The sequence below is a fragment of the Canis aureus genome, chromosome 16 (genome assembly GCF_053574225.1).
Source record: "Canis aureus isolate CA01 chromosome 16, VMU_Caureus_v.1.0, whole genome shotgun sequence".
Taxonomy (NCBI): Eukaryota; Metazoa; Chordata; class Mammalia; order Carnivora; family Canidae; genus Canis; species Canis aureus.
Genome location: NC_135626.1, coordinates 23,518,058 through 23,656,489, shown reverse-complemented (window position 1 = coordinate 23,656,489; position 138,432 = coordinate 23,518,058). Strand labels below are relative to the sequence as shown.

The window sequence follows — 138,432 nt, the reverse complement described above, 5'->3', positions numbered from 1 at the left end:
GGCTCAGTGGATGAGCATTTACCTTTGGTTCAGGGCGTGATCCCCGGGCCCTGGGATCAAGTCCTGCATTGGACTCCCCACAGGGAGCCTGCTTCTCCCTCTGCCTGTGTCTGTGCCTTTGTTCTCTCGTGTATAAATAAATAAAATACTTTTTTAAAAAAACCCACAAACTGGCTGGTTGGATTTGGCCTGCGGGCCACAGTTTGTCAACCCTTGGATAAAGCACTTCTGCAAGTAGAAATCCAAAGATCTGAAGAGATCTTGTAGTCATCCCGTGTCATATTTTCAGGTTGGGGAAGCAGATTCAGGAAGAGGAAATGACTTTCCCAAGAGATACAGCACATTGCACAGAAGAAATCATAGCATTGGAGCCAAACAGACCAGCTGCTCTCTGGGGTGGGGTGAGGGAGTAGGGGTAGGGGTATGGCTTTGGGCAAGTTACTTAATTTCTTTGAGCCTTTATATTATCACTGTATATAGACGGTGATAATAATGGAATTTATACCTTATAGGGCTAATGGAAGAATTAAATTAGATGACACAGGAGAACACCTCATATGGGAGCTGGCACAAGCAGGACTTACCAACAAGACAAGTACTTCCTCAGTCAGAGGACATGACTCATGGCCTTCCTGCCTCTCTTTCCCTGACCCCCCCCACCCCAAATATGCGCAGCTTCTGGTTTGAGTTCCTTGACAAATCCTACCAAGTGTTTGCTACGTGTGAAGTCATCTGGGGAGAGCTGTGAGCTAATAACAAATGGATATGGGAAGATCTCATATCCTACCAGCCCTCAGCTTTCTTTCTAGAAATCCCTTTCAGCTCTGTGCTTTTATTTCCCAAACATGCTATCAGATGATCTTCGCCAGGGAAACTCCTAAGGGTAGAGGAGATTTCTCTCATTTCAATTCAACAACACACACCCTTTTACAGGGTCATTTTTAGAAATAGGGTGTTCCCAGTACCTTGTAAAAGATTAAATTAAAAACTAGCAACCTAGTACGATATTAAACTAATAAATACTACACCTAAGCATGGAGAGCCTTCACCCCAGAGTAATAATCTATTCCTCCTCCTCCCACAGCCATGAAAAGTGATTGGCAGTGAGCCCAGCACCCAGCAGGTACTCCATAAATATTTGTTGGATAAACGATGTGGGCTAGGATATGGTATTTAGAAAGGGAAAAAATAAAAAAGCGTAATAATCTTTACTAAAATTTATTGGAATCTGTTTTCAGATTAATATTCAAGTAAGTGTTAGTGAAGTGCTTTGCTATATTGTCCTCTTCGCTTCTCACAAACCTATGAGACAGGCAGCATCATCCCCACTTTAATGATGAACAAATGGACACTCTGGGAGGGAAGGATTGGCCCAGTGACCCACAAATAGTTAAGGAACGGAACGTGGGACTTGAATGGCAGACTGCCTAATCCTATGTTAGGTGCCTCCATCCTGGCTCTTTCTGGCAGCTTCCAAGCCCCCTAGCCACCCAGACAGGGGAGGGAACACACAGAAGCACCCCGACCAGTCTCGGCACAGAGAGAGATCTTGTGATTGTGTGTGTGAGAGACACAGGTCAGTCTTTCCTGTCCAAGGAGATCTCTGCCACGTGAAGAACTTTAATATTTGAACAGGGTTTTATGGTGTGCAAAGAGCTCTCTCCTTTCATTTGATCCAAACAATAGTCCCATAAAGCAGGCAAGGCAGGCATTACTCTTTGCGTTTCACAGATGAGGAAGCTGAGGCTCAGAAAGGAAAAATGAGGCCCGAAGATGCCAGAAGCACAATCTCTTGACCCAGGTCTTCTGAATCCGGATGCCAGTGTTTCCTCCACAACACCGTGTTTGTATAACGACAAGATGAGCATGGAGTGCAGCCCGGGAGCGGGTACAAAACCCAGGAGTAAGACCCGACTGGAGACTCCCATTTCCACTCCTGATGTCATGCTTGAGGGATGGAAAAGCTGAAAAGGTGCCGGGAAAGGCATCAGGCTGGTCTTGCTACCCACTTGGTCTTACCCTGTGCCTCCCTGCACCCCCACCGCCTCGTCTCCTCTGCTCCCGTGGTGGGCCCCGTGCTTGCTTTGCCTGCTGTGTTAGGGCAGGAGTGCCATCCATGCAATGCACCTTGGGCATGAGAGTGATCACTGGGGCCCCACGCTAAGGGATGGTACCCTTTAATGCTCTGGTGACTGGACATTGTCCCTGCTCGTAGGCCTGGGGGTAAAGAGCGCTGCAGGGTTGCTGAGTCAATTTGGCAAACATTTACTGGGCACTCACTACATGCCAGGCTCTGCAGTGGGTGTCCTGCCGCTGAGAGGAGCAAGATTCAGTACCTGCTCTAAAGGAGTTGTTTATATAGTGGGAAATAGAGATGTGGAAACCCTCCCATTTCCAGTTAGTACGGAGCAGGCTTACTAATAGACAAGACACTGTGCTGACTGCTTTACAGAAAACTTCTCCTTTGCGCTTTGTAACAGCCCCGGGAGACAGTATTATCATTCCTACTTCCAGTGTTCTCAGCTGATGCTCCCAGAGGTTGAGCTGCAGAGAGCCTGTTGTTGCCCCTACCAAGCTGAAAATCAAAGCAGCACTGTCTGGCTTCCAGCACGGGTACTCGCCAAGGGGCAGACGCCGCAGGGGAATCCGCATGGGCTTACAGTCAGGCTGATCTGGGTTCGAAATCTGTCTCTGTCACTTCCTAGGTGTGACCTTGGGTAAGGTGCCACTCTGACCTCAGTTTCCTCTTCTATTAAAAAGAAAACAGGGTAGGATTTAGCAGGAAAGAGAATATATGTAAACCGTCTGGCACAATTAATTAACAGAAGCGAGGGCTGATAATTTGGGGGAATTTAGGGGAACCGACAAAGTTCTATGGGGGCTCAAAACCCTGGAAGGACAAGTAGGATTTCGACAACAAGAAGTCAGAGAACATTTCAGGCAGAAAGAAGTGCTGAGCAAAGGCTTAAAGCCCAAACCAGATTTTGCAACTTCCCTGAAACTTGTTTTAAAATTCCTGAGCCACAGGAAGCTTTCCTGATTTGTCCTATCCCTTCCAGCGATTCCCGCTCCCCGCCCCCAACCTTCTGGGACCAGCTGAGGGCTCACTCCCTTAGGAAACCCCACTAACCTGGGAATGAATTCAGTGGTTCCCAATTGAGGCTGGTCTGGACGCCTAGGGGAGATCTGTCATTGTCTGGCAGGGCTGGCTTCGTGGATGGAATGTGCTTCGGGTTTAATGCTCTCTAGTCACTGTCCTAAAATTCTTAGTAATCTTAAAAATTTCTATTTGTAAGTGAGGACTGCTGGACCTGGAGCTTGCCTGCCTCCCGGGGCTTGGAGCCTCAGCTCACCAGATCCTGCCGCCTCCCTGACTTTCTGAGATGGAATTTTCACTCTAGCTCCTGTACAACCCGATGTCCCGGCCCACCAGGCCTCTCTCCCCCAGTCCCACCAGGCAGCTGTTGCTGCCCTCTGTGCCTTTTGGGGACCTATGGGCACGAGGAGGTTGGAATAGGCTGCTGCAGCTCTATGGTGTCTGGGGGCGGGGCATGACACAGTGGCCACCCCTGACACAAGCTGGCAGTGCCATGGAGTATTAGGCAGACGCTTAGGACAGGCCTTCACCAACCCACATCGTTGTGGCACCTCTGGGAGTTGCCCATCTGCGATGACCTGGAGCAGCAGCAGGGGGAAGGGCACATGGGTGGCTTGATTTCCATGCTCTGAGCTGGGGCACAGTGCTCTGGGCCGGTGGCTGCTCAGAGGGAAACTGACAGCTGGTGGGCTGAGTACATGTGTGCACACTAAGTCACAGAGCAGTCCCTACTAGCACCTCTGTTCCCCAGGGAATGTGATGTGAAGTAGCAAATAAAAATGGGGAGGGGAGGAAAGAGAATAGATCACTGAAGAATTGAAAATCTTTATATTTTAGTATTTTTATTTTTTAAAAAAAGATTTTATTTATTTATTCATGAGAGACACACAGAGAGTGGCAGAGACACAGGCCAAAGAGGGGGAAGCAGGCTCAATGGGACATTGGGGAGCCCAATGTGGGACTTGATCCCAGGACTCTAGGATCACCTGAACCAAAGGTAGATGCTCAACCACTGAGCCACCCAGGTGCCCTATTTTAGTATCTTTAATAACACTTCTTCCCCCTGCTTTTTTGAACGAAACTTCCCCCGTTTTCATTTTGCACCAAGCCCCACCATGTCAGTAGTCTAAAGAGGTTTTGTATTGTCACAGCTAGAGGCTGCTATAGCATCTGGAGGGTAGAGACCAGGATGCTGCCAAACACCCTGTAATGCACAGGACAGCCTCTTCAACAAAGAATTATCTGACCCCCAAAGTCAACAGTGCCAAGATTTGGAACCCTGGGCTATTTGTTGGTTCTTTCTGCTTCTGGTATCCTCTGTGCCTCTCAGCTCTTTGTCCATGTGGTTGAAATGACCTCAGCAGCTGTCTAGATGGGGCAGCAGGGGCTCCTCAGAGGGAGGGTTGCATTTTTATTTATCTTTGTGTTGCCAGGTCCTAAGGCCATGTCAGCACTTACTAGGTTGTCAGCACTCATGAACTGGGCTGACCATCGGAGTCTTACCTTCTCTCATTTAACCTGCCATTTTTTTTTTTTTTTAACCTGCCATTTATGCGTTTGTTGGAAGCATGAAGGCACTTTTAGCTCTTCAGAGGCACTAAGTGATTCTGCTTCATCTCCTCTAAGTGGATCGCAAGTATCTAAAACTACAGGACTTTCTGGGGTTAGAAAGTTTCTCTGCCTTCCCAGCAGTTTGCTGCCATGGACATAAATCCCAAAACCCTGAAATACAACCACAGAAAGCACTCAACTGGTTTGACATTGCTAAGTATATCCTGTATACCTTTCCAGGCTGGACTGTATCTATTCCCCCCTCTTTTCTTTTTTCTGTTGCAAAAAGTAAGCTGATTAATAATTGAAGGTTAGGCAGCCTGCCATGTTTGTCATAATTTTTCCTCTTAAATATTTTTTCATTTTTTTGTGAAGATAGAAAAAGGGCACTTAGCAAATCTGAATTTGTATAATAAAGCTTTCAACTGTTATAGAAATCATAGATAAGCAAGTGTACATGAAAAACATCAAAATATTATCCAGCTGAATAGTGTCTGCTGCACTTTCACTAAGATGTATTTGAACACTCGGTGTGTAGGGGGTTTATGTTGTGTTTTTTTTTTTTATTGTTGTTTTTTAATTTTGTGGAAGCACTTGCTATTTAGAACTGCCAAAATGTATGTTCAGCAGTGTGCCCAGGCTTAAAGGTGTAAATGGGACAAAATAAATTGTGAAAGGAAGTGTAGTTGACTGAAAACTACAGTTGTAATAAGTCTTCCACTTTTTATAGGATTTTTGAGCACACAACTATGCAAATATTTTAATGTTTATTAATGGAACAGTGGAATTGTGAATAAGTTTTCAGTGGACTATCTTATCCCTTGACAAAAATATTTTGTCTTTTTTCTATGTAATTTCAGAGTTTTTATTTTGTTACAAAAAGACAAAAATGAAATATATAACAACAATGAAGTTATTTAACAAGATTTCTAAAGCTGAAAATTTTGTGTAAAATAAGGTATTATCTTGCAACTTGTTAAATATATTTATTCAGACATTGGATGTTGTATTTTTATGTATTTTTAAAAATATTTATAAAATTGAAAAAAAGAAAAAAAACAAAAACAAAAACTTTCTAACCCTTGTGGGCTGCTCAGTGGCGTTGAGAATGAGCCCAGTATGCGACTGGCCCTCCGGAAAGCGCTTGCTTACTAACCGATTCCACCTCTCTGCCTGTCCAAGGCCCGGACCACATTCACTTATTCATTCAGCAAGCGTCTATCAAGAGCTTACTCTACGTGAACTGCTGGGAGTTAAAAGATGTCAAAGGCATAGCTCCTACCCTTAAGGCGTTCAGACCGGCCAGGGAGTCAGAGAATCTTCTAACTCAGTGTCATTACACAGCACAGTTTCTGTGAAATTAGCCTTCAGAAGACTGATAATGATACAACAGAAAAGAGAGCCGATCCATGACCCTGTTTCTCAGGGAATGCCCTCAAGCTGTGTTGGGTCTCACCGGCATTGGTGGCACTTTGTTTGCCTGCTGGTACCTGTCTGTGTGGGGGCACATTTCTCCTGCGGGGGCGGGAGACTGACAGCACAACCAACAATGAGCAGGTGCAGCACAGGTCTCGGGAGGGCCCCAATGGAGAAAGATCAAAGGGCAGCAAAGTGAAAGGGGTATGCGGGAGACACTTGGTAATGAGAGGTCTTCCCAGGGAAGACTTTTCAAGTAAGTGGCATAGGGCTAAAAATCGGGCTCCGTGTAGTTTCTCAGCTTTGGCAGCACCCTCTCAGCTCAGGCCCTGGCTGCCCAGAAAAGCCCTCTGAGTGCAGTCAGAGGCAGTGACTGTTAATAGGAATGAGTTGAATAAAGTGTTAGTTGTTAAGATGTTTTTTTTTTTAAGATTTTATTTAATTATTCATCAGAGACACACAGAGAGAGGCAGAGACATAGGCAGAGGCAGAAGCAGGATCCCTGCAGGGAGCCTGATGCGGGACTCCTCCCAGGACCCCGGGGACCATGACCTGATCCAAAGGCAGATGCTCAACCACTGAGCCCCCCAGGTACCTCAAGAGGAATTTCTTTAAAGCAGTCATCTGTACATGGTTCTCCCGATTATTCCTCTCAATTAAACTAAAAAAATTCAAGCACCTCAATCCTATTATTGGTATTAAGCAATTCATATGCTCACTACATGCACTACTCTACTAATACTTCATGCTCATTACAAAGCAAATAGGAACATTAAAAAGACCGCAGGAGTTAACACAAACATGAAAGCAAGACTTCATGTTTTCATCCCATCCCTGCAATGTACTACCCTGCATGCTCTGCTCTGGGACCCCTGTTCCAATGCATTAGAGTGCTACATTCTATTCTATTCTATTCTATTCTATTAATTTTATTTTATTTTTTTAATTTTATTTTTAAATTTTATTTTAAAATAGGGAAAGCCTGGCTAGAGATCACCAGATGTCTGCCTCTCAGGAATTTTTTAAGATTTGGAAAAAAAAGGGGAAATTGATTGGAGGCATAGGATGAGAGAAAGATTCAAAGGAAGAAGAGGAGGATAGTGAGAAAAAGAGAGAAGACTGATACAATTTTAAAGGGAAAGGAGGAAAGATAAAAGGGAGGGAAAGAAGGAAAGAGGAAGGAAGGAAAGAAGGAAAAGAGAAAGGAAGGAAGGTAGGTGTGGGGGAGGCGGACAGGTAAAGGGTAAAGGCAAAATGTCCCCAAGATGCCACTGGATAGAGACGGCATGGATGTTCTCAGGCCGGCCTTTGCCCAGACCTCATAGCGTTGTAAGAACATCCTGTCACAGTTCATAGGCTGGACCTTGGCCCTTTTGCCCACATTCAGAATCACCAGCTAATGAAGTGGGTGTTATTTTCTGGTCCTTCTCGCTTACCCTATGGCCAGTTCCCTTCTGTGGCCTTCACTTAGCAGTGGTGTCAGGAGTGATGGAGAGGTTGACTTTTCCCATCACTGTCCCGCACACCTCCTTAACTTCTCCTTGTAGCTGGAGGTGCTTGTTATGCATTGGGCAAGCTGATGGGTTCTTCAGAGAGCAGAAGAATGCACAGTTTCCCAGAAGCTCCTGATCTAGGGTTGGCTCCTGCAGGACAGGGTGGACAATCTTCTGGTTTATAGAGCTAATGGAAGAAAGTCATGTTGGAAGCTCCCAGAGAGCTCTGAGCACTTTCTTTTTAGAGTCTTGCTTTGAAGACAATGGAACTAGACAAGGTACTTGAGTGTAGAACTAATCAAAGAATACAAAACCACCATACAAACTTACACAAAATGAAAACTCAAGCAATGCTCATCAAAAGCTTATTTCAAATTTGATCTAGCCCTGGGCCAGGAGGCATGCAATATTTGTTGAATAAATGAATGGCAAATTTTCACAATAATCCTGTGATGATACAAGGTAACGAAGGCCCAAGGAGTTGAGTGCCCAAGGTCCATGCACAGAGTAAGCAGGTGACAGAGTCCTGTCCTCCATTGTCACAAGGTCACTGCTTCCAGGCAGTCCTTTTTTTTTAAAGATTTTATTTATTCATGAGAGACACAGAGAGAGAGAGGCAGAGACACAGGCAGAGGAGAAGCATGCTCCCTACAGGGAGCCTGATGTGGAACTCAAACCCAGGACCTAGGGATCACACCCTGAGCCAAAGGCAGACACTCAACCACTGAACCACCTAGGTGCCCCCATGCAGTCTTTTTGTTACATTTGGGAAAATCTGCCACTTGCCTAGATGCTCTGGGCAAGTCATTCCTTTAGTCCATTTATATTATGCATCCATGAGAAGACAGGCATGGTGCTGGGCATGAGGTGGGGTGAAGCATGAAGCTGCAAAGCTGGCCTCTGCCCTCAGGAATCATACAACCCAAAAGGTCTCCTAGAGTCCGTGATGACCTCAGGGACCCCTAAGCCCATCATCTTTATTCACTATTGTCATTCATGCCTCATTATTAAACATTTTTTAATCTATGCGAGTGTTCACTTAAAAAAAGACACTTATTTTTTAAATTATAAAACTTACAAACATAACCGTATGATCCAACAATTCCACTTCTAGATTTATACCCCAAAGAATCAAAATCAGGGTCTCAACGAGACATTTGTACATCCATCTTCACAGCAGCATTATCCCCAACAGCCAAAAGGGGGAAGCAACCCAAGTGTCCATCAATGGATAGATGGATAGGCAAAATGTGCTATGTACATACCATGGAATATTATTCAGCCTTACAAAGGAAGGAAATACGGACACATGCTATAACATAGATGAACCTTGAGGACATTATGCTGAGTGACATAAGTGAGTCACAGAAGACAAATGCTGTATTACTCCACTTGTATGAGATACTGACTATAGTCAAATTCATAGAGACAAAGTAGAATGATGTTTGCAGGGGTGGGAGGGATGGGGAGTTAGTGTTTAATGGGTGTAGCGTTTCAGTTTTGCAAGGTGAAAAAAATTCTAGAGATGGACAGTGGTGATGGTTGCACAAGAGTGTGAATATAGTTAATACTGCTGAACTGTACATTTACAAATGATCAAGTTGTATACTTTTAAAAACCAAAATAGGATTTCTGATTCCTTCTTTTCCACTGTGTACTCACTCCTCCACCAAGAGGAAGCACATGGGCAGTGGGGAACACATGGCTGGGTATGAATTTCCATTCCACCCTTTACTGTCTATGACCATGGGCTAGTGACTTTACCTTCCCGAATCTTGGTTTCTTGGCATGAAAATGGGTATGCTATTATTGTCAGGACTTAAGAAGTGTGGCAGATGCTTAGCACATGGAAAACATACAATAAAGGCTGACTGTGGTTGTTCTCTGGTAGCTTCCTCTATGACCTGGGCTCTGCGAACAGTCAGGGCTCAAGGAAGTCCACAGCAAGGGAGGGAGGTAGCACCCCCTGGGAGGTGATATGGTTGTACTTGCAATGTGAGTACATCTTTCCACAGAGGGGCTGGCTAAGAACAAGTGATTAAGAAGGCACTACCTTTATCTTTTCAGCAGTCAAGAGAAGCTTTAATATATAGATGTCCTTTTCAAAACAATAGATCCTCAGAGTGAAAACTCATAATGTGAACTTTTAAGAACAGGTGACAGAGCAGAATCCAGAAAATACTTAGGACCCAGGTTACATGGATAGGTAACCATAGGGGGTGCTCGGGTCGCTCAGTGGGTTAAGTGTCTGTTTTCAGCTCAGGTCATAATCCCAGGGTCCTGGAATTGAGCCCTGTGTTGGGCTCCCTGCTCAGCAGGGAGACTGCTTCTCCCTCTTCCCCTCCCCCTGCTCATTGCCTCTCTCTCTCTTTCTCTCTCTCTGTCTCTCTCTCCTCCCTCAAGTAAATAAATAAAGTCTTTAGGGAAAAAAAATAAAAAAGAAAGATACTGGGGGAGTGGAATATGTGCTCCATTTGGCATCAAGAGACCTGAGTCCAACGTCTGCCTTATGGTTTTGTGTAACCTTGAGTCATGCATATTATAAACTCTTTGAGCCTCAGTTTCCTTGTCCAGAAAGTAGGCATTATATTGCATATCATGTGAGATTAGTATGAGGATTAAGGTAAATCTTACAAGATTAGCATGAGGATTTAAGGTTTGTAAACGTGCTTTGCAAACCGTAAAGCTCTAAACAGGTGCAAATGATTGTTACTGATTTTTTTGTATCAACGGATTTGTGCCAATGTCCTGCCACACAGGCTGATACAGTACTGGAATCTTATTTTGTTTTTTTGGGAATGGAAATAACTTGCTTTTTTTGTTCCTCATAATATATAATTATTACAGAAATTAAAGCAAAATGAGAAAACATCAGTTTCGTTAAACTCAGTGCTGTTGATACTTCTTCATCCTTATTTATTGATTTAAAGATATCTCAAAACATTAAGTGAAAAAAAGGTTTCAAACATTTTTATAGTGTGATCCTATTTATAGCTTATAAAGTTCTATTAGTCAAGTATCAGTGATGATAATAAACATACAAGACACTACATTAAGATCATATGATCTTTTAGGGCTTTTATAATTCTGAAATTCTATCCATTATTTCTAAAGAGGCTTTCGTATTTAAACTAGAATAGGGTTCTAGTTAGGACCTAGGTTCTACATGGGTAAAATGAGGTTAATATAGTGTAAATTCATGGTTTTAGTGAAGATTAAATTAGATAATGCACAGCAATGTCACATTAGTTGCTATTATCGTCAGTAAGAATACATTAAATAAGTAATTTCATTCCTTGCATCTGCAAAGAACTTGCTTACTGATTACCAATGGGTAGTTGATCTGATTAACCCATGATGAGCTGAGATAAATAACGTAGATGGTTTTAGATACTAGGATTCTCAATTTACCAGGTGTGAATGTAGAGCAGAAGAAAGGATGATTGTGTGAAGACACTTCGAAGGTCGGGGGTAGTGGACCCACTGTGGCTTCTCTGGTCTAAACTTTAACCATGATTCCTGAGATTTCACGTGACTTTCTCCGCATCTCCCTGTCCAAAGATGCTTGAGGGTTACTGCTAGATTGGCTAATGTGTGAGGAATAGTACCTTTTTCTCCCCCCTCTGCCAATGACAGGAAACTTATTATGGGATCCATCTTATCATTCCAGAGCAAAGAAGTTTGTCCATTTACTCTGATTCTAAAGCCTTTTCCTACCATTGTCAGATAAAGAGATTATTAAATGTTCTACACTTGATACTTGGGACCAAACAAGAGGCATATACACTGGTTTTTGAAGGTCAGAAGTTATTTTTTAAAACAGCATTTGCTACCACAGGGAATTTTTTCTGTATCAAGGAAAAGCTGTTTAAACACACACACACACACACACACACACACACACACACACACAGTGTTTTCAATGAATGGTATACAAAACAATTGGGACTTTAGCCACAACAAAAATGTGTCACCTTTTAGGTGGTCTCTGAGGTTTACTTTCTAAAAACTGTTTTGAGGAGCTGCCAAGTTTTGGTTTTGTTTTTTTTCCTCTGATCACTGCTGGCTGAGTAAGGACTTCAGGCTGTTTACCTGAGGGAGAGCTTTAGATATGGTTATTTGTGTGGCATTGTATCGAGGCCCTCAAATATTTGCCGGGAGGTTTGGTGGAAAATGTCTAGACCAGTGCAAACACTGTGGGCCCCAGAGAAATCCAAGAGGCTCAAAAGGACCATTCAAGAACCCCTGCTCTGTCCTGTTGTCACTCCCAGGAAGCCCTCGGAAACTTTGTCAGGCTGGATGAGCCAGCCCACTGAGGAGACCAGAAAGGGTCCAAGCCGAGAAAAAGATTCTGATTTCACCACTGCTTTCATTCATCCAGGAGAGGTACCCTGGAAAACCAACCTACCAGTTGGGAACACTGGCTACCAGCCCTAGCTCTGCGACTCTCTTGCTGGATCACTTCGGGAGATCACTAGCCCTCTCTGAGCTCTGGTATTAGTTTTGAGATGAGGAGATTGAGCAAAATGATCTCGAAGGTCCTTGTCTTCAGTCCTGTCTGTTGAGAGAACGTCTTAGTTGCAGTCACTGGGCCAGGCTGGCAGAGGGCCAGGCTCTCTGTGAGATGTTTTAAAAACTTTGACTTAGGAATCCTCATTGCAATCTTGTAAGGTGGGCAGTGTTATCCCCCTTTTACACACATCATATTTATAGCAAGAGGCTCCAAATCCAGCTCCCCTCAGTTTCAGAGCCCATTGTCCCGGAACTGTACCTCCACCTCTGGGGGTGATGTTTTGCATTTTATAAAGCACATCTATACAGCCAGATTATGAAGATGAGTAGGTCGGAGCACAGAGTGCTTAAGTGATGAGCCCCGAATCCCTTGGCTAGAGGGTGGCAAATGTGGGGCTGGAAACCAGGTGCGCTGACTCAAAAAAACCAGGGCTTTCCCCACTGCACAATATCGCTTGTGCGGCACTCTGTGGTGGACTTGCTTTGTAAAATTTTTGGATACCAACTTCCCCAAGATGGGGCAAGGGAGGGGCAAGCCACAGGTCGCTCCCTTTATTGTTTATACACAGCTTCCTACTTCCTTCCCCAACCTTGCCTTTTCTGCAATCTCTCCCAATTCTATGAATGGCGACTCCATCTTTCCACAAGCTCGTGCCCCAAACAAGAACTCAATGGCATCCTTTCTCATTCAGAGCAAAAGCCCTGCACGAGGTACTTGAGCCTCCTCACCGTTCATGGAACACACCTTGCACATTCCTGCCTAAGGACCTTTGCACTTGTTGTTTCCCTGCCCTGGGACACTCTTTCCCCAGATACCTTTACAGCTTACCCTTCATCTCCCTCAAGTCTCTACTGACTTCTCATCTTCTCCAGCATCTAGAGCAATGCTTAGCACTTAGTAGGTCTCAATGATGTTTTTTTTTTTTTTTAATGAATGAATGAATGAAACTTCTCTGGTCCCTGACAGTATTTGAATTTCAGCCCTGCTGGGCCTCATCTTTTTGTGATCTGCGGAACACAGCATTTTTACCACAATCTCCTGGCCATTCTTCTGAGGTATGGTTCATTTATCTCAGCCTCTTCACCTGAACCCAGCTTCTACCTAAGAAGTTCTCCAAAGAGGCTTGTTTGGGAGATGTGCTGCAGTCATGGTGGCTTCTGACCTAACCCCACATTCTGTGAATTTAACGAGAGACACTTACTCCAGTGCCATCCTGAACTCCTCCAGAAGATAGTGCGTTCATGTACAACATTCTCATTTTTAGGAGTCACCCAGCTGGTGAAAGTCAAATCATTCAGCTTATTGAATATTAATTATTGTGAGATGCCTGGTCATATGGGAAAATGTGCAGCCAGTAACAAGATGAGGATGAATCAGGGCAAGGGAGAAAGCCCATAATGATGCCTGGCTTTCCCCCCTCTCTACAGGGGCAAGTGAACACCCTCAAAATAGCCTCTGGATTTCTGGATTGAAGAGAGGACAGGAGCAAAGGAGGAGAGGCAAGACTGTTCATTTTATAACTTGCAAAGAAAGAAGTCACTTATCAAGGTTTGAGATATTTAATGATAGAATTGCCATTCAAAATTTCTTTAGGGATAATGTTGCTGATTAAAAACAAAGCATATGCTCCCATTTTAAGAATGAGGAAACAGCCACACAAGGAGGGTCATGGTTCTCCAAGAACAACAGCAACCCAATCAACCCTACCCCTCATGTCAAGGGACAGTCATGTTTGCCTCCACCTACCTGAAGAGTCCCGAGACTGTCTCTGGAGACATATGTCATCATGAAAGTTACTCGCCATTGAGAGGAAGAAGTGAAACTCACCTACTACTCAAGCCCCCAACACTGTTGAATCAGGGGTGAGAACAGAGCAGGCAAATCTGGGAATAACCTTAGAAGTAGCATCAGACACCCAGCTAGAGTGGTCCCCAGAGGTCATCTAGAGAGACTTCAGAGGTCATTTGCACACTGAGAAGCTGAGGTGCAAAGCAGAGAATGACCCCTGGTCACATGGAGAGTTGGTGACTGGAAAGGAGCCAGAGCTCTCCCACCTTGAGCTTCTACCCGGGGCTACGTCCAGGGTCCTCAAATGACCTTGTGACCTGCTGGTCACATACTCTCATTTTCCAGTTGAGGAAACAGAGACCAGTAAGGCAGAAAGAGCAATGAGGCCGAGGAGAACTTAGGAGGCCAGAGAAGATATTTAGAATGAACCTTTGCCCCTTCAGATTCTCTTGAGTTTATGTAAGTAGGACTTTCAGCTCTGCCTTCCTTTCCTTCAATGTCACAGTAACTTACACATCAGCTTCATCTAGTCCCTGAGGAAGTGGCCTTATGACCTTGAAAAACAAAGGCCTAAATGCACTGAACTAAGTTAGTTTTTTGTACTGTTCCTTCTGTTCCATGCCAGTGTTTCTGTCCAGGGGGAAGAGGTACATGGACTCCCCCAGAGCCACAGTTTGGCAATGAGAGAAAAGGAATGCTCAGGACATTCTCCTCAAAGCAGACAATCCTAGTGTTCTTGGCATACAGCAGGTGCTTAGCAAACGGTTGTCGGATTGCCTCCTTAGGTGCCATGCTGGAAAACCTGTAGGTTATCAGTTTCACAACTGACCAATGGACAAGATTCTTGATCACTCAGCTACCCTGTGGAATGGTCAAGAGACATCGGTGTTTTTGAGTCCTACCCTCAGGGGCCTTGGGCTCTCATTGGGAAGTCAGTTCTATCACATGCGATACAAACTGAGTAAAATACGATGCCATTGGCATGTGAGACTGTATGACCTCGATAGGATTGTGGGAGTGGACGTCATAGCAATCTTTTCCATCATCATACCAACATAATAGTAATAGTAAAATAATAGCTGCCCTTCTTTGGGCAGTTACTGTGCTTACTACCGGGCACATGCCAAGCACTTGACAGGTATTGTCTCATTTAATCTGCACAACGACTCCACCAGGTTGGTACTAATATTCCCTTGCCCAAGGTCACATAGCTATAGTGTAGAGGCAGAATTTGAACCCTGGCCCATCTTGCCCACACTTAGCCTTCTGCCCCACTCTAGGCCTCCAGGTATAAGGAGTTTCCTTAATTATGCCTTCAAGACCTTTTAAACTCCCCTCATCCTCCTGCCACCAAGGATGGCCCAGACCAGCAGTTCTCCAACTCACCTAATAGAGTCTAGATGAGTGAGAAAGAAAGGGGAACTGCTTGTAACCTGTGGCCTGTATGCTTCCACCCCAGCTGGGAGGGAGAGGCACAAGCAAACCTTGTCACAACATTATCAGTCAGGTGGATAGAGAACCACTGTTCATGGTCAGCCCTTTTGCTCTGTTCCCACTTTGTCCCTGCCCTTCCTGCTTTCCTGTGTTTAACTGTGCCTTCCTGAGGTCTGTCTTAAATGACAGGGACAAAAATCACCTCTAAAGCTTGGGGAGCCAACTCATACTCCCAGGTCCTCACCCAGTTATTTTGTCCTAAGTGGGGTTGAGACATTGTGGGCGCAAATCGCTGCTCCACCTTGTGGTTATTCCTGGGAACTGCAGCTCCCCTGTTCTGCTATCTAGGGCATGAGGACAACTAGCCCTGAGCATATAGGTGCTGGATTTCAAATCGATTCTTCTACTTCTGCACTTGACTTAGTCTTCTAGTTTTGTGTGGAGGCACATCAGGTTGACAAGCCCTTTTGACCTCCTTAAATTACGACCTTGACTTCTGGGTACATTAAAATTAAGATTACCCTGATACTACTACTACCACCAGCACTGCAGCTACAACCTCTATTAACACCACTACCACTACCATTGCTACTGCTCTCACCACTACTACCACTGTTCATACCACCGCTGTCACCACCCCCACCACTACTAATATCGCTGTTGCTGCTACTGCTGCTGTCAAAGATTTGCTGTGTGCTTTGCTCATGGGAAATCACTTAAATTGTCTCATTTAATTCTCACAACAACCCTTGAAGTAGAAACTATTGTTATCCCTACTTGACAGACTAAGCCTTGGCGGGGTCCATGATTTGTCAGAATTCCCACTGCTAGTAAGAGGCAAGTCAGGAAATGAGTCCAGATTGCCTGATGCCAGAGCCCATGCACTTGACCACTATGCTAAATGGTCTTCCAGCATCAGGAGGTGATATTGGCTTTGGAGTCAGGGAGAGCCGGGTAGCCAGGTGAGTTAGTCTTATCTATAAAATGGAGTGTCAGGCAGCCCGGGTGGCTCAGCAGTTTAGTCCACCTTCAGTCCAGGGCATGATCCCGGAGTCCCAGGATCGAGTCCCATGTCGGGACTCCCTGCATGGGGCCTGCTTCTCCCTCTGCCTGTGTCTCTGCCTCTGTCTCTCTCTGTGTCTCTCATCAATAAATAAATAAAATCTTTAAAAAAAAATAAAATAAAGTGGAGTGTCCACTCACATGTGTAGGATTTCTTTAGGATTAAATGAATATATAAAATACGTAACAGAGAAGCTGTCATAGTTCACCTGACTCCCAGGGAGCCTAGCAGATCTTCCGTCTTGTGACTCTCCTCCTATAGCCAACAGCAGGTGTTCTGTATACATTTGTAGGATGACCCATTCTCAGGCCACGTTAAGTCCCTGCTAATCATTTGTTTGTTCATTCATTTATCACACAATCATTGAGCACCAGCTATATGCCAGGTATAGTGCTTGGACCCCGGGGGATAAAAGGGCGAGAGAGCCCTTGCAAAGTGTGCAGACTATTGGGTGTGCCAAACACAGTGTGGACAAGAAAGACATGTAGCATCTAGTGAACTTGGAAAGAAAAGCAAAACAAGGACACCAACAACGAGGTACAACAAAGATTAATGTCTTAGAGATCAGAGAATGGAGAGTCGGAAAGGAGAGGACTCCTATCAGAGAAAGAGAAATCCCATCAGTGGGCCAATAAGACAGAGCTTGGTAGCATCAGTACAAAGGGAAACACAATGGCCACAGGTAGCAGCCGAGGGGCATTGCAGGTCATTGGTGCCTTGTCATCGAGGGCACTGACCAATTCTTTCACAGCAGTTTCACTGAAGAAGGGGACATTCAAAGTTCCTCTAGGATCATTAAGGGACAGATTATGAACCAGGGGGAAAATCCTTCCACCACATGCCCAGCACTGTGCTGGACCACACTCTTTGTTATCTGCAAATGGGCCCCTATTCACAGGTGAGAGAATTGAGGCTCGCTGGCACTCCGTGACTCATTCGAGTTACTAAATGTGGAAGCCAGGATACAAACCTGGATCCATTTTGTTCCAAAGGGCACACTCTTGATCACAGGACACGTTGTTTCTTTCTCTTCCTGAAAAGGCAGGAAGCCCAGTGAACTTTCAGATCATTCGAATCTGAACTTTCACCCAGGGGAGGGGGCCTCTGTCTGGTGCAGTGCTTCCTGTGCCCCAAAGGAAAGGCAGTGTCCTCCACATAAAGGATGCAGTAGTCGGTGCCATACAGGGCCATTGATAAGAATGGATCAAGAGCCTTTGGACAGGGTGGCAAACTGAGAGGCCGCACAGGCCAGGGCTAGGTGTCCAGTGGCATTGGCCTTGAATCTCAGCTGGGCAAGTTTTTCTAAGTTCTTAAAAATCTCAGTTTCCTCCTCTGCAAAGATAAACCAGTAGTATCTACTGTAGGATTCAATCAGTTAAAACAAGAGGTGTTCCACCCAATGCATATATTTGGGAAGCCCTCATGCATATTAGGTTTTTTTTTTTTTTTAAGATTTTATTTGAGAGAGAGACAGACAGACAGAAACAGCGACAGAGAACACCAATGGGGAGGAGAGGGAGAAGCTCCCGTTGAACAGGGAGCCCCACACAAGATTCAACCCCAGGAGGCCGAGATTATGACCCGAGCTGAAGACAGAGGCTTTAACGGGTTGAGCCACCCTGGTGCCCCCCTGCATATTAGTTATTAAGAAGGGCCTAGGGCAGCGACGTGCAGGGACGTGCTGGTGCTTCAGATGCAGCTATCATGCTTCCTTTTTCCCCAAGACCTGCCGAAATCCTGGCCACTATACCCCTAACCTGTAAGTCAAGTGGGTGTTTCATGAGCTTATGAATTTTTATAGGATTCTATTTTTGCAATTTCATGCAATGCTCCAGTGCCACCAGACACGTCAGCTCCTGATCTTTCAGTAGGCAAGGCACTTCCCATAAACAGAGCCATAAAAGCCCACTGGTTTTCTCCTTGGCATGTGAATTTGTTTGGTGCTCTCCCTCTCTTCTTTACCATTTGAATAATGATGTCATATTCCAATACTCTCTCACCTCTGCTGAAAAAAGACCTACTTGTGATTCCCTGCTGGGTGCTCAGCAATCCCCAGGGGGGAAGTTGTGGTTTCAGCATGGAGCAGGCATCATGAAACCGAGAGAGAGAGCTGGCAGGGTGGAGGAGTTACTCAAAGGTAGGGGACAGAGAAAAACATCCCTGTGCACTCGTTTAACCCCAAATCAGTGGTCGAGGCAGGTCTTGTGTTTTGTGTTTAAAAAAAATTTTTTTTTTTTAAATTTCTGAGGCCTGCTGCTTAGACATTGCTGTAACATTCAAGGAACTATAAATAGAATAAAGCACCCAGCCATGTTTCCCCCTGAATGCTAGCTCAACTATTTTTCTATGTGACTGCTTTCCGTTTTTACCCACATTTTTAATGAAAATTATAATCACACCGCAGGGGTTAATTTGGAGTGCTCCTCTTTTCCCCTTACTGTTATTTCAGGAAGGCCTTTTCTACCCTGCTGCAGTGTCTTCATGCTTATCATGGGGGCTGCTGCATCGTGGCTCCTTCCTGAGACTGGCTGCTCCAGGGTCTTGGTCCTAAGCAATCCTAGGGATGAGTGGAACAGTCCCAGAGTCTTTGGTTCAAGCTTTGGTTCTGCCATTTGCCAGCCATGTGACCTGGATTCAGTGACCACCTTGTGCTCTGTGCCTCGGTCACCACATCCTTGGTACAGCTGCTGTGAGGTTTTAGAAACATGTCGAGACCTGTCAGAGAATTTCTTCAGTAAAAGGCAGCTGTCAACAGAGATGTGCTGTTGTTTACCTTATTGTTGGATAGTTCTAACACTACGAGGGACATTTGTGACAAATGTCCTTCTCCTTTTTAACTTCTCTTTTGGGGAAGAGTCCCAGGAGTGGGATTAGTTTGCCCAAGAGTTTTTGTGGCTTTTGATATGTGATGCCAATTTGCCTTCTAAGAAAGCTGACACCAATTCACATGGTTGTTGGCAACGTAACCTGTATTTGTCTTAAAGCAGCAGCCAAAGGAGGTGTGGGGATGAATAATGTTAGTCATGCAGCTCAGCAATAGGCAGGTTCTCTAAGCAACCAAGATGCTGCAGTAAGTGGATGATGGAAGTCAGGACTTTGCAAGATGGGATGGAGGTGATGGGAATCAGGCTGGGCATAGTTACAGACTAATCAAAGGCAGAGAGTTGCCATCTGGGTGTTCCTTAAAGCTTGTGCTTTGGGAAAGCTCAAAGTATTTGATATTAAAATGTGACTCTTCCCAAATTTATTTCTAGTTTAAAGCCTAAAACAAAACTTCTGCCTAAGTCTTGCATTTATGGTTAACACCGAGAGTTCTTATCTTAGAGAGTTTATTAAACTGTTAAAAACAAATTGCTCCACTCATGTCTTCTTGATTTGTATGATATGTCGAAGCTGTTGCTTTGCTGGTTTTTATATCCCACTTAGCCAAACAGTAAACTGGAGTGCTCGAGTACTATTTTCCCATTTGGAGGGCGTGACATTCAGTGCTGTGATATTCTCATTTATACTTTATGATTCGTACCACACCTCTCCTGGGGGGTGAGGAGCACACAAAGTGGAGAATTGCTTGATCCAGGGCTTGGTTCTCTCATCATCTCACTGTGTCATTTGAGGCAAATCACTTTCCCTTCTCCAAACCCTGAGGCCTTCGTCCTTGGAGACTCCTTGATGATGAGAATATAGCCCTTGGCCCAGGGTCTTCTTATTTTTCATTTTGAAGTGTTAAGATTCTCTGGTTTCCCAGTTGGAGGGCATGACTCTGCTCTGTCCATCATCTAGCTGTACGGTCATGTAACCCCTGCAGAAATCCACATCTACCTCTTATTTCCAGAAAAGATTTAGTGAATGTTGGAATTGATCCAGGAGAAACACTTGGGCACTGAAAAGTACTTAGGTGAATATTTCTTAACTTTGATTTACAAAGATGATAACTGGAAACAAACCGACTGTCCAACAGTTGTCAGACAGGAAGGGGATGGTGAAGTAAATCGTGGCACATTCACATCACAAAGTGTTTTTGTGGCCATTAAAAATATGAGAATTTGAAATAATGTGGAAAAGACTTCTGGGATAATGTTCAGTGATAAAATCAAGCACGATATCAATTAAGTAATGAAAATATAGCTGTGTATAGAGAAAAAAAAACTAGAAGGAAATACTGAAATGACATGCTTTTCTCTAGGTATTCAGATTTTGGGTGATTTTCTTTTTTTCAACTTCTCTGTATTTTTTCAAATTTTATGTAATTTATTTCTTTTTTTTTATAATCTGAAAAAATATTTTTACTCAGGTTTTATAAAAATGTTGCAACTTTATAAAAAAAATTGAAAACCGCTCTAATCTAACTAGGAATCAAATGACCCCCACATTTAAAACTTTCTTATAGCGGTTTGGCGCTTCCTTCAGCCCAGGGCGTGATGCTGGAGCCCCAGGATCGAGTCCCATGTCAAGTTCCCTGCATGGAGCCTGCTTCTCCCTCTGCCTGTGTCTCTGCCTCTCTCTGTGTGTCTATGAATAAATAAAATCTTTAAAAAAATAAATAAAACTTTCTTATATTAGAAAGTAATGTAAGAAAGTAATGTAAGAATAGTCAATAGTCAAATCAGTATATAGAAAAAATGGGCAAATATTTCCCTTTTTGACAAAATGGAACAGGATGATACGTGAGTTTTGAACAGGAGTCAGAGAACATGGGTTCAAATCCCATTAGAATTTCTAACATTCAGGGCAGCCCGGGTGGCCCAGCGGTTTAGCACTGCCTGCAGCCCGGGGTGTGATCCTGGAGACCCAGGATCGAGTCCCATGTCGGGCTCCCTGCATGGAGCCTGCTTCTCCCTCTGTGTCTCTGTCTCTCTCTCTCTCTAAATAAATAGACCTTAAAAAAAAAAAAAGACTTTCTAACCTTCATTTTTTTCATGTTATAAAATGTACCTCTCAGGATTGTTGTAAGGTCTAATGAGAAGACGTCTGTAAAGACGTAAGAACTCTTCTGTAAAATGTTAAGTGTTCCATGGAAGGTGGATAACTGAGGGGAAAAAGGAGCCCTTCTCTGCTTTCTTTTATAAGGAAAATAGCATATGTTTCAAACTGGCTCCTGAGCCCTTAGTGGGTCATAAAATCAATTTATTGGCTCATGAAGAGAAATTTTTTAAAAGAATATAATTAAAAATGCCAGATTGTAATGCAAAGTAATGTCATTGTTTTGTGAAACATACATAACAGGTTATGATGTAAAACATATTTCTTAGTGGCCTAAGAACCTGAGATGACTGTAGAGTCTATAGAGTCTGTCTGTTGCTTCAAGGTCAAGAGTCATGGGGAGACCAGAATAGCAAAGGGTCTTCTCTCTTGTTCAGCACATGAAACTCAACAAAATTGGTGTCTGGTGGCTTGTGAGTCAGTTTCAGGAGGAGAGAGGAAGTTAAAGAGAGGATGTTTTTTTCTCCTGCATGACATTCTAATTACGTTTGTATCATGCCCTACCGTTTGTCAATGTTTTGGTGCTCAGGATCCATCCTTCCTTCCTTCTTTCCAAAAAATTATTTATTAGGCACCCAATGTTATGGATTAAATCATGCTCCCTCCCAATTCACATATTGAGGCTCTAACTCCCAAGATGACTATATTTGGAGTTAGGGCTTTTAAAGAGGTAATTACGGTTAAATGAGGTCCTAAGAATGGGATCTTAATCCAATAGGGAAGGTTCCCTTAAAAGAAGAGGAAGTGTCACCTGGAACATGGAACATGTGCACACAGAGAATGGGCCACGTGAAGACACAGGCAGGAGGCAGCTGTCTAAAGCCAAGAAGAGGCCTCGGGAGAAACCAAACCTGCTGACACACTGATATCCAGCTTCTAGTCTCCAGAACTGTGAGAAAATTAACTTCTGTCCCTTAAGCTACTCAGTCTGTGATATTTCATTATAGAAGAAGCCCTAGCACACTAATATATCTACGATATGGTCCAGGTATGGTCCCAGGTCCAAGGGGATCCAGAGATGAAAAGATCAGGTCCCTGTCTCCCTGGAGACAGATAATCCAAATAACCACTTACAATGCAATATGGTACCTGCAATGCAAGCTAAGCGTAGCTCAAGGTCCAAAGGCACTCAGAGGTAGCTGTCGTTAAGTCTTCCCAAGGGAGTCAGGGGCAGCACCCCAGAGGACATTCTAAAGGCTTTAAGGATAACTTTCATTTCTCTTCTATTACCATTAATAACAGATCAAAACACAAATCCCTGATTTGGACATCTTCGTTTCTGATTGTCGATTCTTAACACCCTACTGCAAAGGGTCTCAGGTTGGAGGAATATCTGTGACACCTACACAGGAAGTGCAATGGTCTTAAAGGGGCATGTCAGGGGAACCAGCAGAAGGCTCTAATGGGGACCTTTGGGGCTAATACAGCTTGTTGATCGTGGGGAAGGTGCAGAAGAGAGAACTCACAGAGACATGACCCCAATTTTCTATACACAGGGGGATATTTTTTGCCCTCTCAACACATAGTCCTCTGAGTTGCCAGGGAGTTTTCTTCATGAGTAATATATTCCCCCTTGCAAGTTTTTAGCTTTACATGGCACAACCTGGGATCACTTCCAAAATCCTGCTCCAAATCTTTCTTCTCTACTTAAAGGGCCTGCAAGCTCTCTCTGTAAAAAGCAAGATGGTAAATATTTTTGGCTTTGAGCGCTCTATTGTCTGTCTGACTACTGGACCCTGCCGGTGTAGTGCAAAAGCAGCCATGGTTAATATGTAAACGAATGAATGTGGCTATATACCAATAACATTTTACTTATGGACACTGAAATTTGAATTTCATGTGATTTTTCACATGTCATGAAATGTTATTTTTCCTTCCTTTTTTTTTCAGGCATTCAAAAAAATGTACAGACCACTCTCAACTTACAGGATATATGAAAGACCAGGCTGTAGTTTGCCTATCCCTGACTTACATGGTTTTATGCATTTTTCATGAATTTGGTACTTTTTTCCCTCAGACGAATTCAGGGTGTCCTAATAGTATCAGAGAAAGTTAAAGTTGACTTTCCTTTATACAGCTTTTGAGCTTTCATAAACTGCTCTGAAGTTCTGGATGACAATGTGCCAAGAGATTTTTTTTTTTTTCTTTAAAGATTCTATTTTTTCATGAGGGAACACAGAGAGAGGCAGAGACAGACAGAGGGAGAAGCAGGCTCCATGCAGGGAGCCTAATGTGGGACTTGGTCTCCGGGCCTGGGATCACACCCTGAGCTGAAGGCAGAAGCCCAACCACTGTGCCACCCAGGAGTCCCAGGATTACTATTTTTTTAAAGATATATTTATTTAGGGCACCTGGATTGTTCAGTCAGTTAAGTGGGTGGAGTCTTGATTTCAGTTCAGATCATAATCTCAGGGTCATGAGATTATAAACCCACATGGGGCTCTGGGCTCCGCTCTCAGCGGGGAGTCTGCTTGAGATTCTCTCTCTCCTTCTGCGCCTCTTTCCACATGCTCCCTCCCACTCAAATAAATATTTTTTAATAAATAAAATTTATTTATTTGAGGGGCACCTCAATATTATCTTTCAGTGAGGAGGAGCATCTGCCTTTGGCTCAGGTGGTGATCCTGGGTTCCTGAGATCTAGTTCCCCATCAGGCTCCCCCGCAGGGAGCCTGCTTCTTCCTCTATGTCTCTGTCTCTCATGAATAAATAAATAAAATCTTAAATTCATTTGAGAGAGTGAGAGAACAAGTGGGGAGGGAGGAGCAGAGGGAGAGAGAAGCAGACTACCACTGAGCGGTGAGACCAAGGTGGGATTCGATCCCATGATCCTGAAATCATGACCTGAGCTGAAATCAAGAGTTGGAGGCTCAACCAACTGAGCCATGCAGGAGCCACAACAAAGTGCCAAGGGATTTTAATAAAATAATGTATCTGTATATTTTATTTTATTTATTTTTTATTTTTTATTTTTTTGTATCTGTATATTTTAATAAGTGCATTTAAAATACCCTAGGAGAGCAGCCCCGGTGGTGCAGCGGTTTAGCGCCGCCTGCAGCCCAGGGTGAGATCCTGGAGACCTGGGATCGAGTCCCACGTCGGGCTCCTTGCATGGAGCCTGCTTCTCCCTCTGCCTGTGTCTCTGCCTCTCTCTCTCTCTCTGTTTCTCATGAATAAATAAATAAATAAATCTTAAAAAAAATTTAAAAAAATACCCTAGGGGTATTTGGACAGTGACTTTGGGGCATCCTTTCCTTTATCTGGGCCTTAGTCTCACCATTTGTAAATGAGGGGGTTGATTTTGGCAACTGCTCAGGTCCTTGTCTCTGGAAGTGGGCCCCGACCCCCCACATGCATGGTGAAGTTTGACGCAGCACCTTTGTGCTCTGCCTCTGACCATGCACTCAAGGCCTGTGGACTTTGTGGCACTCCGCTCAGTTTAGCTGCTTTTCCCCTGTTAATCTTTAAGAAAGAAAGCATTCAATATACAGGGCTGGAGAGCTGGGCCCTTTGCATCTTTCTTGGCAACAAAATGGAGGGGCCCCTTCAAGGAATTTCCTTCCTCCCTCATGTTTGTATCTTTCCTGGCCCTCCTTGAAGAGCCACTTGGGGAACTCACTGCCAGAGGTGGCGTGCCCATCGCAGTGGGGAACAGTGCAGACTCTGAGTCCCCAGGCAGTCATGGGCTGGCTCAGGGGAGCCCCTCTGAGTTTCTCTTGTAGGAAGTGACTATGGCCTGGGGGCCCTAGACATTGTTTATGGGCCACTTTCATTGCCAGTGAGAGAAAAATGCCCAGGGCCATGTAATTAAATATAGATGAGATGATTACTGGAACAAGTTTTTTCTCCCCATTCCCCTCCCCCCTTAAGAAAAAAGTCCCAATAGGTTTGTGGAGTCAGAGTAGCAGAGTGGAGAGGCTCTTGCTCTAGAATGCCACCAGCTAAAGGTGTAAATACAAACAACCAAATAGATGGTCAGCCCTTACCACATTTCCTCCCTCTTCCAAACACCATCCGAAGAATTCAGCCATCCACAGCCTGTCTAGGACAGTTTCTATAAAGTAGGTGGGCTCAGAGGAGCCAGAGGGGCTGACATCTGCACCAATGACATTGGACTGAATGATCTGTTCTGGTTATGGCACAAAAGCTGCAGTGGCATCTGGGGTATGAGAGGGGAGGGGGTCCCTGGGCTCCTGAGTGAGCATGGCTGAGGGAGGCTGCCTTGAGAGTGTTGCTTGAAGACTTTGGGAAAAAAATATCCTTGGCATTAGTCACCAGAGATGGAAGTGACTGCCCTGCAAGTAAATATATTAGAGTTCTTTCTCTGTGGTTAACCCAGGGAAATTATTGGCTCCTCCTTTTCCCTATACATCTAAGGTGCTGTGTGCACAGACAGATCCTCACAACCACCCGGTATTTCTTGTCTGTAGTTCCCAATAGCTTCTGAGCTCTGAGCTTTGAGAAGCTAGGTCTTTCTTTCTTAAACTTTTTGGTCTTTTCCAACCCCTCACCTCCCATGGCCTGTGTACATCAGCACAGTATTTGGCTTGTATTAGACCCTCGCTGGTCAGAGTGTGGTCTATGTCAGCTCTCCTGGCATCACCACCAGGGACCCTGTTAGAAAGGCAGAACCTCAGGCCCCAGCCCATGTCTCCCCAGGCAAGATCTGCATTTTAAAAAGCTGCCTGGTGGATCATGGCACATTAAAGTCAGCAAAGCCCTGAATAGGAGAAGAGATATTTGCCGAGTGGATGGCAGGGAGAATCAAGAGACATGGGTCCTACCAGTGCTACTATCATTTCTTTTGCCATTATTTCAGTGAGCAATTGTTAGCAAGCAGTTTAAGAGCCTTGGGCCTCAACTGCCTGTAGACTGGATCCAGGTCAAAGATTCTAGGTAGGTGAATAAATGAAATTAAAATAAAATAAAGGAAAATGAATTTTAAAAATCACGGAAAAACTCTTATTTCCCATCCATGCTCAGTATTATCCAGACTGTTAGGATTAGAAGGGCAGGGGACTCATCCTGTTCATCTCTGTGCTCTCATGATGTGGCCTGCTGTGGGGTCCAGACCAAGAGCTCAATAAACGTTTGTAGCATTGAACCAAACAGTGATGATTTTCATGGGCAAGACAAGCATACCCTGGGGAGGAGAAACATAGCCTTCTCTTGGCAGTTTCAAGGCAGAATACACAAAATCCTATGATGTAGCAAATTATTATCTTGTCTTCATCCTAGATAGGCAGATACTAGAAAGTATTTCCTTCAGTTGCTCAGGCATGAGTGGGAATTTCCTGAGGACCATGTCTTAGTCTCCCTCCAGTAAGACCTGGGCATTTCTGTATTTTTTTTTAAAGTAAGCTCTACACCCAACATGGGGCTCAAACTCATGACTCTGAGATCAAGAGTCAGCTGCTCCACTGAAGGGGTTCACCAGGTGCCCCAAGACTTGAGTATTTCCAATCCTATGAGGAAGAACTTTTCAGGGAAGTTCCTAGACACATGACTGTTAGCCTTGTTGGGAATAAATTAGAATACATAGAATTTTATTTGTAAAGCTCTTTAAGATGGTCTTTTAATACTCCACAAATTGGGTGAATAGAATCACTTCCATTTTGAAGAACAAAAAAGCTAGGCAAATTTTCTGTCTGTTATCACCAAAGGTAACTGGGAGCAAATCTTAGTTTATGTGCTAAAACATGCATCAACTGGAGTCAGACTCTTTGTCCATTTCCACAGAGAGATATGGAAAGATGCACAGGGTACTTGGGTTTCTATTTCTGATGTTAAGCTTCTCCTCTGAGTACACTTCAAATGACAAACTTTTGACATGAAGAAACTTTGGATATCATTCATTCATTCATTCATTCATCATAAAGAAGTTTCTGGAGACTTCTGGTTAATGAGACAGGCTGGCATGGATTTGTTTCTCTAAAAATTCATAGACAATCTGGATTAAGTAGAACAAAAAATTATTTTTCCAAATACATTGTTGAGTTTGTAAGAAAGAAGAGGATTCAAAGCTGGAGTGCTCAGTAAGCGCTCAGACCCTGATGACTGTTAGGGGTCTCAGATTCAGAGACAGGTGCTAAGTGCCCAAGGTTACATTTCAATACTAAATGGGCACGGAACAGAAACTCTGAAGACAGGGAGACATGAGCAAGTGGGGTGGATTCTAAGGGTTCCCCTGTTCATGAATGGGATGAGAAAGCTGCTCCCCACCCAGGGAATTTACAAGGAGCCTTAATACCCTCCTGGGACTGTAGGTGGGAAAAGAGGCACCTGTGAAAAATTGTAAGCCAAAGCTTGTGTCATAGGTCATTATGGAGTCTGGACTTACAATATCCAGGTGAGAAAGTGTAAGAACCAGTTTAAACCAGTCAAATCACCAGAACCCTAGGAGAGGCATGTATAAAACTGCACAAAACATAATCCTTTCTGAAGATGAGCCCATGATGAAAGTTACAAACTATGCTAGGAAGTGCCATGAAGGAAAGTTACAAACTATGCTAGGAAGTGCCATGAAGGAGAGTTAACAGAAACAAGAAGAAGGAGCCTTAGTACCCACAAAAGTGTAGATAATAGGACATTCTGAAAGAGATCATAAAATATGTGTTTAAAATACTTATAGAGGTAAAAGGTCAAGAATGGCATACTAAAAATGAATAATCTGAAAAAGTGGAATTTTGAAAAATGAAAAATACAATCATTGAAACCTAAAACTTAATGGGTCAGCTGGATGATAAGATAGCTACAAATAGAGAATTGGGGATACAAAATACAGATCTAAGGAAGTCATCTGAAATGAAACCTGGATAAATAGACACATCATGGAAGGAGACTAGGAGATATAAAATATAGAATGGGAAGTTCCGACATACTTTTAGTAGAGATTTTAAAGAGTGTCTGGAGCAAATGTAAAAATGGCAGTATTTAAGGAGATCCCAGCTTCCAAATTTGAAAAGAGATATGAGTCCTTAGGAGTCCCATGCAAGATAAACCAAATTACTATATACTCAGATACATCAGCATAATAAAGCTGCAGAAATAATACAGAACAAAACACAAAAAACCCCACAAAAACATTAGAAGCTACCAGAGATAAATACAAACACTTCCTAATCAAGAATGGCAGACTGAACAAGATCTTTCATCAGCAACCAAAGACACCAGAACACAGTGGAAATAGTCTTCAAAATGCACAGGAAGATTAAGCATTGATGGAAATTTCTATTTGACCCAGCTAAAATACTAGTTAGTATTTAGCATTCAAAATAGTATTTAATAGTATTTTCAGGCAAAGACAGACTGACACAAACCCTTTGTAAGAGGGTTACTAAAGGATGTGCTTCAAGAAGAGAACCGAGCCCAGGTGGAAGGAGTAATGTTGCAAGAAGCAAGACAAGATAAATTAAATATTTAAATTGTTATATATACTGTTATATCTCAATAACCACTGGCTATAAACTTTTTTAAAGTAATTTTGAGGGCATCTTGGTGGGCTCAGTGGTTGAGCATCTGCCTTTGGCTCAGGTCATGATCCTGGGGTCTGGGGATCGGGTCCTGCATCAGGCTTCCCTTAAGGAGCCTGCTTCTCCCTCTGTCTGTGTCTCTGCCTCTCTCTGTGTGTCTCTCATGAATAAATAAAATCTTTTTTAAAAAGTAATTTTGATGGGTCTAAAAATAAAATAAAATTAAAGTACTAAGACACAATAGGGATGGGGAACGACAAGTTAAAGTGTTATAAAGTTTTTGTATTTAGGGAAAAGAGATCAGAGGTATTATTAACTTTATAGTTATTAATACAGGACTTTATGTTAAAATTTAAAGTTTCCCATTAAAATAAGGAAAACAATGTGAAGCCTCCAAACAAATAAGGAAAATACAGTCAATTTCATAGAACCAAAAAAAAAAAAAAAAAGAAAAAAAAGAGAGAGAGAGAGAGAGAGAGAGAAAATAAAAAGTAAAGATAAAAGGAAAACACGAAGCAAAATGGCAGAAACAAGTTCACAAATCACAATGACTCTAATTGGATGAAAGCTGACATTTCTGAACATACACTTGATACCAGGCACTGTGCAATGTGTCGGGGATACAAAAATAGATAAACTACAGCTTCTGTCTTCAGGAAGTTCATGGTCTCCTTGGGGGAGGGGAAGGGAGAAAACAAAGCAATAATAAGGCTGAGTGTCATGACAAAGGGAATTAAGAGAGGGACACCCAGCTCGGCCTGCAGGGAGAGGAAGGCTTCCTGAGGAAGGCTGAAGGCTGAGTAAGGGTGAATAAGCTGAAGGATGAGTAGGAAGGCAAGAGTGCCAGGAAGGGTGTACCAGGCAAAGGTAACAACATGTGCAAAGGCAGGCAGATGGGAGAGAGTGAGGCACATGCTGGTCCAACCTTCTGTTATGGAGGGGGAACGTGAAACCCAGGAAAGGTAAGGAGACTGTCTGAAGGTCACTCAGCTGATTAGTCAACACAACCAGGATTTGTACCCAAGACCCCTCTCTTCTTTTCCACCTCCCTTTCTACTATACCACAGCACTCCATCCTTCTAACAGGAGGCTTCGTGACTGCACGTTGAGACCACAGCCAGCTTTGAAAATGAGCTGCATGTGGGTATAGGGACTGGATCTGTCTCTAGCCTATCCTGGGCTGGGGCAGAGCCAGGAACTTGGTAGTTTCCAGGACTGAGCAGCCCAGTTTACCCCAAGGAAGCCATGGCACCAATGCCCAGTTTAATCATTAACTCTCAAGTTCACAGGACTGAAGCTGGAATGCACAGGACCTAGGGGGTGGCCTGCGTCTCCCAGGCACTAAGAGAAAGATGGTTCTTGAGATGGGAAGAGACCAAAGTTTAGAATGGGATCAGGAAAAAGGGATTATGCTGTTTCTCTCAATTTTGTTGTAGTTTCACCATCATCTTATTAGCTTGAATTCAGGATTTCCTTTTAGTGCTCATAGGATATTGTTAATTCCCTCTGCCATAACCCCTACACGGCACGGAAATTTTTTACTCTTCCATCTACCCCATAAATTGTGGCCTCCAGGAGGGCAGGACTCCATCTTTCATCTCAGTGACCTCAGTGCCTGGCAAATGATAGGTACGCATATCCAACCAGTTTGCTGACTGGATGAATAAGTGAGACCCTAACTCTGCCTACAGGTGTCCCAAAGCACAAGTCTTTTCTGTTTGTGTGCTCATTTGATTAAAAGAAATAGACAGTGACTTCGCATTAGTTCAACAGAAGTTCACAAACATCCTTTGAGACACTCTGTAGCATCTTAAAATATCACAAGCTGGACAGAGATGGAATGTTCTTAAGGAGTTCAGTCTTCTCCCCTTTATCCCTTAGTGTTTGGATGACTGCAGAGCATATTTACAGTTGCTTTGGCATTCTTGGGAGAGAGGTGCTATTCAAGCATGAGGTGAGATTTTATTGAGGAAACAAAAACCTCATGGAGGGCAAATTCCACCAGCATATTAAAGGCAACTGCTCCTTATAATTTCGGAAGGCTGCAGCCAGCAGTTGGAAAGACTGTGTTAGCAATAGCATCACCCAAGCCCCGAGAACGCATCTTTAAAGACACTTCAGGATTCTACAGAAGAAAGCTTCCACTGGAAGGTGAGGTACAGATGGGGGTACCATTTCTGTTTCTCTCCAGTGAACCTGATTTTCCTGATCTGTAAAGTCGAGGCAGTCACCTCTCCTTCACAAGGCACTTGGCAGGATTAAGTGGAACAAGATGGCATCAAGTCTTTTGTTGGCTAGAAGATGCTCAGTCACAGCCCAAGTGCCTTATCTTTCTCCCAAATGGAGGAATCCGGAACCTACAAAGAATCAGAGATGTGGAAATAGATTCTGCTCTTAGAGGCACATGACTGGTGCCCAGCGCTTCAGCTGCCCAGTCTGGAAGGGGAAGACCCACTCTACTACTACTACTGGCTTGAAGTATAAACGTGTACTTCTGAGTGTTGCTATCGACAGCCCAAGAGGTGCTGGAAGAGCTTTCCCTTGGAGGAACAGTCGCTCTCCTGGAAAAGCCAGCTTGCCTGGTTGGAGTTGAGCCAGAAAGGCTGACTCTCGCCCTGGCAAATTCTCTGTCACTCCAAGGTCCAGGAGACTGGAAAAAGTGGCCAACATCAGCGGGCCTCTTTTGGTACCAGCATCTGGTTTCTTGTTTATGTGCTGGTTGGTGGCGTATCATTACAACCAGTTTGAATTCACCTCTTTCCACCACCTGTAAGTTCTCAGAGTTCTGCAAATTCTTTGAAATTCTAGCTCTCAGTGATTGCTAGGTCGGGGGATAGGTAATTTAGGAAAAACCCCGCATGTGGATCCCGCCAGCTTCTCATCTGCCCTTGGTCCCAGCACCAACCTAGAGCAATCACCTGTGCAGGGAACTGGAAGACACTGAGCTAGCTGCTCCGGTCACCTGGTTTCTTCCCCTGTTCCTTTTCCATTTCTCTCCCCTGCCCCCAAAGAACTGAAATGAAATGAGAAGTAAATTGCCAAGGGAGATCCTCTCCTGGGGCAAATTTCCTGTCTTTGCTTACGGGCATGGAGACCCTGAGTGGGGGGGCTAGTTGCAGAGCACTCTCCCAGAACCAGCCCTGGGGTGACAGGTGCAGGCCGCATCCACTCTTTCATGGGGTGGGGGTGGGGATTTAAAAAGTGAAGGAGGAGGAAGAGAGACTGTACAGGAGACCCCAAGGGCTGTCCCTATTCCTCCACCCTGCCCCACCCCGAAACTGTCAGTCTCTACCAAGCCTGAGAGAGAGAGAGAGAGAGAGAGAGAAAGAGAGAGAGAGAGAGACTCAGTGGGGGCGGGGAAAAAGAGACGGAGGGGGGGAAATCAAAGAAAATTGCAAAAGTCAATGGCCCGGAACTAGAGGCAGCCTCAGCAACTGCAGTGTGACTTTGATTCCCCTATCATAACCCTGAATTAAAAATTCAGGCAATTATCTGCATGGCTTCCTTCTGATTAGAACGAGCCGGAGCCTCATTAATGCATCAGCACAGAGGAAAGCCATTAGGGTCTGTGAAATGGAATGTTTCTCTGAGAACAGGTTCCGCTTGATGTACAATACCCAGCAAAAAGAAATTTCACACATTTTTGAGCTCAGAGTCACAGGACGGCACCCTGCTTCAGGGCTGCAGATCCTGCCACAGTTGTCCCTTTTCAGCTGGCTCTGGGTGAAAGCCACCTTTGTTTCCCAGCCTCTCTCTCTCTGGCACCTCCATCCTCTGGAGTCGTGTGGAAGAAGGGAGAGGGAGGTGAGGGGCCAGAAGGGACCTCCTGGCTGCTCCCTTTGCTTGGTCCTAAGATCCCGAGTCGGCCTGGATGTGGGGTCTCCATGTCCTTGAGCCATGAGGAGCACTAGAACTTCTTGGGAGCTCACTGCCCTCCTTTGCTAGAAGAACTAGGCGCAAGCTTGTTGGAAACAGTGAAGGTCCAAGACTCCAGAAAAGAGCAAAGTATCTGCATGTCCCCAGTCTTGGTACTCTCCTGACTCATGTGGCGACTTAAGCATCCCAAGGCCATCCAAGCAGGATCTGGTGAAGCTGAGCCAGCCTTGGGGGCTTGCTTGTTGCTTTAGGAGAGGGTGAAGGGTTGGAGGTAAGGAGGGCACCCTTTGTTCACTCCTTATTCTGTAAGCTCTGCACTCTTAGAAATGCAAATCTGTGGTCCGGTCCCTAAACAGGTGACCATCCCTGCCACAGCTGGCCTTCAGAAGCTCTCATCCACCCATGAGATTTTGGGATCTCCAGGGGACAGCCTTCTTCTTCCAATGACTGTGTATCACTTCCAAGGGAAGCCAAGGAGCAGTTTCCCCAGACAACTTCCCTTGCAGCCCTAATAAGGTCAGTTCTTGGGAGGACTGGGCTTGATCCAGAAGTATTGTCCAGATTTTCTTCGAGCCAGTGGGCGGGACTTAGGCCTCCTCATTTCGGGCAGCAGGGCATTCTTCTAACCCAGGGATTCTCAGGGCACCAAACATTAATCCTTGGGATAAATAAGCTCTTTGGGAGGAAAGCTTATCTTACCTGGTGAGAACGGATACAGATGAAAACATTTTTGTAAAAAGAGAACTAGTTATGGTCAAGAGGATGCCAACCAGGAGAGTGTTATCCTTCAAACGGTTTGAGTAAGCCAGGTTCTTCTCCTGGCACACCTGTTAACTATTCAGTGTTAAGAACCAGGGCCAAGTGTCTGTGCAAAGCTGTAAACACGGTGAGCTGGTAATCAGGTTATAAGGGAGTCAATGTTTAACTACTAACATTTGTAGCAACCGCGCCCCCTGCTGTACACCAGCAAAACTAGGCGAGCCGCCGTAATTCAGGTTTTCGAGATGTTTTTAGTTCCATCCCACGTGAGAAGGGTACATTCCTGGTCACCAGGGAGTTTTTATGAAGCATGTTTTCAATACTGCAGACAGTTTTATGGGTGAAGGCTCCTAGAGTTTACCTCACCCCCCAACACAAACAAGATGCTTGGTGATTCGGTTATGTTCTTTGTGGGTTCTGAGGATCTGGTCTTTCCAACGCTTTGCTCTCACTGGGCCAACACTCAGCCAAGTCAAATGCAGTGACTACAGATGACCCCTGCGTAAAGGGCTAACCTGAAGGCACCTGGAGTCTTGGGCAGGGGGGAGGTTATCTCTCTAGGCTCACCAGCTGGTAGGAGAGTGAGAGGAGCTGGCCAAAGGTCAGGAATGTGGGCCTTCTAGAGAGCGAAGCTACTCCACCAGCTCCACAGCACAGGTCACCCTTTGCCATAGGAAGTGATCACGTCTCAGCACTGAGTACCTTACCACCATCCACGGTATTTCTCAATAGTTTAAACATAGACTCTTTCCTTTCCTCCCAAGATAGTTCAGTTCCCACCTTTGTAACTTGTCACTCCTTACTCATTCAACAAATATTTTCTGAACAGCTATTATACGTTAGATGTTGTTCTAGGATCTGGAGCGCTGAACATAAGACAGAAGTCTCTGTTCTCACGGAGCATACATTCTAGTTGGGAATGCAGACCATTCCAGAAACATGAATGCGTGAGCCAGCAATGTAAGTGCCGTGGATAAAAAAAGATAGGGTATGCAGGAGAGAGTGAGGGAAGGCTACTTTATACAGATGGTCTCTCAGGAAAGCACACTGGATAAACTTTATGCTGCCCTCTGGCCATCCACCTTATTTCTCTCTTTTGGAACTATAGGATTGCCTCTTCTGTAAGACATCCCCTATTAACTTTCCACCTGCACTGATGTTCCCTTCAGCTCAACTCTGCTCCAGCTTCTTCATTCTTGGAAAGATATACGGTGATATCTTTGATGATAGCCTCCTGGAAGAAGGGTCCTGTCTTCCATTTCTCTGGTTTGCTATCAGAACAGGGGGTGGGGAAGGCAGGGAGGAAACAAGCATTTCTATGATGTGCTAGAGACATTAACACATTAGCTCATCTCACCCTCACAGAGCTCCTACACACTCTCTATTATTACCCCCATTAGAAACCAACAAAATGAAGGCTTAGTTTATCTAAAAGGTAAATTAAGGTGCACCTCGAAATGATGCACCTGGGATTTAAACCCTGACCTAGGTAGCACTGAGGCCTCTATCCATTTTTTTAAAAAATATTTTATTTATTTTTTTAAGAGGTGGGTTCCATACCCAACATGGGCCTCGAACTCCTGACTCCAAGATCAAGAGTTGCATGCTCTACCAACTGAGTCATCCAGGCCCCCCTGAGGCATGTAATAGGGTGGGTGTCCATGAAGTGTTGTCAGTGAGTAATGAGTACAAGGAAGGGATGAGCTCTATTTGTCAGAGAATGGCCATGAACAAGATGTGATTAGACTTCTCCAGTCTGCTGGATTATAACTCCTTCCTTTGGTACTAACCGAGTGACCACAGGCACTTCCCTTTCCCTTCCTGGGGCTCAAAACCCTTCTCTGTAAACTGAGGTTAGACCACAGGATCTCCCAGGTCTTTTCCAGCTCTGACAACTCTAAGAAATACAATCTCCTACAAGGGATGGTGGAGGGTGGAAGGCAGGGGGAAGTCAAGTGACTTAACCACAGCAAATCTGATTTTTTTTAAGAGACAGAACACAAAGCACAACATTTTGTTCATTCAATTAAAATTCAGCATATACTGAATATGTGCCAGACCCTGGCACGTGCGAAGGATAGAGACACACGCTTTTAAAATACGTCCTCGCCCTATAATGTGTGTAAAGGGCAAAATGAACATGACAAGAAATTATTACAATAATATTAATGACTAACATTTTATGCGGCACTTTCTCTTTGCCAGAAATCATTCAGGGCACTTGGAAACTTTTTTGCTCATTCTTCTCAGCCACCTATGAAGTGGGTACTATTTTTATTCCTACTTTACAAGTGAGTAAACTGAGGCACAAAGAGGTGTGTGTCAGAGCTATTGTGAACATTAATAATGCATGAAAAGTATTTATTTACAGGGCCTGATATGCAGAAATTATGATAGGCAGAAATGTCATGCAACATTGACTGGTGGTTTCATTCCCCTTGATATTTCTGTTATTCCCTGTTTGACCCCTCTGCCACTTGGAATCAGTCACACACAGCCAGTTGGAGGCATTTTCTGTAGAGAGCAAAGAAGGCTTTAGGGTTTTGAAACTCAAAAATCTGTGGCTGTGAAGAAACTCAGCATGTAGAGCAAACCAGGTGAGTTGGAGCCAGTTTTCCTGCCTCTAGGAAAGGAGATAGGGGGAGGAAAGAGGTGTGCTAGACCCCCTGAGAAATGGAGCACCGGACCTTGTTCCTCCTTTGAGCTAGATGTCTGGCAAGTTGTGCGATCAGATAGCAGGTGTGCAGGTCAGAGGTGCCTGACATGGCCCTGGACTTGTTGACTTGTTCCCTGGGCATTAACATGGTGAGAGAGCCCAATGCCCTGGGTTTGAAAGCAGTTGCACATAGAAGAGGTCTTAGCCCTGCAAAGTCCCCCTCTGGCCAGCACGGTGCACACAGCACAATGAATGCTCATCTCCCTAGGAGGGGTATGGAAGTAAAAAGAGGGTCCCTAGGTCTGAAGGGTCCTCTAGAATGGGAACAAGGAGAAAGGCTGCCTAGGGGATCAGCATTGGGATGTGGATGTCTCACGGCTGCTGCAAAGAGGCAGCGGGGCATAGAGACCAGGATGGGAACTCCTTGATGGGGGGGTGGAGGGGGTGGTGTCTGTTCGATTTAATTCACTGCTCCAGCCTGTGGGTCTGGGTCAGGTAATAGGTGATTGATCAATATTTGTTAAATGAATGACCTTAGGTGGGTTGCCTCTAGAACCAGGCTGTTACGTTTCAAATCTCAGCTCTGCCTCTTACTACCTGGGTAAGTCTTTTCTCTGTGCCTCATGTGTAAAATGGGCATTAAAATGGTGCAGATCAATACTGATCTGAGATCAAAAGAGAGAATGCATAAAGCACTTAGTGTCTGACGTAGCACAGGTGCTCAGTAAGAATTTGCTCATAGTATGAGCAGTTGCCCTGATCCTTGCCCTGTACCTCAGCGATATGTTAGGTCTCCCAAACCTGAATTCAGATGCAACCTTGAAGAAAAGTTGAGGACTCCAGAATTGGCTAGGATGGAATTCCCACCACCATGATACAGTGGAGACTCCTGATAGAAATTACGCTAAGCACTTAAAAAAAAAAAATTACTTTTCTTGCCCGATGGATTTTGTAGGCTGATACTGAATAGTCAAGAAGAGGGCAAGCCTGTAAAAATTAGATGTCCTGTGAAGACATTTTAAATTAAATAGCTAGCATTTTAAATTAAATAGCTTTCTTGCTTGTATGCATGTTTATTCCCAGGACAACTTAACCTCTCACCTTACTTGTTTTTATAGAAAAGCACAGTTTTTCAGGTGAGTTATCATTTACAAGTGCTTCTAAAGAAAGCACTTCTAAAAGAAGAAGAACTGAACTTTAAGAAAGAGAGGACAAGTCTAGGAAACAGAACTCTGTTTTCTTTTTCCCTTCCATTTCCTCCTACTGAAAGAGGTATGGACTTTCCTGAAGAAATGCAGTACAAAAAGGCTTTATTTATTGTTAAGATAAGCTCTCTTGAAGGTGAATAATAAATATTATCATTAATTTTTTATTTAAAACAACCATCCAGGTTTATCTGGCTTCCTGCTTATTTAAAAGACAGCAGGTGACCAACTCTCCCATTTGCCCAGGATTGTCCCCATTTTGGCATCAAAAACCCCATATCCTGGGAATGCCAATGACAAATCAAGGAGACTTGATTCCCCCTCTGCTCACTATTAGCAAGTGAGGACCTGAAGACCCTGCAGGGAGAGGTGTACCCAGCTGGGAACCCCTGATCTGACAAGAAGGAAATGGGAGGGCACAGAGAAGACTTTCAGATAGGGGCCACCGGACAAGCCAGAAAATGCATGTGTTGGCATCCTTCCTATAATGTCCCTCACTTTGGGTCAGGATTGGATCCCCCAAAAGACCCCACAGGGTAGTTCCTGCATCCCCACGTCACTGTCAAATCTGCATCCACAGAGCCCTGTGGGTGTCCCCACACAAGGGAGTAGCCTAGGCACGAGAGTTCCTCTGGGACACGTGGAGTGGCCACTCAAAGCCTCTGCAGTTGTCCCCTTTCCTCAGACCAGGTGTTTTTTGTTCTTGGGGTGTCCACAGACCTCATGGGATTGGCCCACCACATGCAGATCGAGTTTCTGGTCACAGAGGATACAGTGCAGCTGTCTCCACACCTAGTAGGTGAACACGAGGGCCCATCAGGGCTGTGGGCATTTGGCTTTCAGGCTGGATTCCTCCTTTCATGGATCAGGGTCTCCCAAGAGACTGTGGTAAAGATGTTGGCTGGACCACAGTAATCTGAAGGCTTGCCTGGGGCTTGGAGCGTTTGCTTCCAAGATAGCTCATCACATATCTGTTGACTGGAGGCCTATTTCTCACCTGAGGACCTCTCTGTAGGGCTTCTTGAGTGTCTTCCTGACACAATAGTTAGCTTCCCCCTGTGGTAAGCGATCCAAGAGAGAGAAAGCAAGAAGGAAGCCACAGCGCAGTTTAAGACCCCACCAGGCACCATTGTTTCTTCCATATTCTATTTGTTAGAAGAAAGTCCACCCTGCCCTCTAGGGGAGGGGAGTTAGGGAGGGAAAAGAATCAAAGGGTTTGTGTACACACTTTAAAACCATGGATTCCCAAAGCATTAAAGTGGCTGGATTGGCAAGGAGTTTCCACAAATGAGTTGGTTCAGATAGTAACGTAGGAGGAAGAGCAAGGGCTTTGAGACAAATCTGAGTTTGAAACCAGGCTTTGATCTCTTCCATTTTCTGGGATCTGGGGCAAAATGATCATCTCTAAACCTTAGTTTCTTCATCTGTAAAATGAAAATAACAATAATAATTCTTCCAAAGAGTTATTATAATTTAAATGAGATGACCCAAGCAGGGACAGACTCAAATTGCATAGGGCCTGACACCTTCACAACTTGACAGGGCCCTCTTTATGAAAGGAGAATGCAAAATTACAAGGATAAATTAGGCACAAAATGAACATTTATTTAGAATTAGAAATGTCAAAAACCCCAAACATTTTAAAAGCTGGTAAATACCTCAAATATCACAAAATTCAGAAAAATGACAATTAAAAAAGTCACCTAACCATACCTCTTTAAAATACATTCTTTCCTACATTTTAACTGCATACTTTTTGATCACTTGTCAACATGACAAAGATTTTGCAATATTTTCCACAGTCAGGGGCGCCTGGCTGGCTGAGTTGGTAGAGCATGCAACTCTTGATATTGGGGTCATGAGTTCAAGCCCCACGTTGGGTCTAGAGATTACTTAAGAACAAAATCTTAAAAAAAATATATCTTCCAGCCAGAGGAGAGAGATAATTTGGTCTTTTCTTAGCATGGCTGATCAAAATTTGATTTTGATTATTGAAAGTGTATTATTCAGTTTTACAACTCATTATTCAACATGTCAGGCACCTTTTCAGGGTTGTTGTCAAATTTGGAAAACCTCCATCAGATACTTAATATATGAGCTTAGAGTTTCAAATACTTCCATGTAGTGAACTGATGGCACCCATTACCCTAAGCTCTTGGGAAGATCTGCATTAGGGAGGCTCTGGAAGCTTCCACTCCCTTGGCAGTCTTCCCCTGGAAGCATGAGGCTGGTGTACAGCAGGTGCTCAGGAAATGGGATAAGCATAGGCAACCCTCATTTTCCTGCTTCATTTCCTCAAAGTCAGAGATTTCTCCTCCTTCGTTCCATCTTCTTCCACAGAAGCCTCTCCAGCGCCCCTCAGAAGGCCAGGACAAAAACACACCCTTGGGTGAGAAGAATACTGGACTCAGAATGAAAAGACCCGGGTTTTAGTCCTGTCTTTGTCACTTAACTGCGGGACTTTGGTAAATTACCCAGCCTCTCCGTGTATCAGTTTCTTCATCTCTGAGATGGGCATAGCTAGGCCAGTGTCATGGGTTGCTGTCTATTAACAACAAAGCAATTATACTAACATCAAATGTTTTTATTTGGTGCCTAAGAAATCACTAAGGAATCAGTTTGGACATATGCAGTGTTGATGAGAATCTTAAATTCTTTGTTCTCTGTGGTCTAAATGAATTGGAAATTCAAACTGGGCTTTAATAAAATTTGGCATAAACACTGGGACAGCAAAATTGTCCACTCTCTCCGCAAAAAGGTACCAAATACTAGCTATTACTGGATATGTGCTAGAGATGGGGATTACCCAGAGGGACAAGACAAGTCCTGGCCCTTCAGGTCTGTAGCACAGGTAGATGAAACCCCAGACCGACATCTGGAGGATGGGCTCAGCTCCTGTTAAGTTTGCAACCTCAGCCTCCCTGTGCCCCAGTGTCTCCTTCTGCCAACAGGCATGGCTAACCGCCGGAGAGGGGTGTAGACATAAAGGACGGAGAGCCTGCACATCTTGGAGAATATGGGGCCAGAGTCATCAGAGGGTTGCACGGAGCTCTCCTGAGACGGGCTGTTCTTAGGGATGGCTCAGGAAGCTTTGAAGTGCCGCCAGGACAAGGGAGGCTGCCCCATCCCGGCGGTGCATTCACTTGTGATTTACTCCTCCACGTGGGCTCTGGAGTGCCAGTCTCATAAATACGTTGGCTGCTCAATCCCGCCCTGGAACACAGACAGAGGGAGGGGGCCCACGGGGAGGAATCACCAAATTAAGAAGGTCCTTGGGAGTGACTGGCCTACAGATATCACTGAGCCCCCTAAATTTCTCTCCTTAAAGCATAAATATTTCCAACTAAGATCACAGACTCCCTCCTCATAAAAATCAATGAAACCACAAGGGAAAATGACCTCTCGCTTGACTGCACCAGAGATATCTCAAATGGAGTCACTTCCCCTCCCGCAGAAGCAGCTGTACTGGGGCTCAGGATTTGAAACCCAGGCACTGAGATTGAGAATCTGAGGCTAAGTTAGAAATCAGGTGGGTTGGATGTGTGTCTATATCTCTTCTGACTTGCTGTGTTTTGTGATGGCTTCTGTGCAACCCTGTTGCAACATGAGACTTTTTCCTGGAGTCACACCTGGGATCGAGCCCCAGCTCCTCCAATTACTGGCTGGGTGTCTTTGGGCAAAGTAGGATCCCTCCACCCCAGTCTCCTCATGTAGTACGAGAAAGATGATAATGCACAGTCTGCCTACCCCGCAGAGGAGATGACAAAATCAAGAGAATTGTCTGTGCAAATGCTTTGTAAACCATACAGCTCTGGATAAATAACAGTTCTTCTTATTAAAAGATAAAAGCACTAACTCTGCTAGTGCACTTGTTAGAACTCCTTATGCTGTAAGTGACAAAAAAAACCTAATTCAAACTGCCTTAAACCACAACTGAGTTACGTAATTGAAAAGGATGGATCCCATCCTTTTCCCATCACCCACAGTGATCACCCGTCTCACATCTTGACAAGACAGCATGCAGAAGAAGGTAGGTCCTCTCCTCCAACTTCCATTAAAGAGATGAAGGGAGAGATGGGAAGGACTCTTCTTTTCCCAGACTTAGCATATGTGTCCAATTTCATTGGTTCTCTTCACATAGCCACGGGATCAGATATGCTGACTGGCTGAAGAGAATCACAGACCATCCCTAGATCTGGAGGCAGGATCATGATGCTAACCAAACCACATTTGGAGGGGTCACTTTATCAGAAGAAGAGTGAGTAAATGCTGAGTTGCACAAACATCCAACCAGTACAGCCCATGCCCTTGAAATGACCAATACCCACACTTGCCTGTATCCCTATAAATATATCTTCAAAAACTCCACTTTCTAAACAAACACAGTCAACCTCTTTTTCCCAAAGAGACAAGCCAGGACTTCGTGTGGTCTGGTTCTCTGGGTGATTTGTGGTCCTCGTGTGGGGAGCTGCTATGGTCCTCTACAATCCAGTGAGGCTAAATGGTAAATTGAATCCCCACTGATACAGTCAATAAGCAGTAATGGAGGGAGAACAGGGTAATTGCATTAAAAGTTCTCATTTGGAAAAGGAAAGGAGAGGATACAACTCTCGGCAGTCACCATGTCATTCCCTGCCAGAAATCACATGGACATCCTTCCTTAGCACCAAGCATCTATCCTCCCCAGTGCTGTCCTCCAGAAGGCTTCCCTTTGCCCTTTGCCCTCTGTGGCCCCTGCCCGTCTCTTTGGGAAAATCCCTTCTTTGTTGTCTTTCATGGACATATGACAAGTCCATGGAGGAGGATGGCCTTTTTGGGGGCTACACTGTTTTAACAGCTCTCTTCCTACTGCTATGAGCTCAGGAGTAGAAATCATTATCGTAGACCATGTGGACCAGGTCTGAGGTTTCTCTGGCAAAATGATGCCCTTAAAAATCAAATGGGATCTTGGTTTATTTGCTACTATTTGCTAATGCCATGGATAGTAACGAGAGTCTGGCATCTTATCATGTCTTAGTCTTTGAACTAGACCTGTCTAGGACAGCCATGGCCTGGCAATAGGCCCAGATGCTCTGGCTAGGCTTTAATTTCTATCTTGGCCTCTACTTGAGAATCATCTAAAACAACAAGCTAGGTGGGAATGACTCATAGAAGTACCCCTTTCCTCACAATAACAACAAAAATAATAGGAGCAACCTTTACTGATTGCTTACTATGGGGTGGGCACTGTTCTAAAGGCTTTATGTAGACTTAAGCCTCACAGCAACCGTATGAGACAGGAGCTGTCCCCCCCTTTGCAAACAAGGGTCATGGGGCAGTAAAGAATCTGTTCCCAAGCGGTGGAGCAGCGACGCACACACAGGCAGGCTGGTTCCACAGTCCTAGTGGAGACTAACTGCTCTTCTTTGCTGCTCCCTGGCTACCTCCTGTTGCACCTCCCCAAAGGGTGCATTGACTTCTTTGTTCCAGGCATCACAGGAGGTACCTGGGAAGGGGTCTCCCCCAGGCCTTAATCTTACTTTCTGCTTTATGTCTCTGGTCCAACTACAGAACTTCTTCTCACTTTCTTCTTCTAAATAACTTTCTTCTGCTAACTTTGATTTGAGGGTAGAGAATTGAGATTTTCTCAGACTCGCAGACAATTGTAACTACAAACCATTGGCAAAAAGGCAACTCTTAGTGAATCTGTATTTTTTTCCCCTCTCTTACTTTTAGATGGATCAGGTTCAGTTTAATCATTCTTGGAAGACCTTGCTGAAAAAGTTACTAGCACACTCCAAAATTTGAAATTTTCATACAATATCTTTTATTGTTAAAGACTCAGGAAGCACATAATATGAGTCTCAAGGCTTAACAGGTAACAGGGTTATAGAACATAAAAAAGGACCGCTAAATTCTTGCATCAATTCTTTCTGGGACATCTGGGTGGTACTGTGGTTGAGTGTCTGCCTTTGGCTCAGGTTGTGATCCTTGGGTCCTAGGATCAAGTCCCTTATCGGGCTCCCTACAGGGAGCCTGCTTCTCCCTCTGCCTATGTCTCTGCTTCTCTCTGTGTCTCTCATGAATAGATGAATAAAATCTTAAAAAAAAAATTCTCTCCTTCATCCAAACATCTCAGTTTAGCCTTGTATCAGCCCACTTCTAGTATTAGATTCTATATCAGTTAGGATTCTTTTGGTTGTGACTCAACCTAACTTAAGAAGAAGAGAAATGTATTGGAAGGCCACTGGGGGCTCAGAGAACTGACTGGAGCCCGGGGATTATGGTTGAGGAATGTCAACAGTGATCCCCTTGGAGGAGCTGCCTGGGCACTGCTGCAGCCAGTCCCTGCTTGTTTGCTCTCTGCTCAAGATCCTATTCCCAGGCAATGAACATCAGACTGGTCAGGCGTGGGTCACTTGCCCACCTGGGGATAGGTAGGCCCCACAAGACTATGCTTGGTGCAGAAGAGATCATTCCAATAAAGGAAACAAGACTGCTGTTCAGGAGGAGAAGTGGATGCAGAGCAGTCCATATCCTACAAACTCCCCTTCCACCCAGCAACACTGATCACATGGCCTCTGTAGCTGTGACAACTGGGTCCTGGCAGCTGGATCAGAGTGATAACACGCTGGATGGAGGTCTGGAGGAAATCTCCAGCAGTTAGGTGGATGTTAGGGATGAAGGACCTTCCCAGCCAACACTTGCCCTTGGATGTCACCTTCAGGGATAGAATTCCACATTGGGTCTAATTTACTGTGGTAAGACTTAGGCACTTGGGAGTTAAAATGTAACAAAACAAAATTTTGTTTGGTTGGTGTTAGCTTTCTTTGCTTGTTTGTTTCAGGTGTTTGTATCTAAGGGGTAAATACAAATACATTTAGCTGTCAGCATTCAGTTGTGTTCTCAGAAGCTAGCGATTCATCCCCTTACTCATTCACTGATTTAACAAACCACGTAATGGATATTTACTGAGCACTCTGGTCCTGGGCACGGATTAGGAGCTGAGGAGATACAAACATGGGTGGCCTCATCTCCATCCTCGAGGCTTAATGTCCGAGTCGTGACAGAAGTTGTAGAAATACTTCAGTCTACTTGGAAGGAACAGTTTGATGCAAAAGCTCTGAAATCAGAGGTACAAAAGTGCAGCGCTGGATTTGAACCCTGGCTGTGTGACCTTGGGCCAGTAACGGACTCTCTCCAAATCTTAGTTTTCTCATTTCAATAATGGAGGTAATAATAGTTCCTCCTTGAAAGGCTGGCTCTTCTCCTTAAATCGATGAATAGATTTCACGTAACTCCAATCAAACTCCCAGCATTTTTTTTAAAACTGGAAATTAAAAAAATAAAAATAAAAAATAAATAAATAAATAAAACTGGAAATTGAGGGGCACCTGGGGGCTCAGTTGGTTAAGTGTCTGCTTTCAGCTCAGGTAGTGATCCTGGGGTCCTGGGATCCAGCCACAAGCCTCAAGCCTTAAGTCGGGCTTTCTGCTCAGCAGGGGAGTCTGCTTCTCCCTCTCTGCCCCTCCCCCACTCCTTCTCTCTCTAATAAATATTTTTTAAAAATGGAAGTTGATAAGCAGAATGAACCTAAAATATATAGGAAATATAAAAGGCCAAGATAATGTCAAAGAACAGAGCTAGAAGGGTCACACTACCATATAACATGGTATATTATAAGGCTACAGCTCTTAAAACAGTGTGGTTTTTGACGCAAGGATAGACAAATAGGTAAAGGAAGAGTGTGAAAATAGACTGACATATATAGGTCACTTAACATACTAATTTATGACAAAGACAATATTGCACAGCAGTGCAGAAAGGGCTTTTTTTTGGTAATAATATTTATCCTTTTGTGTCTTGCTTATCTCACTTAGCACAGCATCTTCAAGATTCATCCATGCTGTAGTAGGTGTCAACATTTCATTCATTTTTAAGGCTGAATACTATTCCATTGTCTGTATGTACCACATTTTGTTTATCCATTCATCCACTGGGGGACATCCACTGGTGGTGTTATTTCTAGCTTTTGGTGACTGTGAACCATGATGCTTTGCATTTTGGTGTACAAATTTCTGTTCAAGTTCCTGTTTTCAGTTCTTTCAAGTATATACTCAGAAGTGAAATTGCTGGGCCATTTGCTAATTCCATTAAAAATTTTTGAGAATCTGCCATCCACTTTCCACAACGGCCGCACCATTTTACATTACCATCAGCATTGTACAAGATTTCCAATTTCTCCACGTCCTTGCCAACACTTATTTTCTAGTTTTTTGGTTTGTTTTTGTTTTTGATGATAGCCATCCTACTGGGCGTGACCTAGTCATTTTTTTTTTAAGAGAGGAGGTGAGGGGGAGAGAGAAAAGGAGAGAGAGAATCTTTTTTTTTTTTTTAAAGATTTTATTTATTTATTCATGAGAGACAGAGAGACAGAGAGAGAGAGAGAGAGAGAGAGATGCAGAGACACAGACAGAGGGAGAAGCAGGCTCCATGTAGGGAACCTGACATGGGACTTGATCCTGGGACTCCAGGATCATGCCCTGGGCCGAAGGCAGGCGCTAAACCACTGAGCCACCAGGGATCCCCAGAGAGAGAGAATCTTTAGCAGACTCCACACTCAGCATGAGCCTGAGATCATGATCCAAGTTGAAACCAAGAGTCAGACATTTAACCGACTGAGCTACCCAGGCACCCCCATGACCCAGTTTTTTAAATCTACTTTTTGTGCTGCTAAATGAGTATCTCACTTTGACTTATATGATCACTGGTCACTATGCTATGAAATTTAAGTCAACATATAGTGGGTGTTTGCCACATAATAGTCACTGAACTTAGTAATTTATTAACTTAGTTAATCACCACAACAATTTTTTGACATTTAATTTAAATATAACATGCATACAGTTAAGTGCACAAATCCTAAGTGTACACATTGATGCATTTTCACAAACTGAATACACCTACCTGACCAGCATCTAGATAAAAAGCTAAAACATCAGCACTCCAGAAATCCCCTGGGTGCCCTCTCCCACTGCTATCCAGTCCCTCATTCCCCACCAACACCCAGTAGAAAGCAATGATAACTAATACCTTGACTTTAAACTCATAGATTAGTTTTGCCTGTTTTTTGAATTTTATATAAATGGAATAAAAAAATATAAAATCTTTTGTGTATCGCTTCTTTTACTAAATATATGTTTATGAGGTTCATTCATGTTTTCACATGTAATAATAGTTTATTTATTAGCATTGCTAAATAGTACTCCATTTTATGACTATATCACAATTTATTTATCCATTCCACTGTTGAGGGAGATTTTGGCAGTTTCCCGCTTTCAGCTATTACTAATAGTTCTGCTGTGAGCATACTTTTGTTAAAGATCATTTGATGGATATATGCACACAATTCTATTGGTATTTACCCAGGAGTAGGATTGCTAAGCCATAAGTATGTATATATTTAGCTTCAATTGCTACTTCCAAAGGGGTTGATAAATATACACCCACCACAGAATATGAGAGCCCTAGGAGATACCACCACTTGCCCACATTTGGCACTGTTTCTCTTTTTCATTTCAGCTATGTTTGGTGAATATGGTTTGAATACATCCCATCAAATTCAGATGTTGAAACCTAATCCCGAATTTGATGTATATAGATGATGAGGGCTTTAGGAGAAGATGATGGATTGGTGCCCTTATAAAAGGCCCCAGAGAGATCCTTTGTCAATGTTACAGCTAGAAAGCACAATCTATGAAACAGAAAGTGCGTCCTCACCATACACGCCCACCTTGTGGGACTTCCCAGCCTCCAGAACTATGAGAAATGATTGTCTGCTGTCTATAAGCCACTCTGTCTACGGTGTTTTGTTATAGCAGCACATATAGACTGAGGCAGTGAAGGTGTAGTGGTATTGCATTGTGCCTTTAATTTGCATCTTTGGGGAACAGTGAAATTGTGCACTATTTTCATACATTTATTGGCTGCTTGGATATCTTCTTTTGGGCAATGTCTGTTTAAATATTTTGCTCATTCTTCCATTGTGTTGTCTTCCTTTTTTCTTATTAATTGTGAAAGTTCTTTATTCTGAAAATGAGTCTGAGTACTGTATATTGTAAATATCTTTTCTCACTTGCCTTTTCACTGTCTTAATGATATCTTTTGATGAATAGAAGTTTTAAAATTTTAATCTAGTCGAGTTTACTGGGTTTTATTTTTAAATATTGATTTATTTATTTGCAAGAGCAAGAGAACTGGGAGGAGGGGCAGAGGGAAAGGGAGAGAAAGTTTTAAGCAGATTCCCTGCTGAGCGTGGAGCCCGTGCAAAGCAGGGCTCAATCTTACAACCCTGAGATCATGACCTGGGCTGAAACCAAGATTTGGATGCTTAACCAACTGTGCTACCCAGGTGACCCAATTTACTGTTTTATTTTAGTGTCCTATTCAAGAATCTGCCATCCTCTAAGGTGATGACGACTTTTTGTTTTATTCTATTTACTAGTTTTTCTTTTACACTCAGATTTATAAGGAATCTGAATAAATAAATCTGAATACATTTCTATGTATTATATGAAGTAGGGATTTGAAATTCACCTTTTTTCCATACAAATAGCCAAAAATGAATTCGATTGTGAATTTGGTCTAGTCCAAATACTACCTACCTTCTGAAATATTCCCAAAGAATCTTAATTATAAATAACTATTTTAAATTAATGCGATAAATATTTTTGGCACATCTAGTGTTTACTAGTCTCGCTAGGTTGCTAAAGGGACGCCTCTCTGAGAGCAGACACTTGAACTCGGACCTGAATGAAATGACACCAGCCGTGAGCAGAGTTGGGGAAGGAAATTTCAGGAAGAGGAAAGGAGCAAGAATATGCGAGCTTGATAGTCAAAGAAACTACAAGAAGGCCAGTACAACCAAAGGATGATGTCTAAGAGGATGTGAAGCACAGATGATTCTTTCAAATGGGAAATTAAAGGAAGGACAACCGGACTGGTGTCACCACAAGATGACAAAGCCATACAAAGTTTGGAAGGGAACTGTTTTTCAACCTGGAATTCTTTCCATTAAGAGTGAGGGCAGAATGAAGACATTTCAGACTTACAAGAATCCAGAAACCTTATCTACGAAGCAACTCTCCTTAGGGTTTTTACATGGTGGTCTACTCCAGTGGGGTGAGGGCAAGAAGAGGTAGGAGCCTAACCAGGAGGATAGTGAAGCCAGTGCCCCTGTGAGAGCAGGGCATCTCTCCTGGACAACAGGTGGTTCGGCATGGAGCAGGTTTGGAAGAGGTTTTGAGTATTTTTAGCTTTTACCTGTGCTCCTTCTAATCCATTTTCCACAAGTAAACTTGGTAAAATTTTATTTTATTTTTTTCAAAGACCTTGTTTATTTATTCATGAGAGACACACAGAGAAAGGCAGAGACACAGGCAGAGGGAGAAGCAGGCGCGTGGAGGGGCTGGAGTTGGGGCTCAATCCCAGGACCCTGGGACTATGCCCTGAGCCAAAGGCAAACACTCAACCACTGAGCCAGCCAGGTGCCCCTCAGTAAAATTTTAGATTACCTCCCTTCTCAGTTTAAAAGCCTTAAATGGCTCCCTGTAAGTTTCAGAATAAAATCCAACTTTCAGTGTGATATAAAAGGCCCTTTGTTAGTGACCTCTGACCATCTGTCACCACTCTGGATGGCCACTCATACCCTCTCCTCCAATCACTGATCTTTTAACAGACTTCTTAAAGCTCCCTGCCACCATGAAGCCTTTGTAGCTGCTGCTGCTGCTCTCTCTCTCTCTCTCTCTCTCTAGAAGCAAGCCCCTTTTCCCTGCCTTTCTCTGGAAGATTTCTTCCTTGTCTTGCAAACTTCATCTTCTTGGGGGAAAACTCATGCTCTCCTATCCATCATTGGCTTCAGTGCCCTTGGTTTTACCCCATGATTTCTTATGCTTCTCACCTCTAGTACCACTCTGTCTCCTTGCATTTTCTTATTTATCTGTTCTCCTCCTAGATTCTAATCTTGAGGGTAGGGAATGCACTTTAAAAAAAAAAAAGATTTGTTATTTATTCATGAAAGACAGAGACAGAGAGAGAGAGACACAGAGAGAGAGAGAGGCAGAGACACAGGCAGAGGGAGAAGCAGGCTCCATGCAAGGAGCCTGATGTGGGACTTGATCCCAGGACTCCAGGGTCACGCCCTGGGCTGAAGGCAAGTGCTAAACCGCTGAGCCACCCAGGGATTCCCCACTTTTTTAAATGTAGGTTTCATACCCAGCATGGAGCCCAGTGCAGGGCTTGAACTCATGATGCTGACAGCAAGACCTGAGCTGAGATCAAGAGTCAGACACTTCACCAGCTGAGTCACTCAGGTGCCCTGGAACTGATTGAAGTTGTTGAAGTTTCTATGATGGCTTCTCTGTGGTCAGACTTGGGTAAAATCTCAGCTACATCATTTACTATGTTATCTTGGGAACTCTGAGTCTCAATTTCCTCACTTGCAAAGTGATGAGGTATTTTTATCTGCAGCACTTGGCACACAGAAAGTGCTCCGTAAGTTGTGTGGAATGAATCCATGCAGATGTGCACAGTTCCCAGGGTAAGAGCCTCTCAGCAGGGGAGTAAGGATGACTCACTTCATGATTGATTCCTCCCCTCCCCTCCCAAGGAGTGCTCGGCTTCCTCTCAAGGACCGTTATGCCTTGAGGGTGGTGGGGGAAAATCTGAAAAATGCAGGCTCTTTTCTTTTTCATGTTTATCCATGTGTTCACCTAAGGCATTCAGGATATCTCAGAAGGTAAGAATTTCCCAAACATATCATTGTCTGATCATTCTTACAAAACTATCTAACCATGATGTTACTTTATGACCCAAATTTTCTTAGGTGTAGATGTGGTAGTTATAGACTGTCTGGAGGAGGCAAAGGGATCATGTACCCATTCTGCAGATGGAAAACCTTGTAATCTTCTCTAAACTCCTCTGAGCCCAAGAACTCACATAACTTGTCAAAAGTCTGCCCAAAAGAGGTCTTCAGCAGCCCCAACAGGTGTTTCCTCTCCCCCAGTTAAACGAATATTCTTTTTTTGTTCTTATGGTGGAGGCAGCATCCCCATGGGGCTGCTCTACTGTAACTGAGTTTCTAGAAGCAAGAGAGTTGATCCTTCTCAATGTGTTTACAAGACCTGGAGCAGAGTCACAGAATGGATTGTGAACTGGTACACGAAGGTTCACAGCAGCCTTATTCATAATAGCCAAAAAGCAAAAACAACCCAAATGTCCATCAACTGATAAATGGTTACATAGAATATGGTATATCCTTACAATGGAAATATTAATTAGCAGAAAAAAGAATGAAGTACTGACACATGCTACAACCTGGATGAATCTTGACATTACACTCAGTGATAAAAGCCAGACACAAAAGACCACATACTATATGATTCCACGTATATGAAACGTCCAGAGTAGGCCAATTTATAGGGATCAAAGCAGGTTAGTGGTTGCTTAGGGCTGGGGGTGGTGGCTGGGGAGTAATGCAGAGTGGCCACTAATGGGTGTAGGGTTTCTTTTTGGGATGATGAAAACATTGTAAAATTGATTGTACTGTTGGTTGCACAACTCTGTGAATATATCAAAACCCATTGATTTTACACTTGAGATGTGTGAATCAGAGCTCAATAAAGGTGTTAGAAAGAAATAGATCTAGGGGAAGTTGGGGTGGGGAGAAAAAAGAGACTGGATTGTGTTCTCTCACATATCTCCTACTATAAGCATTCATTCTGCAGGAGAAAGAATCAAGATCCTAACAGTGGGTTAGGATTTCTGACCACCAGGCCTTCCTCTCCCCACTCAGTAGAAAGAAATCAGTTATCACAGTGGGTTCTAGCTGGGTCATCTTTCAGGTTAACTTTTTAAACTATTGCTAACTTTTGCTTTTCTCTTTCCCTTCTTTCTGCCTTTTTCTCCTTCTCAGGACCCAGTTGTCCCACAGGTAGACAGAACTTGGACCACAAAACTGGGGCAACCAATCTGTCTAAAAAGTGTGTTGAGTACAACACTGATCTGAGGTACAGAGCCCTGAGATTGAGGTTAGCTTTCAGGTTTCTCTGTGCAGGAAGCTATAAGTATAGTCCTTTCCTGGAGAAAGCTCGTGGTCAAGTAGGGAGATTCGCCAATTCACATCAAGAAAGAGCTCAGGATGCTGGTGTTTCTGCTTTTTCTTCTCCATGAGGGATTGAACGTGAGGCTGGCCAATGAGGGTCATCTCCATGAGGGATGTCAGCTTAACAGGAGGCACAGCACCAACCTTTACATGTATGCCACCAAATTTTGTTCAACATGTAACATTTGCTTTTCTTACACATGGTTCTTTATGCCATTCTCTGTCAAACTGAACATTGATCCTATTTCTCAAAGTAATGTAGGTCCAGCTTACTTTAAGAGCAAGGAGGCATTGGGCAAAGTCACACTCAAGCCATTGCTGAGAAAGCAAGAGTGATTGCTGGAGTATTCCAGGACTTGCTTTGATTACTTGAGATGTGATCAGGGCAGGGATAGCTGGACTCACACAATGGCTTAGGTAAACCAAGGAGTAAAGGGTTAACTGTCAGGGGGTTTGGACAGAAAACTCTGTTACCCTATAATTGTGATTGTGTTATAATAATTGCTGGCTTGTTTCTTGTTGCTCTGAATCTTTGATTCCTTCAAGCATGCCACCAAAAATTCTAGTATCTGGAGAAGCTGAGAGCCACTGGATTATCTACTTATTCCCTAAAGTCCCCTCTGATTGAGATTGCCAGATAAAATACAGAACACCTGTTTAAATTTGAATTTCAGATAAACGGCAAGTTATTTTTCAGTGTAAATGTGGTGTCCCATGAAATACATGTTTGTCTGAAATTAAGTTTAATTGGGAGTCTTCCATTTTTATTTGCTTCGTCTGGCACCCCTCCCTGGGATTCCCTTTGCAGAGAGAATAAATGCAGCCCCATCAGGGCTAATGTTTTGTACTGTGTGCCATCTAGTGGCCACACCAACGGGGGGAAAAAAACCAGGAAATCACTTGAAAACAGCTATGCGAGAACACCGTAAAGAAACAACTCTGAAAAAAAAAAAAAAAAAAAAAAAGAAACAACTCTGCTTTCATTTGTAAGAGTCTTGAAATTTTTCTTTCTTTTTCCTTTCTTCCTTTCTTTTTCCTTCCTTTCTTCCTTTCTTTCTTTCGATGTAGTGCCTGTGACCAAATCAACAGCTTAAAGTGTCCAGCAAATATCTGAAATTCCTTGTAAGTCATCCAGTGTTTAAAGGGCAACACTCACCCACCTGAGGCCTTGGGCTCCCCCATTAACACATAAATGAGAACGTGCAGCCTTGTCCTTGATCTATTGGGGCTTCCAGCGCTCCTAGTAATTGTTTTACAATAAGCACGTGGCTGCCAGCAATATCTAGTAAGACATAAGTCAGGCTGGTGCAATTTTACTAAACCCAACTGGGCCCATACGGAGACACAGAGAAACAAGTATTTCCTGTTTACTGTTTACCAGGGGTATGGGGTTAGGTGCCAAAGGGAACCGGTACCATCCAATGAGCCACTGGCTGCACGCTGGAATCACTCGGGGTGTTTTTAAAAATACCAATGCCTGTGCCTTACCCCTTTCTCGTGCCCCCTTTCCCCTTCCTCCTTCTCTTTTTCTCCTTCTCGTTCTATTGAATCTTGTGTTATGTATCCCATGGCATTACTTTTAAGTAGTACATTTACAGTGCTGAATGAAGACTTAGTAAGAGATGGACTTTGAAATCAGATTTCATTTTAAAGCTTGGGATATTTTAAGGATGGGATCTCTCATCCTCAGTATATCCGCAGAGGCCTGATTTGTTTTACAGAGAAGGTACAAATGCACAAGAGCTTCTCTGTCTCTAATTTTGTGTCTGGCTATGTGGTCTTTGTGTCTGGCTTCTTTTACGTAGCATCATATTACCAAGGTCTACAGGCCCCATAGCAAGGATCATTTTTTTTTTTTTTTGAGGGGTACTGGTCAGGTTCTTTGCAGAATGTCCCTCAGTTGGAGTTTGTCTGTTTTTGTGTTTCTTTTGGTTAAACTGGGGCTATGGGTTACAGGGGGATGGCCACAGCGATAAGTAAAGACATCGTTTTTAAACTGCTGTGAGAAGCCCTAAGACTAAGAAGTGAAACCAAGTCTGCCTGGATTACTCAGGAAAAAAACAAAACAAAACAAAACACCACCACAGAGAGACTTTACTTTTGAGACTTTCAAGTGCTAAAAGTGGTATATGGAAGGATCGCCTGGCCTTTTACCCAAAGAGAGTTGTATGTCCCCTATCCCCAGAGTGGTGAAGAAAGCCTTTATCTGACATGTAAACACAACTTGACATTTGTTCTTTCTCTCCCCCTGGCTCTATGGTGTGATCTTGGGTGATTCAAGCCCTCTCTCTTGGTGCCATAGAATAGGAAGTTGGAACCAGTCACCTCCAAGGTTTCTTCCTGCTACAACAAGTTATGTTCTAAGAGATGATCCTTAGTCTCTACAACATCCAGCACATTCCAGAGTTTGGCTCCCTTTTCTTCCATATTAGTCTCAGGTGGTTGGATTCACACGACATATGTTCCCTACCCCCCAGAGAATATGCCCGCCCAACCCCATTTTTAAAGCCTTCTCTGCAGACAAACACACAAAGAAAACAAAACCTAGAAGTTTGCTATGAGGATCTCCACTCGGAGGAATCCGGTGAGCACTCCAGAACGGCAGTGCCCGGAGCAGGACCCCTGTCCTGGCTGTCCCTGCTCCCCTGCTGACACAGCACAAGGGCCAGAGTGATGAGGGTCACAGGCAGATCCACACGCCACACGATGTTAGAGACTCTTTCACCCCAAGGGGCTGTTTTGGTTCAGCAGCTCCTATGGCTTGAATAAGTTAATCACTGATAACAGGAGATTAATTTATAACTGGATAGCAGACAAGATAGTTCAGGCTTCGGTGGGGTGGCACTGAACTGTGGCATGGGGCATTGCTCAGAAGACACCTGGTCTGCACCTTGGTGCAGAGGCTGAGAACCTCAGATCCACACCAGTTCCTAGAGGCTGCCTGGACAAAAAAAGAGAGGGAAACTGTGCCAAGGACTCTCCTCTCTGTAGCATACTCACTGGTCTTAGAAATCCTGTCCAGACACATTTGAGCTTATTGGAAAAGTCCAGTTAGAAGGGAATATTAGCCTGCCAATGCAGCCCAGCCCCGTTGGCTAAACTGTATGGGAGGGGAGGGCAGGAGGGGACAAGTAAGGAGACAGGAGGCAATGGAAAGATGTGGAAGGAGAGCTAGGAGTCTGGAGTGGGCTGTGTGGTAAGAGATGGTTCCTACAGCCTGAAACACCTAGCTCATTGACTGCTCCCACTCCACTTAAAGTGAAGGCAGGTCTTTGAGGATCTACCCTCCCATCCCACATGCATCCCCTCTGTCACTCCCAACATGACCATCCATCCCATTCTGGGCCCCAAAAAGATAGAAATGAGGGCAGCCCTGGTGGCTCAGCGGTTTAGCGCCACCTTCAGCCCAGGGTGTGATCCTGGAGACCCGGGATGGAGTCCCATGTCGGGCTCCCTGCCTGTGTCTCTGCCTCTCTCTGTGTGTGTCTCTCATGAATAAATAAATAAAATCTTTAAAAAAAAAGATAGAAATGAATTCCTGGGGCCCGAACGTCATACTCCAGACATTGCTTTTGTATCAAGTATAAGGACACTTTCTTGCAACATGGGACGCACACAGCTATAGATGTTATCTGCAGATGCTGCTGTTTTGCCAGCTTTAGGAGGCTTGTATTTCTAGCCAGGACAGTTTGGAATTCTGAAGTCAAGTCTATTTATCAAGGAAACCCCTGGCAATACGGCCTTGATGGCACAGGGTTCAGAAGGCTATTTCATGAGGCTATATATAGTCTTACTAGAGAAAGAAGATAAGAAAAAGCAAGACGGTAAATGGAACCAAAAATAAGAAAGAGGCCAGATTAAAAGTGGGGATGCTGAAATGCGGACTTCCCACCCAAAGTGTTCTGGGAGTCCAGCTGAAATGTGGGTGATTTATGTGTGATTGCCCACCAGGAGCCCAGTCCTTGTCATTTTGACTCAATCTCCCTGCCCTTCCCTGAGAAGTACAGCCCTTGCAGTATCCCATTTCTGTTTTTGTTCATGTGGTTCCTTCAACCCAGAATGCCCTTCTCTCCTTTCTTCACATAGCTCATATTTGCTGGCTGAGGCATCACTTCCAACAGAAAACCTCCCATGAACCCTCAGGTTAGACCCTGGGCTCCTTCTCTCTGGTGTTTAGGTTCCTTATATATATATCGCAGCAATGTCTATGGGTTCCCAATCCTGATAGGCAATTCAGCATTGCCTGGAGGACCTTGTCAAAAATACAAATCCTAGATGCCCGAATCTCTTGGAGCAGGGCTTGAGAAGATGTGTTTTATTAGCCTTCACATGTGTTTTGGATGCCAGGCCAGGATTGTGTATCTCTTGTTTAGTCTGTGTCCCCTGGGCCTGGGCATAGGGGTTAGGTCATGGAGACCCATGTCACTGTGCCCAAACACCCCCTAGGCAGAAAAGGATGCAGAAGTGCAAGACCCATGCCCTTTAGTTCATACTGTTTCCATCCACTCATAGCTCCTGCCTTGTGTCCCAGACACGGTCTTAGGGATATAAGACAAAACCGACCACGGTCTACCCTCACACCGCTTACAGACTAGTTGGGAGGCAGAGGCAAATCACATCACCCACACACGTGTTATTGCAAAGTGCAATGTGAATGTTAGAAAGGAAAAGTGAAGCTGCTCAGAAACCCTGCAACAGGCACTCTGGCATAGGCTGGGAGGCCAGAGAAGGCCAGACTGGACTTTAAATGAGTTTAAAGGACACAGAGAAGCAGGGAATAGTCTCTTACTGGATTGTCTTAGAACCATGCTCTTTTGGACGCCAGCTGAGAGGCATTGAGGGAATAAGCCCCTCCAGACACCAACATAGTCTCCAATAGGAACTTCTCCTTACCCCTACCCCATGACCCAGCTTTCACTTCTACTTTTCTGCTATCCACTCTTGCTATGAGCCTTTGGGAGATCATGTATTTATAAGTAGAAGAAAGACCTGTTTCTTTATACTGGGGGCTGCCTACTAGCATGTACAGTGCCCTTGCTGAATTATAAACGTACATGCGCCTCACTTTGACATAATTTTGCACTGGGCACCAGGCTCGACTGGTGATGTACAGGCTGGACTTAAGTCACCTTCCCTCCCCCTCATCAGTGGAGCACTCTTGTGCAGTGAACAACTTGGACAACCTTCTGTGGTGGCCCTGCTGCAATCTCAAGCAGAACGTTCTGACTTCTTGGCTCTCCCTTATAGCTGGAAGATTCCTTTATCCTAGAAGGAGATAATTACATCTTCTATGGGCATAAATCTGTTTGGACATTTAGAGAGGAATTTATATGTATTTTCTGGAGGGCTGGGTGTTTTTCTTATCTAAATTGAAAAGAGGATTCTTTTAAATATGATCCAAGAGAGTTCTTTCATATGGTAATCATGCACACTCTGGCTGATAAGCCCTAGACTTGGCATAAGGTTCAAAGCAGAAATTGTGTTCAGATGAGACACAGGGATGCTTTTTGATCTGATTTGCTTTTAGCTGCTGACATTGGGCTAATTTTGGCTTCTGAGTGGCAGGGGGCCTCAGAAACCTGGGAAAAAAAGATCTTTTTAAAGCAAGTCCGAACTACCTAGAATGGGTGGAAGGGTCCTTGTTACCTTTGGGAGCTAGGAAAAGCAGCATTTTCAGGTGGAAGAAAACTCTCATCACACGCTAGAGACAGAGGATTTGAGCTGGAGTGGCCCTTGAGAAGCACTTTTGCCAATGGGGAAACTGAGGCTTAGAGAAGGTGGACTGGCAGTGAGTGGCGGAGCCAGGTTGACACCTGACAGGTACTTTCTTCTGCGCCCAAACCTTGCTGGTGGCTAACCGTGTCCAGTATGAAGATGGTATAAGCAAACTGGGTGGCTGTGTGTATGGGGAAGGCAAGAAGTGGGTGTGTAGGGTTAAAACACGGAATCTGGCCGAGGCCAGCATGGCCCCTCCTCTTTCAGATATGGGAAGCTGTTCTTCCTATTTACGAGGGTTAGAGATAAGCATCATGCACAGGAGAGGACACTGGGAATGGAAGTAAGGGAGGATGGAAGCCCATCTGACAGACACCATAGAATGCACAGTGAACCACATGCCACATGGCTGCTTCATAAGTGATGGAGGTAATCGGTTTGGGGTACGGGAGGGTTGGGTGTCAAAGGGGCATCCTACTTTGGATACTGTATCTTTCTAGGTCGTTCTTGGTGAAACGCTTTCAGTTGTGAGGATAAGATGAGCTAATGAGTGCTCAGCAAATAAATGACAGCATCTCTCAATAGAGAGCCTGCTAAGAAAAGGGGTGAAGGAAAAGAACCTTCTCCTTTTATCCCCACAGCAATGCTTTCATGAGGTGTGATCCTCCCCAACTCACAGATGAGGAAACAGGAGACGTTTCCTGCCCAGGGTCAGACAGGTTGGCAGCCACGAAGCTGGGCTCTTCTGGTGGTGTGCTATCCTCCAAGCCATGCCGGCTTCTCCGAGACTCAACAGAAGTTCCGCAGCTCCAGCTGACAGTTCCTTTCCTTGCCTCCCGGCCCTGCCTTCCCTTCCCAGAGGACACGGAGCAGACATGATCCCCAAATTCAAGTGCGTTTGAGTAGGGGCATGGTGCTTTGTGCACGAGCCCTGACTTTGGCAGACAAATGTGTTGGCAGCTCAAGCATTTGAGAATGCTGGAAATGGGGGTCCCTTTTCCAAAGATGAAAGATCAGGAGACATTGTGGGACATACCCAGGCTTGGTTTTTACCCCAACTTGTTTTCCGAAGGCCCAGGCTCCACTGGCACGCCAGGGCCCTGTTCTGATTCAAACTTAGGACGTGGGCACAGACATCTCCAGCTGAGGCTGCTCCTGCTTGGCTCCTGAGGGGTCCGGGCTGCCTTTCCTTCTCTTGTCTCCTAGTTACTGCGCTTCTGGGGATAAGGAAGGGGCAGCTCCAAACAAAGCCCTTGTTTTGTGGGCTTTTCATTTCTTTTGTGAAACTCTCCTACTGATTAGGCAACTGTGAGTTTTTCATCAGTATCCACTTCTCTAGTGAGTTTCACCAAGCTCTAACTCTAAAAAACAAAATTCAACATTTCCGTGCCCTGTGAAGGATGTGGGTAAACATGGAGAGAGAAATCAAAAAGGTGAGCGTTTCTGACCCCCTGAGCATTTCTGTAGGAGTCCTGACCAGGCCGGGAGAAGAGACTTAAGTTTTGCTCCTCTTTCCCTTCCTGCTGTGTGATCCTGGGCAAGTTGATTAACCTCTCTGGGCCTCCATGCTTGCTAAGGCCTCTTTCAGCACACATATTTCGCTGTAATAGATATAGAAGGAAACGCTCAGAAATGTACTTCCTTTGTAGTGCTGAATTTTGCACATTCGCTGTGGCCAGTGATACCTGATGAGTTTAGAATTTTTTTTTTTTTTTTGGATGGAACAGGGACAGGTGTTAAAAACAAAGATTTGAGTTCTTTCCAACTGTGGCCCTAAGTCTGTGGGCTTGGGAGGCCAATCACGCTATAGAGTCATATGCATTTTACCTTATAAAAGTATATTCAGCTTGCAAAAAATAAAATCCTAGAGATAAAGTGGTATTTCCAAATTCCACTGAATTGTAGCCTCAGAACTAAGAGCCAGACCATGTGGTCCAAACTCCTCAGTTTATAGGTGTATGGAGGCCCAGGGTCTAGGAGGGAAGTACCCCAGGACTCCTGGAGAATTTGAGATGGACCTGGAGCCAGCTTGTATCCTCTCTGTACAAATAAGAGCCGACTTGAAGAGTATAAAGATTATAAAAATCATACTATTATCTCAAGATAATAATATATGTAAATACAGGCCCAAAGATTTTTTTATTTATATTTGCAGCTTAACACACATAAAAACCCTGCATGTCCTCAGACACCACTATGGACGTTCAAGATTTGCATTTCCTGAAGCCACCCTGTGAGCGACTCTGAAATAAATTAAAAAGAGTGGTCAAGCCTGAATGCACACTGAGGTTTTCGTGTGCTCAGCTCAGCAGATTCAGGTATGACCCCTACAGAGCTTGGACTCTGAACCGGCGCTAACATTCTCGACGCTCAATGACCATTTCACACAATGAATTCATCTGTGTAATTGTGCTCAGCTGCCCCAAGATTAACTCCATGTTTGCATGAAGATCAAAATGCTTACTTTAAAAAGTTTTGTGTTCTTCCATTTCTGTCTTATCTGGGGAGGTATTCGTGCTTGGAATTTCCTGGGCTTTTCTTTTTAAAATCTCTTGTAGGGACTAAGAATGTGAGAGTAGGGGGTGGGGTGCCTTACTGACCTTTTATTGTTTGTTTGTTTGTTTTTTAAACAGTTGGCACCTGTTCTTCCCTGTGTGGATGTCCTCTTGTCAAATGTAACCCAGAACATTGGGACCTTAAAGTGGGTGAGGGCATCATCCTTGCTTGCCCCTTCCCCTAAATCCTATGTCAGTTAGAACGTGATCTAGAATTGTAGTACCACTTGGTGGTTGCAAGATCTGTTCTGGGCTCTTCCACGGCCTGCCGCTTCTGAGTGGGGCAGAGGCCAACGTCGGGGGGCGCTGAAAGGGTGGTGGCATGATTCGAGTCAAAAGGACTTATTTTCTACAGGTTCACCTCATTTGCACTCTCTAGCTGCAGTTCTAGGAGAAATGCCGGATGGCACCTGCACTTTCACTCAGAATGGGGAGCGGCCGGGAAAGGGAGACGTTTGAATGGGGTGGGGTGTTTCCACTTAATCATTACCACTGCTGACATCAATGAAAACCTGCATGGGTACCTACAATGAGTGGAAAGGAGGCCAGGCTCTCGGTAAGTACTGTGATGAGGTAGGGGACAGACGGGATACAAAACCGAGCGTGGCTTGTATTGCAGCTTTGGCACACGGTTGGCTTTTGTGGTTGAAGGATGCAAACTGCCCTGCTGTTTCCAAACAGCATCGGGAGAGGAACGGTTGTGTTTTCCACCCAGGACATAGGCAGCCTTGAGAACAAGTATGTCCTTTCCAGAAATAGGAAGTCAACTCTTTACTTATGCAGGTAATGCTATAAAAGGGCTTTATAAGTTGAGTTGCTGCTCCTGAGCTTTGGACTGACCCCGGGATTGGTCTCAAAAGGCTCCTTCCAGAGGAAGGAAGGTCCTGAAGCTCGCAGGTTGAGCACTGGTCAAACAACAATTTAAGTCAAGTAGAACCTCCCCCAACAAGCTGAATGAGCCCAGGTAAAACCCGCCTCAAGACAGCTTCTGGGCAAAGATGATACTCTCTCCACTTCAGCCTGAACCAGCATCACAGCCTGGCTTCAAAATTCATTTTTGCAAAGTTAAAAAAAATAAAAGGTTTTTAAAATAAAATTCACTTTTAAATCCTCTATTACCTTAACCCCTTCCTTGTGTACCTTCAACTCTCTCTCTGAGCCCTTCACCTCATCACGGTCCTTTGGCAAAGCCACAATCTTGGTTAGATCTGACTCAGCTCACTTCACGCCTAACCCCATGTAGCTGAACCAGGTTGGAGACAAACATGCAATCGTGCTGGTGGCTCACACACTAAATTCACAACCTCAAACCCCAAGAGGCTCCTTAGTACTGCCAGGCAGTTATGCTATGTATTCCTGGTCAATATATATTGGCCTCTCCTATTCAATCAGTATCTTGAATGAATGGATTGAATAAATGAATTTTGTTTAGGGTCCTATTGGCATAATAGTTCTGCTTGCCCAAGTTTACAAGTGAATTTTATTTTAAATTTATTTTTAAAATGAACACTGGCCTTGGGACTCCTATTCCAGTCTTAGCACTGCTGCTTACTAGCTGGGTGATCTAAAGCGAGTTATTTTTCCTCCCAGGGACTCAGCCTTTTCTAAAAAAATGAGGTGGTTGGACCAAGAACACTAGCAAATGGAAAGTCTCTTTAGATGTAGGTCAAAGGAGTGCTATAGGGTCCCTACCTCCTGGTGAAGCTCAGAGATCCATAATTCTTCCTTGAGCCAAGCAAGCCCACAGCTGGGTATTAGTCAGAAGAGGAGTGGGGTCATTGGCATTTAAGGGACCTGAAGAGGAACACCTGCAGGAAGACTTTTTTCTCTTCTTTTTGGTCTGATTATAGTGTCTCATCCTGCAGCCAGAAAGAGATTCCAAAGTAGGCAAACCTCTCATGCTAAAAGTCAACAGTGGTTTTGGTTCTGAGCAAATTTAAGGTAGAGTATAGAGGAGAGGTGACATTGGACTGGGGTTCAGGTGCCTGGATTTTATCCCAATTCGGTCACTGATCATCAGCCCCTTCCTTCTGTCGGGCCTCTGTTTCCTGATCTGTATAATGAGTGAATTTAAGTTCACTAAGCTTTTCTCTGGCCTCCACCACTTTCCAACACTGGTGGTGTCTTTTTGCCCCTTTTAAATTTGCCTGGCCTGTCTCAGATCAGAACTGGCACAGCTGCAGCAAGTTTATGATGGTAACACCAAGGTCTTGAATAAGAGCAGGACTTTGGAATGGTAGGAGGAAAGGTTCTTACATTGATGGTAGGAACACCTGCCTTTGAGTGGAAAGCCAGCTGGGTGAGTGACCACAGACTCAGGAAACACCCGCTCCTTCAGCCCCAAGTTCTAGAGTAATGTACAGCCTGTCCTCCCAGAGTGGGGCAGAGTAGGCAGTTTGGGTGATACATGCACAAATCATTAAACATGAATCAAAACCTCTAGTGTGAAAATCATGTTCAATTATCTTTTGATCTTTCTGATTCCTTTAAGGGGTGTATTGTTGGGTTAAGACATCTTAATATTCAAATCTTTGCTAACCCTTCCTCCCTGGCAACATTCTCTTCTGACCCCCACTTTTTATTAAACAGATTCAAAATGGCTGAGGCTCAGAAAACTTTGCCAGTCTAGAATTTGGTAATGGTATTTTGCTAAATTGCATTTTTTTTGTGGATAATTAATGGAAAGGGATATTATGTTCCTATTTAGAGCAGTGAAAAATTTAAAATACATGCATTTAGGTTAAACCAGTTAATTTCTATAAAAATATTAAGTAATAATGTATAAGGTAATGCCCTTTATGACAACATAGAGCAGATGCTTCCTGGAGTTTAGAAACACTGGAGGGAGGCATTCCCCAATGTAAGATGAGGGGGGTTCCTCTGAACTTCACAATAGTGCTTCATTTAGATTTAGTAGGTAACTCAGCTTCAGGTCTCTCTATCTCTCTTTTTAAAGTAGGCACCATACCCAGCATGGAGCCCAACGCAGGGCTTGAACTTACAACCCTGAGATCAAGACCGAACTGAGATCGAGTCGGATGCTTAACCCACTGAGCCAGCCAGGAGCTCCTCTTTTTTTAAATAAATAAATAAAAATAAATAAATAAAAAATAAATAAATGATTACCTTTTCCTGATCACTACTGTATAAAACTTGGAAATATAGAAAAACATGTGGAACAAAAGGAGAAAATATAGAAAAACATATAGAATGAAAATCCATGCATTGTCTCTCAAGTCACCACTCCTAATGCACTGGTAAGTTTTTCTTCCTTGGTGCACCAATGCAGCTCTTACTACCATGTATGTATTTTATTTCTGTAGCCAATTGTATTTCCCTAGTGTTACAGTACATGTGTGTCCCAATATCCTTCTAAACTTTATACATTACTTATTAATATTTTATTTATTCATGAGAGAGAGAGAGAGAGAGCGGGAGAAGCAGGCTCCATGCAGGGAACCTGATGCAGGACTCAATCCCGGGACTCCAGGATCACATCCTGGGCTGAAGGCAGGCGCTAAACCGCTGAGCCACCCAGGGATCCCTATACACATTCTTTTAAATGGCTGTCAGGTATTTAACACAGAAAAGCCCCACAGTGGATTTAACCATTCCCCAACTGTTGGGCACTTGGATTGTTTCCACTTTTGACCATTCAAATGTTGTGATGAGTATCTCTATGCATATCACTTCGGCTGCATTTTGGATGATTTCCTTACTGTAATTCCAGAAGTGGCATTCCTAGGTGGGAAGATTTTTAAGGCTTTGGGGATATATATTGCCAGACTTTTTCCAAAAAGATGGGGCCTGAAGGTACTTAGATCTGAAGCCACATTCAGTGGGACGCACTCTGGTTTGCATGTGCAAGGTGGGGTCGTTACTGGAAAGTGCCTCAGCCTCTGCCACTTTGGTTAAGTTACCCAACTTCACCACCTCCTACAGGTACAGGTATGACCAGTCACTCCCCAGGAATCTGAGAGCGAGTGTTCTTCAAATCTAGGCTTGTGAGTGCCCATATTTTAGTTTCAAAAGTACGTCATTAACTAATGTGATTCTCCTTTTGTGTAAAGGGATCAACAACACAGTTTTCTGGAAAATGACTTGTTGCAACAGTTTAAAATGCTCTTTTGTCGCTGAGCTGGGAAAAGTTGGAATAAACACTGCTGACTTTAGGGAGAAACGTGTAGAGGACCCTGCTCATTCTTGCTTGGTGTCCTCTGTGCATGTGCCACAGCTGTGCTGGGAGCCATGTGTATAGCATCTCACTGAATCCTCCAAAACAGCTTTCCCCAAAGTACATTACAGAGAACCCTGGCTCGGCAGGAGGCTAGTATGTGTTCCTTGCAAAACACATACTTTTCTGTTGCTTGGAAGAGCCTGTGTTGATCAAAGTTAAACAGATTCTTTCACAGCTTTCTCGGAGCTTGGTTGATCTAATGTTATTCAAGAATCCTCCAGGTGGGGATGTGATGAGAGTCAGCATTTGCCAGACTCCCCTGACATCAGAACTCTTTCTCACACATCTCATCTGATGGATGTTCCAAAGAACACGCTTTAAGAATCACAGCTGACAGCAACTGTGCAAGATAATGTTTACCCTTGTAACGTACAAATGAGAAACCGAGGCTCAGATAAATTGACCAAGGTGGCACAGCTAGTGATGTGTGGACTCAGGATTTGAACCCAAGGCCACCTGACCCCAGGCCTGTGTTCTGTTCCACTGTCCCCGGCAGGGGTTTGGGATCAGGGTGCAGGGTGCCTCTTAGTCAAGAGTTGGGTGCATAAAACTAGAGGGTGAATATGAAATCAAGCTCAGAGCTTGGGAAGAGGATGCCATGTGAGTGCATTGGTCATGGAGCTCGAGCCGGTGGAAACCAATACAGTCTTAAGAAACCAAGGAAGTGGGTGGCCCGGGTGACTTAGTGGTTTAGTGCCTCCTTCAGCCCAGGGCATGATCCTGGAGACCTGGGATCGAGTCCCACATCAGGCTCCCTGCATGGAGCCTGCTTCTCCCTCTGCCTGTCTCTCATAAATAAAATATTAAAAAAAACAACAACCACAAAACCAAGGAAGTGGGGAACACAGAGATAGAGCATTGTAAGACAGGGAATGGATTCTGAGGGCCCTACTATTAACACTTCGTGGATTTCTTTCTTATGGACTCAGCTGGTTTATGAGGGAGGAGAATTCACCTCTGTGCCAGGGGTAAGGTGGAGAACGAGACAGGAGCATTACTCCGTTGTGTTCCTTTACTGTGTTGTGTGGAAGAACCCAGAAGACTCTCGCATTATTACCCAGCAGCTCTTGACTGTGTTAGCTGCTCCATGCCTCCCACTACAGTCTTTTCCCTTGTCCACCCTGCCCCATGGCCTCTGCTCAGACTGTTTCCTGCTGGGGCTCTCTAACAGCTGCAGGCTTACCATGCGTGCACTACCCTGGCCTCAGAGGTGTGGAAGAGACAAAACCTGGTAACACAATAGCCAGAGCACTTCCATGCATTCAACAAAAATTCACTTGCTGGCATTGTTCTAGGCTTCAGGCATGTATTAGGAAACCATCTAGACACAAACCCCCTACCTGGAGGCATAGTCGTTCTAGTGAGGGAGAGAGACAATAAACCAGATAAGAAAAATGTAAGATAATGATAAGCAATAAGGAAGAAAAGGGGACATGAGCAAGGTGGGGATGGCACAGTGGGGGCTCACATTTTGGATATGGATGGCCAGGGAAGGCCTTACTGAGAAGGGGCTTTTTACTCCCTACACCATCCTTTGAGCAGGAAAGGGATACGACACTTGTTGTACCTCTAGTAGGTGCCAGGTATTGCACATTTATATGTATGCCATATGTATTTTTCCCTTTTCAATTCATAGATGAGTAAAGTGAGGCTCAGAGAAGCCAAGTAATTTTTCCTAGGTCGCACAGCCAGTGGATGGAAGAGCCCCAGTACACTGGAAAGCCCATGCTTTGTCTGCAAACCCACACTTTCTTCTGCAAAGAGTTAGCCAGGCCGGGTACCTTCTCTTTCTCCCTCTGATAGCTTTATTGAGGTATAATCTGCATACCATATAATTCATCCACTTGGAAGTGTACAATTCGATAGCTTTCCTAATCAGGTGGGTACCCATCATGTGACCATCATTAATTTCAGAACATTTTCCTTACCTCTCCCCCAAAACCCCATAGCCCCTAGCCATTAGCTCCTAGTCTCCCCAGCACCGCAGCCCTATGCAGCCAATAATCTGTCTTCTGCAGATTGTAGATTTTATTTTTTTTTATTTTTTATTTTTTTTAAAGATTTTATTTATTTATTCATGATAGACACAGAGAGAGAGAAGCAGGCTCCATGCACCGGGAGCCTGACGTGGGATTCGATCCCGGGTCTCCAGGATCGCGCCCTGGGTCAAAGGCAGGCGCTAAACCACTGCGCCACCCAGGGATCCCTAGATTGTAGATTTTAATGTAGATTATTCTACATGCACCTCTTCTGAACCTGTCCCATACATGGGATCATATGTGTTTTTTTGTGACTTTCTTCAGTTAGCATTAATGTTTTTGAGGTTCATTCATGTTGTAGTATTTGTACTTTATTCCTCCGTATTGGATAACACTTCATTGCATGCATTTCATCTTATCCATTCATTAGTCGATGGACATTTGGATCAAGTTTTTGTGTGAATGTATGTTTTCGTTTCTCTTGAGTATAGATCTAAGTTGCTAGGACATATGGTAACTCGATGTTCAGTCTTTTGAAGAACTGCCAGACTCTCCCTTTCCTCTAAGAAGCCACATCAACAACCACCATAGGCTATGGTTCTCCCTCTTGAACATGTGTTCTCCTGCATCTCTAGAAAGTGCCTGACCACTTCTAACCTGGATGACTACAATGCCTCCTACCTGGGATTTCTCTCCAGTAGGTCACCCTCAACTGTACGTCAGATTCACAGGGAGGAGTTTCAACACCCCAATGCCCAGGCCACACCCCAGACTCATTACAGCAGCCCTCAATGGGGGTGGGGGACCCAGGTATGAGCCCCTTTACAGCTCCCAGGTGATTATAGGCACCGCCAAATGTGATAGCCACAGCACCTCTAACCCATGCTTCATGCTGCCACCTTAGTGCAAATCTGATGTGTCACCTGCACTCTTCTTGAAACCCCCCCTTATGGCTCCCTGTGGCCCTCAGCAAAATCCCAGCTCCCCAGGATGCATTTCTGTGACCTCATTCCACCTACCACCCTGTCCTGCCTTCTTCCCCTCTCTGACTCTGGTGGCCCCTTGCCACACCTCCTTGCCTTTGGACTGACGGGTCCCCCTTCACTGGCTAGTCTCTGCTCTCCCTGGGGTATTGTCTGGGCCCTCTCTCCCATATTGACTGTAACATTGTGCTTATTGGCCTGTTTGTGAGCTCCTCTGGGCCAGAGCCAGTATATCATCCATCTTTGTATCCTCAAGCTGCAGCTGACACACAGCAGGTGGGTTTGTTTGGTGGGTGGGGAAGGGTGATGAGTGAGGGAGAGGATGCCTACTGGTCTCTGGAGGGACGAGAGCCAGCTAGGCAATCCTACCAGTTGCCTGACCGTCCTCTTCCAAGTCTCAACATTAATCCTGGGGCAGCCAGTGGGCCCTGCCCACTACACCTCCCTAGACCAGTGAGTTGCACGTGCGCTTCCACACTGTGGCCACGTCCCTCCACATTTCTCCACCTGGCCCTAACGTGCTCCATTCTTCTAGCTGTGGGCCTGGTGCCAGGAGGTGTTGACAGGAAAGGGGGGACTGGGAGTGACAGTCCTTCTGCAGCTAAAGGCATAATGCCCCCACCTAGAGATAAATCATATAAATCTACTTTCAAAGGGCCCGAATGGAGTGGAATGTCCCTTGTCCCTTCTTTAGCCATAAATCTTCGGGCTGGAGAAGGTAATCGTTTTCTCCTCTTGAAGAAGCTATAAAGAGCATGGCCCATCAACAGTTGACAGGGTAGAGATTATAACCGTCCCTCTGGGTGGGGTCCAGACTGTGTGCCCTCTGCCCACTGAGCTTTCCTCTCTCTCCTCTGTTGGCCTGGGCTGTGCCACCTCAGGAAGGCCTGCTGAAGGCTGCAGGCTGCAGGGATCCACTGCTTGTGCTGGAGGCTTCCAAGGAGCATTTGCCCTGTAAATAACTGAGCTCCTTTCCGCTGCTCAGCCAAGCTGATGACACTTTACTTCCCATGGATAAGAGGAGCACTGCAAAGGGAGTCCAGCTCTGCTGTGCGACTGTGGGTGACTGACTTCCTTCTCAGGGTCTTGGTTCACCTGATGAAGAGGTGAGGGTAGACTGGATGATCCAGAAGGGCTGCTGTCAGCTCCAATGTCACAGCTCACCCTCCTGACAGCAAGGCTGTATGAAGGTCTTTCCTTGAGTGCCCAAATTATCAGGAAAACCATTGTCGGGAAGGTCAGAATCAAACACAGCAAAAAAGTCACAAGCTGGAAAATGACTCCTCTCTGTATTTTCATTTCTTCTATATCTGACCTCAAGGTAACAGCAGTTACTTAGGGAATGGCACTGGACAGAGAGTCTCCAAATCCTGAATTCAATTCCTGCTCTGCCCCGTACTGGCAGCATCATTTGAGGCAAGTCATTCTGCCCCCTGTGGGACTCAGTTTGCTCATCTGTGAAACGGATTTTTCACACTTCCTTCACACAGGCACTTGCCGAGTGCCTGCTCTGTGTCTGGCCCAGGGCTTGGTGGGAGAGATAAAAAGGTGGATAAGACATAATGCTAACTCTCAAGTTGCTCAGTCTGGTGGGAAGACGGCCAAGTAAGAGGGCAATTGTAATACAGTGTGGCGAGTGACATGATAAGGATCATAATAAACACCTGCGTGGCTAGGGGATAGGGCATCTGCGTGGCTCAGTTAAGTGTCTGCCTTGGGCTTGGGTCATGATCCTGGGGTCCTGGGATGGAGTCCCACATGGGGCTCCCTGCTCAGCAGGGAGTCTGCTTCTCCCTCTGCCCCTCCCTCCCCTGCTCATGCTCTTTCTCAAGTAAATAAATTAAAATCGTAAAAAAAAAAAAAAAAACAAACAAACCCTGTGATATTAGCTAGCATTCATTTATGTCTTGTTAGTGCTTGGCTCTCTGCTAGGGGCTAGATCACTTCATTTCGTCCTGTAACAACCCTCTGAGCTGAGCATAGCCAACACCCCATGTCACAGGTGCTCAGGGAAGATGGCCCGGAGGAAAGGGTGTGTCTGTTGGGACCTGAAGTAGGCAGGGGGGTTTGGCAGGCAGAGCCTGAAGAGTTGGGAGGGAGCTTGGGGACCAAAGGACTGCACATGCATGGAGCCCATGTGGCTGGTGCACACGTTGGCGTTGGGAGGCAACCATGCCATGTGAAGAGCTCAGTGAGCAGCAGTGTGGAGAATGAGCTGAGCAGCAAGAAAGAGAAAGGGGGGGAGACCTACAGAACCTGCTAGTGGTGGGAGCACCCTCTTTGGAGGCTGTCGTTATAGTCCCTAAGGGCCTGGGCTTAGGGACTTGTGGTCAGAGGGGACTGATGGTTATATGGGTAGACAGTGATTGAAGCTAATGATATCCAATATTCAGGCAGCCTCCTGGAATGGTAGAGCCCTACAGGTCGTCCCCATTCTAGCATCAGTCTCATTCCCAAAGTGACCACCACCCCACTGGTCACCTTGTCTGTCAATACACTGACTAGCACTCAGAGAAAGGGGCAGAGCAGGCAATGGACTGGGAAGCATACCACAGCCCTGCAGGGACATAAGCAGGTAGGATCTGCGCAAGGAGGTACATCATACCCAGGGGAAGGATGGTTTGATTATTAAAGCAGCAATAGAGAGATGATTGGAAAGACATAAAGTTACATCTCTGCCTCAAATCACACATCCAAATAAAATCTAACATCTGGTAAAGAGTTACATGTAAACCAACAAACAATTGGAAAACAATATCCAGCAAGAAATGGTTAAAATGTGATGTATTGGTATACTGTGGACGCCTATTGAGTCATTAAAATCATATTTTAGGAGAGCATTTAATGCTCATGAGAGGTAAGATAGCAGCCTACCAAAAGCTACACAGGTTATGATCAGAGTTTTGTAGACTGATTTCCCACATACATATGGAAGAGTGCTCATGTGAGTCCATGTGGATGGCACATACTCATACTCCCACATGCATGTATCATTATAGGTCTAACATGAAATATACCAAAATGATAATAGTAATCATCACCAGTCATTTTTACTTACATAACTTATTGGGTTTTTTTGCAAAAATTCTACAGTGAAGGGCACCTGAGTAGCTCAGTTGGTAAAGTGTCTGCCTTTGGCTCAGGTTATGATTCCAGGATCCTGGGATTGAGCCCCACGTAGGGCTCCCCGCTCAACAGAGTCTGCTTTTCTCTTTCCCTTTTCCCTTCCCCCCCACCAGTTCTAGCTTTCTCTCACTCTTTCCTTCAAATGAATAAATGAAATCTTTAAAACAGTTCTGCCATAAAGATTCATTGCTTTTATAATATGGAAAAGAGATAGATGTTACTTAGAAAATTAATCTATGCTGGCTCCGATATTAAAACAATTTAAACACTTGGTGAAAGAAAGTGAAAACAAACCTGAGGAGCATACCTCATGAGGACTGAAAGTCCAGTTGCCTAAGGAGCTCAACTTTTTCCTAATGCCCCACCACGAAATGACCAGATATGACTACTCATGCTCCTAGGACCTGACGGAAACTTGTGCTTCTCTGGAGAGGAGATCTCTGCCTGTGTCCTGAAGATAGTCCCAGCCAACTCAGACGAAAAATGAAGTTCATGGTTAGCGGGGATTTTTTTTCAATAACAAATTTATCCCCTATAAGATTTTCTTAAACATTCGATGCCTAAAGGTACTGATACATTAGAATTTAGTATGAGATGATATCAGATTTAGCCCTGGTTGTATATTTAACTCCATTAGTTTAATATGTCATCATTTCAGTACGCACTGCTTCTCAAAAGAGTGAAGACTACAACAGCCCAACCAGAGTCTCTGTTTTTCACAAGTTCTCCAGATGAGTCTGAAACTCGCCAGCTGGAGACACACTGTTACTGCTCGTGCTTGGGTAGTGGCTCTCGAACTTTGCTGTAGTTAGAAACACTTGTGCAGATTTTAAACCTGCTAATTGGAAAAAAAAAAAAAAACCTGCTAATTGGCAAGAGGGCACCCAAGACCGCTAAACCCAGATCCTATGAACTTTAAAGTCCCTGAGATGATTCCAATGCAGCCAGGTTTGCGATTCACTGTTCTGCTGAGAGCTACCTGGAATCCAGGTGCTATGGCTCCTGAGCGTGAGAAGTGAGCCCTGAGTCTAATAACTTTGTGTTCTCTGTCTCCATCTGCTGGCCATTCTCCTGCCTTGCCATAATTTACCTGCAAAGAGGCACTGCTGTTTGTATTTTTAAGAACATTTGCCAAGAGAATCAAAGAACCAAAAATAAAGTTTTTTAAAAAAGATTTTATTTATTTATTCATGAGATACAGAGGCAGAGAGAGGCAGAGACATAGAGAGACGGAAAAGCAGGCTTCTCGCCAGGAGCCCGAAGCAGGACTCAATCTCAGGACCCCAGGATCATGACCTGAGCTGAAGGCTCAACCACTGAGCCACGCAGGTGCCCCAAGAATTGAATTTTTAAGTAATAAAAATGCCTACAGGATGTATTCTTGTATATTATAAGATGGTCTACGTTATAAATGCAATAGGATAACACATCTAGGATCTTTTCTGTACTTGAAATTAAAAGCAGCCAATAAACATTAGCTATTACCATTATCAGTTAGGCATGTTGGACCCCATCTTTTGAGTACACGGAGTCATTTCTGAAGGAATGCTTCTTATTCATTTAAAAAATATACTGAGTGCTATTATATCTGGCACCTTGTTGGCTATGGGTACCTAGTGTAAACAGACACAGTCTGTACATTGAGAAAGACATCGAGAAAGGGAGATTTTTTAAAAATTATCATTATTATAGACTTTTGAGGGAGTATATGTTCCATGAATTTCCATATAGACTTATGTAACCACCACCACAGTAAGGATTCCAAACAGTTCCATCAACCCCAGAACACTCCTTCATGCTTCCCTGCCATTGAATGTTTTGTCTCTCCCAAACCTTAGCAAACACTGATTTGTTTTTCCTGAGTCTGGTTTTGCCTTTTTCATAGTGCCATGTAAACAGCATCATGCAGTATGTAGCATTGTGAAAGTGGCTTCCTTTACTCAGCATAATATTCTTTCTTCTGCTTGCTTTAGGTTTTTCTTTTTCTATAGCTTAAGTTTGAAATTGAGATTATGGATTTGAGACCTTTCTTCCACCCTAATTTCTTTCCTAATGCTGCAAATTTCCATCAAAGCCCTGCTTTAGCTGTATCTGTACATTTTGACATGTTGTATTTTCTTGTTCACTTTTAAACTATTTTTCTAATCTTCTAATACCCTCTGAGACTTCCCCCTTTGACTCAGGGATTACTTAGAAGTATGTTCATGTCCAAGTGCTTATAGATTGTTTTTTTTCCCCCCAGTTATTGATTTCTGGTTTAATTCCTTTTGTGGGCAGAGATCACATTGTGTATATAATTTTAATTCTTTGAAATTTCTTGAGATTCATTTTACGATTCAGAATATAGTCTATTTATATTGGTTACTGAGAAAGAAGTATTGAAGTCTCCAACTATAATTGTAGGCTGATTCACCATCTCTCTTTGCAATGCTACCAGTTTTTGCTTTATGTAGTTTGAACGTTTATTGTTAGGTATACAGCCATTTAGGATTATTGTGTCTTCTTTGTTGACCTTGTCATTCTATAGTGTCCTTCTTTATCACCGGTAAATACCCTTGCTCTGAAGTCAATTTTGTCTGATATTAACATAGCTACTCCAGCTTTCCCTTGATTAATATATGCATGGTATAGTTTCTTTTTTTGTTGTTCTTTTATTTTTAACCTACACTATTTACTAAAAATGGGTTTCTGGGATGCCTGGGTGGCTCAGTGGTTGAGCCTTCGGGCATGATCCCAGGATCCTGGGATGGAGTCCCACATTGGGCTCCCTGCAGGGAGCCTGCTTCTCCCTCTGCCTTTGTCTCTGCCTCTCTCTGTGTGTCTCTCATGAAAAAATAAATAGAATTTTTATAAATAAATAAATAAAATCTTTAAAAAAATGGACCTCTTATAAAGTGAATAGTTAGGTATTAAGGGCCTTTTTTTTTTTTTTTAAACATCCTGACAATCTCTTTTAACTGGTATAATTTAGACCTTTTGAATTCAATTGTTGACATATTTAGATATAGGGCTACTCCATTTTGTTGTTTTCTATTTGTTCCCTATGTTTTTCATTCCTGTTTTCTCTTTTCCTGTCTTAACTGAATTTTTTTTTGTATTTCATTTTAAGTAATCTAGTTTTTTTTTTTACTATCTTTTTGTGTAATTTTTTAAATTTTTTTTTTTAAATTTATGATAGTCATACAGAGAGAGAGAGAGAGAGAGAGGCAGAGACAGAGGCAGAGGGAGAAGCAGGCTCCACGCACAGGGAGCCCGACGTGGGATTCGATCCCAGGTCTCCAGGATCGCGCCCTAGGCCAAAGGCAGGCGCCAAACCGCTGCGCCACCCAGGGATCCCCTTTTTGTGTAATTTTTAAATATGGTGTCCTTAGGGATTACAAAAACACTTAACTTTTCATAATCTATTTAGGATTAATATTTTATCGCTTCGAGTGACGTGTAGAAATCTTATTACTACTATACAGATCCCAATACCCTACCTCTTAAAATTTTCATACGTACTATTCCTACATTTACGAAAACTCCAACAGACATTGTTTCACTTTCATTGAAAATACGTTATAAAAGGCTCGAGATGAGGGAAATAGTTGATTTTTTAAAAAAGATTTATTTATTCATGAGAGGGAGAGGCAGAGACATAGGCAGAGGGAGAAGCAGGCTCCCTGCAAACAGCCCGATGTGGGACTTGATCCTGGACCCCAGGATCATGCCCTACAAGGCAGAGGCTTAACCATTGAGCCACCTAGGTGTCCCCGAGGGAAATAGTTGATTATATTTACCCACATGGTTTCCATTTCTGTTGTTCTTCTTTCATTCCCAAAGTTTCAAATTTCCCTTTGGTGTCAAAGTTCTATTAACAAAATATTATCATATTAAGAGGTCAGATAAGAAAACCTAGAGGGAGAGAGAAAGCAATGGCCATCACTCCCTTGAGGCTAGGGCTGCACTTCCTCTGGACAGAGAAGAGTTCCCTCCCAGGAGTTTTAGGCAACAGCCTAGCTGCAAGAACCCCTGCTGAGCGAGCTTGTCAAGGGGCTGGTGTAAGAAGCAACATCAAACAGGGTTTCCCCACTCGCTCTGACTGATGACCATGACCAATGCGGCCTTCTTTGCCTTTCCTAGAGGAGGAAACAGAGACCTTCTCTCTTGTGATCTGCATCTGGTCTGCAAGTCCAGGTTTCTGTGTGCTTGGGGTCTAAGCCAGGGGAGACCATAGGGGGAAATGGCAAACTTAGTACCAGTCTGCTGGTGCTCTGAGTTTGCCTGTCCCCCCCTCAGATGTTCCCTATTTACTCCTTCCCCTTAGGATAGTTGTTCCACGCATTTAGTCCGCACTCTACAGCTGCATCCAGTGGGAGGGACAGGACGGAGAAGGCCTCGAATGAGAGTTGAATTTTTATTTCACAAACAGGGGCGTGGGTTTACAAAGGCTGGGGTGTTTCCATGAGGCACACTAATTTAGGGAGAAATTCTTTTCTCCCACAGCCTGGTGGCTAAAAGCCTGATTCCTAGGTTTGGATTTTTGCATTCACTTTTCTAGATGAGATTGAGAATGGTTTCGTCATTCAAAAACAATCTTATTTTGATTTTGATGGAAATTTAAATTTATAGGTTTGAAGAGAAATGGTCTTTTATAATATTGAATCCTTTAATCTAGAACATGGTATACCTTCTCTTTTTAATGTCTGCTTTTGTGACCTTTGAACATTTTTTATTTTTTCACAAAATCTTTGCATTGGCTTTGTTTAAATTTATTCCTAGATACATATTACTTTTAGTTACTAGTGTGAATGGAATATTTTCTGACATAAAAAATTGCATCCAATTATGGCCTGACATACGGAAGAACCATTGATTTGGGCAAATTGTAAACAGCTACCTTAAGGATTTAAGAACTTTTATTAGTTCTATTATTTTCTGAGCTGATTATCTTGACTTTCTGCAAATAGTGATTTGTGAATTCAGGGTCTCAGACTGTTCTATAAATAATGATAATTCAGAAACTCTCTTTGAAAATTTTTTTTGGAAAACTCTATTGTTGGTTTAATCCCCTCCTTGGCCATTGAATCTTGTATAGCATTAGGTAATAGTTGTGATGACAGGCTTGCTTGTCATTGCTGACTTTTTAAGGAAAGACACTGATAAGAGAGGTATATTTTATGATGTTAACAATTATCTTAATTTTTAAAAAAGAATTTAAAAAAAATATTTTATTCATTTACTCATGAGAGACACACAGAGAGAGGCAGAGACACAGGCAGAGGGAGAAGCAGGCTCCCTGTGGGGAGCCTGATGCAGGACTTGATCCCAGGACCCCAGGATCACGTCCAGAGCCAAAGGCAGATAGATGCTCAACCACTGAACCACCTAGGTGTCCCTTTAAAAAGAATTTTGATCAGAAAAGGAAATTAAACTTTATCAAATGCTTTCACAATCCATAAAAATGGCTATTGGGGTTTTTTCTTACTTGACATGTTAATGTGATAACACTTTATTAATTGAACTGCTCATTGAAAAAATGTCTGCATTCCTACAGTAAATCCTAGTTGGTCATGGAATCAATTGCAAAGCAGTAATTCACAAGGAAAGGCTTCTGCAAATGATCCAAGCTGCTGCTGCTTTGAATCCTAACTGTAGAGGGGTTGTACTACCACCACCACCACCACTACCACCCCCAACTGCATTTGTGCTGCTGTTTCTAGTGGCCATGCTGTGGTCCTTGGGTGTGCTGTACAGGAAAGGCAAATGAATGTTAAGTATCTGAGACATTGGCCCCAACACTAAGATAATTTCCTTGTCCACTGGAGCTGAAGATCTCTTTAGTTTTGACCTGAAGACTCAAAGTTTGTACTTTTAGTAGTAGACATATGCTTCTTCAAGATCCCACTCCAATGATCTTTCTCTAATGAGACAGACATTCAAGCCCAGGAAAGATGTCAAAGAAAAGTGTAATGAGGGCACCATTTCTTTCTTTCTTTTTTCCTTCCTTCCTTCCTTTCTTTCTTTCTTTCTTTCTCTTTCTTTCTTTCTTTCTTTCTTTCTTTCTTTCTTTCTTTCTTTCTCTCTCTCTCTCTCTCTCTCTCTCTCTCTTTTTTTATATTTTTTTATTGGAGTCTGATTTGCCAACATATAGCATAACACCCAGGAGGGCACCATTTTTTATTGAACACCTGCTCTGTGCCAACTCCAAGCTGGATGCTTTCCATGTACCATGTGACATACTCCTGAAACTCTGAGGTACTGCTATCCCCAGTTTACAGATGAGAGGTCAAATAACTTGCCCACAGATGTGGTTATTAAGTTGCAGTTGTTCTTTAAAACCCAGGTATAATTCCAAAGCTTTTGGAAACTGGGTCTATAATTTCTGACTGGCCCGCAGCGATGGGTCAAGAGGCAGAACTCGGGAAGGTTCTGTTAGGTATGTGGCCTCCCACACATCTCGTCCTTTCCCTTGTCCAAGGCGACCTGTAGGGGCAAGATGCAGGGCTGTGTCTGGCAGGCTACCCAGGTCCTGGGGTAGTACCTCTCCATACTGCTAGGTTCAGCTTCCCAAGGCATCCCAGGTAACACCTCACCTGAAGGAGCAGTCAGGAGAATCCAGCTATTTGTCATCACGAGAGGTTCATGGTGTGTTGACAGTATTTCTGTCTAGTGCTCTGAAAATTCAAGGAAAATAAATATCTGACGTTTATTGAGTACCAGAAGCTATTCTAAGAACTTTCTGTGTATTAACTCACTTAAATCATTAGAACATCCTTATGAGGTAGGCACTATTATCCCTATTTTACAGATGAGAAAACTAAGGTACAAGATGGTCACAGATAGAAAGCAGCAGAGCCAGGATCTAAGCCTAAGCTTTTAACCACTACACTGTATTAATGAAGTGAAGGCCAAATGAACTAGAGTAGCTATAACTCACAGAGCTCTTATATTGGAAAGACAGTGAGTCTGCTCAGGGTCTGTATTCATGCACAAATGTCAGACTCAAAGAAGCCCTTGCCCTGGTATTCCATGGGAGGTTTCTGCTGCCCTATAATCACTGCTTTCCTGTTAACTAACACCACAGGAGAGGTTATAACATGTACCTTCCTCAAGTTCTAAAAGTGGATAGAAATTAGGGAGTTTCTTTCAGTGATCACAGAAAAGGTTCAAAAGTAAGTGAGGTGTCCTAATGCGGTCAGTTTATTAAACAAAGGCTCTAGCCATCTGTACCTAATGACCCCTTCTCCAATTTTTTTTTCTTTTAAATATCAAAAGAAAGTTCAGAATTTGGCATTCTGAATTAGAATTCGGAATTGGAGCTGGACCTCCTATTTTTCTGCCTCAGACTCAGTTCTAACTCTTCATTGGCTGTGTGGCTTCCCTTCACAATGGCGGCTTTTCTGAGGCCCCAGTCCAGGGCATTGAGGAAGTTCTGGCCTCTGGGGTCCTCCCATATTGCTACAGTGAGAATCAGCATCCCGTCCAGAGAGGAGCTGTACCGCAGACACCTGGATTTCTAGCAGCTTACCCTTGGTCTTTCCCTCCATACAGACATCCTAACATATGTTTTCAGAGATCTGGAAACCTTTTCTGAAGTGAAAGGTTTTTTTAAAAAAAAATGAGATTTGATTTAAGATAAACAAAAAGCAAATCATCAAATCAAACCATTCAAAGTCTTTTCACAAATATTTTATCAAGAAATTCACCAGTGAGAGCTCCCCTACCCCCAAATAGTGGCTATGCTACATTTTTGCTTTTATGGAAGTGATAAGTAAACGAGTTCCAAGATTCATCCTAAGATTAGTACAGGTTCAACTCAGTCTCCAGTCTCTGTAACAATGTAACAATTCGTGTCTAGAGTCATCTCCAAAGAAAAGCACATTTAAAGAATGTGCTATAGGGGTGTTTCTACTGTACCTGTGTTCTAATTCTTTGGAAACCGGTTGGTACTCTACCAATGGAAAAGCGGGCCTTCAGTTTCTGGACTACTCTTTTTCCCAAACTGCCGGAGTATTTCCTGAGCAACCAAGAACACAGCAGAGGGAAGACAGCAACTCTCTAGGGGCAAAGGAGAAATGCTAAGGACATATGTATGCCCTAAAATATAGTATTTTAAGCTAAATAACAATAGTTAAATAATGTATTGCCAAAACCTGTTCTATGCATCTTGATTCTTATGTATCCCAGGTCAGATATAAGTATGGAATCATTTTGACTGGTTCCGTTATATTATCTAAATTCCTATCTGAAATCAATTCTCACATACTGTTGGAGGCTAAGAAATGAATGTAAATTCAAATGTAAATAATTCTTCACTGAGAAGTGACTTTTATAACTGCTTAGACATTATCAAAATACAATTTAAATTAATCATCTAAATTAAATAATTCTTTTTTAAGGCAAACATTCAGAGGTGGCAGAACCACCATAAAGTTAGTACCGGGGACCACAGTCTCCTCAGGGATGTCAGGCAATGGAGAGAGGTCAGCGTTACGGCCAGGATGCAACAGACAGGGGCCTGTGCTGGCAGCCTCTGCAAGCCAGGATCCTCTTCTGTTAAGTGGATTGCAGGGAGGCAGGGGCGGGGGGGGGCTTCTGGGGTTGGTCCTGGGGAGCTCAGTGCAGTAGCTGTTACCAACCTGTAAGGAACTTTGCAGTATTTTAGCGACTGAAGCAGCTACACCAATGCAAACTGGCTGAACATCAGCTCTGCGGGAAGCTTTCTATAAATGCAACTTGATCTGAAAACAGAGGAGATTAAGCACACTATTTTTCATTAGTTTATTATAAAAGAAAAACAATTCACAGAGACACAACACACAACATTCTCATTCCTAAATTCTTTTGCTTTTTGTCTCTATTTTCTGAGGCTAAATGCGCTTCATAACCGCCCAGTCTGCTTGGCCCACACTCAACTCTGTCTTCTGGCTCCGGCGGCACAGGTCAGAGGCTCCAACAATCTGGACTGTGGCCAGTGCCATGGAACCACTCTCTAAAGTGGTTGAGCCATTCAAGAAAAATTTAGGCCTATTCTAAATAAAAGCAAGTGGGTTGTTTCTATCCCTAAACTTAAATCCTGCATATCTGATACTCAAGCTTGGGTCTTTCTATTACCACTTGACACTTGGAAGTATGGTGGACTATTCACCGATCTGTTGTTAATCCTGGGAGCGCTACTTGTGATCCAGACAAGTCACAGTAAATGGTGAGGATATCTTCTAAAAAGCCCATGATGGCCCTCTTGGCTGTGTTGCCAGCCAGTGCCTGGATACTGCTTATGTGCTCCAAGGCTGTTCTGACCAGCTGGTCTCTTTCATGCAAGTTGTGGGGTGCTCCAGTGTCCTCTCCCTCTGTTCCTGATTTTAAAAACTGTAGGATAAAGGACTGCACCATGTCCCCATTCAATTCAAGGGTTTCTCTGATGCAGGGCAGGTCTGAGGCACTGGCCAAGCTCAACAGGTGAATCAGTGCCTGGCAGATTTGGGTCCGTAGGCTGGCACAGTACTTGAATTCCAAAAAGTCTGTGGTGTCTTCACTCTTTTGTAAGGCAGTGACCAATGCATTCCAGATCTGAACGTATTGGTCAACAGACCCATAGTGCTCTCTCTTGCTTGGGATGGAAAGGGCAGTGGCAGATCTGATGCGTACTTTGAAGTTCTTGCATGATGTCACAACTGACGTCAGGGCGTTATAGGCCTGGGAGGTCCACGGGGCTGTTCCTAGAAAGAATCCACTGGCATTGAAACAAATGAAGGCTTAAAAATAAACAGGGGAGAAAGAGAGGGGCAGAGGAAGCACACACACTAGTGCTCAAGCTAATCACTGTTTTCACTTAATTCTCACACTAACCTTATAGATTAGGGTGATCAGTGCTGACTATGGGATTCTGGCAAAGGGGCCAAGTACTGATTCCCAAACTTCTCATTTCCCTAAACAACCCTGCTGCATGCTCGGGGCCTCTGTTACTCTAAATGGGGAGTTTGGCAACTGTGAAAAAGGCTTCTTCTGTGGGAAGAGGCTGTCCTGAGGGCATAAGGCTTGATGGCAGGAGCATAGACTGAATTGTAGCCCCACCTGTTCTCTCAGTCGGATGCTTCTCAGCACTGTGTACACTGCACAACTGTTACGCCAGCCTTGTTCATGCTGACAAAAGATCATTTCATTACCCAGATTAGCATCCAGACACTGCTCTGAACATAGCAAGTCATGCATTTTATTGAAAAAGAGAAAGGGATCCCTGGGTGGCTCAGCGGTTTGGCGCCTGCCTTTGGCCCAGGGCGCGATCCTGGAGTCCCGGGATCGAGTCCCGCGTCAGGCTCCCGGCATGGAGCCTCCTTCTCCCCCTCCTCCTGTATCTCTGCCTCTCTTTCTCTTTATGTCTATCATAAATAAATAAATAAATAAATAAATCTTTAAAAAAAAAAAAGAAAATACTATTTAGGAAGTGACTGGGGAACAGAGAACTCACATTAACAAAACCTGCAACTGTCTTAATTCTGAGAACATGATGCCCAGATTTCTGTCGTCTCTCCCTTCTTGGTGGTCTCAGATTAGCCTGCTTTCTTCCTCCATCAGAGCTATCACTCCATTTTGGGGGGTATTCTTATTCCTCAAGATGGGCAAAAGAATAGATTTCAGCTTCCTTAACTCTCTTAGCACCTCCTCCCCCTTTCTTTGTTGCCTTTAAAGACATGCAAGCAGACACCTACCTTAATGAGCTCCAACTCCAAAGGCTATTTCATGTTAGGCTATTTCCTCCATGGAAAAGCTAAGAAGCTACTTCTCCATTAGTGCTAGGTTGAAAGCTAGCTCTCTCTCTTTTTTTTTTTAATTAAGTTTATTTGTTTATGTATGTAATCTCTACACCCAATGTGGGGCTTGAACTCACAATTTCAAGATCAAGAGTCAAGAGTCACATGCTTTTCTGACTGAGCCAGCCAGGTGCTCCCTGGCTGTGAGCTCTTGGCAGTAAAGGGGAGGAGGGCCAGATTTCCCTAACCTGATGCATGCTCTACTGGCCCAGGATGGATTTAACTTCTCCAGGAACTTACCTTGTTTTAAACCTTATCTGAGACAAACATATAAGGCAAATGCTGGTAAGGAAAGTGAAGGGATTTAGAAGCCACAACCCATCTGCCTAAGCAGCTATTAGCCACTGATGGTCTATCACGACACATAGCAAGTCATTACTTAGATGGCTTCCTACAACGCAGCAGCCCACTTCAGTTCCAAGGGCTCACACGGGATTTCCAAATTCCACCCTTTATACTTTGCCACTTTTTCTCCTTCATTTTTACCCCCTGTTGTTAAAACAACATACACTCTTGTAAGTGAAAGCAGAAAAAAATCCTACTCATTGTCCCCTCCAGAGGCAATTGCTGTTAATAATTACGCTAATTTTCTTTCAGTCTTTTTTCTACCCATTTATTGAGATCAAGCTGTAGAAACAATTTCACATCCTGTTTTAATTTGCTTAACATCAGAAGTACTTTCCAAGATTATCAAAAACTTTTTGTAATCATAATTCTAAGAGATTCCTTTGAATATATACACTATGATTTACCTCAACCATTCCCCTAAACTTAGGTGTTCAGAACATTTCCATTGTTTTCTAATACTGTTATAAGTAACATATTAAGGAATATCTTTAATAACAATGTAGGCTGGTGTGTGTTGTCCTAGGGTTCTCCACCAGAGAGAAAAGGGAGACTTTCTTTTTTTTTTTAAATGGTTACTTATTTTTTTTATTTTTTTATAAATTTATTTTTTATTGGTGTTCAATTTGCCAACATATAGAATAACACCCAGTGCTCATCCTGTCAAGTGCCCACCTCAGTGCCCATCACCCAGTCACCTCCACCCCCCACCCACTTCCCCCTCCCCTTTTGAAGTTCGTTTGAGACTTTCTTACCTAATGGAAGAGCAGGATTTTTAAAGACATTCCCCATTGCATAACAGGCATTCCATCGGACTTTCATGGCAGCCTCAATTAGAACAGTAGAAATCAGGGCCTGGATAGACTCCTCAATGATTTCAGCAAACCTGGGCTTTTCTATATGAGATGGTTGTAAAAAATGAAGCAAATTTCCAAGGGCCCGGACTGCATTGCTTTTTACCTACAATAAAATGTAAAAAAAAAAAAAAAAAAAAAAAAAAAAAAAGCATTAGAAATCTGCTTTGCCAAAGAGATGTTACAGAAAGTATAATTTCAGCTTTAAAAAACCCAGGAAGTCTTGGACATCTTAAAGCAACGAGACAAGCAGCCTATAAAGCTGTAGCTTCTTGAAATGACTTGCATGGTGAACAGCCTGTACCATCAGAAAGGTGAAGTTCTCCATAGGTCCTCACTGGTATCTTTAGATTAGACTTTAGAGAGGTCTGTCCTAATTTTGCAGAGATGGCATAGAAAGCCCAGGGGCAAGAGGACAAATCTAGCTTGCAGCAAGGTGAGGAGAGGCCAGGCTTCAAAATTCTTGTCTGGTAATTTTCCCAAGTCTCAACCTTTGCGGCCTACTAGAATCATCTGGGGAGCTTTCTTTTTCAAAAACTAATTCCCAGGCCCTAATCTCAGAAATTCTGAACAAATTAGTCCCACACAGGGCTTCCCAGTTTCAGAATCACTGTGCTAAATTAAGCACTCAGTATGGGTCAGCACCTATGCTAGGTGCTTTGACACAAGGCATCTCTGGGGCCACTGAGGTAGAGGTCATGACTTCCATGTTCAAGATAAGGAAACTGACCTTCACAGAAGTTAAATAATACACCAAACATCACCCAGCCATTACAGGGCAAGCCAGATTTTGAACCATGTCTGACTTGCCCTAAAGCCCATTTTTATACTTTCAACTTATTAAAGCCAAGGGCTGCTCATCTTTCTAACCTGACACTTAAAGACTTTTTGGAAAAAAACAAAACAAAAATAGATCATATTAAAACAAACATGGAGAGATCACAGAGTAGTATTACAAAAGCACTGATATTTTTCAGGAGACAGGAAACAAAAGATACTATGCAAGGTAGAGTAGGCCACATCATACCAAGTACTCTCTCAATCTCCTCTGAACAGGGATAAACTTGGTGGGATAAAACTATAATATAGTACGTATCCACCTGAGAAGCACTAGGTTTTGCTGTGAATCTACCTTGTCTTTATCCCTGGATGCTTCTATAGCTGATCGCAACATCTTCAAGAGCAGGAGACCAGAGAACTCTTCCTGGAAACTTGGGTCTGGTGTCTCCCTGTTCCATCCAAAGCAGGCAAAACATGTTAAATGGTAAAACCCAGTTAAGTATACACATATACACATACATTCACTTAGTATAACTATAAAAAATTTGGGAAGACAGCTCAAAAAATCTGTTTAGATTACACCAAGAACTTAGTTTATACCTTTTGACCTAGTAGGTCCACATCTAGGAATGTGACCAAAAGGTGTATCTCAAAATAAAGATATTGTGCACAAAAATGTTCACTGCATATCAAACCCTAAAATAATGCAAATAGTTCGATAACAAGGAAACGGTTAAATAATCACTGTGCAGTAATGGCTGTGTAATAGTAATTAACATTTATAAAGAGGAGAAAAAAAAGAGTCAGGAGAATGCTTATACACATCATATGTGAGAGCTAAGCAATGAACAGCAGGATGCTAGTATATGAGGAACAACAGTTGCCTCTAGGGAGGGGAGTGAGGTAGGAGAAAGGCTTCATAATGAATACTCCCTTTGTACTGTTTCAATTTTTTTTTTAACCTGTGAATACATTACTTTAAAAAATTATAAATTTGACACTTAAAATGCAGCCATACTATGGTTTTGAATTTCTACTTTTATATTTTCCACATTTTTATAATGTGGATATATTACTTATTTTAGCATACAGTATTAAATATATATACATACACAAACATACATAAAGGATAACTTCCTAATCTTATTACTTGAAGAAATATAAAACAAAGCAGGAAGACTGATATACAACATGGGAGAATTACTGTTAGTTCTTTTATAGTAGAGGTAAGATATCCTCCTAGGGACCTAAGCCTCAGAAGTCACTGAGGGAGAAGTGAGCTGAGTCACCTACATGTTGACAATCAGAGTGTCTGTCAGGTTGCCCAAGGACCAGGCTGCTTTGGCCCGGACATTCAGAGATTTGTCTTGAAGTGACATCAATATTGCATTTGCTGTGTCTGCAACAAATATGACATCCTAGAAGATAAAACACTGTAGTTACTTTATGAGCTCACAATGCTGCCTTGAAAATTCTGAAATTCATTTTCAGAGAAAGATATAAGCCTTTACCACAAATCTCTATTTGAAAATCAAAATTTATTTACTCAATTTACTCTTCTACTATGTTACAATTTGGACATCTACTAAAAACCCCAGGGGAGGGTCTTCCATGATTTCAGGATATGCCATGAACATTCAAGGAGCCTATGGATTTTGCTCTTGTGGAACATCTTACAACCTGGTCTGTGACCGTTATCTGTGAATTCTGGGCTTACACTGATTTCTACCTTGGGAAATGATGCTGACAATGAAATATATTTCTAAAATACACCCTATTTATTACACACTTCTCAGAGAGATAAATGTCACAGAGTGAAAGAGAAATTTCTTTCTTTCTTAGTAAAAACTTTATCGGCTTTCTAAATTATTACTATCACAAGGTAATGTCCCATTTCTCTTTTTCCCTTCTCTCTTAGTCTGGGGTAATGTGCTAAGTAATTGAAAATAAATGAACTATAGGCACTACCATGTTTTAGTAGCGATTAAAGAAACCAGATCAAAAGCAATGTAACATAGTTTACTGTCTCACTCAAGAGCTCTCTATCCACCCAAACCAGTATGACTCTGGCCCATGAGAGGCACAGAGGGTGGTACAGGCTCCCTCTGACCTGTCTGAGGCAAGGGAAAAGCACGTAGACTCCAAGGGCCCGCGAGGTCGCAGCTTTCACTAATCGGTTCTTGCTGTCGTTCAGCCCAAGCAGCATGGTGATGCACAGAATCTGCCTGTCACTCTGCAGTGAGAAAGATTGGCAAAGGAAAAGTGAAACCAGAAGAACTATGAGCCACTGTCCTCAACAGGTGAATGTGACACGTCTGTGTCTGAGTTTGTATTCAGGAGCTGAACACAACTGAGATCTTGAAATGACCTTGGCAGAGTACAGAGATTCATTTTGGACCCAGGCATGAGGTGAATGCCTGCTTGGTGCTGGGCACACACAGCATCTGTGACCAGTAACCTTTACCACTATGTGAACGGTCAGTGCATTCTCCTCCTTCATAAGCTAGAACAGACACAAATGCCACCAGGGACTAAAGAAGGGGAGCAGCCTGCATACCCTGTACAGTGGGCACCAGCCAAGTATGGTCACACACTTTATGTCATTCCTCACATTGTGCCCACTTTACAGATGATAAAACTCAGTTTTACAGAAGTTAAGATCATCAGAGAGGCAGAGAATAAGAGTACAGATTTATATCCAGGTCTTAACTTTTGGCTTTGAAAGCTTTTCTGAAATGTCTCTGACTTCCAAGCCTCTCGCCTGCCTTCTACCACCCACCCTCTAAGCACAGGGAGGAAAGGCTCTTCCCAGGACATTAAGACTTTAAGTTGTACCACTGCCCTCACCCCAGACTCAAGTAGACTGAGCCCCCCTTTCTCAGAGAGCCTGTTCAATACTGACTCATAATGAAAAAGAATCTGAATCAAACAGAAGCTCTGATGCTGGGGCAGGGTGGGGGGAGGGTGGGCACTCAGGGCTGAGCAAGCACTCCTCAGTTTACCGGCAGGCTGCTGAAGGCCTCGGGCAGGATAGAAGACAGAGCGTCACAGGCGCTCGCTTGCAGAGTTGGGTGCTCGGAATTCTGCAGGGCTCTAGGCAGAGGGCCGTTCAGCATCATAGTCCAGAACATCACCACCTGGAACAGGGCCACAGTTAAAACCGCCACCATGAACCAACAATGGAACCAACTCAATGCAGACTGCCACAGGGGGCTGTAGTAATGAAATATCCTTCTATAAAGTAGTGGCTTCTTTTAAGTGCTTCTGCTAGTCCTTCTTCTACAGCAATGGAAGGAACTTCAGAAAACAATGACTGCCTCCTTCTACTTTAATGACCAGAAAATGGTCTGCTACAGTCAGGCGGCCAGAGAAGACAATCATGACAAAGGGGGTAAAGGATGGCGGTAACAGCAGCAGCCGTGGCCCCTCAAGTTTTCCAGAGAGCATCTCATATGCCAGGCGCTGCCCTCAGTGTCTCACACACATCTATCCACCGCAGTCCTCAGCACAATTAAATGAAGTAGAGTCATTATCTCTACTTTCACACAAGGAAACTGAGGTGTGAAGGGATGGCATCAGGGTCCCACAGAGCCCAGAGGCTGGTACCAGAGCCCAAAGAACGCAGGATCCAGAGGCAGAGCTGGGGCTGGATCCTTCAGTGGCTACATCCCATCTCTGCAACCTTGGACAAGTCACTGAACCTGTCTCATTGTCAGTTCCTCTTCAGTAGAACAGGGTGAAGCTGTCTACTTGGCAGAGTCTAGGTGAGAGTAAAATGTAATGCTGTGTGTGAAGTTCCTCACCTGGGGCCTGATGCATAATGGCAACTCTTTAACTGAACAGGGGGCTCTGTTGTGAGCACTTTGAGGAATGAGCTCCACTCTAAGGCTCTCAAGAGGCCTCCAAAGATACCTAGAACACTTTCTTTCCCATGCGTTCTAAAAACCTGGGGATTCACGTGCATTTGCAAACCTATCTGTGGTTTGGTATCTCTACTTTCTGCCCCATGGATTTAGTCCTGAGTTTTACCATGTATCCCACAGCACAGTTCTGTCCTCCCCTAAATCCCAGCTCCTAAAAATCCAATTTGGGCCTTTCTCACCCCAAACCAGAAGACTTTGGACAGGTATGATGGCTCACAGTGATTCTCACCTCCTATGTTAAGGAGGTGGCCCTTTGCCCGCACAGTGGCTAGGGCTGACCTGTGTATCCAGTAGGGTGCTATGGAAATGACAATGAAATATCCAAAGCACGGTCATAAAAACACTGTAGCTTCTGTCTTGCTCTTGATTCTCTTGTTTCTCTGGCAGGGAAAGCCAGCCACTGTATCAAGAAGACACTCATGCAGTCCTCTGGAGAGGTCCTCATGGGGAGGAGGAAGTGAGGCCCACCACCAAAAGGCAGCACTAATTTGCTAGGTATAAATAAGTGAGCCATGGTGAAGATCCTCGAACCTCTGTCAAGTTCAGGTAACTGCAGCCCCTCCTGGGATCCTGACGGCAACCTCAGAGAGACCTGAGTTAAGCTACTCCCAATTCCTGTGTCACAGAAACCATGTAAGAGGATATATATTGTTTTAAGCTGCTAAATGTTTTGTATAATCTACTACTCAGCAATTGACAAGTAATATAGAAAGTGTATCTTTTCTTTTTTTTTTTTTTAAGATTTCATTTATTCTTTCATGAGAGAGACAGAGAGGCAGAGACACAGGCAGAGGGAGAAGCAGGCTCCATGCAGGGAGCCTGACGTGGCACTTGATGCCAGACCCCAGGATCACACCCTGAGCCAAAGGCAGACGCTCAACCTGGGGTCTCTGTATCTTTTTTTAATGGATGAAACGATACCCAAGTGTGAACAGATGAGTCTCGCCTAAAGTCACTTGACGAGCAGGAGGGGGACATCTGGATGCAAACTCAGGTCTGTCTGAGCAAAGTTCAACTCACCTCCTGTGAATGGTGACATTTCAGTTTTATGGCAGTCTCATGAAAGGACTAGGGCTAGGTATCCCTAATTCCTTGCAAGGATGATGGAAATTGCAAAGGGAAGAGAACAGGCAGGACGAGGAGGACAGGAGGAAAAGCCATCACTTTTAAGAGGTCCACATATTCCTCTTCTAAAGGCCTGCCAGTGTGGGGGCAGCAGAAACAACCTCAGATCACAGGACTTTAATAGGAACTAGGGGGGTGCAGTGGTGAGGGAGTTAAGGGAATGGAAATCTATCAAGCACCTACTATGTGCCAGCATCTTTACATTTCAATCTTCCAACAGCCCCAGGAGTTAAAGATTATTATTCCTCTTTATGAGGAAACTATGCTCATACATCCATTAATGGTGCTCCCTACATTTGATCTCATGCCTTCTGATTCCAAATCCTTGGCTCTTCCCATTATTTCAGTCTGCCTCTTGGGCAGGATGAACAACCAAATTAGGTTTTATGCAGAAGAAATATTGATGTTTCAATTGCTGGCTCTCTATTACACATAATCTGACCACACACTGAAATGCAAATAAACCGAAGCCCAAATAAATCCTATTTATGCTAGTATCATGTCATCACAGATTATAAACTAGTTTTTGACAGTGGAAGAAACTATACTGTTTCCTTCACTTTATCACTAAGCCTCAAATCTGACTGAAGTACTAAGAAAGGAGAAAACTGTGAACTGACATGTACTTACCAAGCTGACTGGCACTCTCTGATCAGATGCTATGGAAGAGTCTGGTTTATACTGTTGTATTAAGCCTGTACCCAGTTCTTCCAGAAGCTGCCGAGGTAAAGGAAATAGATTATCAAAGCCCAGTATTAGAAGCATGGAGGTAGGAAACCTCACTTGTTTGGAGATGACCTCAAATCAAGGGGAAATTAATTTCCAACTGAATTTTCTTTCTTATCTTAGCAATTCCTATGTCAGAGGCTTTCTTTCAGGAAAAAAATCACCAGATATATATTGTTAGTATATTGTCAAATGAATTCTTTGGGTTTATATTAGAGTTGAAAATAAAGGAATGTATGACTTTCCCTACCTGAAACCTCTATAAAAACCTCAGAATACAGAGACATGTAGCAGAGGGAACAACATAAAGGAAGAGAAGAAAAAAGGAGACTTTTCACAAAAGTTACCTTTGCTCCATGAAGCTGAATGGATGGATCTGCTTCCCCCATGCACTTGCAAATCACCTCTCCAAGCTCCATTAAGTACACTTGAGCCATTGAAAAGTAGCCCCTAGCCAGATGAGCTAACACCTGCAAAGAGAATACACGCCAAGACCTGAATGCAATGTGGGGCCACAATATCCAGAAAAGTGCTTTAAGGTTTCAGAAATCACTCACACTTAACCAGGGGCAGTGATCTAATGTTAAATGAAATGAACCACCAGAATCTTTACAACTAAAATCAATTCACTATATCATATAATTCCATGATGCTTTATAATTTATGAAATGTGAAATGTGTTTCATTAAGATTGTCGATATTAATGAAGCTGGGAACAATTCTGAGGCAAGGGCTAACTGAATACTTCAATTGAAGGAGCTAAGGCTGCAAAAGTTAAAGGCTAAAGGGCATGTTTAATATCAATCCAACAATTAGCAGGAGAGTGCAGAACCAAACCCGTGTCTTAGATCACAGCTGAGTACAGAAGAAGCAAGTACATTAACCTAAGATTGTTCTCTTCCTTTGAAGGAGCATTTATTTTGTAGTCTCTAAGCAGACAAAAGATGAAAGAGAAATTATGGAGAGTTACAGATTTACTTAAAGCTGCAGAAATCAAAGATGAACTGTACAATTTCTTTCAGAATTACTGTATCAACATGGGACGCCTGGGTGGCTCAGCAGTTGAGCATCTGCCTTTGGCTTGGGGCGTGAGCCCGGAGTACTGAGAACAAGTTCTACATCGAGCTCCCTGCATGGAGACCGCTTCTCCCTCTGCCTATGTCTCTGCCAATCTCTCTCTCTGTCTCATGAATAAATAAATAAAATCTTAAAAAAAATTACTGTATCATCTAGCATACCCACCTGTCACATAAAAACAGAGGTGATTAAAATGGCTTACAACAAAAAGGAATGCATCTGATATTTACAACCAAGTCTTCTCCCAACCTCCACCCAAAACAAAATAATAGAGCACTCACACCTAAAATACAACTTCCCCTAACACCTCTGCCCTGTGGCTCCATTTTACATTATTTTCATGGACTCACTTCTCACAATCCAGCATCCTTTGAAGGCAGAATTATTTCTTCCATTTCAGAAATGAGGAGCTGAAACCTCCTACCTGTAAGGCCTCCAGCCGCATAGGGGATGGTTCATAGGTGCTTCCTGCCGCACAGCCAGCATCGCTACCTGAACAGGAATCCTCCTTGGGCAATACAACAGTGGAAATGCAGAGTCGGATGAGCCAGCAGGGCTCTGAAGTCCCCTTTGGGGAGCTAACTGATGCTTCTTCCAGAAAGGGTCCTGAGGGGGCCTTCTTCCACCAGTCAGGAGTGCTGAGGTGGGGAGTCGCTGAATTGCTATTGTTGAGTCCGGAAGAACAGGGTTGCTGTAAAAGCAGCTGGACTTCAGGTAAAGGTGCGTGAGTGGAGACTATGGCTCCCAAAAGAGTGAAGCTTGACACTCGAACATTCACATCTGTCAAAGTTAGTGGGAATCACTATCACTGTGGAAACAGCTATCATAGAGATTGTAATTACCACCGCAGGCAATGGAGAACTAGGACATCCTTGGTTAACCTATATCTAATTAAATCCCTAGCCCTAACTTCCAGCTTAGAGAAATACATGGGACACAAACAGAAGTTCAACAACACTGTAAAGAAACTGAGCATGTGAAACGTGCTGGAAGACAACTGTCTGGGACTCATCCGTAAATCAACGTGGCGAAAGAAAGAAAGGGGTGACGAGACTGTTCTAGGTTAGAAGAGACTAGAGTGACATGATAATGATATGTAATCCATACACCCAGAATGAACTCAAGTGCTTACAAAAAATGAGGAAACGGGGCACCTGGGTGGCTTAGTAATTGAGTATCTGCCTTTGGCTCAGGTCATGATCCTGGGGTTCTGGGGTTCTGGGATCGAGTCCCACAACAGGCTCCCTATAGGGAGTGTGCTTCTCCCTCTGCCTATGTTTCTGCCTCTCTCTGTGTCTCTCATGAATAAATAAAATCTTTAAAAAAAAAGAAAGAAAAAAGTCGAGGAAAAGACTTTTTGAGACATGGGGAAATCTGAACGTGGAGTAGATACCAGACAGTATTATGGAACCAGTATAATTTTCTTAGGTGCATGGAACCAATGTAATTTTCTTAGGTGCGAGAATAGTGGTGTGTTTTTTTGGAGATTGTCTTTATTCTTAAAAAAAAAGGTTCATGCTGAGATATTTAGGATGAAATATCGTGTCTGTAACTGACTTTCAAATGGTTCAAAAATATAGATATTTATACACGTATATGCATACACATACACAGATGCATATATGTGGATGGAGGCAAAGCCAACATAACAAATGTTAACTGTGAAATCTAGGTAGATGTAGGCTGATGTTCATTATACTATTCTTTCAGATTTCTGGGGGTTTGACTATTTTAATAATAAAAATATTGGAAGATCAAGCCAGATACTTGGAAGGGACTTTTGATTAGCAATAATTGCGCCTCGGATAAACCTCATTGGCTATGATACTGCCACTACGCAAAGCTGGAAAGGACTTTTGAGACATGACCTACTGCTCTCAGTTTGCAGATAGAGAAAAGCTGGTGCAGTGAAAGAGCAAGGGACTAAGCCCAAAGACGTGGATTGTTTCCATCTTACTTCTGCCACTGACATGATAAGAGACCCCAAGGCAAGACTTACCTTTCTGGGTCCCCTTTTACACATTGGGGAAACAAGTGAATTGGACTTAGTTTACACATCATTAACTCATTTAAGCCTTATAAATATCTTATATGAGGTGGGTCTACTTCTTCCTCTTAGGAGGAAACAAGGGTTCTGATAGCTGCAATTATGAGATGGCAAAACAGATATGGGCTGCAGACCCTCAGCCTGACTCCAGGTCCACTAGCTCTTCCATGATGTCACAGAAACATTACCACCTCCTTCAAGTACCAGAATTCTCACCGAAAAACTTAACTTACTGGAATATGGTCTGATCCTAAAGCTTGCAACCAAAAGAAAAACAAATGTTCTCCATGCAAGTATTACAGCATATATATATTATGTGTGGGAGTAAGCCAGGAAATAATAAGAAATAAGATTCTGTGTCAGTGGGGATTTGAGGTTCTAGAATTTTATCTGAAATTCAGAGGAAACAATGTTAAAGAAGTTAGGTTTTATATTCCAGTTTTTTTTTTTTCTAAAAAGATGATGTCTATGTGACTATCCATCCTTTTTTTTCTAAATATTTATTTTAGAGAGAGAGCACATACGCACAAGTGGGGGGAGAGGCAGAGGGAGAGAGAATTCCAAGAAGACTCCCCACTGAGTGCAGACTGCACTCCCCCAGCCGCCCCCCCGCCCCAGCATAGTGACCCTGAGATCCTGACCTGAGTCAAAATCAAGAGTTGGATGCTTAACCAACTGGTCACCCCTATCCATCCTTACTTTTGCCTGAAGGACATGAACTGTGCATTATATATCAGAGCCTGCTCCCACACCCCACACTTGCCTCACCCCTAATTCTAAAGTCACTGTACCGAAGTAGTAAAGAACTAGTAATCCTTACAGTTAATTCTCTCTTTTCCTTCCAGTGGTGTCCACTGGGGCTCAGTGGTCAAAAGTGGGTTTCTAGCAATAGCTGATTTCCCCAAAACATGAGAACAAGTAGAGATATCTTAGAGCTATAAAAATGCCTTAAATATTTTTTAAACTAACAATCTACATTTGATGGATATAAAAAAGCAATTGATTTTAAACTACCACCAACCTTTGTGGCGGATATAAGGCTTTATCTGGTTCCAGACTTTGGTCAACAGGCTGAGTTTCAGACGGTTATAAGGTGAATTTGACACTAAATTTGCAAGGCACTGCAAAATAAAGAATAGCCTATCAATAGGTCTGATTAAGCCAGAGCAGAGACACAAAACTTTATAGCATTTAATTTAAAAAGCAAAGTCTTCATATTCATTTGAAAATCAGTTTTTCTCTTTTTTGTCCTTTTTTTTAGGGGAATAGTACTTATGTTCTCATTGGTACAACTTAATACTAAAAATAGGAGTATTTTAGTAAATCATTTATTTGGACATATAGAAATTATGGGTAAGATCAAATAAGTAGGCACAACAGGATAGCTTTAAATAAATAGGGTAGCTTTAAATAAAATCACCAGTTAGACTTCCAAATAGGATATCTTTTAAGTAAAATTACTACTTAGTTACATTCTTAAGTCAAATTACTTTTGGAAAGTATAAAACATTATGCAAAACTGAGCAGAGAAAACCCTCCAGAACCTATGGGTAACTTGGCACGCTTACCTTAATTATTTGAGTAAGGGTCTGTGAGGATGATTCGGCCACCAGAGCTAACAAAAGACATCTGTGCAATTCTCTAATGCTGGATGCAATCATTACGGAGAAGGGCGTGAAAGCCCTTCTGTGATCACTGGTATCTTCAGCAACAGAAAGAAATTGCTTTGAGCCTTCCAAGATAGCAGATAAAACTTGCAGAGCACATGCACGTGTCTGAAATTTCAGGATGATCCCAGTTACTGATCACGAGTCAAATCCCCTTCTTCCTATTTTTGTTTTTAATTTTCAAAGTATTTCCAATCATGTAGGAAAACAGAGGCAGTAGGGTTATCTAGCAGGTCCTAACAGTAGCCATGAACTAGGCCACTTGCACTTCCATTACATTGCTGTTAGGTTTTCTTATGGTAAGGAATAAGTCTAAGCTACACCACAGTATGAAAACCTGAAATCATGAATGTAAGAATAACTTAAAGATTAGAGGCTACTTCATTCAAGCATAAGGCCAAGTGAAAAGAGACAGTGAAATACTCATGGGGTAGAAAAAAAAATACATGAGTATGGAGTCTGTTTTACATTAAACACGCTGCTTTCTCTGCTTTCCTGATGCATCCATTTTTTACAATTAAAAAAGTTAATTAAAGAGAGTATCAGGAACTTTATGTACATTCATCTTAGTGGGCATCATTAGTGATCCAACTTTTCAGAAACATTCATAGGAATCAAAACAAACGCTGCCTGCAGTGAGAGTCTTTGATAAGCAAATAAAGGAAAATCATTAACTATAACCTGAGGGATAGAGAGGAAAGTATGTGCCCCTTTGTCAATGGTCTGCTGTGCTTGTCAGGAAAAGGCTCACTGGAGTTAAGACTGTGTTTATAATGTTAAAAGATGACTTTCAATTTGTACTCGATGATTCTGTGGTCTTAAAAAGCATGAAAGAAAAAAATGAAATAAAAAGAAAGCCAATTTAACCAAAATGTAACGTAGGTGATAAATGCAGGGCTAATAATGTAATACTGTACCCCCAAAATGCCAATTAAACACTGTCAGATATTTTTAAAATGAAGAATCAACATTATAATTCGAATCTAAGTATGTGCTCGTCATGAAGCATATCTAACTTTGGTGTAAAAAGGTTTTCCAGAAAAACATCAACTATATCACCTCCAAGTAACAAGGAATAAGTCACTTTTGCATGCCTTTTGTAGAGTGGACTTACAAACAAAAAACTGAAAATTGACTGCTTTGAGAATAAATTTATAGTATAGCAATATGAGTCTCCAGAATTAAGCATCATTGCTGAAGTTAGGAAGTTGACAATGTATTAAGAAATTGTGTGCCTCTGTGTGTGTGTGTGTGTGTGTGTGTGTGTGAGACAGAGAGAGACAGCGAGAAAGAACTCATGCACAAGTCACAAGTCAGCTGACTCAAAAATTACTTAGATCAGGGCTGGCAAACATTTTCTGCAAAGGACCAGCAGCACATACTTTATATTTTAGACATTTTAGACCTTGTAAGCCTAAAAGTCTCTGTTGCAACCACCCAGCCATAGTAGCAGAGACATTAAATGAAGAATAAATCGGACTATGTTCTAATAAAGTTTTACTATGGACAATGAAATCTGAATTTCATATAATTTTTATGATGCGGGACTTGATCCCAGGACCCCAGAATCACGATCTGAGCTGAAGGCAGACACTCAACCACTAAGCCACCCAGGCGTCCCTAAAAACCATTTAAAAGCATAAAACTATTCTTAGCTCATGGGTCTTACAAAAACATAGTTTCCCAACACCTGATTGGATGGCTGATCTGAACTGAAAAAGATAGATGTTATGCTAAACTTCCATTTCTTTAGATGGCAATTAAAAACCATGATTCCCCAAACAGCTCACAAATCAATTACAATTAAAAACCAAGTTGTGGAGAGAGATGAATTAATGCTCAAAAATGAAAACAAAAGTAATGTCACTGAAATATATCACTGAGGTATGAAATCTATGTAAAAAAATGTGATCTTATATCAAATTCTACTTCTCTTAGTTCTAATTTCCTTTAAACCTTGTTTAATATATCTTTCTTGCTAAAAAAAAATGCTATTTATGACACCGAATCAAGTTCTGCTTCACTGGGTCTTATATCAATATTTAATATACTATTTATCAGTTCTGATCAGCACTTTCAGCAGAAACTACTGATGTGCAAACAAACCATAAGAGGTGCAGCTCTCCAGAGAGTTCATTTTGTTAAGTTTTTATTGTCAGAATATTAACAATGATGGTTGAGGTCTTTTCAATGTGATAAATGTCAGTGTGCTCTGTTTCACCAGTGGGTAGTTTCACTTCTTTGGACAGGCAGTCTTGTTCAAAGGTAATGAAACAGGAAAGCACTTTCCCTCTTTTTGCTACTAATGTGTAAGGCAGAAATATTTGCTAAGGTAGCTCAGTCAATCCTTATGTTTTCCTTTTTTTATGTTTGGTCTCAATCTTTCTGGGAGTGGATAGCAGTGAGGTTTTGATACACCTGGCTATTCCCTTGTTTGGTTTCATCCCAGGATTGCTTATTCTGCACCCATATTCAAGGTTAATTTTATTGGAGTGTATTCCCAAAGTTGGTTGCCTTTAGGGTGGAGGCATTTGAACACTACATCAGTGTCTCTAGATCTGGAGATATCCAAGCCAAGGTCATCTGTTCTTGGTTGGCCTTATGAGAGAAAACCTGATTACCTACTAGTTCATGATATTTAAAAACTTGCTTTATTCCCTTTCATAGTTATGCTATTACTCTAGATTTTGTTTCCACATTTCATAGCTCTCCAAAAGAAAAATAATCATCATGGTATTTGAAAATCAGGGTAATTCTCAAGGTACCAAGAGGAAAGTATGTCCCACAGTTTGTTCCTTAGATCAAATCTTGATATACATAATCTTTTTTGTAACACCTCAGGGATTTACATAGAAGAAATCTATAAATTAATCATGGCATTTTTACTGATAATTTGCTCCGTGCTGTCTGGCATACAGGATGTGCTTTCTGAAACACATTTCCAACATATAAAAATGTGACCATTTCCCAAGTACTGCCCTGCTGCCAAAGCCTAAAAGAAATACGTTAAGTTTTCTCCTTTGCAATTAATCACTGTAGCATCTCATACTGCAACTTCCTGAAAATAATCTATTGTCAGTGTTTTGAATGGAAGAGTCCAGTCCCCTCTTCTTCTGTCCATTTCTCTCTGGAAAGTTTCTCGGTGTTACCAGTGAAAACTGTGCTTTCAAGTGAATCTACCCTTGGTCGTATCATTACTGCACTTCAACAAGATGTGCTATTGTTTTGTCACATTTCATCCTGGCTAAGAGAAACTTTAGGCACCCAACTCTACACTTACAATGAGCCTTTGAGCAGATGACCATTCAGCCTTTACACAAGGCTGTACCTTTTAATCTAGCTCTGATCAATGCAGAATGCTGCTCCATTCCATTTACATCTTTTTATTTTTGCACATAGCTTTCTAGGAGTCTTTGTAAAAAGCCTCTCTAGTATATACTTTCTTCTAGTATATGTCTTGGTGCACATGGACAGTCTACAGAAATATGCAGAAGCTAAGCCTCACTGTGGACCATGACTGTCACACTTATTTACACCTTTGTAACCTAAAATCTGCTACAAAGTTGCTGATTACAATCATTTCACTTGCCATTACACTGAACCAACCCACAAACTCTAATCATTACTTCAACCTTCTTTAATACTTTTTAAGGATGATGACTCTTTTCCATTTCTCTAGGGCCTTCATGTGGCTTTTGTACTGGATCTAGGACATCTTTAGGAGGAAGTTTTATAGTTCTATAACTTTTCTTCTTACCACATTCCTTGCATTCACCAAAGCTAAAAAGCAAGAACATATCTGAAAGATACTCAAATCAAGGAGTATTTTGCAGTATGTAAAATTTCTAATGACACTCTAAGTCAAATGTAAACATTTAGAACTATAAAGATATATAAACAGGGATCCCTGGGTGGCGCAGCGGTTTGGCGCCTGCCTTTGGCCCAGGGCGTGATCCTGAAGACCCGGGATCGAATCCCACATCAGGCTCCCGGTGCATGGAGCCTGCTTCTCCCTCTGCCTGTGTCTCTGCCTCTCTCTCTCTCTGTGACTATCATAAATAAAAATTAAAAAAATAAATAAATAAAGATATATAAACATCATGAAACTGATTTTAATCCACTTTCATGAGATCTGACTCCATAAACTCTCTGTACTCATACCCCATATTCACATGTCTCACATCCCCTTAGCTGGGGAGCTGCACCCTTAGCTGGTGGTTTAGTTGGCCTGCTACTTGCTCCACAGCACCATCTCCTCGGCTACTGCCAGCAGCTCCCCTCAGCTGAAGGCTCTTCAAATATATGTACTTTTAACTTTTATGGTAGTTTTCCTTTCAATTACTAGAATGGCTTCATTACTGACTTATTTGCCACCATTCATTTCCCTTTTTCCTCCCAGGTCCTCATTTGCTATTGATTCAGTCAATCGGAAAAATTTCTGCTGCTTTTAACTACTCAGGATATTGGGTATTTGCAAATTTTTTTGTGTACAACTGAAGCCCATTTATTTTTTCTTCACCCTTTAAGAGCATTTGAAGGGTCATCTAAAAGTTTTCTTATGTTTCCCATCATAAACATTTTTCTAAGCTTTCCATATCCTTCATAACCACTACAGACCAAGATATTCCACTAAATACTTAAGTTGCTTTTTATTCTTTCCTAGTACAAATACCATGGCAATCAACATTTTCATCAAAGGGAAGGATGCACACAGCTGCTTCAGTGTAGCTCAAAAGGGACACTGAAGTTCTTTTCTTTTTTTCTTTTTTTTTGGACACTGAAGTTCTAACTCAGTGTGCTAAGGCTTTAAGCAAGCCCTGGGCAGGAGGCCATCTCACTATGATCTTTCTCAACCTGTTATTCACATGGGCCCATTTCCCATCCTCCTCCCTGTCCACTGATTCTCCACACAGGACTTGGGTTGGTATTAAAGACAGCTATATTCAGATGAGACCAGGTAAGGCAGAGAAAATAAAAAAGATGTGTAAAGTTCTTCTTCCTAGTATCATACTGAGAATTTAAATGCTCTTACCTTCGGAGAAGGATCTTTTAATGTAAGAGTCATCAAGGACACGGACTGAGGGCTGCCAAGCTCAGGTGTATCAGGTACAAAGGCTGACCAGTAGCCATAGAGAACTTTTTTTTCTATTGATTTTATAGTAGAAAGAAAACAAGCTAATGCTCCCTGGCGAACTTTGGCTTGGTAAGACCTGCCCAAGAGAAGGAAGAAAAAAGTCTTTTAATATTAAGTTTAAAAAATATAGACATGAAAGGCTATTTATTCCAGCCAACTCAAATGATACATTGAAAACTCAACATTCTGAATAAACCCTAAGGTATAGATGCCAGCAATGGTAATAAAAAAATGATTTTTTCAAAATACCTAATCAAAACATGTTAAAACAGTTTATATAACAAGTTAATAAAGTCAAGAATAGAAAAAGGGCAACAGTTTGACATCAGGAAACTACTGCTAGATATAAAACACTGCAGAGCATCTAGTCATCCAGCAAACATGCCTGGAGTACTTAAGGATGTGCCAGGCATTGGGCTGAGGCCAGCAGACATAAAGCCACCCCTGCCCCTGATAAGCTCATGAGTGGGAGAAACAAGACAGTTAAAGAGATAACTGCAGCACACTGTGATTAACACTAAGGCAGGGATAAGTCAAAGGGTCAAAAAAATAAGCCGGAATTGGGCAGGGGGGTAGGGAGGAACACGGGAGGGCTAGGAACACGGGAGACTGTCCAAAAAGACTTCTCAGAGGATGTGACTGCTGAGCTCACACTGAAGAGGAGTAGTAGTTAACATGGCAAGAAGGCACACAGAGTGAAAGGAAATTCCAGGCAGAGGAACCACATGCACAAAGCGGTGAAGGATACACAGCAAAACGCAGAGTAAGGCAAAGCCCCATATAAACGAATCTTCAAGTTAAATCCCACATACCGATCAGGTTTTTATTTTTTGTTTTTTTAAAGATTTATTATTTATTTATTCATGATAGACAGAGAGAGAGAGAGAGAGAGAGAGAGAGGCAGAGACACAGGCAGAGGGAGAAGCAGGCTCCATGCCGGAAGCCCAACGAGGGACTCGATCCCGGGACTCCAGGATCGTGCCCTGGGCCAAAGGCAGGCACCAAACCACTGAGCCATCCAGGAATCCCTACCGGTCAGGTTTTTTTTTTTTTTGTTTTTGTTTTTAATTTTTATTTATGATAGTCACACACAGCGAGAGAGAGATAGGCAGAGACATAGGCAGAGGGAGAAGCAGGCTCCATGCACCGGGAGCCCGACATGGGATTCGATCCCAGGTCTCCAGGATCGCGCCCTGGGCCAAAGGCAGGTGCCAAACCGCTACGCCACCCAGGGATCCCCCGGCCAGGTTTTTAAACAAAGTTATAAACTTAGAAGCAACACAGATTATAAAGCATAACAACATAACCAAATACTACTACCTCATTTTACTCTGCATGCCTCCTTCAGCATCAGAATAGTCAGACTCACTACTGCTGACCCTTTTCCAACTGGCAGAACGGAACGGCGGGGAGACTCGGTCTTTTCCTGCAGCGCTTCCCTCCACCGGCAAACTCTGGCCTCCGAGGGGGGAGGAACAGGGAGCCTTCCCTTCATGCACGTGCTCTCTGCCCGAGCTAGGAACACGGGCTACTTCTCTTTCACCGCTGGATTCTTCCTCTTCCTCTTCTCCTTGCTGGATTTTCTTCGATTTTACTTTTGATTTTTTCTTTTTATTCTGATTTTAGGAGCAAATGAAAAAATATATATGACAGCTACTGGTACCTTTCCCACTTGATAATTACTGAGTATGTCCCCAATATGAGGAAAGAAGAAAAGAGGAGAAGAGAAAAAAGTGGCACTTAATTCCTGTAGTAAAGCGCTTATGCACACACCCTACTGGGCCATAGGAAACAAGGCATAAAGTATACGCACCAGGGCCATGCATGCGGCCCGAGTTTATATTCTCCCTGTCACTCTGTGCAAATCACTTAGCCTTCCATTCAGCCTAACCTTCCTCATCTGTAAGTATGAGGTTAAGGGCACCTTTCCTGCATAGTTGTGGAAGCATTCAGCCACAAGAGAATTAAAGTATAGAAAACGACCTGAGTGACAATTTTCTCAGTTCTCCCAGATAAGATACATAGCAAGCGCCACACTAGATGTAGTAGAGAGATGCTTATCCACCATATACAATGCATGTGTTAGGGCACTGGGGCTTTATAGATACTAAGTAAAAGCCAGGGTTTTTTCCCTTTCTCCTATTTCCTTTCCATGTATCTTTGTGCTACCCTCTGAATTCTCAAGGTCCCTGACTTTGAGTAAGGAAGGTCCTCATCCCTTCTCTTCTGGATTATTAACATGGCTCTAGACTCAAACCCTTTTACTTGTTACTGTAGTGATTTTTCTAAGATGTGTATCTGATCACCTCACTCCCCTATACAAGAGTCTTTGTTTCCACCATGTGTAAGATAAAAACTCCTTAGCGTACTGTGTAAGACCCTTATGATATGGCCTCTGCTACCACGTGTCCCAGCCTTCCATGCACGCACCTGACACTCTAGCCTACTGGTTAACAAATGGGCTGTGTTGATCTTTATGCTTACGTACCTTCTGTTCCCTCCAAATAAAATACTCTCCTTCCTTTTTGTATTTTTTTTTAAGATTTTATTTATTTATTCATGAGACACACACACACACACACACACAGAGAGAGAGAGAGAGAGAGAGAGAGAGAGAGGCAGAGACAGAAGAAACAGGCTCCATGCAGGAAGCCTGACTCCTTTTTGTAGTCTATTCATTCTTTTTTTTTTTTTTTTTTTTTAAGATTTTATTTATTTAGTCTATTCATTCTTAAGTCTCAGTCTGCCTGCCAAACTTAAAAAGCCCCCTCTTAAGCCTCTATTTGGATTGGGTGCCCTGAATGTGATCCCAGAGTACCCTGTGAATATTCTGATGAAAGAAATCACAATACTGCATTGTTTATTTATCCACTTCTTCTTTCCCAAACTCCAAAAAGCAGAGTCTATATCCTTAATGCGATGTTCAGTTAATGTTGCCTAAGTCAATGAATGAAAGAATTTCTAATTACAGGCATTTTATAGGTAATACCTGATACATTTCTAGATGTAATCCCATGGCCAGTATTATCTCTTTATGCTCTAGGTTCTCCAGTGGGAACATGAGGGAGATGGCAGCTATATTGACAGGCTGGGCAGTTTGGCATTTGTAACAGAGACCTACAATATTTACCAATTAGCCTTTTATTTTATTTTATTTTATTTTATTTTATTTTATTTTATTTTATTTAATAAATTTTTATTTATTTATGATAGTCACACAGAGAGAGAGAGAGGCAGAGACACAGGCAGAGGGAGAAGCAGGCTCCATGCACCGGGAGCCCGACGTGGGATTCGATCCCGGGTCTCCAGGATCCCGCCCTGGGCCAAAGGCAGGCGCCAAACCGCTGCGCCACCCAGGGATCCCACCAATTAGCCTTTTAGAGAAAACGTTGGTTTGCCTATAGTCTTAAGCATTTGGGGAACGAAGGATATGCAGCTTTGGGTATAAAGTGAATGTCCACTGTTATGGCTGCTACACTGTTTAGGCATCTTAGAAGTATAATACGCTCTAACTGGTATTTTCAGCAGTCTGATGAATTTAAATTTACTATGCTAAAAACTCTAAACTGAAGCCAAATTCAAAGGGAGCCTTTGGCACAAGTCGTGTTACAAATCACAGAAAACACATATAACAAGCAATTAAAGACAATCTACAATTTAAATCTAAGCAGACAGAAGCATACCGCAGTTGGTCCGGAAGCGCTAGATTCAGATTGTTGTGGTCTGACAGGTGGTCGCCCATCATACTGAGGAAGTGGAGTGGGGTATAAGACCGTGGGCAGCTCTATGTTTAGTCCCGGGAGTCCATGAAACATAGACTTCTAATAATGATGATTAAGAAAACACACACATAAAACTAATCATAAAATAGAATGATTCACCATGTTCTACATCACATCAATGAACAGATTAATGTGTAGAAGCATATTTAGGAAACTAAAATGGATAGAAAATTGATACTTTGGAGGTTCAGGGCTTATAGAAAAGTTTAGTCTCATCTGGATGGATCTGGTCTGTCTAGATTAGGTGAAGTTTGATTTTAGTTTATTTACTTATAGTTTACTACTGAGTATGTCCCCAACATGAGGAAAGAAGAAAATGACTCAGCATTCTCATTGAGAAATACCATCCTTAAGAAATACTCCCCCCATGGAGAGGATGGGTTAATTATTAATTTTTAAATTTATCCAACCTGTTTTATCCAATTCTTTGTGGTCTATCTATAATTTTTAACCAATCTATCATTATTTCACTTATCTGTGTCTAGACCTAGCTGTCTGTCTATCTGGGAGATTGGACAGGTAAAGATTTGAAGTTTTAGTCACGATCAAGCTAGGTTATCATACATGGATGGCTTTGACCCGAGGCCGCTTCCTGACTGAACTGAAACGTGGGTCCCCAAAGAGGCTGATCTGACCTTCCCACTGACCGGCAGGCTCAGAAGCCAAAGCATGCAGCCTACTGACGCCAACTTGACTGGTTTGCCTACTGCATGGGGCAAGAGCCAAAGGGAAGCCCTGGTTTCTTCTTTCAAGTACAAACAGGTTTGAGACGATCTGAAATTAAATTATCTACATAACCTATTCTTTTCCTAAGTTAAGATTCATAAGTAAAGTTTTAGAATTTTGAAACATTTAGTTAAAACTGTTTTTCAGTTCTTAATTTTAAGTATGCTTGTATATGAACATTTGAATGATCTCTCCTAAAATATAACATTTGAATGATCTTTCCTAAAATACTGGAGTGATGATATAAAGTGGTCTTTACAGCCAGGGTATAAAGTAGGATAGACACTTGCCATAATGAGGACTTGGGTTTAAAGGGCAATGCCTTACCTTTAGCACAGCCAGAAGAGCTCCAAGTTCCTCAGTCTGTGTCAGTTTCATCTTACCCCCATTTAGAAGAGACTGTATGCCTTTTAATGCATTTTGTAACAACTAGGGGAAAGAAGAGGATGAGTTTAAAGGTAAAGGAAATGTGGTTATCTAGGGATCAACTTTCTACCATCACTGAGGCTAGAGAAGAAAGTCTCTAGATGACAAAAAAAAAAAAAAAAAAAACACATTCAAAAGGAGGAAAAAAGAATGAAGATCCAGAGGAGAGAGATCTGATGAGCTACTACTAATTATTTTCTAGAAATATAGAGTGCTTTCACCAAAGAAGAGTGGTCTTATCGTACATGTTCTTAAGCTAGCATGTACAAATGGTGAGCAAGAAAAAAAAAAACAGGTGTGTAGTGGGAAGACGGTGACAGGGATGAGAAAGTGGCAGTGGAGATGGGAAGCGGGGAAGCTCTCTGATGCAGGAACCTCATTAGATCTTAAAGGCAAAGGCATGTATGTGGGAGAAGATTTCTAGAGGGCAATTCTGATCCAGACTGACCTTCTGACTCAGCATTCTCATTGAGAAATACCATCCTTAAGAAATACTCCCCCCATGGAGAGGATGTGAACCATAGCCTTTTTTCTGAAATAGTAGAAACACTGAAGAAATTCCATTTCCATCGGTTACAACAATGATGGTGTAAGAAGCTGACCCTCCTCTCTACATGGGAAATTCAACCACAGTATCAGCAAGCATCTGCCAAGCACTTTAAATGCTGTGTTTCATATACTGCTCATAGGACCCCACAAGGAAATTGCATCATTTGTCCCATTTCAGAGAGAAGGGATGGAGGCTCAAGAAGTTCAGTAACTTGCCCAAGGTCTCCCAGCGACAGCAGTTAGAAAGCATGAGGTACATCAACATGTATGGAAAAGATGCCCAAGAAATATTAACTTTAAAAAGGAGAGTTGTAAAACAGCATATTTAATATGACCCCACCTGAAAATTATAAAATATGCTCATTTACATAGAGAAAAAAAATATTTGGGGACTTGCAGAACAAATTGTTGTTCCAGGTGGTTATATCTGAGCATGGAGCTATGAGGAACTTTCAGTGTCAAAGATCTGTAATTTCTGCTATGTGTCACCCTGAACTTAAAACATGGTAATACATTGTCATATTTGCATCAAAACTTTTAAAAAGAAATACTATTGCAGATACTGTTGAAATCTACTCCTTTCCCTACCATCAAAAGGATAGATAGTTACTAGAGGTGCCTGAGTGCTCAGTCAGTTAAGCATTAGACTCTTGATTTTAGCTCAGGTCCTAATCTCGGGGTTGAGATTGAGCCCCACATCAAGCTACACACTGGGTGTGTGGAGCCTGCTTGGGATTCTCTCACTCCCTCTCCTTCTGCCCTCTGCGCCCTGTTGTATTCTCTCTTTCTCTCTCTCTAAAAAAATAAACAAATAAAAAAAAAGTTACTAGTCTAAAATTATATTGCTTTTATAGTCAGGAGGAAAAAAATACTTTTAAGAATCCAGAACTGCAAAACAAAATAAACTTTTTTTTTTTTTTAAGATTTTATTTATGCATGAGAGACATAGAGAGAGAGAGAGAGAGAGAGAGCCAGAGACACAGGCAGAGGGAAAAGCAGGCTCCATGCAGGGAGCCCGATGTGGGACTCAATCCTGGGTCTCCAAGATCATGCCCTGGGCTGAAGGCGGCGCCAAACCGCTGAGCCACCAAGGCTGCCAAACAGAAACTGTCTTATAACTTAACTTTGAAAGATACGATGTCCATCTTTGGAAGTTTTAAATATTCCATGTATGCCTATTATCTCTAGACAAAACTAATTCAGCAACCAAATTATACTTTTTAGTAACAGCTTCTGTTCTACTGCTGCTTCTAGACATCTCTGTAACATTCACAAGGATCAGTAGTAGCCCCACCTACCATGCAAAACGTGATATCATCCATATCAGATGATTTTGGAGACTGTAAAGTGGTCAAGAAAGCCTGGAAGCAGATATTTGGGTAGGGCTCCTCCAAGTATGGCTGTCCTGGCACACTAAAACACACATAGAAAAAGTGACTCAAACATAGTCTCCTTTAATGGGGCTTGCAAAGAGTAAGAATTAAAAACAGCAGTAATACCAACCAATGGAGCTGGAATACACCCTTGTATGAAACTGTATTAAGGAAGACTATTCACTTTGGGTGATTAACTATGGCTATGGGACAGAACAAGGATGGAATAAATAAGAAGGAGGAAGAGCAGTATGTATCCAAAGGGAAAAGTTACAGGTCTATAGTGGAAGAATTATAGAGAAAGAAATCTTTTTTAGTTTTTTTCAGTGCTTAAAGGGAAATAATGCAGACAGGTCCTGTCAAGCTAGAGTCACTCAGCTGAGCCGGCTGTCCTAGGCCGGCCTGAGCCTAGGACAAGATTTTTCATGGCATGAATCTACAACTTGGTGGCTGGGATTAGCTCCAATTTCTTAGAAGAAACTGACCTTGACAGAGGCCTCAACAAAGCTTAACTTTATACAACTATATTCTAAAAGACTTAATATGGTTAAAAGTTATATCAGAAGAAAACAAAACCTTGACATATTGCACATGGACTACTTTTACCCTATTTTAGGGATAAAGTCCTAGTCTGTTTTTCCTTTATCTTTTTTATCAGCAATATTAAAATTAAAAAATAAACAATATATGATGATATTATTAGCAAGGAACACAGGAAACACAAAGTAGGTAATTTTTCTAAGTTGGCTTTGGCTTCAGACAGATTGAACTACCTATAAAGGATCCATGAGAGGCTCTACCTTATTACAGCTGGGTGATGTGACTGGATCCACATACCTGAGACATAAGTTTGCCATACAGTGCACTGCAGCTCTCCTAACTTCAGGGTCGGGCTGAGCCAAGTCACTCAACTTCATCAAAATCCCGCTCTTGCCTAGCAAGTCTGGGAGATACTAAAACAAAATAATAGCTAATGTTGGTCAAAGAAAACTTCTAGAAAAATATTACTCTTTAGACATGCCATTTTTTAAACTAAAGGGCAGTTAAGTACCAAAAGACTAGCTGCCAGGTAAATCTTCCAGATGGGCATGCAAAGATGTGCCCCCAAAACACCAGTGGGGATCACCACTCCCAGCCCAGGTAATTGCTGAAGCTCTTTAGTTGTAGGCGCATAGCTGAAGGGTAATGATAATAACACGATTTAATAATAATGGTAATAATATTTACCGAATGCCAAGCACTTTGCAAGGATTGTCTTACTTCATCCTCAGAGGAACTACTGTATAGATGAAGAAATGAGGCTCACAGTGGTTGAGTAAAGGTTGCTCAAGGTCACATATTTCTTGAATGACAGGATAGAAACCTCAGCACAGGTTCAGAGCCTGTGTTCCTAACTTTTGAAGGAAAGAAAGAACACAGTTTAAACTACCTTTTGACATTTTGAGCCATTGCAGTAAACCAGAGCTGCCAGGGCTTGAAGAATTTCCATGTGTGTCCAGGAACTACACTGCTGAAGAGCAGAAATAGCATATGCCAGCAGGAAATCCAGGTTCTGTTCATCCACAATCACCTATCAGGAGAGGAAAAAATATGCATAATCTAACTTGTAAAAAAATATTTTAATTCTTTCAGACACGTATGCTCATCTAAATCAGGCTATGAAAGAGAGCACATGTGTCCATCTTTTTGAGGTCAAAAAGATCAACTCTAAAGGCCTTGAAAGTTTGATCAAGACAAGGCCTTCTCCTTGGCCCAGGGCCTTGCTCATTTCCTCCCCTTTACTCCTTCCACTCAAAGTAGAATCTAGCAAAGTCCTTGTAAATTTTCCTTGAGCTAACCGGACACTGGCAGCTATAAATCCATACATATAAGACTCAAGCCAATGAAATTGTCTTCTACATGTAAATGCTATGTCTGCTAAATAGCTACTATGTCTCACTATGATATGGGAAATACAGCAGGAAGAGATGGCATATCCTTGTCCTCAAGGAATTTATAATCCTTTTGGGGCAATGTCAGCTAATCAAAGTATCAATTCATGAATAATTGAGATAAAATGTCATCAAAAGCTAGAAAGTTGGTTAAGGGCTGTAGGTATATGTGATCAGGAATTTTTCCAACTGCCAGTATTACAAAGTACTAATATACCTGAGAATAATAAACATTCAGAAGCCACCATATCAGTGTGAAAAATTCTAAACTTGAAAATAGCCTCATCTCATTTAGGAGACATAGCAGACATTGTTTACCTACATCTGCTCTCTCTTGCTGGCAGAGTACTGATTTTATTTGAATGCTCATCTCTCACACATGAGACCTGACGGTAAATTCCAATTAGCTAAGACAATGATTCTCTAACAGGGGCGATGTTATTTCTGAGGGAAATAAGATTTTTTTGCCCATTTGGCCATGACTGTAGACATTTTTGACTGTCACAATTGGAGGCATGCTACTGGCTTCTAAAATTAGAAGCCTACTGAGAAGTCAGGGATGCTGCTAAAAACCTACAATGCACAACTAAGCCCCCCACAACTAAGAATCATCTGATCCAAAATATTAATGATGCTGAGATTAAGAAACCCTGATATAAGAGTTGAGCTGCACATTGTAATCATCTAGGGAACTTAAGCCCTCAGGTGATTCCAATGTGCAGACAAGTTGACCCCTGGTTTAAGCCACTCATGGTAATATCATTCCCCTGAACAGGCGGGTATAGAGGGGTTCTCATATGACCTAGGTCTCCCCAGCCAGATATCAGGGGAGGTCTGATGGATAGTGTGGAGGACAAGGTGCCTCGTTCTTAAATCAAAGGGACACAAAATAAATTGTTCTTTTGCTTCTGTGGGGTGTTATTTATTTCACGGGATTCCAGGAACTGAGGCAGCCATCCTGACTATGAGAGATGCTAGCTGAGGATGACCCAGACACTGATAGCAAATGGAAAATATCAGGAAGTTTCTCATTACTCAGTTCCCCCTTAGAGTGCCTCTTTTGGGGGTTATGAGATGAGATAATTAAAAAAAAATTTTTTTAAGGTATTCTAGATTGGCTTTTCTGTTTCTTGCAGCCAAAAGAATTCTAGATTGCATCATGCTAACTGTAAGTTTTGTGCTAACTATATTCACATACTCATGGGGTATCTTATGGTAGGTAACAGCTGTAATTTCTGATGAGATTTATTTAGGATTTATTTAAAAAGGTTTTGGAGAAAGGGGAATTACAGTACAGATCTTGATATAAATAACAAGGGTCTTTTATCTAGTGTCCTCTTGTTCTCAAGCTACTTCTTATGTTTTATGATAAGCAAAAGTAGACCACAAAAATGGTACCTTTGGGAAAGGGGAATAAATATCAGAAGGAAAGGAGTAGGGGATTGTTTCAAATTATTCTTAGATATGTCTTGGTCAGATACATCTTCCATAAAAAATCCTAAAACCTGGGGGCCTCAGTGATATTGGTTTCCTGAAACAAACAGAAAGAGACACCTCTAATGGACAAACTTCTAGAATTGTACAGCATATTTTTTGGGTCAGAATTTTATTTAGTATCATTCTTAGTAAGGAATTGTTTTTTTTTAGTTTCTCAAAAGATTAGCCTATCATATCTAATACAGATGTAGTATTTCGAAGGGTTAATTCATGATGAATTCTAAAGTCATACAATGATTACCTGTAATCTGTTAAGTAAATGGTGGATAAGTTGAGACACTTTGCTAACAAGATGATTCTGATTAAGAGGCACCAGTCGGCAAGCTTGGACAAGAAGAGTACTGACATCCTACCAAAAAAAAAAAAAAAAGACAATGAAAAGGCAATATGCCTATCAATCAATTGAAGAACCAGCCCCCCCACCCCCCCACCCAACATGGCCAAATGGAAAAATGAAAGTGAACGTTCACATTCAAAATGAGGAAAGATGAAATCTGCAGCAGAAAGTAGGAAAAAAAATTAAATGATACCACAGAAATAGGATGTGCTAAAAAAGTAAAAGACTCAATATGGTTATCAGGCTAAAGACTCCAGCCTCTACATATGTAGAGAGTGCAATTAAATAACCAAAGAAAGGGTTCTAGAATGTAAAAGCACACATTGAAGTTAAAAATACCAAAAGGTAGCAAATAAATGCATGAAAAGATGCTGAACATCACTCATTATTAGGGAAATGCAAATCAAAACTACAATGAGACATCACTGCACACATCACTGCACACTGCACACATTTTAGCCATGTCAGAATGGCTAAAATAAAAAACACAAGAAACAACAAGTGTTAGTGAGGATGTGGAGAAAAAGGAGCCCTCATGCACTGTAGATGGGGATGCAAACTGGCACAGACACTTGGAAAACAGTACAGAAGCTCCTCAAAAAATTAAAAATAGAACCACCCTAAGATCCAGCAATTGCACTACTGGCTATTTACCCAAAGGATAAAAAAAAAACACTAATTCAAAAGGATACATGCATCCCTGTTTATAGCAGCATTATTTAGAATAGCCAAAGTATGGAAGCAGCCCAAATGTCCATAAATGGATAAAGATGTGGTTTATATACACAATGGAGAGCAGCCCCGGTGGCCCAGCGGTTTAGCGCCGCCTTCCGCCAGGGGTGTGATCCTGGGGACCTGGGATCGAGTCCCACATCAGGCTCCCTACGTGGGGCCTGCTTCTCCCTCTGCCTGTGTCTCTGCCTCTCTCTTTCTATGTTTGTCATGAATAAATAAATAAAATCTTAAAAAAAAAAAGGACTATTATTCAGCCATAAAAAAGAATGAAATCTTGCCATTTGCAATGTTGTGGATGGGGCTAGACAGTATTATGCTAAGCAGAATAAGTCAGTCAGAGAAAAGCAAACACCGTATGATTTCACTCATCTGTGAATTGAAGAAACAAAACAAGCAAAGGGAAAAAAAGAGAGACAAACCATGAAACAGACTCTTAATTATAGAAATAAACTAATGGTTACTAGAGGGGAGATGGATAGGGGGATGGGTGAAATATGTGATAGGGATTAAGGAGTGCACTTGTGAAGAGTACCAGGTGATGTATGGAATTGTTGAATCACTGTATTGTACACCCAAAATTAATATAATACTATGTTAACTATATGGGAATTTTAAAAAATTTTTAATTAAAAAAATAGAACTCATTCATTCTATCTTAAAAAAGAAAAAGTAAGTAAACCATATTTTCAATGGTAGTGGGAAAAATCAGAAATGACACTTGTATAAATTTATTGTAAAACTAGGTAATTCTAAAAAAGGGGGGGGCCACCTATTTGTAAATCACACTATTCATTCGTCCACTGATATTTATTGAACTAAACGGTTTGGAGCACCTACTATGTGTTAGGTAGCATGCTAGATCTTTGGGCTCCAAAGGTGAACAAGCATATTCCTGAATCTTAAAGAGCTCATAATGAGGGAGACAGAAATACTCACAAATAATTAAAGTGAATTAAATGCTGAAGGAATTAAGTGCAAACTCTGTGGGGAAATGGTAATTAGAGAGGTCTTACAGAGGTGCTTTTTAAAAAAGATTTATTTATTTTAGAGAGAGACAGAGAGACAGCACAAGCATTTATTTATTTTAGAGAGAGAGAGGAGAGACAGCAGAGAGAGAGAGAGGGAGAGAGAATCCCAAGCAGACTGCACTGAGCACAGAGCCCGATGTGGGGCTCAATCCCAGGACCCTGAGATCATGACCTAAGCCAAAACTAAGAGTCAGATATTTAGCCCACTGTGTCACCCAGGAGCCCACAGAAGTGATTTTAAAGCATAATCTCGAATGATCTGAAGGATGATTAAAATCTGCCAGACAAAGCAATAAAAGACACTGCAAGCAAAGGGAATGGTGTGCAAAGACCTAGAATACCAGTAGGTGTGAAACACTAGTAGATGCTTGAGGAATAGCAGGTTTAAAATGACTGCACACAGGGCACAAAAGAAGTGACAGGATACTGGAAATGCACATATTTTTTGATATAAAAATATCAAATTATACCAATAAAGCAAAAGTTCCCAAGTACCCCTTTAATTCCACCCCACCACCTAGTGACACACACTATCATTTTGTTGTAAACTCTTCCATTCATTGTTTTGAACCCTTTACATCGATAACCGTACATATTCTGTTCAACGTGCTCCTTACCCTATATTGGTGTCATGCTGCAATGAACCATTCTGGACCTTGCTCTGACCATCTACCAATATGTACTGAAGATCTTCCCAAATCTGAATTTTGCCTTTCTAATCAGAATTTCCCCCCCCACCCCACGAAAGAAAAGATCACTCTAAGCAGCAGAGCAAAGAATGGTTTGGAGGAGGGCTAGACAGGAGGAACCAGAAGAGAAGTTTGAGGAGATCAGTGGAAAGGTTCAGGAAAGAGTCCTCTTGTCTGAAGGCTTAAGGCCCTGACAATGGGAACACAGAAAAGGGGATGAGAAATATTTATGAGATAGAATCTGAAAAACTCGACTTGGATAGATCTGGGAGGGACAAAGGGCAAGCACCAGTGTTTGTGCCACTGTGACTTGGCGAACTCCGCAGGTTTCCGTTGGGGGATGGGATGGGTTATGGATACAATGTGCCTACAAGACAGTGTAACTCATTTTTAGGAACTGTCAGGTTTGAGGTGCCTGTGAGCACCAGAGGCAGTGGTATGACTGAATCAAGAGTTCTGGGAGTTCAGTAAGTAGTATCCAAGGCCTGATGTGTGTGACTATTACTTTTACGCAGAGTCAGAGTACTTCTAAAGACGAGGTTGAGAGGGAAGAGCTAGCACAAGGAACAGAAAATGGTAGGGACCATGTGACGGCCTTAGGCTCCAATTTTACCTCTGCCTTTTTGCCAGCAGTATGACATTGGATCTTTATGTGCCTCAGTATTTTTATCAGTAAAGTAGATCTAATAATACCCACACTGTAAGATTCCCAGAATCGTACACGGGACAGTACACGAAATGGTAGAAGTGGATTTTATATACTTATATATATGATATAATACTTATTATATACTTATATACTGATTTATATACTTATATATATGGTCCCTTTATATATGGTAGAAGTATTTGGGGTTTTGTTTTTCTTAAAGACCTTATTTATTTATTCAGAGAGACAGAGCAAGAGAGAGGCGGAGACACAGGCAGAGGGAGAAGCAGGATCCCCGCAGGGAGCCCCAGGCGGGACTCGATCCCGGGATCACGCCCTGGACGGAAGGCAGATGCTCAACCACTAAGCCACCATGCGTCCCTATATACAAAGTATTTTGTACGCAAAGAGTGGAGCTGGGGGACCGGAAGGTGGGACTAGGGATGACACCTGCGGTGTTATCAGAGAAGTCATCAAGCGGGGTTTTGCAGGATGCGAGTTTGCCAAGCACTGCAGGATCTTCCAGAGACAGGAGGGCAGAGGCTGCCACGGTCCGGGGTGGGGAACAAACGAGCCTAGAACTAAGTAACGCGAAGCGCGGCTGGGAAAAGCCGGGAGCGGCAGGCGGGACGAGCAGCAGGCGCGGGACGGACGGGACGGGCGGGACGGGAGCGGCAGGCGGGACGAGGCCGCCCCACCCGGCACAGCGCCTACCTCGGGGGCCACGCCGCCGCCCTCGCTGTAGTTCTCAGAGATGAGCTGGTCGAAGAGCAGGTGGATCTCGGTCCGGGCGGAGCTGCTGTCATCCGGGCGCAGGGCGCAGAGCCTGGCCGACAAGCAGCGGAACCCACTGCTCTGCTCCGGCGGTGGTGGCTCTCGGGGCACCTCCCGCGTCGGCTCACCCGGGAGGGAGCCGGCCACTTGTACCGCCGCCATCTTGCCTACGTAGGACAACAGAGAACTACTTCCGGGGCATCCCCGCCTCCGCGCGCCGGCTCCGGAACTACTTCTTTAGGCCAGGCTCCTATTGAAAGACCCGGGATTCTCTCCGGGATGCTTTGCAAATGGTTGTGCGAAATTAGCTGGGAGGCTTTTTCATCTCCCAGTTGTTTTTGAGCCCCGACTGAAAAGTGGAGCCCTGTCCTCCTAGGAAGTGTGTTCCTGGGAAGGGCTGACAGGCCTATTTAGTAGTACTAGCGTTTCAGGCGGGTTGGAGTTGGAGAAGGGCTGCTGTTGGTGGCAATAGCAGAAAGTGCTAGTTCTACGACATCCTTGGCCTCTTCTCATATCGTGTGAGAGCCCTTGATTCTTGGGCACAAAAGCACCCCGAATAAGGGGTACATTTCCCAGTATTCATTGCAGCTGGCTGTGCATCCTCCTTTAGATCTTGCGCTTCACCACACAAGTCATTTGAAGTTCAAACCAAGTCATGTAAAAATATAACCTGCAAAGGTTTGACCTGGTTGAGATTGGACACCCCGAGATTTCCTGTATTCTTAAAAGCAAAAAACTGGAAAAGAAATAGCCATTTTAAAAGCTGTAAAAGGTTTTATTTTAAAAGAAATAGCCATTTTAAAAGCTGAAAAGCCACATATTCCTGGGTGGCTCAGTGGTTTAGCGCTTGCCTTTGGCCCAGGGCGGGATCCCGGGATTGAGTCCTGAATAGCAAGTACCACATCGGGCTCCCTGCATGGAGCCTGCTTCTCCCTCTCCCTCTGCCTGTGTCTCTGTCTTTGTCTCTCTCTCTCTCTCTGTGTCTCTCATGAATAAATAAATAAAATATTTTAAAAATAAAATAAAAGCTGTTAACGGTTTTTAGTCACCCAAGAGGTGAAGGCATAAAATTTACACTTGGTCATCTCTTGGGCCTTTGAATTATGCAAAAATAAAGCAGATTCTTATCAATGGTTCTTAGGGAAAACCTTGAAGTCACCTGAATGTGCATGTTTTATCCTGAGACTAAAACACTTTGTTTGGCAGTCACAGTTGGGGGCAGGCTATAGAAGAGCTTGTTGTCTGAAGACTTTAGACTTCTTTGGGGAGAGATATTAATTTTTTGTTTGGATTTAGATTCCATTGTGCTTGTATATTATTGCATATTCTTGGGAACGTGTGTATTTGTGATATTCAAACATTTGCTCAGAGAAGATCAGGAGCTGAAACCTAATCACGATGTGTTAGTTTGATTTCTCCCAAAGCTGAACCTTAGATGATGTTGATGTATGAGTGATTTATTCAGGAATGAACAGGGAAGAAAGGGGAATCGGTACCTATATGTACTATTGAATTGGCCGTTTTCTAAGAAGTCCCCTCCTGAGGAATGGGGATAGAAGCATATAACTGTTAGTCTTTGAATTCTTCGAATTCTGTTGTCAAGCATTACCCCACCAAGCATCAGTTCTCCAGTGCTTCTTATTTGAGCATGCATTGGGGGTGGTGGTTCCTGCAGGAGTTTCTTGTTGCACGAAGAAGCCCTGAGGCAAAAGTGAGAGGTATAGGGTACAAGTCCAAGGCAAGTCTCTGACAAGTTACCTTGTGCTAAACTAGTAGATGCCTGACAGAAACTGGTTGCTGTAGGGATTGATTAAAATGAGAGTGTAAGGCCAAGAGTATTTGAAGCAGTGCACAAGATATTTCCAACACATTGTGTTAGAAGGATGTGAGACCTGTGTCATTACCACAGTGGAGGTGATGTGACGTAGACTGTGGAAAGATCTGGGTTCAGTGTGGCTCATCTTAGTTTGTAACGTGGATAGCCCACATATACTGTTACTCAGGACTAAATGACCCAGATATTGTAAGTATAACGATACCATTCTGTTGAGTTCTGATGGAATATACCCTTGCAGATGGCAGACAAAGAAATGAACATTCCTACCCTTTAGTGACACCAACTGAAGAAAACATTTATCAAGCTCTAGGGGGAAGCCCTGAGAGCCCCTCTTCATTGGCTCATATTTAAAAGATAGCCACTCCTAAACTGTGGAACTTAAACCTTGGCGAAAGTTCTTCCAAAAAAATCTCCTTACACATCCTAACTCCTCCTCATTTTCTCTCTCTCTCTCTCTCTCTTTTGGTGCCAATTTTAAATGCAGTTTTATTTAGACATTGCATTTTCCACTTAACAATACAGTGCTTATAAAGTGCAATGTTTATTTCCTTTCTCTGTGCAATATTCCATATTCACATATCAAGAATGCCCAGTATATTTACTATAGAAGCTTGACTTTAAAACTGCCATGGAATTTGCTACAAATTTGGGTCCTTCAAATGTGTGGAACAATGCTAGACCGGTCATCAGGTTGACTTATTCAACTTCTTCAATGGTAGTAGGCCCAGAGGAGGCACCACCAGAGAAAGGAGCTCCACCACCAGGAAAGCCTCCAGGCATTCCTTCCGGCATGCCTCCTGCACTCTGATATAGCTTCGTAATGATGGGGTTGCAGACTTTCTCCAGCTCTTTCTGCTGATGTTCAAATTCTTCCTTCTCTGCAGTCTGGTTCTTATCAAGCCAGTTGATGATTTCATTGCACTTGTCAAGAATCTTCTGTTTATCTTCGTCATTGATTTTGCCCTGAAGTTTTTCATCTTCAATAGTTGCTTTCATGTTGAATGCATAAGACTCAAGTGAATTCTTGAAAGACACCTCGTCTCACTGCTTCTCATCTTCAGCTTTGTACTTCTCAGCTTCCTGGACCATGCGCTCAATGTCCTCCTTGCTCAAGTGGCCCTTGTCATTAGTGATGGTAATCTTGTTCTCTTTTCCTGTGCTCTTATGCACAGCAGACACATTGAGGATACCATTAGCATCAATATCAAAAGTGACTTCAATCTGAGGAATGCCACAGGGGCAGGAGGTATGCCTGTGAATTCAAACTTGCCAAGTAGGTTATTATCCTTGGTCATAGCATGCTCACTTTCATAGACCTGAATAAGCACACCAGGCTGGTTGTCAGAGTAGGTAGTAAAGGTTTGTGTCTGGTAGGAATGGTAATATTGTGCTTGATGAGCACAATCATGACTCCTCCAGCAGTTTCAATGCCAAGAGAAAGTGGGGTGACATCCAATAGCAGCAAGTCTTGAACATTTTCAGATTTGTCACCAGAAAGAATGGCTGCCTGGACAGCTGCACCATAAGCAACAGCCTCATCAGGGTTGATACTCTTATTCAGTTCCTTTCCATTGAAGAAATCTTGCAGAAGTTTCTGAATCTTGGGGATATGGGTAGAATCACCCACCAGGAAAATATCATGGATCTGAGACTTGTCCAGCTTGGCATCCTGAAGAGCTTTCTCTACAGGGTCCAGGGTGCCATGGAATAGGTCAGCATTTAATTCTTCAAACTGGGCACGAGTAATTGAGGTAAAGAAGTTGTTTCCTTCATACAGAGAACCAATCTCAATACTGGCCTGGGTGCTGGAAGAAAGTGTACGTGCTTAGCACGTTCGCAAGCAGTACAAAGACGACGGACTGCCCTCTTGTTTTTGCTGACTCCTCCTCATTCTCAATATTTTTTAATCCTACAGTGACCTTGGGGCTTTAAAGATGTTAAGCATGTTCACGGCCAATTTCCTTTTATAAATTCTGCACATAAGGTGATTTGGAGCCTTATTCTGGAATATCACCTCTTTCATGTTTTGGAACTCTGTCAAGACTATTTTAATCACCTCATTAGAGTCGGGATTATTTTAACTGAAGTAGGCTTTACCTCCTTCCCCTTCTAATTCTCATCTTTGTTTATTTCCTTGAGAAAATTTACCATAATGTATAGTTATCTTCTTTATTATTATATTATCTGTTTCTTCCTCTAGAGTGTGAAATTTGTGAAGGCATACAAATTGTCTATCTGGTTCCTATTGTATCCCCAATGCTAGCACAGCACTTGAGTCATGGTAGACACCTCCCAATACTTGCAAGAAGAATGAATAAATTCACCATTTATTCAGAGCCTCCTATTTCTCATCTGTTGGTTGATGTGGAAATCAAATGGGATCTTTGTGAAAATACTTTGTAAACTATTGGGTTCTATAAATCTTAGCTTCCAAATCAGATAGATACTGTTATTTCCCCCTTTTTACAGATAAGAAAAGTTTAGATGTCTTAAAGAAAGAAAATATGGTTTGTCAAGGGCCACACAGGCAGTAAATTGGCCAAATTCAGACTACAACCCAGGCCAGTTGTTATTGTGAAGAACATAGACAAGAAATTGTAAGTCTATTTTTACCTCCCATGGGTTTTTTTTTTGTATATTTTTTTATTGGAGTTCAATTTGCCAACATATAGCATAACACCCAGTGCTCATCCTGTCAAGTTCCCCCTTCAGTGCCCGTCACCCAGTCACCCCACCTCCCCGCCCACCTCCCTTTCCACTATCCCTTGTTCATTTCCCAGAGTTAGGTGTCTCTCATGTTCTGTCACCCTCACTGATATTTCCCACTCATTTTCTCTCCTTTCCCCTTTATTCCCTTTCACTATTTTTTATATTCCCCAAATGAATGAGATCATATAATGTTTGTCCTTCTCCAATTGACTTACTTCACTCAGCATAATACCCTCCAGTTCCATCCACGTCGAAGCAAATGATGGGTATTTGTCGTTTCTAATGGCTGAGTAATATTCCATTGTGTGTGTGTGTGTGTGTATATATATATATATATATATATATATATATATATATATATAAAATGTTACATATATAACATAATATGTATAACATATAAATGTTATATATATAACACAATAACATCTATATATATATATATAACATCTTCTTTATCCATTCATCTTTCAATGGATACCGAAGTTCTTTCCACAGTTTGGCTATTGTGGACATTGCTGCTATAAACATTGGGGTGCAGGTGCCCCATTGTTTTACTGCATCTCTATCTTTACCACCCATGTTTTATAATGGGGAAAACCAGAAGAGAGGGGCTGGCTTTCAGGATCCAGCTGAACTAGGATAGGCTAGGAAGGAGGATTTTCCTAGACTTCTGTTCTAGAGTCCTATAAAATTAGCACTAAGGCCATCAGCCCAACTATGTGATAATAACCATAACAATTGTAGTTAACATTATTGAATGTTTTCTGTATCAGGCACTATGCCAAGTACTTTACATGAACTAACTTCTTTTGTCCTTGTAGTTCTATGAGGTATATATTGTTATACAGATCAGAAAACTGAAGCACAGAAAGGTTAGGACACTTGCTGAAAGTCACACAATTGTGTAGTGGATCTGAGTTTGAAATTCAGAGTCAGAGCTCCTAACTACGACGCTATAATGCATAGGCCCTGGAGTTTGACACAGGATTAGAGGTAAGGCCCTGAAACTTATCTACCATATAACTTTGAACAAATTATTTAATCTCTCCAAGCCCCAGCATCCTTATATGTAAAATGGCATTGATGAAAAGCATAGTCACAAGGTAGTTGTAAGGATAAATTAGTTGATGCTTGTGGAGAATATAACACAGTTGCATACCAAGTGTTTGATAAATGTCATCTGTCTCCCACTCTGTCCTCTACTTTATCATCACCCTTAATCAAATAACAATGCAAGCAGTGTGGGTGCTTTTAACAATGATGATTTATTAAAAGAAATGACTCTTTTTCCTTTCCCCAACACATCTCTTGTAATCTCCACACACACGCCCCCATTTTCAACTGTCTTCCTGGTCAAGGAGTTCTGGTCATATCTTTGAAGATAGGAAGCGATGAGAAATTATTAGAGAAGGATGAGCCTTAAGATAAATCTTCATCTGAAAAATGGACCAAAAAATTATACATGAGACCTGCTGTTTTGGGGACCTGAAATTACAGAAGGCAATTGAGGTGACAGTTCCCAGTTCTTGGAATCAATAAGCACCTACAAAGAGCCAGCAAGGCCAAAAGCATCCCAAATGTTGTGGATGGATTGGATAGATAGTACCTTCTAAACACAAATGGGTAACTTAAAGTTTATGTTGATTCTCTTGTGTTAATATTACATTAGTTAATAAATACAATTTAATTTATAATCAAGACTGAATCATGATAACTTTTCATTGTGCATTTTTTTTCATTGGATGGCTACTGAAAATAAAGAAACTATCATGTGAAAATCCTGAAATATTTCTACAGAAGAGGGATTCTCCTAGGTCCATCTGGCAGTGTGCATCAGAGGCTTAAAATGAACATAGTCTTTGGTCATAAATTATAATTCTTGGAATTTATCCCAAGGAAATTACTAAGGGCATGTATATCAATTTAGTATTCATTATAACCATGTTAATAACATAAACAATAAACATATTAAATGTGTATTAGTGGAGATTACTAAGTATATGAGCATATATGATGGAATTCTATAAGGCTGTTAAAGGTGATGGTATAGAAGATTGGTGTTAAAGATCGTTCACCAACTATTTCTAAGTGAAATAATTAAGAAATCAAAATAGACACAAGATTATCTCATTTCAATTTATGTATTATATATTTGCATGTGTGTTTAAAATATGCACCAGGGACGCCTGGGTTGGCTCAGCGGTTGAGCGTCTGCCTTCCGCCCAGGGCATGATCCTGGAATCATGGGATCGAGTCCCACATCAGGCTCCCTGCAGGGAGCTTGCTTCTCCCTCTGCCTGTGTCTCTGCCTTTCTCTGTGTCTCTCATGAATAAATAAATAAAATCTTTTAAAAAATTAAAAAATAAAATATGCACCAAAGTATTAAGCAGACATCATTTGGGAGTAGGGGATAATGTGACTGATTTTTATATTCTTTTTGTTCAAATAAATAGTCTGAGTTCTGTCCTGGATATACTGGGTAATGAAATTATTTTAAAGGTTTGGAAGCCACCATCCAGTGACAGATACTTCCTTTTCTTGGGAAAGGTATAAGAGGGAGAGGGCACAGAGACAGGCTTCTGTCCCACCCACTTCTGGAAAGTCCCATCACAGCCAACCTATCTAGCTTGGATGAGGTTTGAGGAAGAAGGGAAGGGCCTGATGTTTTTACCTGTCCTTAGGCTGGAGCACAGATGTGGCCACACCCATTGCTGACACAGTGCTCTCCTAGATCACAATCCTCGTCATTTGTGCAGAGCTCAACGCAGGTTCCTATGTCAGAACAGACCAGCTGAAAATGACCCTGCTTTAAGCACAGTTATCAGAGAGGACTGATTGAAAGAACCAGTTCCACTTTTGTCTTTTAGTTCAGTAAATAAGGGAATTTGTAAATGATTACTCACAGAACAATACTCATTAACATCTTCTAGATTTTAGGTAAAAACAATGCATTCACATTCTCACAATAAAGGAAGGCCTATTTTAAAGAAGAGAATAACTGTGTTTGCAGAGGAGAAGTGTAAAGAAGCCCATTCATATGTCCTTACTTCACTCCTCTGCAGGAAAAGGGACAGAAGACAGGAAACATATTCACCAAATGTCGTCAAGAGTGCCCTGCAGTCACCCTGCAGGATGAATCTGACTTACAGTTGTGGCATCTGGGGTGCACCGAGGTGAATCCCCCTATTAGTAGTTACAGAAGTGGAATTAAATCGTGACCTGCCTGGCCTGAGGCCAAGTTCCCTCTGCTGTCCCACATGATGAAATAGACCCTAACATGAAGAGCACATCTCCCAATTTCAAGGAGTCATTCCTGACCTGAGTGGAAGCCCCCCAGGTTCCCAGAGCCTCAAAGATAGTCTTTAAGAACCAGTGAAGTAGGTCCAAGAAGCTGGTTAAGACTCCACAAGAGCTTCTAGTTAAATGTATGCAGAGCTCTGGACAAACGTATGCTGTGCTTCTGTTGTGCTTGTGCTTTTGCTTCTACTCAACCAATATCAGGAGTTTCTCTACCTGATTTTGTGTCTGGACTTCTCTGGGTTTTTGTTTCCTCATTTGTAAAATGGAGCTCTTGGATCCAGCAGGGAAAATGAAATTCATTCTCCAGTGTCAACTCTGATCAGTAGAGATGACTATCCGATGCTACGTTGAGAAGGCTGGGATACCTTGTCCAGGCTCAGAAGGAAAAGAATGCTGTGATGACCAGCAGTGTAAGACTGTAAGAAGGGGGCCTGGTGGAATGTCTACAATATACTTGCAGACCTCAGAGAAAGTCAATACAACACCTCCATGCTTTTATTCTCTGTTGTTATGTATTGGTGAAAAGATTGCAGATTTTGTCCTCACTCATAATAGTTTGGTCATTCATTAAATCTGTTCATTTCTTACTATGCACACAGCATAGAGCTAAGTTATTCAGAAAATATAAAGATATAAAGTAGAGCAGCTTAGAATCTAACAATGGAGAGAAGACTTGTATTCAAAATATTAAAAACAAGGCAGTATGTGACAAGTGTCCTGAGAGGTTTCATGCAAAGGAAAAGGGGCTCAGAAGAGAGAGGACATTACTTCCAATTAGATAAACCAGAAAAGGTGAGTCTTGAAGTATAGGAATCTTTTTAAGGCAGAATTGAGGTGGGTAGTGGTGGTAGAGTCTTGTAGAAGAGAAAAGAATTACTAGAAAAAGTTCACAAGGGGAAATGTAACAGGGCCTGGAGTGGGAAGATGTGTGCAAGGCACCTAGTTTAAGGAAGCATTTGTACAACCCTGAGAGTGACCACCTCCTTAAATATGGCACCCTGGTGCCTCATCTCCTCATTCCTCTGTCTAAAATACAAGGAATCCAGGAGGACTGGCAAATAAATGCAAGGTGGGATAAGGATAAGGGGGCAGTTGGAAGTCAGGCAGGAAAAGGAGGCAGGACATAAAGTTACCAGGGCCAGATCTTGAGGACCTGAGGAGTTTGGGTTTCATTTGGTAGGCCAAGGGAGGGATATGTCTGCAGTTCACTTAAGAAGACTATTCTGGTGTGAGGACACAGAATGGACCAGGATTCAGTGAGCAAGCAAACCTGAGAAGCAATCAAGGACCAGGAAGTGCTATCAGGAAACTACTGTGTTGGCCCAAGCATGGGGTAGTCAGGGCCGGACTTGCTGTGTGGCAATGGGGAATGGAGAGGAAGGAGCACACGCAAGAAACAATTTCAAAGAACGGATGGTATTTGACAACTGGTTTAAAGTGGGGGGAGGACAGCAAGGGAGAGAGAGGAGTTAAGAGTTGAATCCAAGAATCTTTAGGGAGAAGAAGGGGGCTACAGTGAAGATAATCCAGGAGAGAAGAAAGTTTAAGGATTGAGGGAGTTACAGATTTTCACTGCTGCGGAGAGCCAAGAGATTTGCAGATTTGCCAGCAGATCTTGGGAGTGAAATTCCTGGAGATTGCTGGGGACAGGAATGGTGACACTCAGTCTTCAAGAGGTGAAGGAATGAGTTGTGGAGTAGTAAGGGCAGAGAGTTAAGACTGCTCCCTTGAGAATGTTGGTAGTAAAGGGAAAAGTGTAGAATGAGATGATTCACATTTAACATGATTAAGAAAATGTGTTCTTTAGTGATCTGATCTATTTGTAGCAAGAGACCAAGAAATCCAGGGGGGAAAGAGACACTGGGGAAGATGGCAGGTGGCTGATGGGGGAGCAAAAGGGAAGAGTCCAGACACAGGAACCAGCCAAGAAAAGGAGGGGGAATAATGGAGACAGAAGGAGAGAGGTACAGCAGTCAAGGTGGCTCCTGGACTCAAGTATCTTGCCTTCTGCCCAGACTCACCTAGAAGTCTCAATGGTCTCACCGCAGCCTGGAGCTCCTGTACCTCTGAGCTGAGGGTGAGAAGCATCACCAGAAGGAGGAATCCCCCCAACTTCATGTTGCTGTCGGAAGTCTTCGGTAAAAAGGCAGCAAGACTGAGAACAGCTGAAATTTATGCTCCTCCACCCACTGAGCCGGAACACAAGGCCAGGGGTGGGACTAGGGATGAGAACCTAAGCCCTGCCCAGAAACTACTTCTGAAGAACTCACACCAGTAGGTCTCCTGAGTAAGGCCTCATTGTTGCCCAAGATAGTCTCTGAGCCAAAGGAACACCCTTCTCTGGCAGATGAGTAAGAGTCTCCTAAAGCAGGAAAGCTGTGAGTGACAGAGAAAGGGGTGCAGTGGGTGAGGGTGACCACTGACTCTTATCATGTACTTTATCCACTCATTCCTTTTTCAACACAAGTAAATGTCTCCTCTGGGCCAGGCACATGCTAGGCACGGAATACACCCTTATAGAATTTACAATTAAGAACTGGATATTGGCAAGGGTGCAGCCCCCTATTTCACTTCTCCCCCCCCTCCGCCCCCCCCCCCCACCCCCGGCTCTGGGACCTAGAGTCTCTGGTATTGAGGACAGAGAGTGAGGAGAACCGGCAGGGATGCTCCTAGGTCACCGGCTAGTGGGAATGAGGCCCCGTTAGTTTTCTGGGTTGGTCTGATTTAGGCAGCTGTGGTTGTCTTTGCCTATATATGTCCTTTTCTTGACATAGGATTTCATTTTATCTTGTCCACCTTCTTTTATGAGAACCCTAACTCTCAACATACAAGATGTCTCTCATCAGGCAGCACTCGGGTAGAAGGGAGGAAGGGCAGGGTAGCTACAGCAACCAACCATCTGGGAGTGAGATTTCATTTCCCCCTTCTTGTAAGTGTTCTTAAGCTACATAAGTGATTTTCTGAAACCTATACTCCCCTTGGTTTATTTGGAGGAATACGCCCTCCTTCCCTCCCCAGTGGCAGTAGGGGCAGAGGCACATGTAACTTCTGACCATGAATATTGTGTCCCATAAGATGTCTTATTTGATGTCGTATAAGGATGACTGGCTGCTTGGGAATGGCAGGATTAGTTTGCAGATTCTTATAGCTCTAGGGAGAGGGTTGACTTCTTTTCAATCCCCATCACTTCAAGTAGAGTCCTTGACATTTTACCTGGGGCCCTGGTTTTTAATTCTAGGGCTACAGAAAGAGACCCTCCCTATCATGCTTCCTCTGTCACAGTTCCTGAAATGACACCAGTGAGAGGTCCTTTGGGCAAAGAACTGACATCATAAACTGCTAGTAACCCCATGTAGGTTAAGAAATACAGTTACAGGTTATTCACAAAGCAATTTTGCCAACTGCCTCAACTCAATCCTGCCTATCCCAAAGCTGAAGTTGGTTGGTGTCCAATTTCTATAACAGAGTCAGAGCCAGAGAGAAACATTTAAGAGGTCCTAAACACTGAAAAAACTATAATGATGTTCTCCATGTGCAATTCCAATTTTTAAAAAATGCTTAAATTTGAAATAAAAAATATTTTGAAATAATTTTGAAATTTCAATGAAACTCAAAAGTATGTTGAAATTAAGCCTGTTTCCTTTTAGATGTCCTTTTTTCCCTGATTTTACTTTGGGTGCCTTGTTTTGCCAGTGCCCTAAGCACATGCTTTGTTTGTCCTTTGGGTTACTCAGAGCTGAATAGGGCCTTGGCAATGCAGCCCTAGCTGGCTTCCCTGCCTCCTTCCTTCCTCTTCACCCTGGCACTCTGGTTGCTGCCCCTTGCCAGTACATCATACTCTGTTCTTTGAACTTGGAACACCTTTTCCCTTTCTTTTCCTGCCACGTCTTGCCAGGCTTAGCGCAAACATCACTGCTAAAACCCTCCTCAACCCTGGGAGGGGTAACTTTATACTTGTCTGATCATAGCACTTAGCACACTACATTACAATTAATTATTATTATTTTTACACATCTCTTCTGTGAATATCCTGATGGCTAGGATGAGGGAGTCATCCTATGTATATTTTGTCTTCTGTGCTCAGTGATAAGCATTTACTTTGCTCAATAATCATTAAATGAACACATAGTAGAGACAATGAGAAATGAATGGGAGTTTTTACTAAAGGTTGGGAGAGAGAAGAGTGGGAGAGTGGAAGGGGTTTTGGTGCATGGGGTTGAGAATGGGTCTGAATAGCATCCATTGTGCACCTTTTCATTGCCCGAATGGAAGCCCCATAAAGGCACTAATAGCAGGACAGACATGGTATTGCAGCTTGATAAACTTTCATTTGAATCCTTCCATGTGGTCATTTCCTGGGTGTGTTCGTGGGAAAATATTAATATTAGTGAATGAAAAAATTGCTTTAACGTTTTTTGGAAAAAGCCTTATTGATCTCTTACTCTGTATCACACCCTGTATAAATGCTGGAGATGTGGTATGAACAAGGTGGACTTACTCTTACAAAGGGAGAGGTAAACATTCAACAGCACACATGCTAGTATGAAACGAAGAAAATAATCTGTTTATATAAGCAAATTTTGAGCAAATGTCCCCCAGGCCTATCAAGGGGAGTGACGTTTGCATTTAAACTTGATTGTGCTCCCAATCTGCCACCCCCCCCCAAAAAAATCAGCAACCTTCAAAGGGTTCCCCACCCATGATTCTTCCTGCTTCTCAAGCCATATATTGGAGGAAATGTGACCACTTTGGAACCCTAAGTTTAAAGTCAATCCAAAAAGTACTAGATATTTTCAATCCCACATTTAGAATGCTGCAGGAGAGAATTTGATGGTCAGATTGTTGATGATACAAACAAAGTTCCTGAGGGCCCTATGTGTGTGTGTTCAGGGGGGACAATTGAGGGAGCCATTGTAATTAGGAAGATACCCCATATGGTTTCCAATACAGACGAGCACTATTACTTCCCTTTTACAGGTGAGAAAATGAAATCACAGAGGTTTAGTAACATACCCAAAATAATACAGCAGAACTAAGATCAAACGCCAAAGACTGCTCTTAACCGGTACACATTACTGTCAGGCCAGGTCCAAGTTCCTAGAAAATAACTTTGACTTCTCTGTGGGACACAGGTAAATGGGTTTTGAAGACATGGCAATAGGCCTGGTGCTAAGGTTTCATTAGCAGAGCACAACTGCTTTGCTACAGTGGATTCTGATGCCCAGTCAGGTTAAAGGTAGGACTCATCCACCTAAAACTGTAACTTTGATTTTAAGAGAGTTGAGGAACAGCAATATGATCCTTATTTCTGGCTGTTCACTAAGGCTGATACGAGTATAGCCCAATGCATAAATGTGAGGACTCCAGGGTGCAACAGATCCAGTTTGCCTCTGGCTCCACTACTTGGTAGCTATAACACCTTGGGAAAATTAATTTCCCTTTCTGAGCCTCACTTCCTCATCTGTAAAGCAGGCACTATAATTCCTACCTCATTGGCTTGGTGGGCAAATTAAATAAACATATATGTACATATATCTACTTCTGGCACAGTCCTCAAAACTGGCAGCTACCATTATAATTAATTTCTATGAAGGGGAATGCATGGGGGTGCCTGGGTGGCTCAGTGGTTGAGCATCTCCCTTCTGCTTGGGTTGTGATCCCAGGGTCCTAGGACTGAGTCCTGCATCAGGCTCCCCACAAGGATCCTTTTTCTCCCTCTGCCTATGTCTTTGTCTTTCTGTCTCTCATGAATAGACAGCATAGAAAGAAAGAAAGAAGAAAGAAAGAAAGAAAGAAAGAAAGAAAGAAAGAAAGAAAGAAAGAAAGAAAGGAAGAAAGGAAGGAAGGAAGGAAGGAAGAAAGGAAGAAGAAAGGAAGAAAGAAAGAAAAGGAATGTACGGCTTTCTATTCCCAATAGCAGGGCACTTATAGACAGCCCATGCAAAAATGTACCAGCTCATTAAGGAAATATCACAAAAGAAAGGGGAATCAGAACCTGTCCATATTTTATGCTGCTGGAAATTATAATCTGAACCATGAAGAGACTGCAAGACTTAACTGATATTACTATCCATTCAACAACTGTATGTGGGCTCATGATTCCCATCTGAAGGTCAGGAAACGTAGCATGTGACCAAGTTTTGCCTAATGAGGGTCAATTAAGTCATAATCTTATATCATTTCTCCTCAAAGTGGTAAAGAGCATAGTACCTTAGAAGGTACTGTCCCCATCCAAAGAGTCCTTGCTCCAGATAAGAGCCTTTGCAGGACAAGGAGCTCATTATCAGCAATGCCTAGTGAACATTCACCTGCTCCAAATACCAGCTCTGCTGCTCCCTGAGCTCTTCAATTAGAGCGTGAGACCAAGGTGGAGGTGACCTGGAGAGGATAACATCTGATCCTCAGAAGAATGCTAAACATGTGTCCTCTTTGTGCTGTGTCAAATCTAGATCATGTAGCAGGCAAGAGTCTGAGCTCAGGGGTTATATCCTGACTCCCACTCAGTAGCTATGTGACCAGGGACAAGTTACTGAACCCTTGGGAGGCTCTGTTTCCTCCCCTGTAAAGCGAGCATAAGAATAGTACCTGCCCCACAGTGTTGGGATGAGAATTCAATGAGAATTATGTTTATAATTCAGCACCATATCTGGAAGACAGCAAGCACCTTATAATTATAGCTATTTTCAGAATCAGTGTCAGTGTTATTTAAAAAGAAGTTCTTTTATTTTTAAGATTTTATCTATTTATTTAAGAAAGAGAGTGTGACCACACAAGTGGTGGGGGAGGGGCAACAGGAGAGGGAGAAGCAGACTTCCTGCTGAGCAGTGAGCTGGACAGGAGGCTCCATTCCAGGACCTTGAGATCCTGACCTGAGCTGAAGATAGCCCCTTAACCAATGGAGCCACCCAGGCACTTCTAAAAAGGAATTCTTGCTTATAACTAAATGTACTTAGGTTTACACCTCAGATTGTGTGACCTTGGTTAAGTCATTCCATCTTTGTGGGATGAAAGGCTCCTCATTGCTAAGAGCTGTTGCTAGAGCAGGAAGCTCACAAGTACCCTCCCAACCCCCTTTTGAAACCCCATGGACGTGAGCACTTCTCCTTTACACAGACACAGGTGTATGCTTCTTTAAATGAAGTGAATTCTATATTACCAGTGCTCTTGAGCATTGCTATGTGGGCAGCAAGATGCCGGGGTGAATACCAGTGAATGCAGGAGCAGAAGAGGCCCCTTGCAAAGGAGCTCTGGAAAAGAGGACAGCATGTGAGTAGAGATGGAGGTGGCACTTGAGATGCCACCCTGGGCTTCCTCTTCCCATACAATGCCTTGTGCCCCTGCCTTCCCCACTCCCTTCCCCTCCTGCTCATCTTTGTACCCGCATCCTTCTATCCATTTCCTTGTTCTCGCATTGGCGAGCAGTGGCTGATTGGATTTGCCAATCACCTTGCAAGTTTGGAGGGCAGACCCTGAAGCTCTATGCTGAGAGTGGGGAGGGCTGCAAGAAAGAGGACACCCTCATGCCATATTGCTATGTGGAGTCTCCTTTGATGACAATGCAGATGGGCAGAGAGAGGCTGATGTCCTTACCCTTCCTCCCACTGAGATGGGCCAGGGTGTGGAACCTGAGTCAAGATACAGGTATTTGGAAGCTTAAGCCCTGATGTGGGCAGCTGACCTTTCAGGATTATACAGATCCATGTTTAATATTGAGTAATGGTGTATCTTCAAACAAGCTCTCTGAGCCCAAGTAAAATAGTTTCCACCTAATAATCAAGACTGTTAAAGAACAGAGGCCACTTTTATTCTAAGTTTTATTTGTTTAAGTAATCTCTACACCCCACGTGGTACTTGAACACATGACCCTAAGATCAAGGGTGGCAAACTCTTCCACAAGAGCCAGCCAGGTGCCCTAGAAGAGAGGCCACTGTGAATGGCAGAAGGAAAGAGAGTGGACTGAAAGGGAATAGGTACTTACTGAGCACCTCTGTATGCCAGATTTTACAAACATACACATATACAAATTGGATATTATAGATATCTATTTTAAATAGTATATATAAATTTATCTTTAAACTACTATATATATGCATTCTATCTCCCCTTTAAAAACAAAAAGTAAAAAAAAAAAATAAAAATAATTAAATAAAAAATAAAAGTACTCTCCACAATTATTGCCATTACATATGAAGAGAAGGCCCTCTCCAGTAACTTCCTAATTACTCAGGTCCTCTTGATCTAAATCCTAAGCTTTCTCCTCCACACACAGTTATGCCTTTTCCTTACACATAGCTATTCACCAGATGTTAGATCCAAAAATTAATATTGCAGGGCTCAGAGCCTGGTCTATGAACAGGGAACCTCTCTACTTCTCCCCCAGTCTTCACAGAATTATTTAGAATTCCTCATCTGGTCACGCTATCTGAAATGCTAACAAGTAGAGATTCCCTTAGGTAAAAACGCCTCCTACCATGTTCACGTGCAGGAAAAACCCCATATCTGAGTATAACAACTTTTTCCCTCCTTCCACCTTACATAGAATCCTCAAGCCTTCTTTTATTACAGCTTCTCAGAAATGTTGATCCAGCTTTTATGTAGACATTTTTGTTTTTCCTTTTGAAAAACTGTTTGGAAGAACATTCTTCTTATAAGGATGGCTCTGTGGAATGTCTAAGTACTATGCAGCCTTGGCCACAGTCAGGAAGGCCAACCTCCACAGGAGCAGCAGGTAGACTCATGTCTTCTTCTTGAGAACAGTACATTACAGTTCCCACCTTCCCCCACAGTTAGCTATGGCCATGTGATTGAGTTCTAGGCAACAGAATGTGAACAGAAGTGATATGCACTACCTCTCGGGTGAGGTGCCCAACTTCCCCTCCCTTCCTACCATGCGCAACCCTGCATTCCTTTCTTCCACTTGCTAGCCTGAGCACATAGACAAATGATCTTGGAAGCCAAGTATTGAGATTGGTGAATCAAGATGGAAGGTGCTTGGTCCCCAAATTACCACTCAGAAAAAAGCTGTATGTTGTTCAAGAATACACATTTTAGATTTCACACCATAAGGGAGTAAACCTCAGTTGAAGTAAGCCCATAAGTCTTGGGAGTTTATTTGTTGTAATAACTAATTAATGTAATGTGAATTCTAATCAGTCACATCCCTTTTGACAAACCAGTTTGATCTCTTTCTCCTGTCCAGCCTTTCCTGCCCCCAGCTCCTCTCTCCCCATCCACACTGCACTGCTAAACAGAGAGGCTGGCCACTTTTTGAGATTTCTAATTTCTTGAAGTCACTATTGATATTTTGTGAATAATGGTGGTGGTACAGCTGTTATGAAATACTACATTCTTACTGCATTTAAGGAGTATCAGCCCATGCTGTCATTTAGATGTAACTTTATTTCTTCCTACAGGCTGTGGTGGGATGGGGGTGGGGCTCGAGGACTTTGGGGCTATACTATCATGCATTGTATTGGCATAGTAGAGGGAATATTTGTGAGCCCTGGGATTTCATGAAACTGAGAAAGTGAAGCTCAATGAAAAAGAGAAAAGGGGTAGGATGATACATATTTTAGATTTGGACCTATTTGAAATATGCACAGATTTCTGGCCCGCCAGTAACTTTCCACAGCACCGACCCCAGTGCACTGGTAGGAAGCAGCTGCTTCCCTGGGCAGCATCATGTGCCATTTAGACCTCAGCAACATTGCAAGCCACCGTCAGGTGAGATGGTACTACTGTTAAAACCCAACCCTACAGGTCCCCTCTTAATCTCTCAAAGTTTTAGGAGGACCCAAGACCCATAGCCTCTATTTTAGGGACTATTTAATTAACTTGGTACAGAGAGACTGCATAATCGGTCCAGGTCTTTCAAACTCTCGGTCTCCCAAATGTTAATCAAGATCCCATAACAAGTCACTAACCATGTTAAGAAACCCTCCAGTTCTATTCCTAAGGCCCCGATACTATCAGTGCTTCCCTTTACGGGAGAGTAAGGAGTATACATGCTTTCAAATTGGCTGGTTGCCAGATAATACACATCCTAATTATAATTTCTGGAGGAAGTATAGGAAAAAAAGAGGGTGTTTTGGAGCCACCAGGATCTGGATCTAAAAGCAGGCTCTACTACATCCTAATAATAATCTACTACATCCTTGGCAATTAGTCTCAGCAGGTTTCTTCAAGGATTAGAGGCTCAGATTATTCACTCCTGGGGCTATTTGTAAGGATAAGGAAATAACTTAGAGAAAAAAATCTAACACCTGATATATTATATAAAATATTTTCCTTCTCTAAATGCATGTCTTATCCCCAGTTGGGTGTTAAACCCCCAAAGCTAAGAGGCTATTCTTTCCAATCTCTGTGGAGCACTGGAATGGTGACTAGAAGAGCAATTCAGTTATCACTGCCTTGGGCATTATTCTCCAGACTAGTCACTGGACCATCCATCCTACTGGTTCCTGAGATCATTCACTGTGGGGTGTGCTGGCTTTCGGTTCCTAGTGCCCTGCTCGGAGGACTCCAGCATGAGGTGATGTTCAGGCTACATGTGTCTCTGGTAAAATAGCAACTTCCAGCCACAGCAGGCAAGAATCAGCCTGGGCAGGTATGAAGATTGGTGGAGTGATTGAACAGACCTCTGTTTGGGTGTGAGATATAGGCTAACTTGTTCATACCCATGTTCCTTCTGGCCCTTGCTGAGGAATAATTTGGTAACTTACTGATTTTTCATTTTTGTTTTAAGACTACTTCCAGGTTTTTCAAGGTTTACAATTACTTCTAAGCAAGATTTTATTTATCTGTCTTCATAGTCTTCTAGACCTGGGAGAAGGGACATCGTTTCTAATTTTCACAGAGGTAACACTGGCCCCCTTGCAGCCAACTTGTGTGTGTGTGTGTGTGTGTGTGTGTGTGTGTGTGTGTGTTATTGTGTGCACGCACATGTTGGGCCTGAAGCCATTGTCTGGGCAGGACTAGGCCTCCAGTCAGTCTAAGGTATGCAAACAGGATGTGTTGCTCTTACCATTGTCTTGGACTGGCACACAGACGTGGCTGCATCGGCTACTGACACATGGCCAGTCAACCCCACAGTCCCAGTGTCCTTGGCACTATTCCACACAGAGACCTACCACCAGAAAATGAGAACTGTCAAGCCTGGCAGGAGAGCAGGGGAGGGCTGTTATTTGTTTAAACTTTTGTTCAATTCAAAATATATAGATATCTGCATAGTTTGCACTATTATAATATATAATATTTATTCATATTAACTTTGAGAGATTAAGAGGGGACCTGTAGGGTTGGGTTTTAACAGTAGTACCATCTCACCTGACGGTGGCTTGCAATGTTGCTGAGGTCTAAATGGCACATGATGCTGCCCAGGGAAGCAGCTGCTTCCTACCAGTGCACTGGGGTCAGTGCTGTGGAAAGTTACTGGTGGGCCAATATTCATAATATATTTTCATTTTTAAAAGACAAAAAACACTCAACTATATAAAGTAAAAAGTCAGTCTCCCTTTCCCGAACCCACCAAGTCCACTTCCCAGGAGGTATCCACTGTTTCTGATTCTACTCCTTCCAGAATTTTCTCCGTGTTTTTACAAATATAAACAGAAAAACATCAATAACATACCTAAATACACACATAAAATGTTAGCAGACATTTGTCTACTAAGTTACAAATATGTGGGGTGTAAATGCCTAATGAAGGCATTTACAACATACATCAAAACTTTCAATTGGACGTTTGGCAATGCCACTTTTAGGAATTTCTCCTAAAGAAATATGATTTCAGGACGCCTGGGTGGCTCAGCGGTAAAGTGTCTGCCTTTGGCTCCAGGCTTGATCCCGGGGTCCTGGAATGGAGTCCTGCATCAGGCTCCTTGCAGGGAGCCTGTTTCTCCCTCTGCCTGTGTCTCTGCCTTTCTCTCTGTGTCTCTCATGAATAAATAAAATCTTTAAAAAAAAAAAGAAATATTATTTCACTCAAGGACATTTGTCTTGTACTTGTTACAGAACTTTAGCCCCAAATGACAGAATTTCTAAGTGTAGCAGGACAAGGTGTGGAAAATAAGGCATACCTATATACTAACACAATAAAGCCATTTAAAACATATGGTAGAACTGTATTTATTGATTAGGGATGATTTATTGATTAGGGATGACATCACATTTGTGAAAATCATAAATACATGTTCATTTCCTAGATTTTTGTTGGCTTGTTTATATGTTTCTATTACTATAAGATCTTTAAGGACACAGACCTCTCCTTAATTATCCTTCCAGTGCTTAGCACAGTAACCACAAATAAACCTCTATGCATTGTGAAATCTGCAAAAGTGTGTGCGTGTGTACACATTTGTGAATTATGGAAACTTTTATTTAAATGTTAACATGGTTGTCCAGGTGGTAGGATGATGGATAATTTCTTTTTTATTAGTAGTATTTCTATATGGGCATGCATTACTTGTATAATGAAGTAAAAGAAGAGGTTTCTGTGCTCAAAAAGTAGAGATACACAGTGCCATGTCATGCTAATCCCTCAGGAATGACAAACCTGAAAGCAGAGACCATGGGGATTAACCACCCAAGAAAGAGAAGTGTGGGCGGAGCTAAGCAAGTCTCCCTGGGTTACGTGGGGCTTGGGGATCCAGGCAGAGCTGAGAAGTAGATTGGACCATATCCCCTCCTGATAGACTGTTCTCCAGCCCTCACACTCCTGGTTGCCTTGGCAGAGAGCCACGTAGGCTCCTGACATCAGAAAAGACCCAGTGAATACAAAGGCAACTCAGACGCAGATATCTGGAAGCAGGCCTGCTTATAAACAGTATATAGTACATAATGTAATATGATGTGAAATAGGACATAATGTGAAAATAAGTCTAAATCGGCATATTTATAGAAGAAATTGAAATAATGTTCACCCAGCTACTAATGGCGATTATTTCAAGAGGGTAAGAGTGTAGGGAGAGTTATCCCTTTTGGTTTAGCTCTTGCAAGAAAAGTGTAACTTTAATAAAGAAAAAAACACAAAAATTTAAAAATGAGGAAAATTCAGAGAAATAAGCTTCAGCTTTTTGGCCAATGCTGTTGATCAGCAGGAAAACAGAAGGAGAAGACACACGACACACACCCATATGGATTCAGCTCGGATTGGTTCTGCTGGGACCATATACATCTGAGTGTCTTTTGGGAGGCATAACAACTGGGCTTTTTTGCAGGGAGGTGACCAGTGAGCCTTCAAGGCAGAAACTCATAAACAGTTGAGGAATCATATCATCCCTGACCTCCCAGGCATCTGATGCCTTCATGACTCCCACCTTTGCATCTACAAAGGTGGCTTCTTCCCTCCTGGGTGTCGTAGGGTGGCATGATACCCAGTGTGGTTCCCAGTTAGGGCCTCTGTCACCAAGGAGACAGTGCTGCTGCTCAGCCCCCTGAGCCCTGGTGCCTCCTGAGATCTCTTGCTGTTTGTGACACCATTCCAGATGTAGTGGCAGGAGCCAACACCAGGTCTTTCCAGTGTCTGAAGTCTGACACATGGCAAACTTCATTGCCTTCTCTTCCCTTTCTTGGGGTCAGTGAGAAAATGCACCACATACTTAGAATGGCAGAGGAGTACTTGATCAAAGGCTAATTTGAGCAAAAGCCACCTTGTATCATTGAAGCTGTAAAATCAAGGACTGTGACGAAGGTATTAAAGTCACCAGATCTAGGACGAGATCCCTCCGTCATCCTGGCCACAGCAGAAGCACAGCCTAGTCCCTTCTCTGGCAGCGAGGCCAATGGCATGCTTGAGGGGCCTGAGTGGCCATTGTAACCAGCATCCTTTAGGTTCAAAGCAGTATCTCCTCCCATCTAAGTGGCTTGGCCGAGTTTGCAACTTGTGCTTTAGAGTCATATATATCAGGATCAAGACCTTAATTATTAATGGCTCACAGATTAAGAAATCATATTGAACAAGAAAGAAAATCATTCAGAGGGACCAAAGGTTTGGTCTGGGGCACTGGTTGAGGGTAAACTGGGGGCCGTGGGGTGCAGCTTGCCAAAGGACTTCTCAAAATGTTCTGATGCACTATGTAGAGAATTGTGCAGAAAGGTGGCCAGGGAGATGGGAATAGGGTGCCCATCAAAGAGCAAGACAAACTAAAGAGAATATGCAACCAAAGCCTTCCAAGGGGATTCGGAGTGGGGCCAACTCTGCTTTGTGCTCCAGTAGAAAAACATGAGAAAGGGAAGCTGCGCCAAACCCCGGCCACCTGTAGGGGGAGGCAACATCCTTGACTCTGTCCACCAGCTGAGACACCGGTATCCGTGGCTTTGGGAAACCAGGCTAATGTGGGGGCAAGCTTTGCTTCAGTGAGCCTGGCTGTAAGGCCTCAGGCCAGGATCAGGCCTGACAGGAGGGGAGTTCAGGCCCTAGACTGCCTGCTCCGGGTTCCTGTCTACAGGATGGTATAACTTACATGATTTATTCTCTGGTCTGCAAGAACATTCGGTGAATGAGCTCATCTCCTGTATGATTTCCAGAAGGAAAGAGATCATCTCTGTCACCATCCTGTCAGCTGAGCCAGTGGACAAACACTGGCTTCCTGAAGAGTCTGTTTCTTCTCCAGGATAGTTTTCTGGTTTGGAATGGGGAGTTTCTTACACAAATCAAATACAGTAATTTGACAGTTGAGGCTGAGCCATATCAAACAAACACTGTGTCACCTGAGAGTCACATCTGCTCCTTTCCCAATTTTTGTTTCATTTCCTTCTCCTGGGCGACATGAATTAAATTTCCTTATTTAGGGGGGAAGTGGCGGGGAGGAGAGGACCCTTAGACTCATTCTGCTCACCCTAGCTCCCCTGAGTTCTGCTACAGAGCAGCCCACACCCTGGCAGTCACTTGTTTCCTGAGTACTTATGCTTCGCTGGATGCTTATTCCACATATACTCACAGGTTTCATTTAATCCTCATGAAATGCAGTCACTGAGATATAATTTTCTGGGGCTCAGAGATAAGAAAATGAAGGATTATATAAATTAAATGCACTTCCTAAGTGTCAGGACAACATTTTGAAATCAAGTCAAAATCCCATGTGATGTTACAATGTTTTCTGTTACCTCCTTCTTTTCCCTACAGGTCATTTTCCTTACAAATTATGGGCGAGGGTTGGGGCCAAATACATTATTACCTTAGCTCCTGTGGTCCTCACCACACCCCTCAGAGATAGGCTTCACCCCATTTTGCAGACAAAGAATCCAAGATGAAGTAACTTGACCTGAGCCCCACATGGGTGAGTGGTGAAGGTGGGATGGGAAGGTTCCAGAGCCCCGTGCTTCCCACTCGGCCAAGCACAGACCTGGAATACATCCTAACTCATTCATTGTCTGTGTTCCCAGCCACCAGTGTGATTTGTAGACCGCTTAAATCTGAGGAGCTGCAGTTTCTTCACGTGGACATAATAAGGAGGGTCACAAGATTTAGCAAGAATGGTGATCCTGGAGTCCTGGGATCGAGTCCCACATCATGCTTCCTGCATGGAGCCTGTTTTTCCCTCTGCCTGTGTCTCTGCCTCTCTCTCTCTCTCTCTCTCTCTCTCTCTCTGTGTGTGTGTGTGTGTGTCTCTCATGAATAAATAAATAGAATCTTAAAAAAAAAAGATTTAGCAAGAATGATCACTGAGGCATCGCTTAGAATAGCAGCAATAAACAGAACAACAAAGCAACACCCCCCTCCTGGAATGTCCACTAGAAGGTGATCTATTGAGGCGACATGGTGTATTCCATTTGGTGGCATAGAATAAAGTAAGTCAACTAAATGAAGAAATGTATTCAATTTAATAATTTTTTAACATATTTTTTACTGGAGTTCAACTTGCCAACATATAGCATATCACCCAGTGCTCATCCCATCAAGTGTCCCCCTCAGTGCCCATCACCCAGTCACCCCCACCCCCCACCCACCTCCCTTTCCACCACCCCTTTTTTGTTTCCCAGAGTTAGGTGTCTCTCATGGTTTGTCACCCTCTCTGATATTTCCCACTCATTTTCTCTCCTTTCCCCTTTATTCCCTTTCACTATTTTTTATATTCCCCGAATGAATGAGATCATATAATGTTTGTCCTTCTGCCTGACTCACTTCACTCAGCATAATTCCCTCCAGGTCCCTCCACGTTGAAGCAAATGCTGGGTATTTGTCGTTTCTAATGGCTGAGTAATATTCCATTGTATATATAGACCACATCTTCTTTATCCATTTGTCTTTTGATGGACACTGAGGCTCCTTCCACAGTTTGGCTATTGTAGACATTAAAGGCATTCAAATTGGCAAAGAAGAAGTCAAACTCTCCCTCTTCGCCGATGACATGATACTCTACATAGAAAACCCAAAAGCCTCCACCCCAAGATTGCTAGAACTCATACAGCAATTTGGCAGTGTGGCAGGATACAAAATCAATGCCCAGAAATCAATGGCATTTCTATACACCAAAGAGGTAAAGGACCTATACCCTAAAAACTATAGAACACTTCTGAAAGAAATTGAGGAAGACACAAAGAGATGGAAAAATATTCCGTGCTCATGGATTGGCAGAATTAATACTGTGAAAATGTCAATGTTACCCAGGGCAATTTACATGTTTAATGCAATCCCTATCAAAATACCATGGACTTTCTTCAGAGAGTTAGGACAAATTATTTTAAGATTTGTGTGGAATCAGAAAAGACCCCAAATAGCCAGGGGAATTTTAAAAAAGAAAACCATAGCTGGGGGCATCACAATGCCAGATTTCAGGTTGTACTACAAAGTTGTGGTCATCAAGACAGTGTGGTACTGGCACAAAAACAGACACATAGATCAATGGAACAGAATAGAGAACCCTGAAGTAGACCCTGAACTTTATGGTCAACTAATATTTGATAAAGGAGGAAAGACTATCCACTGGAAGAAAGACAGTCTCTTCAATAAATGGTGCTGGGAAAATTGGACAGCCACATGCAGAAGGATGTATCTCTTTTTTTCTGATTCTTCCCAGTTTCTGGCTGCCCCACACACTCATTGAGTCAAAGGCAGCCTCCACTTCATGGGGAGGACACAGCCACCTGGAATACTAGGCCAGGACTCAGCAATGAGTTTCAAATGAGACAACAGTGGACTCTGACCAAGAAGGAAGGTTTTCTTTCTTTCTTTCTTTCTTTCTTTCTTTCTTTCTTTCTTTCTTTCTTTCTTAGGAAGGTTTTCAAAATTTCAGATGTGTCCCTTCACACATAAGAGCAGGGTTCAGAGATCTGAGTACAGAGAATGTGCAGGACATGGTATGCATTCTCATCCCATAGCAAAGGGGAAAGTTTTTCTTTGAGTTAATGAGGATGAAGGAGTAGCGGAAAAAGGAAGGAAGAAGATGGTAGGAAGGAAGAGGGAATTTATGAAAACAAATATTCATAACTTTTGACCTTATAATTTCTCTCCTAGGAATTTATTCTCAAGGAACCATTTCCACAGGTGCACAAAAATATAAAATCACATTCATTACAGCGATCTACACAATAGCAGAAAATGTAAAGCAAATGAAATGACTGTCAAAAGGGTATTAGGTAA

The 138,432-nt window shown here is 42.9% G+C and overlaps 1 protein-coding gene, 3 long non-coding RNA genes and 2 pseudogenes across 14 annotated transcripts; 2 read left to right on the top strand and 4 right to left on the bottom strand.

Moving 5' to 3' along the window:
- The first annotated feature begins 30,086 nt into the window (after positions 1–30,086).
- Positions 30,087–62,773, top strand: LOC144286161 (uncharacterized). Of its 2 annotated transcripts, XR_013354241.1 has the most exons (5): positions 30,090–31,575; positions 33,039–33,198; positions 59,313–59,475; positions 59,791–59,862; positions 60,068–62,773. It is a non-coding gene; the product is annotated as an uncharacterized LOC144286161 (long non-coding RNA). The 2 variants fall into 2 exon arrangements; XR_013354240.1 differs by having other exon boundaries at positions 30,087–31,575; positions 59,313–59,862.
- An 8,419-nt stretch (positions 62,774–71,192) lies between these two features.
- On the bottom strand, positions 71,193–113,186 carry HEATR6 (HEAT repeat containing 6). Of its 10 annotated transcripts, none has more exons than XM_077852252.1 (25): positions 112,945–113,186; positions 109,034–109,141; positions 106,794–106,934; positions 106,202–106,317; positions 105,290–105,404; positions 103,344–103,445; positions 102,192–102,329; positions 99,829–100,124; positions 98,407–98,584; positions 93,276–93,482; positions 92,729–92,828; positions 90,085–90,440; positions 88,931–89,053; positions 88,488–88,574; positions 85,812–85,946; positions 84,920–85,042; positions 84,103–84,227; positions 83,162–83,258; positions 81,931–82,135; positions 79,134–79,738; positions 78,659–78,760; positions 77,937–78,077; positions 76,613–76,693; positions 73,364–76,502; positions 71,193–73,150 (listed from the first exon to the last, which is right to left on the bottom strand). In XM_077852252.1, the coding sequence occupies exons 1-20, from the start codon at positions 113,164–113,166 to the stop codon at positions 79,164–79,166; spliced, it is 3,549 nt and encodes a 1,182-aa protein (XP_077708378.1). In that variant the 5' UTR covers positions 113,167–113,186; the 3' UTR covers positions 71,193–73,150; positions 73,364–76,502; positions 76,613–76,693; positions 77,937–78,077; positions 78,659–78,760; positions 79,134–79,163. The 10 variants fall into 10 exon arrangements, with proteins under 10 accessions (XP_077708378.1, XP_077708376.1, XP_077708374.1 ...); XM_077852250.1 differs by having other exon boundaries at positions 78,659–78,785; positions 79,168–79,738; XM_077852248.1 differs by having other exon boundaries at positions 79,168–79,738.
- Positions 85,768–92,239, top strand: LOC144286160 (uncharacterized). The gene is made up of 3 exons (XR_013354239.1): positions 85,768–86,573; positions 87,120–87,365; positions 89,606–92,239. It is a non-coding gene; the product is annotated as an uncharacterized LOC144286160 (long non-coding RNA).
- Positions 91,387–91,505, bottom strand: LOC144287257 (U4 spliceosomal RNA; annotated as a pseudogene).
- Positions 113,187–115,462: 2,276 nt separating the features above from the next.
- LOC144285440 (heat shock cognate 71 kDa protein pseudogene) lies at positions 115,463–117,461 on the bottom strand (annotated as a pseudogene).
- Positions 117,462–118,796: 1,335 nt separating this feature from the next.
- Positions 118,797–123,033, bottom strand: LOC144286158 (uncharacterized). The gene is made up of 3 exons (XR_013354238.1): positions 122,873–123,033; positions 120,223–120,323; positions 118,797–118,986 (listed from the first exon to the last, which is right to left on the bottom strand). It is a non-coding gene; the product is annotated as an uncharacterized LOC144286158 (long non-coding RNA).
- Positions 123,034–138,432: the final 15,399 nt, after the last annotated feature.

Excerpts from the sequence above, each read along its gene's own strand:
- HEATR6 (XM_077852248.1), bottom strand. The coding sequence starts at position 113,166 with ATGGCGGCGGTACAAGTGGCCGGCTCCCTCCCGGGTGAGCCGACGCGG. Across the intron at positions 85,947-88,487 it reads AGAGAGTGCCAGTCAGCTTG|GTGGTGATGTTCTGGACTAT; the intron begins GTAAGTACATGT and ends GCCCTGTTCCAG. Across the intron at positions 85,043-85,811 it reads AGGCCTTCAGCAGCCTGCCG|AGTGACAGGCAGATTCTGTG; the intron begins GTAAACTGAGGA and ends TTCTCACTGCAG.